The 131,012-nt window shown below is 44.8% G+C and overlaps 5 protein-coding genes and 1 long non-coding RNA gene across 10 annotated transcripts; 2 read left to right on the top strand and 4 right to left on the bottom strand.

The window, feature by feature from the left end:
- Positions 1–5,338: 5,338 nt before the first annotated feature.
- On the bottom strand, positions 5,339–35,106 carry LOC139421281 (nexilin-like). 3 transcript variants are annotated; one of them, XM_071172227.1, is made up of 14 exons: positions 34,913–35,106; positions 26,486–27,065; positions 25,805–25,996; positions 25,098–25,182; positions 24,681–24,829; positions 21,283–21,480; positions 20,862–21,038; positions 13,402–13,590; positions 13,000–13,191; positions 9,014–9,211; positions 7,385–7,606; positions 7,111–7,302; positions 6,587–6,950; positions 5,339–6,257 (listed from the first exon to the last, which is right to left on the bottom strand). In XM_071172227.1, exons 2-14 carry the CDS (start codon positions 27,017–27,019, stop codon positions 6,244–6,246), a joined length of 2,706 nt encoding a protein of 901 aa, XP_071028328.1. In that variant the 5' UTR covers positions 27,020–27,065; positions 34,913–35,106; the 3' UTR covers positions 5,339–6,243. The 3 variants fall into 3 exon arrangements, with proteins under 3 accessions (XP_071028328.1, XP_071028236.1, XP_071028154.1); XM_071172135.1 differs by lacking the exon at positions 5,339–6,257 and adding an exon at positions 32,380–32,464 and having other exon boundaries at positions 6,500–6,950; positions 34,913–35,057; XM_071172053.1 differs by lacking the exon at positions 5,339–6,257 and having other exon boundaries at positions 6,552–6,950.
- Positions 35,107–57,990: 22,884 nt separating this feature from the next.
- On the top strand, positions 57,991–72,624 carry LOC139421176 (TGF-beta-activated kinase 1 and MAP3K7-binding protein 3-like). Of its 2 annotated transcripts, XM_071171838.1 has the most exons (8): positions 57,991–58,431; positions 59,450–59,495; positions 59,690–59,862; positions 63,083–64,343; positions 65,840–66,000; positions 70,961–71,054; positions 71,172–71,255; positions 71,783–72,624. In XM_071171838.1, the coding sequence occupies exons 3-8, from the start codon at positions 59,761–59,763 to the stop codon at positions 71,932–71,934; spliced, it is 1,854 nt and encodes a 617-aa protein (XP_071027939.1). In that variant the 5' UTR covers positions 57,991–58,431; positions 59,450–59,495; positions 59,690–59,760; the 3' UTR covers positions 71,935–72,624. The 2 variants fall into 2 exon arrangements, with proteins under 2 accessions (XP_071027939.1, XP_071028026.1); XM_071171925.1 differs by lacking the exon at positions 59,450–59,495 and having other exon boundaries at positions 58,231–58,431; positions 71,783–72,621.
- Positions 72,625–73,042: 418 nt separating this feature from the next.
- Positions 73,043–87,423, bottom strand: LOC139421090 (transmembrane protein 47-like). 2 transcript variants are annotated; one of them, XR_011635592.1, is made up of 4 exons: positions 86,973–87,423; positions 75,854–75,994; positions 73,523–75,672; positions 73,043–73,411 (listed from the first exon to the last, which is right to left on the bottom strand). XR_011635592.1 is itself a non-coding variant. In XM_071171712.1 (3 exons), the coding sequence occupies exons 1-3, from the start codon at positions 87,196–87,198 to the stop codon at positions 75,494–75,496; spliced, it is 546 nt and encodes a 181-aa protein (XP_071027813.1). In that variant the 5' UTR covers positions 87,199–87,364; the 3' UTR covers positions 73,043–75,493. The 2 variants fall into 2 exon arrangements, 1 of the variants encoding a protein (XP_071027813.1); XM_071171712.1 differs by having other exon boundaries at positions 73,043–75,672; positions 86,973–87,364.
- A 26,117-nt stretch (positions 87,424–113,540) lies between these two features.
- LOC139420972 (transmembrane gamma-carboxyglutamic acid protein 1-like) lies at positions 113,541–119,227 on the top strand. Its single transcript, XM_071171457.1, has 4 exons — positions 113,541–113,619; positions 114,358–114,403; positions 115,948–116,111; positions 116,720–119,227. Exons 2-4 carry the CDS (start codon positions 114,394–114,396, stop codon positions 117,137–117,139), a joined length of 594 nt encoding a protein of 197 aa, XP_071027558.1. The 5' UTR covers positions 113,541–113,619; positions 114,358–114,393; the 3' UTR covers positions 117,140–119,227.
- Positions 118,227–119,955, bottom strand: LOC139421045 (uncharacterized). Its single transcript, XR_011635584.1, has 2 exons — positions 119,185–119,955; positions 118,227–119,143 (listed from the first exon to the last, which is right to left on the bottom strand). It is a non-coding gene; the product is annotated as an uncharacterized lncRNA (long non-coding RNA).
- Positions 119,956–120,600: 645 nt separating this feature from the next.
- Positions 120,601–126,420, bottom strand: LOC139420894 (oxygen-dependent coproporphyrinogen-III oxidase, mitochondrial-like). Its single transcript, XM_071171335.1, has 7 exons — positions 125,758–126,420; positions 125,193–125,336; positions 124,858–124,968; positions 124,619–124,760; positions 122,016–122,234; positions 121,801–121,905; positions 120,601–121,287 (listed from the first exon to the last, which is right to left on the bottom strand). Exons 1-7 carry the CDS (start codon positions 126,299–126,301, stop codon positions 121,203–121,205), a joined length of 1,350 nt encoding a protein of 449 aa, XP_071027436.1. The 5' UTR covers positions 126,302–126,420; the 3' UTR covers positions 120,601–121,202.
- Between the last annotated feature and the right edge of the window lie 4,592 nt (positions 126,421–131,012).

Here is a 131,012-nt window from a genome sequence, read left to right as displayed (position 1 = left end):
AGCTTATTTCTCTCAAATTTTGGGCACAAATTAGTTTACATCCCTGTTAGTGAGCATTTCTCCTTTGCCAAGATAATCCATGCACCTGACAGGTGTGGCATATCAATAAACTGATTAAACAGCATTATCATTACACAGGTGCACCTTGTGATGGGGACAATGAAAGGCCACTCTAAAATCTGCAGTTTTGCCACACAAAACAATGCCACAGATGTCTCAAATTTTGAAGGAGCATGCAATTGATATGCTGACCGCAGGAATGTCCAGCAGAGCTGTTGCCAGAGAATTGAATGTCTCTACCATAAGCCGCCACAACGTTATTTTAGAGAATTTGGCAGAACGCCCAATCGGACTCACAATCGCAGACCACATGTATGGCGTCATTTGGGCTAGCGGTTTGCTGATGTCAATGTTGTGAATAGAGTGCCCCATGGTTGCGGTGGGGTATGGTTGGATCTATTGCAAGCAATCGTGGTATGGGCAGGCATAAGCTATGGACAACAAACAATGCAATTTATCGATCGCAATTTGAATCGACAGAGATACCGTGACAAGATCCTGAGGTCCATTGTCGTGCCATTCATCCGCCGCCATCACCTTATGTTTTAGCATGATAATACATGGCCCCAAGTACTCCCGGTCATGTGAAATCCATAGATAAGGGCATATGAAATGTATGTAAATTGACTGATTTCCATATATGAACTGTAATTCAGTAAAATCTTTGAAATTGTTGCATGTGTACAGTCATCTGGGAGACAGGAGAGGAAGAGCTGGGTTCCTATGAGAGGTTCATAGCTCTGTTCAGGGTGGTCTTCAGAGAGGGGGGTGAGAGACTATTCCAACTCCAGCAGGGTGCCCAGACCCATTCGGAGTACGCCCTCATCTTCCGGACTTTGGCAGCCTCCAGCGGACGAAATAAGCTAGTGCTCCACACCCTATTCTGGAGAGGAAGGCTCGAGGAGGTCCAGATGGAGTTGGCGTGCAGGGACGACAACCTTTCCTTGGACGCGCTCGTCGAGATGGCCATCCATCTGGACAACCTTCTTCGGGAGCGCTGGCGCACCACTCGCCTTTCGCCCTCCTCCGTTGGGTGTCCTAAGGCAGAGCCTGAACCCATGGAGGTAGGGGACACACACCTCTCTGCGGCAGAGCAGTGTCGTCGGAGACAGCTGGGACTTTGTTCCTATTGCGGCCAGGAGGGGCACCAGCTTCAGCCGTGTCTGGTGCTTCCTAACCTGGGGTCCACAGGAGCAGAGGGGCGGCCCCGTGATCACCCGTCTCCCGGGGTAGGAGTGATTATTCCATCATCGCTTTCCGCCAAACCATTCCTGGTTTCCATTTCACTGGCTGGCCCTCACGGGTTGTCTCTACAGCCGCAACCAGTAAGAATTACGGCTCTCACAGACCTGTTAGTTTTTCTTTAAGAAGCCCTCCTGTTCTCCACTTATTATTAGTATTAACTGCACCTGTTTGAACTCGTTACCTGTATAAAAGACACCTGTCCACACACTCAATCAAACAGACTCCAACCTCTCCACAATGGCCAAGACCAGAGAGCTGTGTAAGGACATCAGGGTAAAATTGTAGACCTGCACAAGGCTGGGATGGGCTACAGGATAATAGGCAAGCAGCTTGGTGAGAAGGCAACAACTGTTGGCGCAATTATTAGAAAATGGAAGAAGTTCAAGATGACGGTCAATCACCCTCGGTCTGGGGCTCCATGCAAGATCTCACCTCGTGGGGCATCAATGATCATGAGGAAGGTGAGGGATCAGCCCAGAACTACATGGCAGGACCTGGTCAATGAACTGAAGAGAGCTGGGAGCACAGTCTCAAGGAAAACCATTAGTAACACACTACGCCGTCGTGGATTAAAATCCTGCAGCGCACGCAAGGTCCCCCTGCTCAAGCCAGCACATGTCCAGGCCCGTCTGAAGTTTGCCAATGACCATCTGGATGATCCAGAGGAGGATTGGGAGAAGTTGATGTGGTCTGATGAGACAAAAATAGAGCTTTTTGGTCTAAACTCCACTCGTCGTGTTTGGAGGAAGAAGAAGGATGAGTACAACCCCAAGAACACCATCCCAACCGTGAAGCATGGAGGTGGAAACATCATTCTTTGGGATGCTTTTCTGCAATGGGGACAGGACGACTGCACCGTATTGAGGGGAGAATGGATGGGGCCATGTATCACAAGATCTTGGCAAACAACCTCCTTCCCTCAGTAAGAGCATTGAAGATGGGTTGTGGCTGGGACTTCCAGCATGACAACGACCCGAAACACACAGCCAGGGCAACTAAGGAGTGGCTCCGTAAGAAGCATCTCAAGGTCCTGGAGTGGCCTAGCCAGTCTCCAGACCTGAACCCAATAGAAAATCTTTGGAGGGAGCTGAAAGTCCGTATCGCCCAGCGACATCCCCGAAACCTGAAGGATCTGGAGAAGGTCTGTATGGAGGAGTGGGCCAAAATCCCTGCTGCAGTGTGTGCAAACCTGGTCAAGAACTACAGGAAACGTATGATCTCTGTAATTGCAAACCAAGGTTTCTGTACCAAATATTAAGTTCTGCTTTTCTGATGTATCAAATACTTATGTCATGCAATAAAATGCAAATTATTTACTTAAAAATCATACAATGTGATTTTCTGCATTTTTGTTTTAGATTCCGTCTCTCACAGTTGAAGTGTACCTATGATAAAAATTACAGACCTCTACATGCTTTGTAAGTAGGAAAACCTGCAAAATCGGCAGTGTGTCAAATACTGGTTCTCCCCACTGTATTTTCAGGTCTGTACATTGTTAATATAAATGTAATTGAAACATTGTATTGTTTTCTGGTTTGCTTAATATATGGAATTTAAAAGTATTAATACTTTTGATACTTAATTATATTTAAAACCAAATACTTTTAGACTTTTACTCAATTAGTATTTTACTGGCTGACTTTCACTTTATTCTATTAATGTTTCTTTACTTTTACTCAAGTGTGACAACTGGGTACTTTTTCCACCACTGTGTGTGTCACAGATCAGGTTAGCAATCTGATTGCTTACAATGAAGGGGGAAATATGCACTATACAAACAAAACAAACAATGACAAAGTATAATACTACACAGAAGGTGTGGCCTAGTCACGTTCTACAGGTCTGTATATTGTCAATATAAATGTAATTGAAACATGGTATTGTTTTCTTTATGACCTATTTGTCAAAACTGTCTGCAGGAAATGTGTGGATCTTCTCTATATACCAACCCAACTACGACCTGACCCGTTCAGACGGCCAGTACTGCAACAAGACCCTGTACACGTTTGCCTTCTGGAACGCAGTGCTTGAAACCTTGGTGTTGGGAGCGATGCTAGTTACATAACTGCTGCAAAGGTCTGTTCTATGGCATTATGTTAAATGGACAACCACAGCCAGACAGAGACTTCCACAGGAACGTCTGAAGGAGGGATGGAACGTCTGAAGGAGGGATGGAACGTCTGAAGGAGGGATGGAACATCTGAAGGAGGGATGGAACGTCTGAAGGAGGGATGGAATGTCTGAAGGAGGGATGGAACGTCTGAAGGAGGGATGGAACATCTGAAGGAGGGATGGAACGTCTGAAGGAGGGATGGAACGTCTGAAGGAGGGATGGAACGCCTGAAGGAGGGATGGAACGTCTGAAGGAGGGATGGAACGTCTGAAGGAGGGATGGAACGTCTGAAGGAGGGATGGAACGTCTGAAGGAGGGATGGAACGTCTGAAGGAGGGATGGTACGTCTGAAGGAGGGATGGAATGTCTGAAGGAGGGATGGAACGTTTGAAGGAGGGATGGAACATCTGAAGGAGGGATGGAACGAGGGACGTCTATCGTGCTCTTGTATTCTTAGCTTCACCATCATTTTGTAAAAGCGGTACATTTTATTCATCTACGGTATGATTATGGTTTAAAAAAGCAGTTTTTGTGATACTTTTCTCTTAGCTATGTGTGTTTTGCATCCACACACAACACCCTGCAATAGGTACTGTTCATATAACACTGTTTTCCTGTTTTACGATTTTTTTGTGATAAAGAAAATAATGTAAAAGTTGTTGCTGATGAACATATAGGTTTTAATATACACTGAGTGTACAAAATGTTAGGAACACCTTCATTAGTTGCAATCCCTTTTGCCCTCAGAACAGCATCAATTCGTCGGGGCATGGTCTCTACAAGGTGTTGAAAGCATACCACAGGGATGCTGGCCCATGTTGACTCCAATGCTTCCCACAGTTGTGTTAAGTTGGCTGGATGTCCTTTGAGTGGTGGCCCATTCTTGATACACACAGGAAACTGTTGAGTGTCAAAAACCCAGCAGCTTTGCAGTTCTTGACGCAACCAAACAGGTTCGCCTGGCACCTACTATCATACCCCATTCAAAGGCACATAAATATTTTGTCTTGCCCTAACATTCCATTTTCAACCTGACTCCTCCCCTTCATCTACACTGATTTAAGTGGATTTAAATTGTGACCTCAATAATGGATCATTGCATTTACCTGGATTCACCTGGTCAAACTCATGAAAAGAGCAGGTGTTCCTAATGTTTTGTACACTCAGTGTATTTTGGCATTGGTTAAATTGTATTATATCAAGGAATATATACAGGTAACTGTAGATAATGGCATCACTTGAGTAAATGAGGGATACAAAGTATATTGAAAGCATGTGCTTCCACACAGGTGTGGTTCCTGACTTAATTAAGCAGCAATTAACAGCCCGTCATGCTTACGGTCATGTATAAAAATACTACCATGACTATGCCCTCAAAGGATGACAATGCCCATCCACAGGACATGAGTGGTCACTGAATGGCTTGATGAGCATGAAAACAATGTAAACCATACGCCATGGCTGTCTCAGTCACCAGACATCAACACATATGAACACTTATGGGAGATTCTGGAGCAGCGCCTGAGACAGCGTTTTCCATCACCATCAACAAAACACCAAATTATGGAATTTCTCATCCCTCGCATCCCTCCAACAGAGTTCTGAACACTGGAACTCTGTTGAAATCCATGCCAAGGTGCATGGACACTGTTCTGGGGCCTCGTGGTGGCCCAATGCCTTATTAAGACACTTTAAATGTGTGTTTCCTTTTTTTTTGCAGTTACCTGTATATTACATACACCTACCGTTGATCCATGTTAATTAAAATATACAGTATGTACCATGAAAAAGGTGCAGCTGAAAATAGAGTCTATTGTCAACTGTCTGTCGAACTGTCTTACATTGTAATAAAATACACCCCTACATTTAAGTTACAGTAGCTAATGTTTTATAAAGATGATAGAACAGTTACAAAGAGACTAGTATTTAGCACTTTTTATTAAAACTTTAAATAAACATATCACAAACATGTATACAGTACAAATACTGTATTTCAAGCCATACAACAGTGTCCAAGACAATTATATAATCAATTTCCTGTAGAGTTGTACTTTAACTCAATGTGAAAAATACTTTTGGGATATGAAAAATCTAAGTGTACATTACAACCAAACCTTTCAGATAATTATTAAAATATTAAAAATTAAAAGAAACAAAAAATCCTAATTAGATCATTATTTTATTAGTAACCAATTCTGCAAATTAACTGTGCAATGCATAATGCTGTGTCTATTTTACAGGTATTTCATTAGGCTTTAAATTGGGTTGCACCATATTCTCAAATGGAACTTTCTGAAATTTTACCTTTGAAGGGAGACTTTCCCTGATGCAAAGATGTTATGATTTATGACAGTGTTATTCAATTCCGGTCCTGGAATGCCAAAACATTTCAGTTTTTTGTTTCTACCTAGCAGTTAATTGCACTCACCTGGTGTCCCAAGTCTGAATTAGTCCCTGATTAGAAGGAGAGGATGAAAACCAGAAGCGTTTCAGCCCTCCAGGATCAGAGTTGAACAGCCTTGATATATGATGTTATGATCACAAAATCAATCTGAACATCATTTGTGACAGCAATCACTCAGGGGATCAATATGTGATTTGGCACAGATTTCATCCTAAACGTAATACTGAAAGGGAGTGCAGCTTTATTGATGAATTATGAGCAATACGTAAACAACACGATATTGCACTTTTCATGTTGTGTGTATCCCGAGACGGAATGGAGAGCATAATGCTGTTTCCTCCTCTTTTTGGCCCTACCACGAGGGATGACGTTTTACAAAAGGAGTGAGAGAGACAGGGAAAGTTCCAGAAAAAGTAGAGCATCAGTAGTCATCAGCTGTAAGAGAGAAACAGAAGATGGGATTACACACGGCTGAAACTGAACCAAGCCGATGAGGAAGAGGAGCATGTGATCCCTTCCAATCTTAGGAAGATCAGGAAGAGGAGCATGCAATCCCACCCAATCATAGGAAGATCAGAAAGAGGAGCATGCAATCCCATCCAATCTTAGGAAGATCAGGAGGAGGAGCATGCGATCCCATCCAATCATAGGAAGATCCGGAAGAGGAGCATGCGATCCCATCCAATCATAGAAAGATCAGAAAACCAAATCAGGAAGTGGCATCATGTAGACATGTAGTGACAGTCAGATGAAAGATTGCTTACTTTCTATCGTTAGGATACAGGTGCTGGCGGCGGTGCCTCTGCTGTTGACAGCCTTGCACATGTACTCTCCCTCGTCCTCTGGGAAGGTCTCTGGCAGGTAGAGGCAGAATGTCTCTCCTCTCTCTATGTACTGATAGTCTTCACAGTCCTGGAGCATCTCCCCCTCAAACCACCAGGTCACCTCCGGCTTGGGCTCCCCGGTGATCTTCACCGTGAACCGCACTGGCTCGGCATCCACCACCGATTGGTTCTTCAGGGGCTTCTTAAACCACGGAGCCCCCGACCTGGCGTGGTCCTCCTCATCCTCATAGGCTGCCGAGCTATTGATGATGCTTCCCTCTTCCTCCTCCTCATCGTCCCTTTTCTGACAAAGATATGACACATGATATCACATTTTTTATTTTTGGAAACCCTCCCTCCACTGAACTGACATGCGTTTTTAGAATGTCATGCGAGTCAGGGACGTTTTCAACTGTTTAACAACGAGAAACCCGATGATTGAACCCGATGAAAGAGGGATTTACTTTTTGGAGAGCGGCGTCAATCTCTTGCTGTTCGAACTGCATCCTCTGAAGCTTCTGTTCGTCCACCCTCTTCTTCTCCTCCTCCTCTCTGGCTCTGGCCATTTGTTCAAACCGTGCGCGCATGTCCACCTTTTGTTTGAACGGAGCCTCCTCAGCCCCTTTCTCTGTGTCCTTTTTGCCTTCATCATCATCCTGAAAAAACAGCATAACATGATACAGACCGACGCGTTTGGAGTTCCAATGCGATTCTGAAGGATCATGCTAAAATATATACCTCCTGGATCCTCTCTTCTTCCCTCTCTTTGATTTCCTCATCTACAGCCTTTCTCTTTGCTCTCACATCCTCAATCTTCTTCTGGACCTCCTCGTCTTTCAACTGCTTGATCTTCTCAAACTTGGACTTGAGGTTCTTGGCCTGGATGGAGCCGGTCCTCTTGAGTTTCTTCAGCTCCTCATACTCCTTACTTACTGTATCAGAGCTCTCATTCACCACATCCTTAGGAGAGAAAAACATATAGTGATAAGATTAGTTTTGAGGATACAGACAAAACAGAAGCATAGGCCTAATCATTTCAACACATAGGGAATTAGGCTGTATGCATCAAGTGTCTCAGAGTAAGAGTGCTGACCTAGGATCAGGTCAATGTTATCTTGTGATTATGGTATAAAAGGCTAAACTGTTCCTAAATCAGCACTCATACCCAGACATACTTTATAAATACATATAAATTATTTAGTCAGCCGCCAATTGTGCAAGTTCTACCACTTAAAAAGATGAGAGAGGGCTGTAATTTTCATCATATGTACACTTCAACTATGACAGACAAAATGAGAAAAAAAATCCAGTTAAATTACATTGTAGGGTTTTTTTATGAATTTATTTGCTAATTATGGTGGAAAATAAATATTTGGTCAATAACAAAAGTTTATCTCAATACTTTGTTATATACCCTTTGTTGGCAATGACAGAGGTCAAACGTTTTCTGTAAGTCTTCACAAGGTTTTCACACACTGTTGCTGGTATTTTGGCCCATTCCTCCATGCAGATCTCCTCTAGAGCAGTGATGTTTTGGGGCTGTTGCTGGGCAACACGGACTTTCAACTCCCTCCAAAGATTATCTATGGGGTTGAGATCTGGAGACTGGCTAGGCGACTCCAGGACCTTGAAATGCTTCTTACGAAGCCACTCCTTCGTTGCCCGGGCGGTGTGTTTGGGATCATTGTCATGCTGAAAGACCCAGCCATGTTTCATCTTCAATGCCCTTGCTGATGGAAGGAGGTTTTCACTCAAAATCTCACGATACATGGCCCCATTCATTCTTTCATTTACACGGATCAGTCGTCCTGGTCCCTTTGCAGGTCTACAATTTTGTTTCTGGTGTCCTTTGACAGCTCTTTGGTCTTGGTCATAGTGGAGTTTGGAGTGTGACTGCTTGAGGTTGCGGACAGGTGTCTTTTATACTGATAACAAGTTCAAACAGGTGCCATTAATACAGGTAATGAGTGGAGGACAGAGGAGCCTCTTAAAGAATAAGTTACAGGTCTGTGAGAGCCAGAAATTTTGCTTGTTTGTAGGTGACCAAATACTTATTTTCCACCATAATTTGCAAATAAATTCATTAAAAATCCTACAATGTGATTTTCTGGATTTTGTTTCTCATTTTGTCTGACATAGTTGAAGTGTACCTATGATGAAAATGACAGGCCTCTCTCATCTTTTTAAGTGGGAGAACTTGCACAATTGATGGCTGACTAAATACTTTTTTTGCCCCACTGTATGGCCCCTGGTTCTCCTCATCTTGTTTTCAATCTCTACAGTTGGTAGTTCCATGCCAATATCCAAGAGACTTCCCACGTGGGTCTTTAACAGCATTGTGAGACTGATACCATGTTGATGACTGACCTCTCCCATCTCTTGTCTGAGCTGTTCAAACTCCTGTTTCTCCTGCTCCATTTTCTTCTTGCGCGCCGCCACCTTGCACCTCCTATCGGCTTCCTCCTTCTGCTTTAGCAGCTCTTCAAAGTTCATCTCCAGTTTTCCAGGGTGCAATGCTTCCTGGGAGTCGCTCTTGACCATTCCGTCCTCGTCCTCATCTAGCACCTACCGGCACACAAACACAGAGCATGGTGTAATTGACAATCTCACAATAAACCAATTAGAATCCAATCACATGCGCCAAATACAACAACCTTACAGTGAAATGCTTACTTACAAGCCCTTAACAAACAAAAATAAGAGTTAAGAAAATAGTTACTAAATAAACTAAAGTAAAAAATAATAAAAAATGTACACAATAAAATAACAATAACGAGGCTATATACAGGCGATATCAGTACCTGATCAATGTGAAGGGGTACAAGTTAGTCGAGGTAATTGAGGTAATATGTCCATGTGCTGTAGGTAGGGGTAAATTGACTATGCATAGATAATAAACAGTGAGTAGCAGCAGTGTAAAAAAAAAGGGGGGGTCAGCGCAAATAGTCCTGGTAGCCATTTGATTAACTTTTCAGCAGTGTTCTGGTTTGGGGGTAGAAGCTGTTTGCAAGTCTTTTGGACCTAGACTTGTCGCTCCGGTACCGCTTGCCGTGCAGTAGCAGAGAGAACAGTCAATGACTAGGGTGGCTGGAGTCGTTGACAATTTTTAGTCCTCAATGCCATCGGATGAATCCCGGAACATACTGTATTCCAGTCTGTGCTAGCAAAACAGTCCTGTAGCTTAGCACTTGCGTCATCTGACAACTTCCATATTGAGCGAGTCACTGGTACTTCCTGCTTTAGTCTTTGCTTGTAAGCAGGAATCAGGAGGATAGAATTATGGTCAGATTTTCAAAACGGAGGATGATGGAGAGCTTTGTAAGCATCTCTGTGCGTGGAGTAAAGGTGGTCTAGAGTTTTTTTCCCCTCTGGTTGTTTATGTGACATTCTGGTAGAAATGAGGTAAAACTGGTTTAAGTTTTTCTGTATTAAAGTCCCCAGCCACTGGGAGCGCTGCCTCTGGATGAGCATTTTCTTGTTTGATTATGATCTTATACAGCTCATTAGGTGTGGTGTTAGTGCCAGCATCAGTTTGTGATGGTAAATAGACAGCTACAAAAAATATAGATGAAAACTCTCTTGGTAAATAGTGTGGTCTACAGCTTATCATGCATGAGGTACTCTATCTCAGGCAAGCAAAACCTAGAGACATCATTAATATTAGATTTCTTGCACCAGCTGTTATTGACAAATAGACACACACCCCAGCCCTCGTCTTACCGAACATAGCTGTTCTGTCCTGCCGATGCTTAGAAACCCCAGCCAACTGTATATTTTACATATTTCCGCCATGTTTCAGTGAAACATAAGATATTATAGTTTTTAATGTCTCGTTGGTAGGAAAGTCTCGAACGAAGCTCATCCAGTTTATTGTCCAATGATTGCACTTTGGCCAATAGGACAGATGGTAGAGGCGGTTTACCCACTTGCCGACGAATTCTCACAAGGCAGCCGGATCAGTGTCCCCTGTATCGGCGTCTCCTCTTCTTGCGAATGACGGGGATTTGGGCCTGTTCCGAAATCCTTTGAATCTGACTCGTTAAATAAAAAATCTTCATCCAGTTTGAGGTGAGTAATCACTATTCTGATATCCAGAAGCTCTTTTTGGTCATAAGAGACGGTGGCAGAAACATTATGTACAAAATAATTTACAAACAACTAGAAAAAGCATCTATCCCCTCTAGCACCAACATCACAATCTTTAATCCCAAATCGATCATTGCATCATATCAGCTTCCAATAACAAATTAACACACCACCTAAACCCTCCCGCAATGAAACACAAACAATGAAGTACCGGATGAAAAGCAAAGATAAAGCAACATAATCACATTGAACAGAAAAGCTACTGCAACCAAATTACATTGAAGTTCTCATCAGATGATCCTGTAAAAAGCTTTTGAATGACATGAAGATCTTTAACTCATTCTATAATAATAAGGTAGATGTAACGGTCGTCGGTGGAAGAAGGTGAGGACCAAAGCGCAGCGTGGTGAGTGTTCATATCTTTTAATTAAGTAATAGAACACTGAACAAAACAATAAACGACCAACGAACAGTCCCGTAAGGTGAATGACAAAAAACACTGAACAGGAAAATAATCACCCACAACTCAAAAGTGAAACCAGGGTGCCTAAATATGGTTCTCAATCAGGGACAACAATAAACATCTGCCTCTGATTGAGAACCATATCAGGCCAAACACAGAAATCCCAAAACATAGAAAAAGGAACATAGACAACCCACCCAACTCACACCCTGACCATACTAAAACAAATACATAATAAAAGAACTAAGGTCAGAACGTGACAGTAGAAGCCTTTCATTGTCCTTGTAGAATCAGGTAGAATCAGAGTCAGAATAAGCAGGACACACATGATAAAGAGCCATCCATTCACAACCTTGTATTTACAGTAAGAACTTACAGTATTAGCATTTCATGGCAATCACTATTATTTCTTCTTAGTCAGTGGACAAATACAATTGTAATTTGAAAGTGAAAATATCTTACTTCTCCATCTCGATATGAAGTCTTAGATTTTTCTAGATCCAGGGAGCTCTTTAAGGAGATAATTTTGAAGGTAGGAACAGCAATTGCAAGTGTACCATTTGAGTTTGAACAGTAACGTTACATCATCATGTATGATTAATCCATGTCCAATTAGAGTCCAATTATAGATTGAGTTCCTATACTAAATACAGCCCACCTCAAATGTTAATATTGCCGTTAGTTTTCGGTAGATTGAAGAAACATTGGTCACACTTTAAATCAACCATAACAGTAACACTTCAAGTGTTGTTCAATATATAGGTCTTGACAGGCAAGTCATAACTCTGTCATTCCAGTTGACATTAGAGTTTATTTTAAAAAAGGTCAAGTTTTGTATTGACACTTTAAGATGCGCTTATGACACTGTTATATGTGCTTCGTGAAATAAACGTAATTTATATTAAAAAATTATAATAATGGGCTCCCGAGTGGGGCAGCGGTCTAAGGCACTACAGACCTTGGTTCGATCCCGGGGTGTATCACAAATACCCTTGATCATGAGTTCCATAGGACGGTGCACAATTGACCCAGCATCGTCCGGGTTAGGGCAGGGTTTGGCCGGGGGGGCCTTTACTTGGCTCATCGCACTCTAGCGACTCCTTGTGGAGAACCGGGTGCCTGCAGGCTGACCTTAGTCATCAGGTGAACAGTGTTTCCTCCGACACATTTGTGTGGCTGGCTTCCGGGTTAAGAAGGGCAGGTGTTAAGAAGCACGGTTTGGCGGGTCATGTTTCGGGGGACGCATAACTCGACCTTCACCATCCGAGCACGTTGTGGAGTGCTAACGATGAGACACGATTGGAATTGGGGATAGAAAGGGGGTAAAATCCACCCCCCAAAAAATTATACACAAAATAAATTATAGTAATAAAAAAAAGAACAACTATTCAAGTGTTAACACTATAACTTCTTAACTTATGAAAGGATAATGAAGTATTCAAAAGCACTTCATAAAGCCTACATATAGACAGCATGAAACGTTACTCACTATGGCTCTATTCATGATGAGTAATCAAAATAATTTCAATCTTTTCACATGCTTCTTCTGAACATAGCCTACTTCAGTCGACGTGTTAGCGCAGGGCTTCATTTGCTACATGCTGGTGCTGCCTGCAGAGGTATGTTCATAGAGGTCCTATAATTCACAAATGTATTGTTTTATACCATAGTTATACCATATTTGATCCATTTCTAGAATTAACGTTTTCCTGACCAAGATGGCAGATTTTTTTGTCATGTTGCTACGATACCAAATTCCACTAGTAAATTGTAGGATCTCTATGGTTATGTTACCCAGTCCTACCATATTCTTGCGGGCTTCTGCGAAGAGCCTCTTCTCCTCCTCCAGCCTCCTCTTGGCCTCCTCCTCCGCTTTCTTCTCCTCCGCCTCTCTCCTCTGACGCTCCTTGTCCTCGAAACTGACACACAGCTTCCCTGGCTTGCTGCCCTCCAGGTTCAGCATGGCCATCAACACCTCGTCATCGTCATCCACTATCTGGAGAAGGAGGACAACGACGAGAGAGCTCAGACTAATGTCTGACATCTCAGGGCTCACAATATTAAACATAAAAAAGGAGCTGTAAAGACAGTGATTATATTGATGGTCCCAGATCTGTTTGTGCTGGACTTTTGGCATAGGAGCTGGCAAGACAGCCCAAACAAATATGGGCCAAGGCGAAGTGACCATCACATCACACTCACTGACCATGCTTTTCCTGGCCTCGGCGAAAGCCTTCCTCTCCTCTTCCATTCGTCTCTTGTATTCAACCTCTGCTGCTTTGCGTTCATTCTCTACCCTCTGTTTCTCAAGCTCCTCGAAGCTCAACCTCAGTTTACCAGGCTGGATGACGTCTCTCTCGCCTTGAGCTCCTTGTGAGTCCTCCTCATCTTCTCCCTGCAAGTACATAGAGTTCCAAAGTCACACCAGGCCCAAGGCTAGGGAAATACAGTGGCTTGCGAAAGTATTCAACCCTTTGGCATTTTTCCTATTTTGTTGCCTTACAACCTGGAATTAAAATATATATGTTTTAGGTTTGTATCATTTGATTTACACAACATTCCTACCACTTTGAAGATGCAAAATATGTTTTATTGTGAAACAAACAAGAAATAAGACAAAAAAACTGAAAACTTGAGCGTGCATAACTATTCACACCCCCAAAGTCAATACTTTTGTCAATACAATTGCAGCTGCAAGTCTCGTGGGGTATGTCTCTATAAGCTTGGCAAATCTAGCCACTGGGATTTTTGCCCATTCTTCAAGGCAAAACTGCTCGAGCTCCTTCAAGTTGGATGGGTTCTGCTGGAGTACAGCAATCTTTAAATCATACCACAGCTTCTCAACTGGATTGAGGTCTGGGCTTTGACTAGGCCATTCCAAGACATTTAAATGTTTCCCCTTAAACTACTCAAGTGTTGCTTTAGCAGTATGCTTAGGGTCATTGTCCTGCTGGAAGGTGAACCTCCGTCCCAGATTAAATCTCTGGAAAACAAGCAGGTTTCCCTAAAGAATTTCCCTGTATTTAGCACCATCCATCATTCCTTCAAATCTGACCAGTTTCCCAGTCACTGCCAATGAAAAACATCCCCACAGCATGATGCTGCCACCACCATGCTTCACTGCAGGGATGGTGTTCTCAGGGTGATGAGAGGTGTTGGGTTTGCGCCAGACATAGCATTTTCCTTGATGGTCAAAAAGCTCAATTTTAGTCTCATCTTACCAGAGTACCTTCTTCCATATGTTTGAGGAGTCTCCACTGTGGAGCTTTGCAGCTCCTTCAGGGTTAGCTTTGATCTCTTTTTGCCTCTCTGATTAATGCCCTCCTTGCCTGGTCCGTGAGTTTTGGTGGTTTGTTGTGGTGCCATATTCTTTCAATTGTTTTACAATGGATTTAATGGTGCTCCTGATCTGTACTTCTCCACAACTTTGTCCCTGACCTGTTTGGAGAACTCATTGGTCTTCATGGTGCAGCTTGCATGGTGGTGCCCCTTACTTAGTGGTGTTGCCTTTCAGAACAGGTGTATATATACTGAGATCATGTGACATATCATGTGACACTTAGATTGCACACAGGTGGACTTTATTTAACTAATTATGTGACTTCCAAAGGTAATTGGTTGGACCAGATCTTATTTAGGGTTTTCAAAGCAAAGGGGTGAATACATATGCACAAACCACTTTTCGTTTTTTTATTTTTTTATTTTTTTTGAAACCAGTTCTTTTTTTCATTTCACTTCACCAATTTGGACTATTTTGTGTATGTCCATTACATGAAATCCAAATAAAAATCAATTTAAATTACAGGTTATAATGCAACAAAATATTAAAAACGCCAAGGGGGAAGAATACTTTTGCAAAGCACTGGATAGCTCAGGTGGTTAGAACACAGTAATAAAAACAATCACAACCACCACAATAACAACAACAACAACCACAATTACAACACAGGTTCAATCCCCAACGGAGATTCAGAACACTTAATGAAGGAGTTGACTAAATAACCTTCAGAACTATTGTCACGTCCTGACCATAGAGAGCCTTTATTTTCTATGGTGGAGTAGGTCAGGGCGTGACTGGTGGGTTAGTCTGGTTTATATTTTCTATGTGGGGTTTTAGGTTGTTTTTTCTATGTCGTTGTCTCTAATTGGGGATCATACTTAAGTAGCATTTTTTCCACCTGTGGGTTATGGGATATTGTTTATGTTTTGAGTTATTGCATGTAGCATCTCGGTAGTCAGGGTTCGTTGTTAGTTTATTGTTTATTTGTTTTTTTTGTCTTTGCTAAGTTTCACTTTCTTTAATAAATATGTGGAACTCTACATACGCCTTGGTCCGACAATTATTCCAACGAACCTGACAACTATACTATTCACATGATGAAAGTTCTGACAGATGTGTATAGTTACAGTACACTTTTCAGAAAGGGGACTTGTGGTGCATAGTTTTAATTAAGGACTGTATACAATGCTTATCAAACTATTTTAACCTGAATAACTACATTCCTATAACTAAACTCATCCTCTCACTGTCATCTGGGTTTATTTTCAGCAAACTTAACATGTGTAAATATTAGTATGAACATAACAAGATTCTACAACTGAGACATGAACTGTACAAGTTCCACAGACATGTGACTAACAGATATTGAATAATGTGTCCCTGAACAAAGTGGGTGTCAAAATCAAAAGTAACAGTCAGTTTCTGGTGTGGCCACCAGCTGCATTAATTACTGCAGTGCATCTCCTCCTCATGGACTGCACCAGATTTGCCAGTTCTTGCTGTGAGATGTTACCCCACTTCCACCAAGGCACCTGCAAGTTCCCGGACATTTCTGGGGGGAATGGCCCTAGTCCTCACCCTCCGATCCAACAGGTCCCAGACTTGCTCAATTGGATTGAGATCCGGGCTCTTCACTGGACATGGCAGAACACTGACATTCCTGTCTTGCAGGAAATCATGCACAGAACGAGCAGTATGGCTGGTGGCGTTGTCATGCTGGAGGGTCATGTCAGGATGAGCCAGCAGGAAGGGTACCACATGAGGGAGGAGGATATCTTCCCTGTAAAACACAGCATTGAGATTGCCTGCAGGTGCGGTTAGCGATCGGTTGAAGAGCATGTATTTAGTTTTACTTGCATTTATGAGCAGTTGGAGGCCATGGAAGGAGAGTTGTATTGCATTAAAGCTCGTCTGGAGGTTAGTTAACACAGTGTCCAAAGAAAGTCCAGAAGTACAGAATGGTGTCGTCTGCGTAGAGGTGGATCAGAGACTCACCAGCAGCAAGAGCGACGTCATTGATGTATACAGAGAAAAGAGTTGGTCCGAGAATTGAACCCTGTGGCACCCCCATAGAGACTGCCAGAGGTCCAGACAACAGGCCCTCTGATTTGACACACTGAACTCTGTCTGAGAAGTAGTTGGTGAACCAGGCGAAGCAGTCATTTGAGAAACCAAGGCTGTTGAGTCTGCTGATAAGAATGTGGTGATTGACAGTCGAAGCCTTGGCCAGGTCGATGAATACAGCTGCACAGTATTGTATTTTATCGATGGCAGTTATGATATCGTTTAGGACCTTGAGCATGGCTGAGGTGCACCCATGACCAGCTCGGAAACCAGATTGCATAGCGGAGAAGGTACGGTGGGATTCAACATGGTCGGTGATCTGTTTGTTAACTTGGCTTTCGAAGACCTTATAAAGGCAGGGTAGGATAGATATAGGTCTGTAACAGTTTGGGTCTAGACCACAGCAGCTTTCCAATCTGTCTCAGACGATACGAAAGAGAGGTTGAACAGGCTAGTAATAGGGGTTGCAACAATTGCATTGGTTAATTTTAGAAAGAGAGGGTCCAGATTGTCTTGCCTAGCTAATATGTAGGGGTCCAGATTTTGCAACTCTTTCAGAACATCAGCTATCTGGATTTGGATGAAGGAGAAATGGGGGAGGCTTGGGAAAGTTGCTGTGGGGTGTGCAGGACTGTTGACCGGGGTAGGGGTAGCCAGGTGAAAAGCATGGTCAGCCGTAGAAAAATGCTTATTGAAATGGTCAATTATAGTGGATTTATCGGTGGTGACAATGTTTCCTAGCCTCAGTGCAGTGGGCAGCTGGGAGGAGGTGCTCTTATTCTCCTTGGACTTTACAATGTCCCAGAACTTTTTGGAGTTTGTGCTACAGGATGCAATGTTCTCTTTAAAAAAGCTAGCCTTTGCTTTCCTAATTGCCTGTGTATATTGGTTCCTAACTTCCCTGAAAAGTTGCATATGGCGGGGGCTATTCGATGCTAATGCAGTACGCCACAGAATGTTTTTGTGCTGGTCAAGGTCAGTCAGGTCTGGAGTGAACCAAGGGCTATATGTGTTCCTGGTTCATTCTTTTTGAATGGGGCATGCTTATTTAAGATGGTGAGGAAATCACTTTTAAAGAATAACCAGGCATCCTCTACTGATGGAATGAGGTCAATATCCTTCCAGGATACCCGGGCCAGATCGATTAGAAATGCCTGCTCGCTGAAGTAATTTGTGTGCGATTGAGGACATCTAGCTTAGATTGTAGGACGGACGTGGTGTTAAGCATGTCCCAGTTTCAGTCACCTAACAGTACAAGCTCTGAAGATAGATGGGCTCAATCAATTCACATATGGTGCCCAGGGCACAGCTGGGGGCAGAAGGTGGTAACAAGTGGCAACGGTGAGAGACTTGTTTCTGGAAAGGTGGATTTTTAGAAGTAGAAGTTTGAATTGTTTGGGCACAGACCTGGATAGCATGACAGAACTCTGCAGGCTATCTCTGCAGTAGATTGCAACTCCGACCCCTTTGGCAGTTCTATCATGTCGTAAAATGTTATAGTTAGGGATGGAAATGTCAGGATTTTTGGAGGCCTTCCTAAGCCAGGATTCAGACACGGCTAGGACATCCCGTTTGGCAGAGTGTGCTAAAGCAGTGAATAAAACAAACTTAGGGAGGAGGCTTCTAATGTTAACATGCATGAAACAAAGGCTTTTACGATTACAGAAGTCAACAAATGAGAGTGCCTGGTGAATGGGAGTGGAACTAGGAGCTGCAAGGTCCGGATTAACCTCTACATTACCAGATAAACAGAGAAGGAGAAGGATAAGGGTACGGCTAAAGGCTATAAGAACTGGTCGTCTAGTGCATTCGGAATAGAGAGTAAAAGGAGCAGGTATCTGGGCGAGGAAGAATAGATTCAAGGCACAATGTACAGACAAGGGTATGGTAGGATGTGAATACAGTGGAGGTAAACCTAGGCATTGAGTGACGATGAGAGAGGTTTTGCCTCTAGAGACATCATTTAAACCAGGTGAGGTCACCGCACGTGTGGGAGGTGAAACAAAAGGGCTAGCTAAGGCATATTGAGCAGGGCTGGAGGCTCTACAGTGAAATAAGACAATGATCACCAACTAAAACAGAAATGGACAAGGCATATTGACATTAGGGAGTGGCATGCATAGCCGAGTGATCATAGGGACCAGTGGGTAGCTAGGTGAGCTGGAGACACGGCAATTCAGACAGCTAGCGAGGCACGGCTAGCAGGCTAGCAGAAGGGCTTTAGGGGGACGTCGCAACGGAAAAGTTTGTTGTAGCCCCCTCGGACGGTTACGTCGGCAGACCAGTCGTGATGGATCGGCAGGGCTTCGTGTAGGCAGTAAAAGGGTCCAGGCCAAATGGCAAAATAGGTATTGTAGCCCAAGGAGTGGCTGATGGACCTCTTCAGCTAACAGTCTGATATGCTCTAGATAGCTAGCGGGCCGCGGCTAGCAAGCTAGCGGATGGGCATTCAGGGGACGTCTCGATGGAGGAGCCTGTTGAAACCCCATCGAGCGGATTATGTCGGTAGACCAGTTGTGATGGATCGGCGGGGCTCCGTGTCAGCAGTAAAAGGGGCCCAGGCTAATTGGCAAAATAGGTATTGTAGCCCAAGGAGTGGCTGAAGGACCTCTTCAGCTTGCAGGGAGATGGGCCTAGCACAAGGCTAGTTCCAGGCTAACTGGTGATTGCTTCGGGACAGAGACGTTAGCCAGGGGTAGCCACTCAGATAGCAGCTAGTTAGCTGCGATGATCCAGGTCAAAAGGATCAGAACTTGCGATAGGAATCTGAAGATGTGGAGAAAAAGCAGTCCAGTATGCTCTGGGTTGAATCGTGCTGTGCAGACTGGCAGGAGTTGACAGGGCTAAGGTTAGCTGATGACCACTAGCAGTGGCTAACTGAATACTAGCTAATAGCTAGTTAGCTTGCTAGCTTCTGTTGGGGGCTCCGGTTCTAAAGTATAGAAAATAGCAGATCCATACCACATTGGGTGAGACGGGTTGCAGGAGAGTATGTTGAAATCGAGGTTAAAAATATAAAAAATATCTACTAAATATATATGAAGGAAAGATATATATAGACACGGGACACGACAACACAAAGACAAAGACGTCTGAACTGCTATGCCATCTTGGATTCGACCATGACGGACCCTCCACCTCCAAATATATACGAAGGAAAAATATATGGGGCGGCAGCGTAGCCTAGTGGTTAGAGCGTTGGACTAGTAACCGAAAGGTTCCAAGATTGAATCCCCGAGCTGACAAGGTACAAATCTGTCATTCTGCCCCTGAGCAAGGCAGTTAACCCAATGTTCCTAGGCTGTCATTGAAATAAGAATTTGTTATTAACTGACTTTCCTAGTTAAATAAAGGTAAAATAAAATATATATACATGGGACAAGACAAAGACATCTGAACTGCTACGACATCTTGGAAATCCACCCCGCTCCAGACTACAGGCCTCGGGGTAATGCTCATTCCTTTGACGATAAATGCAAATCCAACCATCACCCCTGATGAGACAAAACCGCGACTCACCATTGAAGAGCACCTTTTGCCAGTCTTGTCTGGTCCAACGATGGTGGGTTTGTGTCCATAGGTGACATTGTTGCCGGTGATGTCTGGTGAGGACCTGCCATACAACAGGCCTACAAGCCCTCAGTCCAGCCTGTTGCGGACATTCTGAGCACTGATTGAGGGATTATGCGTTCCTGGTGTAACTCGGCAGTTGTTATTGCCATCCTGTACCTGTCCCGCAGGTGTGATGTTCAGATGTACAGATCCTGTGCAGGTGTTGTTACACGTGGTCTGCCACTGTGAGGACGACCAGCTGTCCGTCCTGTCTCCCTGTAACTCTGTCTTAGGCGCCTACCGTCTGTAAGCTGTTAGTTTCTTAACGACCATTCCACTGGTGCATGTTCATTAATTGTTTATGGTTCATTGAACAAGCATGAGAAACAGTGTTTAAACCCTTTACAATGAAGATATGCATAGTTATTTGGATATTTACAAATTATCTTTGAAACACAGGATCCAGAAAAGGTGACGTTTCTTTTTTTGCTGAGTTTCCATTACACTACAACATTCAAGCTCTGACAGATACATTTTTTTAAAGTATTATCAAAGACAGCACAAGTCAACTTCAAAAGCACAAGAGGAAAGCACTGAATGGAAGGGTTTGCGAAGGGAATGTGCAGGGTTGACACGGAATGCCACTGCTAATTTACCTCCAAGGTTGATCTAGCACTGAAATACTGTATCTCAGCTCTCACAAGGAAAGAACAGGACATTGAAATGTGATGTGCTAATAAGTGAATAAGATATTTTATAAGATCAGTCACCATTTCCAGCTTGGCCTCCTCAAAGGCTTTCTTCTCGTCCTGCAGACGTCGTTTAGCCTCCCTCTCTGCCTGCTTTCTCAGGCATTCCTGCCTCTCCTTCTCAGCCTCCTCAAACGTCATTTTTAGCTTCCCAGGAGTCACCTGCTCCTTCTCTGTGGGCTGTTCCTCGTCCTCATCCTGGTATTGACACAATCAGTCTACATCAGAGACCATGATATCCACATGAAGTATTGACACAGACAGAATATAATAGCTTTCATGAAATATTAGATTTTCCTAGAAACACCTATGCTCAATCTACACCTAGACTACCATGAAGTATTGACACAGATATAATGGCTTTCCTGAAATATTGGATTTCTAGAAACAGCTATGCTGCCAGTTCTGCCGAAGCCTATGGGAGAGGTTCTCCTCAGCTCACCTGGACGACCGAGCTCCGCTTGGCCTCGCGGAAGGAGAGCCTGTTCTCGTTGTAGCGCTTCTTCTTCTCCTCCTCTGTCCTCTTCTTCTGCTCTTCCTCGCGGTTCTTTTCCAGGTCCTCAAAGTTCATCTTGATCCTGCCTGGAGGTCGTGACAGCTTTGCCGGCACCACACGGACCAGGATGGTGTCATCTCCCTCCTGACATAAATGGACAAAAGCTATTGTTAGAAGAGTAAATTACAATAACATAATATACGATAAGACAAGACAGTACTTCATCTAGCACATCAAACATCAACAAAACAAACCATTTCCTGGTCTGTGAACTTTACAAATGCTGAAGTGGTCGTGTTTATTCAAGTAATGGACTAAACCTATGTTATACATTATGAAATTATAGTTGATACCTCTCAACTAAAAAAGAAAACACACACACACACACACACACACACACACACACACACACACACACACACACACACAAGATAGGCCTTGAAAAAGAACGTTATTTTGGTAATGGCCAACATTTGCAGTAGACCTGTCAGTGAACATCAGCCCTAAGATAGGACAGTCTAATTCGGTCAGCTAGCTAGGAAGCAGGGGATAATTTAGACAGTCAGTGGTGTGGGAAACATTTACCAGTCACATGCTGTCTATACCCGGCAGTGTCTGTGGCTCAAGCAGCAGCAGTAGAGCTCATTAGCCCAGTTGTTTCTATCCCACTCAGTCAGTACTGGCTCCGATTGAAGCTACCTCCCAGGCTCAATAAACCAGGAAGAATTCCCCAAGTTTTCACTAACTTTTACAGTATAGGTACATGCAGTAGGTTGCAGTGAAAGGAGACAATGAAGAGATGGGTTTATCCAGCTTTCATCATGTTCAAGAGACAAATGACTCCAATTCAGTGGAGTAGAACTAATAACAACACTGTGTGAACAGTAAGCACTGAATATGAACAGACAATATCCATGCAGCCTGTCCATCCACAGCCAAACCAAACGTATTTCCACAAAAAGGAAACCCTTTCAATAGGATTTGTCAGAGTAACTATATTGGAACATCTCTGTAATTGCCCTGTGCCAAGATAGAAAGTACATTCAGTACCACTCTTCCTTTAATTTAATTACATTAGAATTAGTCTAGTAGTACTAAGTACTATGTAATTCCCTATCTAGTACAAGGTCATTAACATATTCATTAGAGTGATCCTGAAATGGCACGCAAAGGTTAGCAGGTGCCACAGGTGTATTAGCAGGTGTATTTCAATTGAATTTGAAAGAATAACATGAATGTTTTCTATTGTATACTTGAAATTTGCACTATAAATTTGAACAAATTTGAAATGTCAAAAAATGTGTTATTACTTGCAACCATCCAGTACCTTGTTGTATCTAGGTCAACCTCGATTTGGTAATGAAGAACTGGCTTCAATCTAGTTTGGCATGGCTACAACTACAGCTAGCCTAGCATTAGACTCGGCTTCCAGGCTTCACTCACCCGTGGCAGAGACTAGCCTAGCTTTAATGCACAGCACTGGATGCTTTAATGCTTTAAACATTTAATGCGTTAATGCACAGCGCTAAATGCTTCTTAAGCAACCAGCCTATTTCAGTTTATGGCACATTCTAAGGCCTGTATCTGAAGAAGGCTGTGTGATGACACATCTGAAGATTTATATGACATACACTACCTATTAAACATTTTAGAACATCTACTCGTTCAAGGGTTTTCTTTATTTTGACAATTTCTACACTGTAGAATAATAGTGAAGACATCAAAACTACAAATGTGTTAAAGAAATCAAAATATATTTTATATTTGAAATTCGTCAAATAGCCCCCCGTTGCCTTGATGACAGCTTTGCACGCACTTGGCATTCTCTCAACCAGCTTCACCTGGAATGCTTTTCCAACAGTCTTGAAGGAGTTCCCACAAATGCTGAGAACTTGTTGGCTGTTTTTCCGTCAATCTGCGGTCCGACTCATCCCAAACCATCTCAATTTGGTTGAGGTCGGGGGATTGTGGAGGCCAGGTCATCTGATGCAGCACTCCATCACTCTCCTTCTTGGTCAAAAAGCCCTTACACAGCCTGGAGGTGTGTTTTGGGTCATTGACCTGTTGAAAAACAAATGATAGTCCCACTAAGCCAAACCAGATGGGAGGGCGCATCTCTGCAGAATGCTGTGGTAGCCATGCTGGTTAAATCACAGTGTCACCAGCAAAGCACCCCCACACCATAACACCTCCTCCTCCATGCTTCACGTTGGGAAATACACATGTGGAGATTATCCATTCACCCACACCGTGTCTCACAAAGATACCGCGGTTGGAACCAAACCAAAGGACACAGACCAAAGGACACATTTCCATTGGTCTGATGTCCATTGCTCGTGTTTCTTGGCCAAAGCATGTCATTTCTTATTGGTGTCCTTTAGTAGTGATTTCTTTGCAGCATTTCGACCATGAAGGTCTGATTCACACAGTCTCCTCTGAACAGCTGATGTTGAGATGTGTCTGTTACTTGAACTCTGTGAAGCATTTACTTGGGCTGCAATTTCTGAGGCTGGTAACTCTAATGAACTTATCCTCTGCAGCAGAGGTAACTGTGGGTCTTCCATTCCTGTGGCGGTCCACATGAGAGCCAGTTTCATCATAGCACTTGATAGTAATGATGGACTGTGGTTTCTTGTTGCTTATTTGAGCTGTTCTTGCCATAATATAGACTTGCTCTTTTACCAAATAGGGCTATCTTCTGTATACCCCCCTACCTTGTCACAACACAACTGATTGGCTCAAACACATTAAGAAGGAAATACATTATTTTAAGAAGGCACACCTGTTAATTTAAATGCATTCCAGGTGACTACCTCACGAAGCTGGTTGAGAGAATGCCAAGACTGTGCAAAGCTGTCATCAAGGCAAAGGGTGGCTACTCTGAAGAATCTCAAATATAAAAAATATAAAAATTGTTTAACACTTTTTTGGTTACTACATGATTCCATATGTGTTATTTAATAGTTTTGATGTCTTCACTATTATTCTACAATGTAGAAAATAGTAAAAATGAAGAAAACCCTTGAATGAGTTGGTATTCTAAAACCTTTGACCGGTACTGTATCTCTGATAGTATATACTGTATCAGACACGATATGTGCTCTCAGAGCTGCAATGGATTGCAGCACCACTCAAGTCCTTTGCAGCAACTGTTAGCCTTTCAAATGGCACTTAAAATACATCATCCAGGTGGCAGTTGAGGATTACCTGACTGATTACACAGAGGTGGAGGCCAGTCCCTCATCGGGGGCAGCGATTGAGCAATCCAGCCCTGATGTACCGCTTCCCTTATAGGCTACATTACAGTTTACCTCTGGCCCAACGAAGGAATCCCGCAAGCTTACCTCTGCGGCTTTCTTGGCCAGCTCCTTCTGCATCTTCGCTTTCTCCATGATGTCCTGGGCGGCGCGCTTCTTCCTCTCCTCCTCCATCCGCTTCCTCTCCTCCTCTTGTCTCTGCTTCTCCATCTCGGCAAACTTCCCCTTCACACTGCCTGTAGAGTGTAGACCCCACATGTTGATGATGAGACCACAGTACAAACACCAGGGTCGTGTTCATTAGGCCCGCAACGTTTTACAACAGTTTGCAATGGACATGATAATGAGCGTTAATTATTGGTTAGGTCCAGGTAGTCTCACCCTGTTTCAGTCTGTTTCCTTCCATTTGTTGCCTAATGAATACAACCCAATGGGTGAGATGAGGATAAGGACAGCACCCTCCTCCTCAGCCCTCTCCCAGCCCACCTGCCCCCCATTTCCTACCTGTGATCTTGGGGACGTAGGATTTCTCTACCTTGGCCGGCTTCACCTCCTCCTCCTCATCACTGGAGGCAAGTAGTTCTTTTATCTGTGGTGGATCAGAGGGAGAGCGTTGCTGAGAGGTTACCGGTTTATCTGGGATCATCTGCTCTGCACGCTAGCCACCTCAGGAGCCATGCTGGGCCCAGAAAGTACTCAAGGCCCTAATCTGGTAAAATAGCACGAGCATGTGACCCACAGGGAGGCCTCTGATTGGATCATGCGGTTGTGACATAGGGGGAGATCAACACTTAGGCATCCAGTCTCTAAGAGTTAGCTACCACAGTACAGGGCGTTTTCTTCCCTCCTCCTGAGTATCAAGGTGTTCCACCCTTGTATCAGACGTTGCTTGTTTTACTGTAATGTGTCCTGTGATACAGCTTTTAATAAAGGACAACATGCGTAAAATAGAAAATGTATTTAGTATGTTCTCAATTATCCCCATGTTTTGGGTATAAGTTTGCCCTAAATTGACATAAGCACAAACCAAGCACATCTATAACATAATTGTTAAGATATTTCAATAGAACGTTGAGATTGTTTTGTGCAAAGTGATATGATGCTGATATGAGTTTTCCAGTACACCCACACTGCTGTTGCTGAGGCTCGTGCTCCATGCCATGCAGGTCACAGTTAGTTGGGGTTAACTCTCTCGGTGTTTGACCTCCGACCTGTTGCTTCCTGCGGTTGTATTCTCTCTCCTTGACGTACTGCTCCTTCCTTTTCTGGTGCTCCTCTAGGCTCCTCCTACTGTTGCGCTCCTCCCTGGCCTTCTGCATGGCCTCAAACTTGTTCTTCACGTCAGCCTTACCGATTTGGGGCACGTAGCTCCTGGCCACCGGCTTTTTGGAGCGCAGAAGTCTCTGGAGTAAGACGAAAATACAAGAAATTAATTGCGAAGGTTCATATATAGGAGTGTGGTTCTCAGATCTAAAAGAGACGTTTTGAATAGTATTATTTAGCTGAACGTTACAGAAACATTATGAAAGATCTACAGGCCATCAATCCCTAACACAAGGATAGGCAACTTTGATGGGGGTGGGGGTCACAAAAAATCTGAACTCATCATGAGGGGCCGCAGTTGCTAGCAGGTCTGCGTACCCAAATTCTTACCCACACGTGTAGTCAGAGCAGGCCCTACACTTTTGGGGGCCCTAAGCAAAATTTGATCCACAAAAGGGGGCCCGCAGCCGGCCAGTTGCCCATCCCTGCCCTAGTGTGGTTGACTCAGCAACGTGCTACACTTCAGATTGACTCTTTTGAAAGGTAAATCTATCCAAAAGCAAAGTACATATCACATATATCCATTTCAACTGTTGATAGCAGGATGAACACCCCGGGCCGTGCCTCACCTTTTGTTTCAGAGCCACCTCAGATACGTTCTGTGACTGGTCCTTCTCTTCTTTCTCTGACTCATTGTTCATGTCATGCGCCACTCCATTTTGTGCCACATCGTTCTTGTCCTTCCTGGATCTTGAACTTTGCCTTGCCTTGTCCTTAACTGTATAATTTTCTTTGTGCTCCACATCATTCCTGTCGTGTGCCTCATCTTCTTCCTCCTCCTCTTCCTCGGGCTCTGTGTGAACCTCATCCTCTTCGGTGTGAACTTCTTCCTCATTGTCGCTGTGCGCCTCATTCTTTTCTTGTGCCTCATCATGTTCGTCATGGGACACATCGTTATTTTTGTATGCCTCATTGTCTTTGTGTGCCAAATCATGCTTGTCGTGTTCCACATCGTCCTCTTTGTGTGCCACATGGCCGTGCAACTCGTTCATGTTGTCGTTGTTCTCTTTATCACTCATTTTGTGTGCTTCATCACACATATCATGTGTCACACCAGTCATGTCGTGTGCGACATCAGCAATATTTTGTGCTACCTCAGTCATGTTCACGCCACGCTGACAAATTAACAGAGCCCTCTTCAAATGTTACCTGTCAAAAAAATAAAAACACCATTATGGTATGGTACAATAACAACAAACATCTTTCTCTTCACATAATCATGTATTATTAATAATTTATTATTCATATTCAGACCCCTTCCCCACATTTTTTTAAGTTACAGCCATATCCTTAGATGTATTCATCTACACACAATAATACCCTATCATGACAAAGTGAAAAAAAACATAAATACCTTATTTACACAAGTATTCAGACCCTTTGCTATGACACTGAAAATTGAGCTCAGGTGCATCCTGTTTCCATTGATCATCCTTGAGATGTTTCTACAACTTGATTGGAGTCCACCTGTGGTCAATTCAATTGATTGGACATTATATGGAAAGGCACACGCCTGTCTGTATAAGGTCCCACAGTTGACAGTACATGTCAGATTATAAACCAAGCCATCATGTCGAAGGAATTGTCCATAGAGCTTCGAGACAGGATTGTGTCGAGGCACAGATCTGGGGAAGGGTACCAAAACATTTCTGCAGCTTTGAAGGTCCCCAAGAACACAATGGCCTCCATCATTCTTAAATGAAAGAAGTTTGGAACCACTAAGACTCTTCTTAGAGCTAGCCGACCCGGCCAAACTGAGCAACCGCGGGAGAAGGGAACCCAATGGTCACTCTGACAGAGCTCTAGAGGTCCTCTGTGGAGATGAGAGAACCTTCCAGAAGGACAACCATCTCTGCAGCACTTCACCAATCAGGCCTTTATGGTAGAGTGGCTAGACGGAAGCCATTTCTCAGTAAAAGGCACATAACAGTCCGCTTGGAGTTTGCCAAATGCCCCCTAAAGGACTCTCAGACCATGAGAAACAAGATGCTCTGGTCTGATGAAACCAAGATTGAAATCTTTGGCCTGAATGCCAAGCGTCACATCTGGAGGAAACCTGGCACCATCACTATGGTGAAGCAGGGTGGTGGCAGCATCATGCTGTGGCGACGTTTTTCAGCGGCTGGGAGACTAGTCAGGATCGAGGCATGATTGAACGGAGAAAAGTACAGAGGGATGCTTGATGAAAACCTGCTCCAGAGCGCTCAGGACCTCAGCCAAGACAACGCAGGAGTGGCTTCGGGACAAGTCTCTGAATGTCCTTGAGTGGCCCAGCCAGAGCCCTGACTTGAACCCAATCGAACATCTCTGGAGAGACCTGAAAATAACTGTGCAGCGACGCTCCCCATCCAACCTGGCAGAGCTTGAGAGGATCTGCAGAGAAGAATGGGAGAAACTCCCCAAATACAGGTGTACCAAGCCCAAGAAGACTCGAGGCTGTAATCGCTGCCAAAGATGATTCAACAAAGTACTGAGTAAAGGGTCTAAATACTTATGTAAATGTATTATTTTCTAAATGCTTTATATACACTTTTCGAATGAGACGTACATCACGTTCTTGCCTTCTCAAGTTATACCATTTTCATTCCTTGAATAATTTTTGTCCGCAAGCAGCATCAACTTCTAAGGCTGCTCCCCCACTAGATAGCACCGCCACCTCATACTCTGCTTCAAAACTCAATAGGACAGACAGTGTCTTCTCAGTTTCACCATGCTCGGGACCGGGTCTGTGTTGCACCAAACGGCGGGCGTCACAGACACAGGGAATCTTTTCGTTACTCCACCACAACACTTAACGCCACGGTCTGAATACTTATGTGATATTTCATTTTTTAATGTTGTATAAATTAGCAGACATTTCTAAAAACCTGTTTTTGCTTTGTCATTATGGGGTACTGTTTGTAGATTGATGAGGGGGGAAATGATTTAGTCCATTTTAGAATAAGGCTGTAACTTAACAAAATGTGTTAAAAGTCAAGAGGTCTGAGTACTTTACAAATGCACTGGACATCCCTTCAAAATGTTTATGAGGCTCCTCTGACCCATCATGAAACACACTGTAAAGAAAAACGCTAGCAAAATGTAGTCTCATTCACCTCGGTTTTCCTCAAAGACGGGCAACATAATGGTGAAACATTTCTCCCAATGATGAACTTCAGATTGAGTTTATTGAATGCTCTATACCGAATGCAGAGCTAGGACAACAATTTTACCAGTAAACATTATGTAGTGCCCTTTCTGAAGTCTGGTGTGGTAAATGGCTAGCCTATACATGTATGGACTTCAATCATGTGTGTAACTTTTAATATCTGTTTCACTACACTCTTTAAAAAAGGGTTCCAAAAAGTTTCTACCAACAACCATTTTGATCTGAAGAACCCTTTTTGGAAGACAAGAGTTTTTTGTAAGGCAAAGGGTTCTACCTTGAACCTTTAACATTCTAAGAACTGTTTTTGGAATACAGGGTTCTTTGATGATTCTTTGGAAGGCAAGAAGGATTCTTTGGAAGGCAAGAAGGGTTCTATATAAAACCAACTATAATATTTCCCAGGATGCTCTATTGCATGGAGATTTTCAGAATAGTTTGTTTTATGGTAATCTCTGTGCTTTTGCATGTACATTGATTGGTTGATTAGATTTATGCTACAGGAAGATAAAAAATATACAGTTTGTAAAAAATAATCCAATCTATTAGTAATTTGATTTATTGGATGTTTTTTCCAGTTTAGATGATTGAGGTAGTCTCAGTATTCAATCTTCCCTATCCTGGTAGTCATGCAGAATGCAAGTTACAGGTGATTAACATTTCCACTTGTTGGATATCCTAACTCTGGCTGGATTCCAGTAGGAATTACACGTCACTTTGCAAGCCAGCATAATGTGATTTGCAGGCCTAATGTGACCTGTCAACCAGGATCTTCTCTAACACCACTGTGTTAAGGTATAACTAGGCCCTCAAAGAAAGTCCTTATGACGTATATAACCTATTGTCATAAATAATAACATTTTAAAGGCTAATAAAGCTGGGGGAACCATTCATAGCAGTTCTAGGAATAATCTTTAGATGATAAAATGGTTATTGGTAGGACCCTTCGTAGACGGTTATAAGCAGAACCTTTCATATCGGGTTCTAGGCAGAACTACACTGAATAAAAATATAAACAGAACATGTAAAGTGTTGGCCCATGTTTCATGAGCTGAAAAAAAAATCCCAGAAATGTTCCACTTTGTCACGTCCTGACCATAGAAAGCCTTTATTTTCTATGGTGGAGTAGGTCAGGGTGTGACTGGGGGGGTGTTCTAGATTATTATTTCTCTGTGTAGTCTAGTTTTTAGATTTCTATGTTGGCCTGGTATGGTTCCCAATCAGAGGCAGCTATCTATCGTTGTCTCTGATTGGGGATCATATTTAGGTAGCCTTTTCCCACCTGTTGTTTGTGGGATCTTGTTTTTGTATTGTTGCTTTTGAGCCCTACAAGGCTGTATGTTCGTTTGTTTGTTTCTCTTTATTATTTTTGTTGCTGGTTCACATTCTATAAATTATGATGAACCCAAATCACGCTGCGCCTTGGTCTACCCATTTCGACGAGTGTTACACACTTGCACAAATTTTCACACTTATTTCTCTCAAATGTTGTGCACAAATAGAATTACATCCCTGTTAGTGAGCATTTGTCCTTAGCTAAAATAATCAATCCACCTGACAGGTGTGGTGAATCAAGAAGCTAATTAAACAGCATGATTCCACAGGTGCACCTTGTGCTGGGGATAATAAAAGGTCACTTTAAAATGTACATTTTTTCCACACAACACAAGTATTTATGTCTGCAACAAAGCCATTTTGTTGGTGAAAATTCATTCTGATTTGCTGGGCCTGACTCCCCAGTGGGTGGGCCTGGCTTTCAAGTGGGTGGGCCTATGCCCTCCAAGGACCACCCATGGCTGCAACCCTGCCAAGTCATGTAAAATCCATAGACTAGGGCCTAATGAATTTATTTCATTTGACTGATTTCCTTCTATGAACTGTAACTCTGTAAATTCTTTGAAATTGTTGCATATTGAGTTTATATTTTTATTCATTATATATCAGGGGGATCTTTGAAGAACCATCCATAGAGGGTTCTAGAAAGGGTTCTACCCAGCACCAAAAAGGGTTCCGCTATGGGGACAAACTTAAGAGTGTACCCTACATATATTTATACTGTACAGCAAACAAAGTGTACTGTGAAGCACTTTGTGATAACTGCTGCAAAATAGCTCTATAAAATACATGTGATTGATCGATACCCTACAGAATATCACATGATAAATACATATTTTTTTGCAGAGCAGCTGGAGTTTTGCGGGTGTCTGTTTGGGGAGGCAGGCACCTCATGGCTGCTGCAGTTTGGGGAAGGAAAGGGGTGCTCGTCCTCCACCTCCTCCCCTCAGTATGCTGAGCCACAGCACATTATGCAGGGCCAGGACACTAAGTATAGCCCGCTTGTGTGTCCAGACCATGTGTTCATGGCTATTTCTGATGAGTGGTATGCGGTTGGACAGAGTGAGGGTCGGTAGCCACATGTCACCCAACAGACCCTTGACAAAACATAAGACTAAGTACCAGCCTTAGTACCAGACTTAGTAACGCACTTATTACCAGCCTTAGTACCAGCCTTAGTACCAGCCTTAGTACCACACTTAGTACCACACTTAGTACCAGCCTTAGTACCAGATTTATTACCAGCCTTTGTACCAGCCTTAGTACCACACATATTACCAGCCTTCATACCAGCCTTAGTACCACACTTAGTACCACACTTAGTACCACACTTATTACCAGCCTTAGTACCAGCCTTAGTACCAGCCCTAGTACCAGCCTTAGTACCAGCCTTAGTACCAGCCTTAGTACCAGCCTTAGTACCACACTTAGTTCCACACTTATTATCAGCCTTAGTACCAGCCTTAGTACCAGCCCTAGTACCAGCCTTAGTACCAGCCTTAGTACCACACTTATTACCAGCCTTCGTACCAGACTTAGTAACAGACTTAGTACCAGACTTATTACCAGCCTTAGTACCAGACTTAGTAACAGACTCAGTAACAGACTTAGTACCAGACTTAGTACCAGACTTAGTATAAGACAATCGGACGAGCAAGAGATAATTTGGCCATAGAGTCATCAGACACTAGAAAGGTTACTGTTTATCAGTGTGTTAGAAATGTAAGCTAAATGTAGAATGTATTATCATCAATTCACTTGGTAATGATACTGAAGTAAACAGTCAGGGAGGTTTGGGGTTAACACGTGCTTAATAAAAAGAGACAGGCCATCAAATAACATTTGATTGATTTCATTGATTCATGGATTGAAAACTTGAAGGGTAGACCTAAATGTACCAAATGTTGATTTGTTGATCAGCAGGCCTACTTAATTAACAGTGTATAGTTAGACTTTGAGTTAGATCAATCTCACATTACACACCTGATGAACAGCTGCGTTGGCACATATCACAGCAATTACTTTGATTGCGACAACTACTATGATGTTGATGGTGTGGATTACCAGTCTGAAGGTTGAGAACAGAGAGAGTAACAGGTAATTAACTTGATTTTACCAAAATATGAATAACTCAAGACTACTTTCTAAGAGGTTATCTCGACTAGCTATGTTTCCCTCTGTCCAATGAATAATTTGACTGGGTTCAGAACGTCTGTCACAGCTGTGGAGCTGGTTAACAGACTGCACTGCCCTCTTCAATCCAGCTGTGATAACCAGGCATTTTTGGCCTTTAATACTATAGCCCATAGAAACGCATTGAACAACACATTTATAAATGGCAAAAAAGGATTCTGAAGAAATCCATTGAAGGCCGAAATGTCAATCCTTTAAACTTATCTAATAAAACTAAGAATGTTGAATGGTGAGCGAGCGTTGTGCCTCTTCAGTCAAATAAGACAGTCAAAAAATGAATCACAATGAATAAGGTTTTTGACGTGTATTTCCTATATCTAGGAGATATAAGAAAACTCAGGAAATATTTTTGTTGTATTGGACACATATTTAACCCCTTATTTTTGTTGGCACGATCCATTAGTTTGTATGGGTTACCTTCAGATGAGTCTAATGACACTTGACGGAGAACACCGTCGTGTTCGTGAGTCTCCTTTTTCCATAATAATTTGTAGGCCAAACCGTTCAAACGCTACAAATGTATTCGTTAGAAGACTGATTTTTGCGATGTCTCATGGTCTGACAAACACCGCTGTAGCTCGGCCACCTTCCACCGTAGATGCGGAAGGACGACATAGGCGGATGTGGTGGATTGAGATATGATAGCTCTAGTTTAAACTGAGATTTTGATGGGATTTTTTGTATTATGATAGTTATGAAATGACAGAGGGGAAACAGATAGTGGGAGAAACAGTGGGAGTGAGAGAAACAGATTGAAGGGTTGGAGTTGGGATTTTAACCCCGGTCATTGGTGAGGAGGGCTGACCTGTCTAAACTGGGTGCGTTACCGCTAGAGAAAGGGCTCTGCATGACATGCATATATTTAAGTATATGTGGGTTGTTTTTCTTGTCAATTTAAGTTCACTCCAGTTTTTTTTTTTTTTTTTTACAGTGTGGCTGTGTGGTTGAGTTGGCAAACTTTTACGAAATGTACTAATTTACTGCCTCATAGGCCCTTACCATCAATCAATATTCAGGCTATAAATCAAATCAAATCAAATGTATTTATATAGCCCTTCGTACATCAGCTGATATCTCAAAGTGCTGTACAGAAACCAAGCCTAAAACCCCAAACAGCAAGCAATGCAGGTGTAGAAGCACCTTATAAACCATTTGCTTTTCTAAACCATTGACTGTATAAGAAACAACAATAAATAAGTTTTGTGTTTTAATGCTGCCTTTTACATGCACTGAAACTTCTTAAAAACAAGAATATTCAGGTTGAAATGCATCTTCTACATTCAACCCAACCCTTCTGAGCCAGAGAGGTGTGGGGAGCTGCCTTAATCGCCTTAATCAACATCCACAACAGAAGTTGTGTGGGGTTAAGTGCCTTGCTCAAAAGGCAGTGCAGCAGATTTTAACACCTTGCCGGCTCAGGGATTTCAACCAGAAACCTTTTGGTTACTGGCCTAACACGCTTAACCGCTGGGATACCTGCCACCCCCAACAACCACTTTGGGTGTTTCAGAGTACTACATTTCTGTTTTAAAACACATTCTGCGTACTTAAACACTTCCATTAGGTTTACCTTCAAACACCTTCCAAACATCAGATATCAGCTTAGGTGCCTTAATATTTATGGTTTCATTACACAATTATGAATTTTGGAGACTTTCTATTTTTACAGTGTATTGTTGAAGCACTTCAATATGGTATATTAACTTAAGTATCCTACTGTATCAATTATGACCTTTATAGGTTGGCAAAAAATAATCAAAAGGTATTAATTACCCTAAATATGATCTACAGGCTATTGCATTACCCTGATATAGTTACACTCATAAATACTTTTCTTGACCACACAATTCATACAAGGATTTGTGTAGATTTGAACTGCTATATCATCGTTAACCAATACATTTAGGCCTGGCAAGTCAAATCCTATTTTTGGTTAATAGTACACTCAGCTGCCACTAAATACCATGACAAGCTGCTAGAATAATCTGTGAATAAAAAAATAAAAAAATAAAAATGTATTTGTTTGATGTTTGCTCATGTTTGCCCCTTTACGCTGGAGTAAACCAAACTATCATCATATTTTATTTTACAGCTAAATAAAACAGCTGAATGGCAAAGCAAAGTCAACTAGGCCTGACTGAAATATATCACTTTTCAATTTTGCTTAGTCTTCTGAATAGCATTATGTTCTCCTTCACGTTACAAATCTCAATTTCCAGATCAACCATTGAGGGGCAAAATGTAAACTCTCCCCAACAGGTGAATTTTAACATCCACATAACACACATTATCTTAAATTAAAGTTTTGCAGGAAAAGGTTTACCTGTTTCAGTGTAATATCCTCCTTATTTTAGGACTTTTCTGTGCAGATAGTGGATTAAAACAAATGTAATGTCAAGTATAGAAAACCCAATTTGTCAAAGCACGGAGATGCCTGCGCCGCGTTCACGACTAAAAGTTTAATGGGTGAGGTTACGTATCCGCAACCAGCTTTCATGAAAGTACCGCTACTTTGGCCGTCAACCGCATTCCGCGCGCGCCAGCACCAGCTTCAGCTGTCGCCTCAAAAACGCATGGTCCTTCCTGTTCGCCCAACACAGATACAGCTGCAGCTCTCTGCCATTAACCCAGACCGTGTTTTATCTGTCAAATTATATTCCCTGCCTTTGGAACAATTATTTTGTGAGTAAATGTATACATTTTAATAAACTGTTTAACCTACCTTTCATTGGCTTGTTTTATTTTTTGCAATAGGCTACTACTACTTACACTGCTACTACTAGTACTTCTACTGCTACTACTACTACTGCTACTACTGCTACTGCTACTACTACTGCTACTTCTACTACTACTTCTGCTACTACTATTGCTACTACTACTGCTACTACTATTGGTACTACTACTGCTACTACTACTAGTACTACTACTTCTGCTACTACTATTGCTACTACTACTACTGCTACTACTACCCCTACTACTACTGCTGCTACTACTACTACTACTACTTCTGCTACTACTATTGCTACTACTACTGCTGCTACTACTACTATTGCTACTACTTCTGCTACTACTATTGCTACTACTACTACTGCTACTACTATTGCTACTACTACTACTTCTGCTACTGCTGTTGCTATTACTACTGTCAGAGGACAAAAATCAGTTAACCACCTAACTGAGGAACTCAATTTAACCTTGCGCAATACCCTAGATGCAGTTGCACCCCTAAAAACTAAAAACATTTTTCATAAGAAACTAGCTCCCTGGTATACAGAAAATACCCGAGCTCTGAAGCAAGCTTCCAGAAAATTGGAACGGAAATGGCGCCACACCAAACTGGAAGTCTTCCCGACTAGCTTGGAAAGACAGTGCCGTGCAGTATCGAAGAGCCCTCACTGCTGCTCGATCATCCTATTTTTCCAACTTAATTGAGGAAAATAAGAACAATACAAAATGTATTTTTGATACTGTCGCAAAGCTAGCTAAAAAGCAGCATTCCCCAAGTGAGGATGGCTTTCACTTTCAATTCATGAACTTCTTTGAGGAAAAGATCATGATCATTAGAAAGCAAATTACGGACTCCTCTTTAAATCTGAGTATTCCTCCAAAGCTCAGTTGTCCTTAGTCTGCACAACTCTGCCAGGACCTAGGATCAAGAGAGACACTCAAGTGTTTTAGTACTGTATCTCTTGACACAATGATGAAGATAATCATGGCCTCTAAACCTTCAAGCTGCATACTGGACCCTATTCCAACTAAACTACTGAAAGAGCTGCTTCCTGTGCTTGGCCCTCCTATGTTGAACATGATAAACGGCTCTCTATCCACCGGATGTGTACCAAACTCACTAAAAGTGGCAGTAATAAAGCCTCTCTTGAAAAAGCCAAACCTTGACCCAGAAAATATTTTTAAAAACTATCGGCCTATATCAAATCTTCCATTCCTCTCAAAGATTTTAGAAAAAGCTGTTGCACAGTAACTCACTGCCTTCCTGAAGTCAAACAATGTATCTGAAATGCTTCAGTCTGGTTTTAGACCCTATCATAGCACTGAGACTGCACTTGTAAAGGTGGTAAATTACCTTTTAATGGTGTCAGACCGAGGCTCTGCATCTGTCCTCGTGCTCCTAGACCTTTGTGCTGCTTTTGATACCATCGATCACCACATTCTTTTGGAGAGATTGGAAACCCAAATTGGTCTACACATATAGAGCTAAATTTTTATGGAATGGTCTGCCTACCCATGTGAGAAACGCAGTCGGTCTCAACCTTTAAGTCTTTACTGAAGACTCATCTCTTCAGTGGGTCATATGATTGAGTGTAGTCTGGCCCAGGAGTGTGAAGGTGAATGGAAAGGCTCTGGAGCAACGAACCGCCCTTGCTGTCTCTGCCTGGCCGGTTCCTGATCTTTGTGGGCTATACTAGGCCTTGTCTCAGGATGGTAAGTTGGTGGTTGAAGATATCCCTCTAGTAGTGTGGGGGCTGTGCCTTGGCAAAGTGGGAGGGGTTATATCCTTCCTGTTTGGCCCTGTCCGGGGGTATCATCGGATGGGGCCACAGTGTCCCCTGACCCCTCCTGTCTCAGCCTTCAGTATTTATGCTGCAGTAGTTTATGTGTCGGGGGGCTAGGGTCAGTTTGTTATATCTGGAGTACTTCTCCTGTCATATCCGGTGTCCTGTGTGAATTTAAGTATGCTCTCTCTAATTCTCTCTTTTTCTCTTTCTTTCTTTCTTTCTCTCTGAGGACCTGAGCCCTAGGACCATACCTCAGGACTACCTGGCATGATGACTCCTTGCTGTCCCCAGTCCACCTGGCCGTGCTGCTGCTCCAGTTTCAACTGTTCTGCCTGCGGCTATGTAGCCCTGACCTGTTCACCGGACGTGCTACCTGTCCCAGACCTGGTGTTTTCAACTCTCTAGAGACAGCAGGAGCGGTAGAGATACTCTTAATGATCGGCTATGAAAAGCCAAATGACATTTACTCCTGAGGTGCTGACTTGCTGCACCCTCAACAACTACTGTGATTATTATTATTTGACCATGCTGGTCAATTATGAACATTTGAACATCTTGGTCATGTTCTGTTATAATCTCCACCCGGCACAGCCAGAAGAAGACTGGCCACCCCTCATAGCCTGGTTCCTCTCTAGGTTTCTTCCTAGGTTTAGGCCTTTCTAGGGAGTTTTTCCTAGCCACCGTGCTTCTACACCTGCATTGCTTGCTGTTTGGGGTTTTAAGCTGGGTTTCTGTACAGCACTTTAAAATATCAGCTAATGTAAGAAGGGCTATATAAATACATTTTATTTGATTTTTAAATTAATTTGATACTACTACTGCTACTACTTCTGCTACTGCTACTACTACTACTACTACTACTACTGCCACTGCTACTGCTACTACTACTATTACTACTACTACTGCTACTGCTACTGCTACTACAACTACCACGACTACTAACCCTACTACTACTGCTGCTACTACTACTACTACTACTACTGCTACAGCTACTACTACTACTACTACTACTACTGCTACTGCTACTACAACTACTACGACTATTACCCCTACTACTACTGCTGCTACTACTACTACTACTACTACTACTACTACTACTACTACTACTACTACTACTTCTGCTACTGCTACTACTACTGCTACTACTACTATTACTGCTACTGCTACTACTACTACTACTACTGCTACTGCTACTACTACCCCTACTACTACTGCTACTACTACTACTACTACTACTACTACTGCTACTACTACTTCTGCTACTACTACTGCTGCTACTAATACTACGACTTCTGCTACTACTTCTGCTACTGCTACTACTACTACTACTACTACTACTGCTACTGCTATCCCTACTCCTACTGCTGCTACTACTACTACTTCTGCTACTGCTACCACTATTGCTACTACTACTGCTGCTACTGATACTACTACTTCTGCTACTACTTCTGCTACTGCTACTACTACTACTACTGCTACTGCTACTACTACCCCTACTACTACTGCTGCTGCTACTACTACCACTACTGCTTCTGCTACTGCTACTACTATTGCTACTACTACTGCTACTGCTTCTGCTACTGCTACTACTACTACTACTACTACTACTACTACTACTACTACTACTATTACTACTACTACTGCTACTGCTACTGCTACTACTACTACTAGTACTACTACCTCTGCTAATACTACTACTATTGCTACTACAAAAATGACTGAAATTTGTACAATACTGAACTCAACACCCACACACACCCACACACACACACACACACATACTTTTCCCCCCGCACCATTGGTTAGAGCCTGTAAGTAAGCATTTCACTGTAAGGTCTACACCTCTTGTATTCGGCGCACGTGACAAATAAACTTTGATTTGATTTGAGCATACAATACATTTTTGGACTCACCTTGTGAAGGTGGCGTAGTAGTCCTTTGTGGGCAAATTTTGTTGTCAAACTTTGTCATCAAAGTCTGGCATTCTCTGGATTTATTGTGGGAAAAAAAGAAACACACAGCCACTCCATTGAATCGCTTGCAGTTAGCCACTGATTCCTTCCAAACGACTCATGATTGAATTTGCATTTCCAGCTTGTTATGTAATCTTTATGTCCAATGGCCAATGAGCACCGATACGTTTCATCTATAATTTCTCTTCATTATTTCTCTTCATGTGACAAGGATTAAAAAGGATTTGCCAGTAGATTGTCAGCTTGATTCATGATAGGACTGCTAGCTAAGATTTTGAAAGTAAGATGTTAACATGATCAGTCCAATCAAAGCTACTGTACATATAACGTGATTTGACATCATTTTATCTGTCGCCAATGACCTTGAGCCATCTTGGAAGGGCACTTCTAATATAACTCTATGGCAGGACCCAAAGGGCTGAAATTTTGGATGTCTACCCTTACTAAGCACTTTAACTTGGCGATGACATACTGTCCCCATGAGTGACAGAACACTGAGCCAATCACGGCACAATGCTCTGTATTTTCTGCTGGCTTGCCCCACCACCATAGAAAGCACTGAGCTAGGCTGAAACACCTGCATTTTGGAGCTGCCTTACTCAAGAAAGCGAAAAAGAGTCCATGTGTGTGTAACAGTATAGCTTCCGTCCCTCTCCTTGCCCCGAACCAGGGACCCTCTGCACACATCAACAAGAGCCACCCTCGAAGCATCGTTACCCATCGCACCACAAAAGCCACAGCCCTAGCAGAGCAAGGGGAACAACTACTTCAAGGTCTCAGAGCAAGTGATGTCACCGATTGAAAAGCTATTAGCGCGCACCACTGCTAACTAGCTAGCCATTTCACATTGGTTACATGAGTATGCAGCATTATTAACTGAATTAAATATATATCTTTTTTACATTGTTTGCAAACTGATATGTGACACGTATGGCATTACTAACCCCACTACTCCTAATAGTAAGCTACGTCCTCCTCTACAATGAGAAAGTAGTGCTCTCCGTGGTGAAATATAAAAATAGAAAAGTTGCTTTAGAGACATCTCACTGACTCCCCATGCACAGCTGCTGACTCACTGGCCAGTCCAGCTTCTTCCTCACACAGGACATGGCTTTGGAAATCATGAGTAGCACGTTTGTTGGCAGTACACTGACCATACACAGCAAGTAGTACTCAAAACAAACATCCAAATTAGCATGATGGGAAGAATACCAATCACACAGTGAAAAAGGCATTTTAGTCATTTCTTTCTAGTGCCAGTGCAGAGATGTGCATTACGTTCTGATAAGCAGTGATTTTATAGAGTTTTAGAATGGAAAAAGAACAGAATAACTCGTTGTCGTCAGTCAATATGCAGAAAGTGATATGATTTCCACTCAGCTACTGAGATGACTGGTGATTAAACAGGTCTTTAGGAAATCCCCCACCATACTGCAGGTTGGCATTTATTGTCATGAATCTTGTTCTGGATGCAGCTCTGCAGAGTGGTGACTAGCTGGCACAACCACAAAGTCATGAAATCTTTAAACCTAACCCTAACCTTAACCCTAACCACACTGCTAACCATTATGCCTAACCCTAACCTTAAATTTAAGGCCAAAAACTAATTTGGGTTTTCATGAATTTTTACGATATAGCCTACTTTGACTTGCAGCTGGCCCATCAAGCGGAAATCGCTAAGTTCTGCCTCCAGGGCAAGATTCATGACAATAAACGTCAACCTGCCAGCATACCAGGAGGCAACCCTTGGGCTAATGCCTGGAACTGAAACCTGAGAGCCAGACCAGCATGCATCTCTCCTAGTGCTACAGGTCACAGTCAGTGAAAAAGACACTCTGTGTTGGGCCTATACTGTAGACTACGGTGTCAGATTTTAAACTGTTGATTTGACAGACAGGATACAGTGAGACTTTGAATTATTTATAAAGAAGGGCACTAAGGAGTTGTGGAGATTGTCTTTGAATGAGACAGAAGTCTACTGAAGAAGTTATCTTGTCAAAGCTGGGGTCACCAAATAAGAACGAGTGTTTGAAAAGCACAGATTACTATGATGTCAAAATAAGAAGGGGTGCCAGTGTGGTAGACTTTAGACTTCACCCCACCATTCACTTCCTCCCTTGGGCCAGAGGTCAAAATCAAATCAAACGTTATTTGTCACATGCGTGTGTAGACTTTACCGTGAAATTTACAGTAAAGTATAGACCAAATCAAATCAAACGTTATTTGTCACATGCGTGTGTAGACTTTACCGTGAAATTTACAGTAAAGTATAGACCAAATCAAATCAAACGTTATTTGTCACATGCGTGTGTAGACTTTACTGTGAAATTTACAGTGAAGTGTAAACTTTACCGTGAAATACTTACTTACAAGCCTTTAACCTACAGTGGAGCTCAAGAAGAGTTAAGAAAATATTTACCAAGTACACTAAAAGAAAAAGTAAAAAGAAAAAGTAACACAATAAGAATAACAAGAATGAGGCTATATTCAGGGGGCATCGGTACCGAGTCACTGTGCGAGGGTACAGGTTGGTTGAGGTAACTTGTACATGTAGGTGGGGGCGAAGTGACAAAGCATAGATAATAAACAGTGAGTAGCAACAGCGTACAAAAAGGGTGGGGGGGGGCAATGTAACTTGTCCAGTGGCGATTTTATTAATTGTTCAGCAGGCCAATTGGTTTGGGGTAGGAGCTGTTGAGGAGCCTTTTGGTCCTAGACTTGGCGCTCCGGTACCGCTGGCCGTGCGGGAAGCAGAGAAAACAGTCTTTAACTTGGGTGGCTGGAGTCTTTAAAATTGTATGGGTTTTTCCACTGACACTGCCTATTGTATATGGATGGCAGGATGGATGGATGGCAGGAAGCTTGGCCCCAGTGATGTACTGGGCCGTTTGCACTACCCTCTGTAGCGCCTTACGGTCAGATGCCGAGCAGTTTCCATACCAGGCGGTGATGCAACCGGTCAGGATGCTCTCGATGATGCAGCTGTAGAACCTTTTGAGGATCTGGGGACCCATGCCAACTTTTTTCAGTCTCCTGAGGGGGAAAAGGTTTTGTCGGGCCCTCTTCACGACTGTCTTGGTATGTTTGGACCATGATAGTTTGTTGGTTATGTGGACCCCAAGGAAATTGAAACTCGACCCGCTCCACTGCAGCCCTGTCGATGTTAATTGGGGCCTGTTCAGCCCACAGGATTGTCGGCCCACAATCAGCTCTTTTGTCTTGCTCACATTGAGGGAGAGGTTGTTGTCCTGGCACAACACTGGCAGTTCTCTAACCTCCTCCCTATAGGCCGTCTCATCGTTGTTGACACTGTTGTGTCGTCGGCAAACTTAATAATGGTGTTGGAGTCGTGTTTGGCCACGCAGTCTTGGGTGAACAGGGAATACAGGAGGGGACTAAGTACACACCCTGAGAGGCACCAGTGTTAAGGATCAGCGTGACAGACCTGTTGTTGCCTACTCTTACCACCTGGGGGTGGCCCATCAGGAAGTCCAGGATCCAGTTGCAGAGGGAGGTGTTTAGTCCCAGAGTCTTTAGCTTAGTGATGAGCTTCGTGGGCACTATGGTGTTGAACGCTGAGCTGTAGTCAATGAACAGCATTCTCACATAGGTGTTCCTTTTGTCCAGATGAGAAAGGGCAGTGTGGAATGTGATTGAGATTGCGTAATTTTTGGATCTGTTGGGGCGGTATGTGAATTGGAGTGGGTCTAGGGTGTCCAGGAGGATGCTGTTGATGTGAGCCATGACCAGCCTTTCAAAGCACTTCATGGCTACTGACGTGAGTGCCATGGGGTGGTAATAATTTAGGCAGGTTACCTTCGCTTCCTTGGGCACAGGGACAATGGTGGTCTGCTTGAAACATGTAGGTATTACAGACTCGGTCAGCTAGAGGTTGAAAATGTCAGTGAAGACACTTGACAGTTGGTACATGCATGCTTTGAGTACACATCCTGGTAATCCATCTGGCCCAGCGGCTTTGTGAATGTTGACCTGTTTAAAACTTCTTAAGGCTGGGGGCACTATTTTCACGTCCGGATGAAAAGTGTTCCCAAAGTAAACTGCCTGTTACTGAGACCCAGAAGCTAGGATATGCATATTATTAGTAGATTTGGATAGAAAACACTCTGAAGTTTCTAAAACTGTTTGAATGATGCCTGTGAGTATAACAGAACTTCTTTGGCAGGTCGAAACCCCGAGGACAAACCATCCAGGGGAAAAACAATTTGAGGTCACTCTCTTTTCAATGGGTTTTCAGTTGCTTGCAGTTCCTATCGCTTCCACTGGATGTCAACCGTCTTTAGAAATTGGTTGATGTTTTTACTTTGAGAAATGAAGAATTAGCCCCTTTCAGAACGAGGGTCGAGTGAAGTGTACTGTTGTGGTTGCGGCACATGACCTGAAAGCTCACTCCACTTTGTTTTCCTCCGGTATTGAACACAGTTTATTCCGTCTTAAATTTGATCGATTATTTACGTTTAAAAATACCTCAAGTTGGATTAGGAAAATTGTTTGAAATGTTTGGATCAAGTTTACAGGTAACTAATTAGATAATGGGTTGCGTGAGTTGGAACCGGTGTATTTTCTGAATCATACGCGCCAAATAAATGGATATTTTGGATATACAACGACGGAGTTTATCGAACAAAAGGACCATTTGTGATGTTTAATGGACATATTGGAGTGCCAACAGAAGAAGATCTTCAAAGGTAAGGCATCCACTATATGTTATTTCTGACTTTTGTGTTGTGCCTGGCGGGTTGAATTATGATTTTCATGTGTATGTTTTCTGGGGTGCTGTCCTCAGATAATAGCATGGTTTGCTTTCTCTGTAAAGCCTTTTTGAAATCTGACACTGTGGCTGGATTAACAAGAAGTTCATCTTTAAACCTATGTATAACACTTGTATGATTCATGAATTATTATTATGAGTATTTCTGTTTTTTAATTTGGAACGCTGCTATTTCACTGGTTGTTGTCAAATCAATCCCATTAACGGGATTGGCGCGCGAAGGGATCACTAAGAAGTTTTAAAGGTTTTGTTCACATCTGCTACCGAGAGCGTTATCACACAGTCATCCAGAACAGCTGGTGCTCTTGTGCATGCTTCAGTGTTGCTTGCCTCGAAGCGAGCATAAAAGGCATTTTGCTCGTCTGGTAGGCTCGCGTCACTGGGCAGCTCGTGCCTGGGTTACCCTTTGTAATCCATAATAGTTTTCAGGCCCTGCCACATCCGATGAGCGTCAGAGCCGGTGTAGTAGGATTCAATCTTAATCCTGTATTGACGCTTCGCTTGTTTGATGGTTTGTTTGAGGGCATAGCGGGATTTCTTGTAAGCGTCCGGATTAGTCTCCCGCTCCTTGAAAGCGGCAGCTCTAGTCTTTAGCTCGATGTGGATGTTGCCTGTAATCCATGGTTTCTGGTTGGGATATGTACGTACAGTCACTGTGGGGACAACGTCGTCAATGCCCTTACTGATGAAGCCGATGACTGAGGTGGTGTACTCCTCAATGCCATTGGATGAATCCCAGAGCATATTCCAGTCTGTGCTAGCAAAACAGTCCTGTCGTGTAGCATCCGCATCATCTGACCACTTCCATATTGAGCGAGTCAGTGGTACTTCCTGCTTTAGTTTTTGCTTGAAAGCAGGAATCAGGAGGATAGAATTATGGTCAGATTTGCCAAATGGAGGGTGGCGGAGAGCTTTGTATGCATCTCTGTGTGTGTAGTAAAGGTAGACTAGGATTTTCTTTCCTTGGTTGCAAATGTGACATGCTGGTAAAAATTTGGTAAAACTGATTTAAGTTTGCCTGCATTAAAGTCCCGGCCACTAGGTGGACAGTGGAAGGAGTTAGTTCCTGAAATCCCAAGGCCTAAGGGCACTAGTCCCATCCAGAGACCCATAGACCATCAAGGATTAAAAGGGGACTGCCTTAAATAGCAACACAGCTGTGGGAACCAATCAAGTCTGGCGACAGCTAGCCTGAATCAGGCCAGGCCAGCTGTTGTGGCACTGCCAAAACACTCCTTGGCCCTGACTCAGAGTGGTACGGACAATACACCCCTCTTTCTGCCCAGCCCTGTAGTGGAGCATCTAGTCAGACTGTCACTATGCTGGTTCAGGGATACTGGCGGAGTGACAGCCACTACTGTAATGATTCAATTAAATGTAATTGGTAAGTGTGATATAAAATGATACCCTGCTAAAGGATACCCAAGATAACATAATACTGTATGTACATTATCTTTCCCTCAAAATAAAAAATGTGCTCTCACAAGATAGTTGCAATGTAACATAATGTCTTTATGTGGGAACAACAGAATGGAGATATGACCAAAAGTATGTGGACAGTGGACATCTGCTTGTCGAACATCTCATTCCAAAATCATGGGCATTAATATGGTGTTGGTCCCCCCTTTGCTACTATAACAGCCTACACTCTTCTGGGAAGGCTTTCCACTAGATGTTGGAACATTGCTGCGGGGACTTGCTTCCATTCAGCTACAAGAGCATTAGTGAGGTCGAGCACTGATTTTGGGCATTTAAGCCTGGCTCGCAGTCGGCGTTCCAATTCATCCCAAAGGTGTTCACTGGGGTAGAGGTCAGGGTTCTGTGCAGGCCAGTCAAGTTCTTCCACACCGATCTCGATAAACCATTTCTGTATTGACCTTGCTTTGCGCACGGGGGCATTGAAACAGGAAAGGGCCTTACCGCAACTGTTGACCAAGTTATCTCTGTTGAAGTGTTGCTACTGGCATTGAGGAATTAGTCTTAAGTTATTTTAAAGGCAGGGTGTGTAGGCATAAAATATCACTATACCTCTTTGAAAGGACACCACTGCCCCTTTCCCTAGATGTAGGCCTATAACATTTACAGGAGAACAGAGATCATCACTGTGCTCCACTGAACTACATTATGGCCAGTTAAAGAACTGTAACATCTATGGAAATATGCTGTTTCAGGGGCATGTCTCAGAGTGCCAGCTGTGGTGCTTGTGAGCTCAGCTGTCAGGTTTGCAGGGGGACAGCTCGGCCACTGTAACAGGTGTTAGTCTCTGGCCATAGCGAGCCTACAGTTGGTCTGATACAGGAGCTCACTTTGGATCATGGCTATCATACAAGGACTAGAAACCTTTCCACACTAGAGTAAGAACAAAAATTATAGTTGCAACGTACGCATATGTTTTTTAATCAAATGTTGCCTACATAGTCTTGTTCATTTCAACCATTGTCAAAAGGTACAAAGAGAACATTTTGGGGATTTCTTGAGAACCTTTTCTGCCATTCCAGAACCCTCCAGACAAATTTTGGGCTAATTTTTTAACAGGGCACAGTGGTGGAATCTGGTCCCAATGGTGGCCCGGTGGGACCAAAAAGACCCCCGTTTCCTCTAGATCTAATTACAGACACCTAATGTATCACTTAACAGGCACTGGCTATATTAAGACCCACGACAAGTGAGTCCTGGCTCGGTGTCCAAGTGCCCAGCAGTGGAGCAGTTTACTTATCAATTACAAATAACAATTCCAGTATCCACAGCTCTGATCTGTGTCACTGATTGGCATTGGTTTACTCATATGACGACCTAAAACCATGATCAATTTCGGTAACCGGAGATTCCTACACAATCTTATATTATTTTTAGTTATGTGCTGATATAATTCAGTAGACACTTGTCAGCTGTAAACTCAATGACCATTACAGTGCAGTAATGTTATGCCAACATAAAAATCAGGTTCACTATTCATCAGTATACTTTCCGTTTTCACACCATTCTGATATTCCTCTTTAAATAGATACGAATCCTCTGTGCCATATTTGATACATTCTCTTTGGAAATGTAAGTATCAATACAAATATTGAGTTACTAATCTCCATTTGTACCCGTCCTGTTTTAGATTTGAGGCAGTGGCTGATAAGTGGAAGTTCTTTAGTAACAGTCATCGCTGCCCCCTAGTGGTGATAAATGGGTAAAATTGGCAGTGCATCTATTTAGTACAAAGGGAATTATAGAAGGTAATGCATTTCACAATAAAACACAATGGTAATGGTTTCTTATGTATTTACAACAAGGAGCAAAGAAGCTGTATGACATGAACTAGAATAAAAAATGTAAGTGCATTTATTGTAATATCACTATCCCAATAGGACACCTGTTTGAGCCCACCTGTTTAGCTAAAATATATATATATAGCTAAAATATAGCTAAAAAATATATATACATATATATATTTATATATATATATATATAAAATGTAAAAAAATGTGTCCATTAAAATAACATCAAATTGATCAGAAATACAGTGTAGACATTGTTAATGTTGAAAATGTCTATTGTAGCTTTTTATGGAATATCTACATAGGCATACAGAGGCCCATTATCAGCAACCATCACTCCTGTGTTCCAATGGCACGTTGTGTTAGCTCATCCAAGTTTATCATTTTAAAAGGCTAATTGATCATTAGAAAACCCTTTTGCAATTATGTTAGCACAGCTGATTAAAGATGCAATAAAACTGATTAAAGATGCAATATAACTGTCCTTCTTTAAACTAGTTGAGTATCTGGAGCATCAGCATTTATGGGTTCAATTACAGGCTCAAAATGGCCGGAAGCAAAGGACTTTCTTCTGAAACTCAACAGTTTATTCTTGTTCTGAGAAATGAAGGCTATTCCATGCGAGAAATTGCCAAGAAACTGAAGATCTCTTACAACGCTGTGTACTTCTCCCTTCACAGAACAGAGCAAACTGGCTCTAACCAGAATAGAAAGAGGAGTGGGAGGCCCCAATGCACAACTAAGCAAGAGGACAAGTACATTAGATTGACTAGTTTGAGAAACAGACTCCTCACAAGTCCTCAACTGGCAGCTTCATTAAATAGTACCCGCAAAACACCAGTCTCAACGTCAACAGTGAAGAGGCGGCCTTCTAGGCAGAGTTCCTCTGTCCAGTGTCTGTGTTCTTTTGCCCATCTTAATATTTTCTTTTTATTGGCCAGTCTGAGATATGGCTTTTTCTTTGCAACTCTGCCTAGAAGGCCAGCATCCCTGGGTGGGAAATGTTGTGTTAGGCCCTGATCTGGCTATGCCATGTGGCTGTGGGCTAAACTAGCTCATTTAGCAGGCAAGATTTGCCTAGAATTCCTGTGGCACTATTTTATAGTAAGAACAATACAAGTGAACATAGCTGAATAAAATAGAAAGGATTTCCCAGGGAGTGCGCACATGCGGCTATTCTGTGTTGTGGCTATTCAATACGCTTAATTTGATGATCAAATAATGATTTGATAAAAAGTTGCATGAAAGGGAAGCGCTGTGCTCTGTTTGTTGTGCAGTCTGCACACACGTAATCAGTCTCTCATTCACAATTTGACAAGCCCTTGATAATATTCTCAAGCAGTATTCTCAATTTAATCTGGTCTTTACATATGGTCTACTAATATATGTGTAGAATTATTTTGTATCTAGAATGGCCCACAAAAATGTCATTCATATCACTTAAATAGCGAATGGAGATTTGGTGCAGCTACTTTTTTCATATGCCAGGTAGGCCACTGTCACGCCCTGATCTGTTTCACCTGTTTTTGTGATTGTCTCCACCCACCTCCAGGTGTCACCCGTTTTCCTCATTAGTCTCTGAGTACTTATTCCTGTGTTCCTTATTTGTCTGTTGCCAGTTCGTCTTGTCAAGTCAACCAGTGTGGTATTCTGTGTGCCTGTTTTTTTTCCCTTTTCTCTGTTTTTGCTAGTCTTCCTGGTTTTGACCCTTGCCTGCCTCTACTCTGAACCCGCCTGCCTGACCATAGTGCCTGCCCTGACCTCGAGCCTGTCTGCCACCCTGTACCTCCTGGACTCTGACCTTGTTATGATCTTTTGCCTGTCCAACACCATTCTCTTGTCTGCCCCTTGGATCATAATAAATATCAGAGACTCTAACCATCTGCCTGCCATGTCTGCATCTGGGTCTCGCCAAGTGCCCTTATAGGCTACACTGTAAAGCAAATTAATGTGCTTAATTTGTAAGCACCAGAAAGCTGGGATCCGCTTTTAAATAGTAGCTAGTCAAAACTCTGTTTTCACACGCGATTGCACAATGACAGGGATTTTAAGAACACATGTTTCACTAGACTCCGTAGGCTATGGGCTCTCCAACCATGTTCCAGGAGTCATATATTATGAAGATATCATAGTGTCACGAATAAAAAGGTAAACATTAGGCCTATAGCAAATGCAACATAAGGCATTCATTTTTCACATGTAAACAGCACTTTTCAGTAGTGCTCAAATCATGCCATTCCATGAGTGCATCATTTATCTTTCAACTCGAGTCAATGAGCCCAATCAGTCCTCCATGACAACATGATCATAAACAACAGAGTAGGGCTGGCTAATAAGTCCTTTGTTTTGGGGTTATGCTCAGGTAAAATAATTAGGCTAATCTATACTTCCATATTTCTAAGTCCTATTCTTGAAGATCAAGGGGTATAACATTTATTGGAATGACTGGAATTCTGATTGATTTTGGTTTTTAATGTAAATAAATAATTTAATCATATTTATTATATGTAGTAGAAAGCGATGGGTTAGAAAAAGCCTATATAACCAAACCATAAAGTAAAATGTAACATCCATATATGGCCAGCTGTGTAAACTTTAACATTGATTTATCCTGCAATGGATCTTGTTGAATTGGTAACATACATTGTCTTCTTCTAATGCCCCTTAAGGGGGAAGTAATCTAAAAGTAACTGAATGTAATCAGATTACATTACTGAGTTTGGGTAATCCAAAAGTTACATGACTGATTAAAATTTTGGACAGGTAACTAGTAGCTGTAATGGATTACATTTCGAAAGTAACCTACCCAACCATGCAGTTGAATAGCAAATGGAGGATGCTTTTCCCAAGGTTTATTTTCATGCCAGCCAGGTAGGCTACTCCGGTTGTAACAAGAAGCAACTGCTGTTTCGCTTGCTCAGATGCTTTCTCCAGTGAGATTGTTTCAGCCACTTGCAAATTGAAGGAAAGTGCACTGCTTAGATGCTGGAATTATTTGGATGAACGTGCAAAGGTAACCTACTTTTTGAAGTGATTTATTTGACAATCAGATGAAAACATCATGACTGGTTGTGTTCATGGCACATTAAAAGGGAATACCTTTTTACAGTTAAATGTCTTTACTATAAATCCCATAAAAATTGAGGAGGGGGGGGGGGCTCAGACTGGCCTTTGCCTGGGACCTCCAAATCACTAAATCCGACCCTGTGTGTGATTTATTGTAGAATGCATTGTTTTTAATTATAATGACCCAACCGAAGCCAGGCAGGCGGGTTGTCCACGTTGACACTGCTCTGCCTGTCCCGTCCTTTACACCTGCCTCCTGCCTCGCTCTGCTTGCTCCATCCACCCACTTCTGGTAGGAGAGCCCTGCCATAGAGAATGATAGAGGCCTCTTGTGGCCCAAAAGGCCGCATTTGCAGTGGTGGAAGCCATTAAGTGGAAGCCATTAAGTGCTTCCACCACTTTAAGGTAGTCAACTGGTTGGGACTAGGGCTGTTGTTTTGGGAGTAGGGCTGTTACAGTGACCATATTACTGCGGAGTCATGACTTCAGTCAAATTTCATGTGACTTCTGAGTTGCCGTGACTAGGCTTCTCCAAAACTGTGCTCTGACACATCTGATGGTCATTTGTAGCCTACCAAACTTGCTAATGGTCAGTTGCGAATGGCCTGGTACTCAGCGCTCTATTGTCCATCAGGTCCTAATGGTCTGGTACTCAGGGCTCTATTGTCCCTCCATCAGGTCCTAATGGCCTGGTACTTAGGGCTCTATTGTCCCACCATCAGGTCCTAATGGTCTGGTACTCAGGGCTCTATTGTCCCTCCATCAGGTCCTAATGGTCTGGTACTCAGGGCTCTATTGTTCCTTTAATCACTCTGACATCAATGCAAATGCAATCTAAAATCAAATAAAACACTTCTTGGGAGCCCTGGCATTCAGAGTTGGAGTGGAATAGGAGCTCCTCATAGTCAAATTTTGTTTGTCAAATTTCTGCCCTGCTAGAGCTGCCCCTGTCAACTGTAATTGCTGTTATTGTGAAGTGGGAAGACCAGGCGCAACAACAGCTCAGCAGCGAAGTGGTAGGCCACACAAGCTCATAGAATGGGTCCACCAAGTGCTGAAGTGCGTAGCACGTAAAAATCGTCTGTCCTCGGTGGCAACTCTCACTACTGAATTCCAAACTGCCTCTGGAAGCAAAGTCAGCACAATAACTGTTTGTCAGGAGCTTCATGAAATGGGTTTCCATGGCCAAGCCGAAGATCACCATGAGCAATCCCAAACGTTGGCTGCAGTGATGCACTGTGGAGCAGTGGAAACCCATTTTCTGGAGTGATGAATCACGCTTCACTATCTGGCAGTCTGATGGACAAATCTGAGTTTGGCGGGTGCCAGGAGAACGCTACCTACCCAAATGCATAGTGCCAACTGTAAAATTAGGTGGAGGAGGAATAATGGTCTGGGGATGTTTTTCATGTTTCGGGCTAGGCCCCTTAGTTCCAGTTGCTACAGCATACAATGACATTCTAGACTATTCTGTGCTTCCAACTTTGGCAACAGTTGGGGTAAGGACCTTTCCTGTTTCAGCATGACAATGCACCCGTGCACAAAGTAAGGTAAATACAGAAATGGTTAGAGATTGGTTAGGAAGAACTTGACTGGCCTGCACAGAGCCCTGACCTCAACCCCAATCAAACACCTTTGGGATGAATTGGAACGCCGACTGCAAGCCAGGCCTAATCGCTCAACATCAGTGCCCGACCTCACTAATGCTCTTATGACTGAATGGAAGCAAGTCCCCGCAGCAATGTTCCAAAATCTAGTGGAAAGCCTTCCCAGAAGAGGCTGTTATCTCAGCAAAGGGGGGACCAACTCTATATTAATGTCCATGATTTTGGAAAAGGATGTTCGACAAGCAGGTGTCCACATACTTTTGGTCATGTTATCTTCCTTGATAACAATGGCAGTAATATTAGCAGCACCTATCCTTTTACTAAACAAATGCGTATTTTATCCCCATAGACTCTAAGGCTGGGTTTCTACTTAACTAATATGGAATTATTGTAAGATGGTCATACCCAGGATCATTTACAGATAGGATAGGTCAAAAAATGTTCTGCCTAATTGTAAGTCCGCCAGTGTTCGCATGCTTGCCTTTGGTGAATTTAGGCCATAACTCCGCCATGGTTTGTTGGACAAAGCCTATGGGGAAATTAATGCCGTTTTAGTATTTTTTGTTGTTGTGATAAATGCCGAAAATAAGGTCTATAGTAAACACAGGCTTAGGATATATTATATGTTTTGTTCTATGAGATAATCTTAATCAGCTAACGTCACTTTTTTGTTAATTTTGAAGCATTTATGTAATAACAAAAGCAGATAAAGCACATAAAGACTTAATCATTCATAAAGATCATGTTAATTGACTGATATTATCTCATAGAACAAAACGTATTAGATCTCCTAAGCCTGGGTTAACCTCAGACCTTATTGTTGGCGTTTATCCCAAAACCCTACTCTTTCCCCATTAATTTTCCCCATAGGAATGGCTGAACGAACTAAAGGTGACTAATTTCTGTTTTAAGGACTACAAGCTAGCCTGTTCAACCTCTCTTTCGTATTGTCTGAGATCCCTGAAGATTGCCACGGTCATCCCCCTCTTCAAAGGGGTAGACACTCTAGACCCAAACTGTTACAGACCTATATCTATCCTACTCTGCCTTTCTAAAGTCTTCGAAAGCCAAGTTAACAAAGATCACCAACTATTTCGAATCCCACCGTACCTTCTCCGCAATTGCAATCTGGTTTCCGAGCTGGTATCAACGATATCATAACCGCCATCGATAAGAGACAATACAGTGCAGCTGTATTCATCGACCTGGCCAAGGCTTTCGACTCTGTCAATCACCGCATTCTTATCGGCAGTCTCAACAGCCTTGGTTTTTCAAATAACTGCCTCGCCTGGTTCACCAACTACTTCTCAGACAGAGTTCAGTGTGTCTGGACCTCTGGCAGTCTCTGTGGGGGTGCCACAGGGTTCAATTCTCAGGCCGACTCTTTTCGCTGTATACATCCAATGATGTCGCTCTTGCTGCTGGTGATTCTCTGATCCACCTCTACGCAGACGATACCATTCTGTATACTTTTGGCCCTTCTTTGGACACTGTGTTAACAAACCTCCAGACGAGCTTCAATGCCATACAACACTCCTTCCGTGGCCTCCAACTACTCTTAAATGCAAGTAAAACTAAATGCATGCTCTTCAACCGATCGCTGCCCGCCGGTCCAGCATCACTACTCTGGACGGTTTTGACTTAGAATATGTGGACAATTACAAATACCTAGGTGTCTGGTTAGACTGTAAACTCTCCTTCCAGACTCACATTAAGCATCTCCAATCCAAAATTAAATCTAGAATCTGCTTCCTATTTCGCAACAAAGCATCCTTTACTCATGCTGCCAAACATACCCTCCTAAAACTGACTATGCTACCGATCCTTGACTTCAGCGATGTCATTTACAATATAGCCTCCAACACTCTACTCAGCAAATTTGATGTAGTCTATCACAGTGCCATGCATTTTGTCACCAAATCCCCATATACTACCCACCACTGCGACCTGTATGCTCTCGTTGGCTGGCCCTTGCGTCATATTCATTGCCAAACCCACTGGCTTCAGGTCATCTATAAGTCTTTGCTAGGTATAGCCCCGCCTTATCTCAGCTCACTGATCACCATAGCAGCACCCACCCGTAGCACACGCTCCAGCATGTATATTTCACTGGTCATCCCCAAAGCCAACTCCTCTTTTGGCCACCTTTCCTTCCAGTTCTCTGCTGCCAATGGATGAATTGCAAAAATCACTGACGCTGGAGTCTTATATCTCCCTCACTAACATTAAGCATCAGCTGTCAGAGCAGCTTACTGATCATTGCATCTGTACACAGGCCATCTGTAAATAGCCCACCCAACTACCTCATCCCCATATTGTTATTTATTTTTTGCTCTTTTGCTCCCCAATATCTCTACTTGCATATTCATCTTCTACACATCAATCACTCAGTGTTTAATTGCTAAATTGTAATTATTTCGCCACTATGGTCTATTTATTGCCTTACCTCCCTAATCTTACTGCATTTGCACACACTGTATATAGACTTTTCTATTGTGTTATTGACTGTACGTTTGTTTATTCCATGTGTAACTCTGTGTTGTTTGTGTCGCACTGCTTTCCATTATCTTTGCCAGGTCGCAGTTGTAAATAAGAACTTGTTCTCAACTGGCCTACCTGGTTAAATAAAGGTGAAATAAAAAATAAAAAATAAATAAATGCAAAGCTGGCAAGCTCTATTCTTCTCTTGCTAGATACACAATTAAAGGGGAATTACACATTATTATTATTATTTTTTTTATGTGTTTTTTCTTCTTCTAGACTTCAGAAATGGTCTTCTGATGTGATTTAACCATTGACATGAACTCAGAACATCAATTTTTAGAAATAATTGTTACATTGAGAGTAAAAAAAGGGGGGAAAAATCCCAAAACAGGAAAAAATACAATGAAGAAAATGAAGAATCTGGAAAAATAAAAAAGAGAACTTTATGGGACCTGCCATGCCAAATACTGCTTATTAACCGTTATATTACCAGGTATGTTGACAGAAAACACATGTCTTGTACACCAAGAACCCGGCGAAGAGTTGCAGGGTAGAGAAGAAGTGAAGCGTGAAGCATGTGCCTATTTGAAAGATTTAAAAAAAACTATTAGTAGCTCGCAGCGTTTCAAAAGGTTGGAGAGAGAGACTGGGAGCAATAGTGTGTGTGTGTGTGTGTGTGAGTGAGAGAGAGAGAGAGAGAGAGAGAGAGAGAGAGAGAGAGAGAGAGAGAGAGGGGGAGAGAGGAGATATTCAACATGCTGACTCCCTGTGAATGTTTTTTGGATAATGAGGAGGAGACCTGGCTGGCGACTATGGCACGTTTTGGGAGCATGGAGAGGCCAGAGATTGCCAGACTAGTGCATTGGGCTAAGGAACAGTAGTCGGGTATTGGAAAAAGGCCATCAGTGCATGTTCTGCAAACAATACAGCGGATGAAGGCACGGTATGAGCTTGGTGAACGGATAGACAAGGTTATGGACAGCGAGGAAGAAGCAGAAAAGCAGAGGGCAGAAGGAAGATGTGTGTTGAGGAAGAATGGCGGCAAGTAGAAATTGAACCTGACGAAAGTGAGGAGGAATTACCTGCATTGGCGTGGTAAAGACCTCAGAGTCGGAGCCTCGCCATGATGGTCATGCAAAGGAGGATGCTGGCCCAGTGGGAGTGACATTTTTGGAGAAAGTGGACCCCTGCTTTTTGACTGAACTATATGTAGTCTCAGGCTGGGTAGAAAAAATGAATTGGGTTTTAAATCTGATGAAAGTAGCTCGGGGTGGACTTGTAATGATTTTCAGTTTATCTTCTGCCCAGAGGGAGAGGGCGCTTCACGTCACACGCCTCGGGACAAGACCTGTGACCCGGTCCCAAGCATGGTGAAACTGAGAAGACACTGTCTGTCCTATTGAGTTTTGAAGCAGAGAATGAGGTGGCGGTGCTATCTAGTGGGGGAGCAGCCTTAGAAGTTGATGTTGCGGACAAAAATTATTAAAGGAAAATGGCATAACTTGAGAAGGCAAGAACGAGATGTAAAGGGCATTCGGAAAGTATATATGCATTTTTTTTTTATATTACATTTACATAAGTATTCAGACCCTTTACTCAGTACTTTGTTGAAGCACCTTTAACAGCGATTACAGCCTTGAGTCTTCTTGGGTATGAAGCTACAAGCTTGGCACACCTGTATTTGGGGAGTTTCTCCCATTCTTCTCTGCAGATCCTCTCAAGCTCTGTCAGGTTGGATGGGGAGCATCAATGCACAGCTATTTTCAGGTCTCTCCAGAGATGTTCGATCAGGTTCAAGTCCGGGCTCTGGCTGGGCCACTCAAGGACATTCAGAGACTTGTCCCGAAGCCACTCAAGCGTTGCCTTGGTTGTGTGCTTAGGGTCGTTCTCCTGTTGGAAGGTGAACCTTCACCCCAGACTGAGGTCCTTAGTGCTTTGGAGCAGGTTTTATTCAAGGATCTCTCTGTACTTTGCTACTTTCATCTTTCCCTCGATCCTGACCAGTCTCCCAGTCCCTGCCGCTGAAAAACATCCCCACAGCATGATGGTGCCAACCCCATGCTTCACCATAGGGATGGTGCCAGGTTTCCTCCAGACGTGATGCTTGGCATTCAGGTCAAATAGTTCAATCTTGATTTCATCAGACCAGAGAATCTTGTTTATCATGGTCTGAGAGTCTTTAGGTGCCTTTTGGCAAACTCCAAGTGGGCTGCTATGTGCCTTTTCCTGAGGAGTGGCCTCCGTCTGTTCACTCTACCATAAATGCCTAGTAGGTGGAGTGCTGCAGAGATGGTTGTCCTTCTGGAAGGTTCTCCCATCTCCACAGATGAACTCTGGAGCTCTGTCATAGTGACCATCAGGTTCTTGGTCACCTACCAGACCAAGGCCCTTCACCCCCGATTGCTCAGTTTGGCCGGGTTGCCATCTCTGGGAAGAGTCTTGGTGGTTCCAAACTTCCTCCATTTAAGAATGATGGAGGCCACTGTGTTCTTGGGGACCTTCAATGCTGCAGAAATGTTTTGGTACCCTTCCCCAGATCTGTTGTAGAAGGCTGATCAATGGGAACAGGAGGAAGTTGAGCTCAATTTCGAGTCTCATAGCAAAGGGTCTGAATACTTAAGTAAATAAAGTATTTATGTGTTGAATTTTTTATAAATTTGCACAAAAAAAATGAAACCTGGTTTTGCTTCGTCATTATGGGTTATTGTGTGTAAATTGAAAAAGGTAGATGGTTTGTCGAAGAAGATTGGTGGAAAGTGTAAGCAGAGTGAGCCATATGCTGGATGAAGGTCTGGAGGCGAAATGTAAGTGAAGGTGGGCAAATTATCAGAGGTGGCAGGTGTGGTGAAGTTCTCGGAGCTCGGGGCTTGCATCGATGGTCAGGATAAAGATGAGTTTGTGAGGGTAGAGGAGAAATGTTTTGAGAAAGTGGACCCTTGCCTTTTGGCTGATCCATATGTGGGTTCAGGGTGGGTGAAAATGGAGTTGGGAGCTCTGGAATCTGTGAAGGTAACCCAAAGTGATCTTGTGATAATTGTTTGTGTTTCTGCCGGTCAGAGGGAGCAGGTGCTTTGCGCCACACAAATGGAGAGAAGAACTGTGACTTGTTTTGCTCTCAATAAAATGGCGTCATTGAAAGGAGGGATTATTGGGGTAGCGGTAAATGTGAAAGTGGGCCAACTAAATGGGAAGATTTCCGGTGTTTGTGATGCTCATCGTTTGGTGCGACGCAGACAGGGTGGCACGAGTGGTGAAACAGAACTGTTCTTTTGAGTTTTGATGTTGAGTCTGCCAGAGAAATTGATGTTAGGATATTTCAGTTATCCCGTACAAGATTTTGTGCCGAATCCATTACGTTGTTACAGGTGTCAAGCTTATGGGCATGTGGCAGCAGTGTGTAGGAGGGAGGTTCCTAGGTGTGAGAAGTGTGCAGAAGGGCATGAGACAAAGGAATGTGTAATATTGGGGAAAGAAGCAATCAGAAGTGTTTCCGGAGCTGGGTCAAGGGGACAGGATCATGTGAGGATTTGTGTGAGTAGTAGGGTGATAAGCCAACAAGTGATATATGCTTCAGTAAGATTGGCTTTTTAGTGTTCATAGCAATGGTTAGAAAATAGAGGATGTGGGCAACGGCAGAGAAGTATTTGGGTGTATGAGATTTGATGTCAGAAGATTTACAGGGTGTGTTGAGTGGTGGTGTCCAGTCCTTCCTGGCCGTTGATCTTAGGTAGGACTAGATATGTTTAAATAGTGGAATAGGGAAGTGGGTTAATAATGAGTGTAGGGTTAGATGGTAGGATATTTGTTTATTTTTTCCCCCATACAAAGTAAAAGGGATTTATACCCCAGTCTAGTTGACGGCGCTAATGCAACTTTTACTGTATGTCAACCGCCGTTAAACCTCATCGAAGAACAAGGGCGCAAAATACAACTTCCTGGTTTGATAAACTGTGAGTGACATCTTTCGCGATACAGGCAATTTCGTACGTTGTATTGACGACGGCCTTGTCTTGGAATGTAACACAATCGCTTTATCCATCAAGAGTGAAATACATATTCGTCTGCCACTTTCGGAAAATATCACATTTACGTGCTTTCTCTTAAACGTGATCATGGTCCATGACAAGAGTGAATAAGCTCATGGTAAGTCGAAGTAGCCTAGCAAGCTATGGTGTCCGCCTTGGCTTGGTTTCGATGTAATAGTCAGCTAGAATGCTAATGGTAGCCATATCACTTCTGTAGTTAGCTTAAATATATCTGTACAGTAGCTAGTTATTTAATATATAAAGAAAGGAACCGTAGCCAGCTATCTGGCTAACGCTATTAGCTAGCTTCTATGTCAGCGTGCTTGTTGTTGTGTGCCTTTATGGTCAGCATACCCCCTTAAAAATAAAGTTGGCCTCTAGCGAGCTATCTTACGTTAGCTAGCTAACGTTACTCTTTAGCTCGATACTTTATGGTTGCTAGTTAGTTACTCGTAGCCATCATCAATGCGCATAATGATTGTTCATATATAACGAGCTTATCAAAAAACACTAAATTGGCTAGCTTACAGTTAGCTAGCCAGCCAGGTAACGTTAGCTACCTAATGTAACTAGTTGGTTGGCTACTTAGCTTACTATGTTGATGAAAGCTAGGTAGCTAGCTTGGTTCAGTCTAAGCTAAGCCCTATGACTAAATAAACTAGTTAGCGAGTTACCAGTTGACGTTCTAGCATGGTTGACCACAAATTATGAGTCAGATCAGTGTCCACTGCAGAGTGATAACGGTAGGTAGCTAACGCTTTCACGTGAGTCAGCTAGCTAGATGGCTTACATGTTGTCGATGATTCTAACGCTTTGCTAGTTATCACGTTAGTGTTCAGTATGAGCTAGCTAACGTTAGGGAACACTTGCCAACATTGTCATGTTAGCTGTCTTGGATTTCACGTCGTTGCTTGGTGCAGTGAGATGACTAAACAAACAACAAGAGACAGATCCATGCCATGCTTCTGTTACAGCCAAATCCGCCTGTTATGTGAATTGTCCCAATAGGGTTTCTCGACGAGTTTTAACCCGGTTAAACTATCTTTGCTGCTTTATCGTAATTTCGGCTTGTCTGTCTGGTCTTTAGGGCCGATACCTGTGTGTAACATGTTGCCTAATTGTTGTTATTGTTGCAGAGGAGCCGCTGAACTAAGCTGCCAAAAAGCCTCCTTCCTTTCGAATGTAAGCTCAACGACTGACTTATGCTTCTATTTAAAGTACTGATTTGAAGACAGACTTTTAATGCTGTCTGTGTGGATGGGCTGATGTGACACGATAATGATTGGAGATTGATGCAAGCTTTCCATGATGACACTGACTGTGTGTGTGTGTGTGTGTGTGTGTGTGTGTGTGTGTGTGTGTGTGTGTGTGTGTAGGGGATGAGAGAAGCACAGGTGCAGCAGCAGCATTTACGGCTGTGGGGTCAGTGACTCTCTGTGGGCTCAGGATGGCGCAGGGAGGCCCTCCGCTAGACTATCACGTCCTGCAGGACCTCAAGCAGCGCTTCCCCGAGATCCCAGAGGGAGTAGTGTCCCAGTGCCTTCTGCAGGTAGGATACAGCAGCCAGACAGCTATGAGCACATACCTTACGTCCAAAATGGCACCCTATTGTGTTACTTTTGACCAGAGCCATATAGGCCCTGGTCAAAAGTAGTGTACTGCATAGGGAATTACATGCAGACCACTCTGCAAAATACATTTTATTCAATAATTTCATCTAAACTGCGTAGTCAGGCGTTAAAGTCCCGCCTCTCCCATCTCCTCATTGGTTTTTAAGAGCATTTACCCACGTGGGTGATTGAAAGATGAACTGGGGTCCACACTCCAGTCCAGTTGGTGGTGGTAATGCACCTTAAATTTGGTTGCCAACTTACAGTCAGAAGAAGAAGACTACTGATGGAGGAGAGATTACTATTTTATTAAAAAAATATATTATTTAACCAGGCAAGTCAGTTAAGAACACATTTTTATTTACAATGATAGCCTAGGAACAGTTGGTTAACTGCCTTGTTCAGGGGCAAAACAACCTATTTTTACCTTGTCAGCTCGGGGATTCGATCTCGCAACCTTTCGGTTACTGGTGCTCTAACCACTAGGCTAACTGTCGCCCCTACTAGAAACTATTATTTCCCCCTTCTATCTTTTATCTGTGGATTAAATGTCTGACTAGAGAACACACTATTTTGTGTGCCTTGAAATTGATAAAAATTCTACAAAGATCCAAGGAAAAATGGACCGTGTGCATTTAACAACCCCAGAACAAATTAGATAGCAACAGCATGTTCGTGAATGTTTCATGTGTTTCGACCTGTCCCCAAATTAATATAAACTCAGCAAAAAAAGAAACGTCCTCTCAATGTCCCCTCAATGTTTATTTTCAGCAAACTCATCATGTGTAAATATTTGTATGAACATCGCAAGATTCAACCACATAAACATAGACATAAACTGAACAAGTTCCACAGACATGTGACTAACAGAAATTGAATAATGTATCCTTGAACAAAGGGGGGGTCAAAATCAAAAGTAACAGTCAGTATCTGGTGTGGTCACCAGCTGCATTAAGTACTGCAGTGCATCTGCTCCTCATGGACTGCACCAGATTTGCCAGTTCTTGCTGTGAGATGTTACCCCACTCTTCCACCAAGGCCAAGACCAAGGCAAGTTCCCGGACATTTCTGGGGGGAATGGCCCTAGCCCTCTCCCTCTGATCCAACAGGTCCCAGACGTGCTCAATGGGATTAAGATCCGGGCTCTTTACTGGCCATGGCAGAACACTGACATTCTTGTCTTGCAGTAAATCATGCACAGAACGAGCAGTATGGCTGGTGGCATTGTCATGCTGGAGGGTCATGTCAGGATGAGCCTGCAGCAAGGGTACCACATGAGGGAGGAGGATGTCTTCCCTGTAACACACAGTGTTGAGATAGCCTGCAATGACAAGTTCAGTCCAAAGATGCTGTGACACAACGCCCCAGACCATGAGGGACCCTCCACCTCCAAATCGATCCCGCTCCAGAGTACAAGCCTCGGTGTAACGCTCATTCCTTCGATGATGAACGCGAATCCGACCATCACCCCTGGTGAGACAAAACTACAACTCGTCAGTGAAGAGCACTTTTTGCCTGTCCTGTCTTGTTCAGCGACTGTGGGTTTGTGCCTATAGGCGATGTAGTTGCCGGTGATGTCTGGTGAGGACCTGCCTTACAGCAGGCCTACAAGCCCTCAGTCCAGCCTCTCTCAGCCTATTGCGGACAGTCTGAGCACTGATGGAGGGATTGTGCGTTCCTGGTGTAATTCGGGCAGTTGTTGCCATCCTGTACCTGTCCCGCAGGTGCGATGTTCGGATGTACCAATCCTGTGTAGGTGCTGTTACACGTGGTCTGCACTGCGAGGACGATCAGATGTCCATCCTGTCTCCCTGTAGTGATGTCTTAGGTGTCTCACAGTGCGGACATTGCAATTTATTGCCCTGGCTACATCTGCCACATCTGCAGTCCTCATCCCTCCTTGCAGCATGCCTAAGGCACATTCACGCAGAGGGCATCTTTCTTTTTTAGTTTTTCAGTCTGTAGAAAGGCCTCTTTTTAGTGTCCTAAGTTTTCATAACTGTGACCTTAATTGCCAACTGTCTAAGCTGTTACACGGAACCCAAACTGGCTGCGCGCGTGCTCCATCATGCATACATTTTATTTTGTCTCCCCACACCAAACGCGATCACGACACGACACAGGTTAAAATATCAAAACAAACTTTGAAACAATTACCTTAATTCGGGGACAAGTCGAAAAGCATTAAACCTTTATGGCAATTTAGCTAGCTAGCTTGCACTTGCTAGCTAATTTGTTCTATTTAGCTAGCTTGCTGTTGCTAATTTTTCCTGGGATATAAACATTAAGTTGTTATTTTACCTGAAATGCACAAATGTCCTCTACTCCGACAATTAATCCACAAACGGTTAACCGAATCGTTTCTAGTCATCTCTCCTCCTAGGTTTTTTCTTCTCTTGACTTTATATTGCGATTGACAACTTTCATAAATTAGGTGCATTACCGCCACCGACCTCGTTCGTCTTTCAGTCACCCACGTGGGTATAACCAATGAGGAGATGGCACGTGGTTACCTGCTTCTATAAACCAATGAGGAGATGGGAGAGGCAGGACTTGCAGCGCGATCTGCGTCAGAAATAGAACTGACTTCTATTTTAGCCCTTTTAGCCCTCCGCCTGTTAGTGTCTTAACGACCGTTCCACAGGTGCATGTTCATTAATTGTTTATGGTTCATTGAACAAGCATGGGAAACAGTGTTTAAACCCTTTACAATGAACATCTGTGAAGTTATTTGGATTTTTACGAATTTTCTTTGAAAGAAAGGGTCCTGAAAAGGGACATTACGTTTTTTTGCTGTGTTTAGTTGGTTCAGAGTTCGTTTTGACATTTCAACCTGTGTGTCTGGATCGCGTCTGGTGTGGATGTGCAAAATCAACATTCGCGCAATGGTGCTCACGCGTGCTCAGTCTACACAACATGTTAAGGTGCCATTTTGGAAGCATAGATACACTCATTTTCTTGTTGAAGTTCCTGTATGCTGTTACACATGAAGTTGAATATTGACAGCTGTTTGTAGGGTTTGATCGATGATTTAGTCGGGGTTAGTGACCCTCTGTTTTCTACAGTTAATAGACAGAGAGCAGTGACCGCTATAGAATTCCAGTCTGGCCTCCATCACTGAGCTTGCTGTTTTCCTGTCTGCTGTTTCCTCTCTTCCAGAACAACAACAACCTGGATATATGCTGCCGCCTACTGGCTCAGGAGAGTAACAGATACCTCTATGGGGAGTTCCACAGTCCGGAGGAGGTTCGCCTGAGCCGGAACCACATGCTGCACATCCAGTTGGGCTACCCCCCCCCGGAGGCGGGCAAGTCCAACGGGGGTGGGCGCTCCCTGGTGCACAGCTCCAGCGACGGTCACATCGAGCTTCCGCGGGCCGGCTTCCAGGAACCCCTCTCGGCCCCCGCCACCATGGCACCCTCGCCGGGGTACAACCCCTTCTTCATGAAGGAGCATGGAGGGCGCTCAGCCAGCACCCCCACCCCTCCTCCCATGCAGGGCATGTCCCCTACCTACTCCCCCGTTCCCCGCTACACCATGAACCCCATCACGGTCACCCTCTCCCAGAACCTTCCCAATGCCCCCCAGGCCCTGCATATCCCCGTCGGTCACTATGGCAACAGTGGCGGCAATGCCCTCTACCTCCGTCCCTCCCCCTCCCAGAGCCCCCAGCCCTCTCCTTGGCCTTCGCCCGGGCAGCCTGTGTATCAGCCCTCGCCCTACGCCACTCCCACCTACCAGTCCCCCTATAGCTCACCCCAGCACCAACCCCACCAAGTGCAACCCCAACAGCAGGTACAGCACCAAGTCCAGCACCAGCCCCACCCCCAGCACCAGCAGACCCATGTCTTCCTGCCAATCAGCCCTCCCACCCTGGCCAGCATGCCCTACCACCAGCACCACCAACAACAGCAGCCCATCTACCGGCCCTACCTGCCCAAGAGCTCCCTGAAGAACCAGATCGAGATCACCTTGGAGGGCACACGGCCCCGCAGCAACTCCCCCGTCCACTGTCCCCCTGGCCAGACGCTCTACATGGCCACAAGCCCCTCACCCAGCTCACCCCAGCGAGGCCTTAGTGGCGGGGGCCCCGCCGCATTCCACCCTGGGGTCTACCTGCACCAGGGCCCCACGCGGCCCAGACCTGCCTCCTCGCCCCAGCCGGGCAGCCAGGCGGGCTACACCTTTAAGATCAAAGTGTCCCCAGGTCAGTCCCAGCAGAGGCCCCCCTCAGGCTCCCCTCCCGTGTCCTCCCCTCCTGAGTCTCTGCTCAACATGGTGGACCAGGGGGAGCACCATGCGCTGGCCCCGGCGCCTATCCTGCCCATCTCGGCTCTGCCCGGTAACATTGCCAGCCACATCGCCAACCGCATGCCCCGCCGGTCCAGCTCAGGCTCCGATGACTACGCTTACACCCAGGGTAGGCGTGGCTTATGGATGGATAAGAGTGTGTGTGCGTGCGCATTTGTGTCTTTACCAGTGCGCTTATTGGCTGTTTATACAATGGGTGGGTCTAATCCTAAATGTATATTGGTTAAAACCACATTCCCAGCCAGTGTCTATTCCACAAGTTACCACAGGCATTTTAACGTCATAGATTTAGCCGGTTTACTCTGTTTCATCTGACTGTGTAATCCACTGTCTCATCAGCCCAGCCAGGCAATTTATAAACTTAATCTCCTCCATAAAAAGCTAGACATGATCTCCCATTTCTTTTAGACTAACATTGTTTCATTATTCAAATTCGATCTCCAGCTGTCCCATAATTATGAACGAGTCGGGATGAGACAGACATGTAGGCAGCTTTTCTCAGCAGGTGGAAATCATGAATTGGCATAATTTTTATGGATAGTTCTTTGTATATATCAATAGAAAACAGGTCAAACGAAATGAAGTGCAGCTAGTTTGCAGTCTTTCCAGCTTCAGTTTGAAGTGATTGTTGTGTTAGCTGTGTTGTTGGCTAGCTCTCGAACAACAGATTCCCGATGAGAGAGCACATTTTCTATGCCAGGTGAAATTGCATCATTAGTTCATATTTATGGATGTATCCAAATAAATGTCACTAGAAAACAGCTTAAACAAATGCAGCTACTTTTGTTATTCTGTCTGCACGGTTTGACATGACTGTAACTTAGCAACAGTTGGCTGGCTAGCAAGCAAGGGATAAGAACGTTGCCAGCCAGTATGGCAATGGAACATTTAGCACTGGGTCGCATCCATAGATACAGAACAAAAACACTGAACGACTGGTCGCTTCTCTGGCAATTGAACCGATAGAACGAACTACCAGCCGGCATTGGTAGCAACCCTAGATTTGTGTCTGGAGTGGACTATAATCTTGTGGAGGGATGAAATGGTATGAATAAATTAATCAAAACTATTTTTTAAATTAAAATATCTCAAAGCTCTCATCAAGGCAAAGGGTGGCTATTTGAAGAGTCTCAAATATAAAATATTTTTTGACACTTCTTTTTTTTGGGTCACTAAATGATTCCATATGTGTTATTTCATAGTTTTGATGCCATCACTGTTCGACAATGTAGAACATAGTAAAAAATAAAGCAAGCTTTTGACCGGTAGTGTATATATGGGTGTGAAATTAAAGAATTTACATACGTTCAGTGCATTCGGGAAGTATTCAGACCCCTTCCCTGGGGTATTCAGATCCCCCCTATTCAGACCCGCCAGCTGATAAAATAAAAATGTTTAATATGTATTTATTGCGGGGAACTGTGGGTATCCGAACCGATACAGGACTCTATAGTATTTACGTGGGGGTGTGTTCCTGTGTGTATGCATTTGGTGTGCTTGCTCGTTTGCGTTTGTTCATCTGTACACAGAACCATTCCTGCACATCCACCTGTGTATTCCCTCGTCCCATCTGAAGCGCTGTGTTCCCTCCACTGTTTCCCCCAGCTCTCCTGCTGCACCAGAGGGCCCGGATGGAGCGTCTACTGAAGGAGCTGCTCATGGAGAGGAAGAAAGTGGAGCAGCTGAAGGCAGATGTCAACGACATGGAGTACGACGCCCTCCAGAGACGCTTCAGACGAGTCAACAGCAGCAGCCTCATCCCCCGGGTAAGATGTGAAGGGACATAACATGGCGTGCACACACACACGAACACACAACTGTGAAGTGTAAAAGCATAGGCACACACGGTGATCACACATATGCATACATGAACACACACACCTTTTGAAGACATAGTACGTAACGTGGCATGTGTGTGCTCACACATACCTTTGAATGCAATGGCGCACACACACTCACTAGCTACATACAGATAGTGCCTTCTGAAAGTATTCCGACCCCTTTACTTTCCCCACATTTTGTTAGGTATAGTAATGTTATAGTAATGTTTCTTAAAAACATTTTTATTCCCTCGTCAATCTACACACAATACCCCATAATGACAAAACAAAAACAGGTTTTTAAGACATTTTGGCTAATTTATAAACAACAAAAACTGATATCACAGCAGCCTTAGATGTTGTTGCGGACAGAAATGATTTAAAGGAACGAAAATGGTATAACTTGAGAAGTCAAAGAGATGAACAGCGCATTCGGAAAGTATATATAAAACATTTAGAAAATAATACATTTCACATAAGTATTCAGACCCTTTACTCAGTACTTTGTTGAAGCATCCTTGGCAGCGATTACAGCCTTGAGTCTTCTTGGGTATGAAGCTACAAGCTTGGCACACCTGTATTTGGTTAGTTTCTCCCATTCTTCTCTGCAGATCCTCTCAAGCTCTGTCAGGTTGGATGGGGAGCCTTGCTGCACAGCTACAGTACCAGTCAAAACACCTACTCGTTCAAGGGTTTTTCTTTATCTTTACTATTTTCTACATTGTAGAATAATAGTGAAGACATCACAACTATGAAATAACACATATGGAATTATGTAGTAACCAAAAAAGTGCTATCCGAATCCAAATATATTTGAGATTCTTCAAAGTAGCCACCCTTTGTCTTGATGACAGCTTTGCACACTCTTGGCATTCTCTCAACCAGCTTCATGAGGTAGTCACCTGGAATGCATTTCAATTAACAGGTGTGCCTTGTTAATTTGTGGAATTTCTTTCCTTCTTAATGCGTTTGAGCCAATCAGTTGTTTTGTGACAAGGTAGGCGTGGTATACAGAATATAGCCCTATTTGGTAAAAGAGCAAGTCCATATTATGGCAAGAACAGGTCAAATAAGCAAAGAGAAATGACAGTCCATTACTTTAATACTTGAAGGTCTTAAAATGAAACTGGATCTCATGAGAACCGCCACAGGAAAGGAAGACCCAGAGTTACCTCTGCTTCAGAGGCTAGGTTAATTAGTTACCAGCCTCAGAAATGTCAGCCCAAATAAATTATTCGGAGTTCAAGTAACAGATACATCTCAACATCAACTGTTCAGAGGAGACTGTGTGAATCAGGCCTTCATGGTCGAATTGCTGCAAAGAAACCACTACTAAAGGACACCAATAAGTAGAAGAGACCTGCTTGGGCCAAGAAACATGAGCAATGTAAATTAGACCGGTGGAAATCTGTCCTTTGGTCTGATGAGTCCAAATTGGAGATTTTTGGTTCCAACCGCTGTGTCTTTGTGAGACACAGAGTAGGTGAACGGATGATCTCCGCATGTGTGGTTTCCACTGTGAAGCATGGAGGAGGAGGTGTGATGGTGCTTTGCTGGTGACACTGTCAGTGATGTATTTAGAATTCCAGGCACACTTAACCAGCATGGCTACCACAGCATTCTGCAGCGATACGCCATCCCACCTGATTTGCGCTTAGTGGGACTATCATTTGTTTTTCAACAGGACAATGACCCAACACATCTCCAGGCTGTAGAAGGGCTATTTGACCAAGAAGAGTGATGGAGTGCTGCGTCAGATGACCTGGCCTCCACAATCACTAGACCTTCCATATGTGTTATTTCATAGTTTAATGTCTTCACTATTATTCTACAATGTAGAAAATAGTAGAAAAAATAAAGAAACCCTTAAATAAGTAGGTGTCAACTTTTGACCAGTACTGTACATAAACAAAATACACAAATGAGGACACCCCTTCTAATTAGTGGATTTGGCTATTTCAGCCACACTTGTTGCTGACAGGTGTATAACATTGAGCACAAGGCCATGCAATATCCATAGACAAACATTGGCGGTAGAATGCCTTACTGAAGAGCTCAGTGACTTTCAACGTGGCACCGTCATAGGATGCCACCTATCCAATAAGTCAGTTTGTCAAATTTCTCTTAACCTGCCCAAATGTATAGTGCCAACTGTAAAGTGTGGTGGAAGAGGAATAATGGCCTGGGGCTGTTTTTCATTGTTCAGAATGGGCCCCTTAGGTCCATTGAAGGAAAACGCCACAGCCTACAATGACATACTAGATTATTCTGAGCTTACAACTTTGTGGCAACAGCTTGGGGAAGGAACACGGACTGCAAGCCAGGCCTAATCGCTCAACATCAGTGCCTGACCTCACTAATGCTCTTGTGGCTAAATGGAAGCAAGTCCCCTCAGCAATGTTCCAACATCTAGTGGAAAGCCTTCCCAGAAGAGTGGAGGCTGTTATAGCAGCAAAGGGGGGACCAACTCCACATGAATGCCCATGATTTTTGAATGAGATGTTCAACGAGCAGGTGTCCAAATACTTTTGGTCATGTGTATCTACACTGAACAAAACATTTCATGCAACATGTAAAGTGTTGGTCCCATGTTTCATGAGCTGAAATAAAAGATCCCAGAAATGTTCCATACAAAAACAATATTTCTCTAAAATGTTATGCACAAATGTTTTACATTCCTGTTAGTGAGCATTTCTCATTTTCCAGGATAACCTGTCCACTTGACAGGTGTGACATATCAAGAAGCTAATTAAACAGCATGATCATTTATACAGGGGACAATAAAATGTCCACTCTAAAATGAGGGAGTGTGCAGTTGGCATGCTGACTGCAGAAATGTCCACCAGAGCTGTTGCCAGATAACGGAATGTTCATTTCTATACCATAAGCCACCTCCCACATCGTTTTAGAGAATTTGGCAGTACGTCCAACCATAACCGCACGTGTCTGGTGTCGTGTGGACGAGTGGTTTGCTGATGTCAGTGTTGTGAACAGAGTGCCCCGTGGTGGGGTTATGGTATGGGCAGGAACAGAAGTGTAAAAATACTTTAAAGTACTACTTAAGTCGTTTTTTGGGTATCTGTACTTTACTATTTATATTATGGACAACTGTTACTTAACTACATTCCTAAAGAAAATAATGTACATTTTACTCCATACATTGTCCCTGACATCCAAAAGTACTCTGACTGAAACACTCCAATTCACGTACTTATCAAGAGAAAATCCCTGGTCATCCCTACTACCTCTGATCTGGCGGACTCACTAATCACATGTTTTGCTTGTAAATTATGTCAATGTTGTGTGCCCCTGGCTATCCTTACATTTTTAAAACATGAAAATGAGGCCATTTGATTTGCTTAATATAAGGAATTTGAAATGATTTATACTTTTGATACTTAATTAAGTATATTTTAGCAATTACATTTGCTTTCGATACTTAAGTATATTTAAAACCAAATACTTGTTAGGCTTTTACTCAAGTAGTATTTTACAGGGTGAGTTTCACTTTTATTTGAGTCATTTTCTATTAAATTATCTTTACTTTTACTCAAGTATGACCATTGGGTACTTTTTCCACCACTGGGCAGGCATAAGCTACAGACAATGAACACAGTTAGCATTTTATTGATGGCAGCTTGTATGCACAGAGATACCATGACGAGATCCTGAGGCCCATTGACGTGCCATTCATCCACTGCCACCACCTCATGTTTCAGCATGATAATGCATAGCCCCATATCGCAAGGATCTGTACACAATTCCTGGAAGCTGAAAATGTCCCAGTTCTTCCATGGCCTGCATACTCACCAGACATGTCACACGTAGAGCATGTTTGGGATGCTCTGGATCAATGTGTACGACAGCATTTTCCAGTTTCCGCCAATATCCAGCAAGTTTGCACAGCCATTGAAGAGGAGTGGGACAACATTCCACAGGCCACAATCAACAGCCTGATCAATTCTATGTGACGGAGATGTGTTGCGCTGCATGAGACAAATAATGTTCCCACCAGATACTGACTGGTGTTCTGATCCACAGCTTATTTTAAAGGTATCTGTGACCAATAGATGCATATCTGTATTCCCAGTCATGAGATATACATAGATTAGGGCCTAATTTATTTATTTCAATTGACTGATTGCCTTAAATAAACTGGAACTCAGTAAAATCTTTGAAATTGTTGCATGTTGTGGTGTTTATATTTTTGTTCAGCGTAAATAACCATATACTGTAAAAGTACAGGTAACAGCCAAGATAATGGAAACACTTGAGTAAATTAGTGATGTGAAGTATATTTAAAACAGGTGCTTCCACACAGGTGTGGTTCCAGAGTTAATTAAGCAATGGATGTCCCATCGTGCTTAAGGTCATGTATAAAAAAAAAAAATCTGGGATGACCATTTATTTTGGCTAACATGACTATGCCCTCATAGGATGACAATGCCCCCATCCACAGGGCAAGAGTGGTCCCTGAATGGTTTGATGAGCATGAAAACAATGTAAACCCTATGCCATGGCCGTCTTAGTCACCAAATCTCAACCCAATTGAACACTTAATGGAGATTCTGGACACCGTTTTCCACCACCATCAACAAAACACCAAGTGATGGAAGAATGGAGTCATCTCCACCAATAGAGTTCCAGACACTTGTAGAATTTGAGCCACGGTGCATTGCAGCTGTTCTGGCTCAACGCCCTATTAAGACACTTGATGTGCTGGTGTTTCCTTTATTTTGGCGGTTACCTGTATATGTGCATGCACAAACAGCTTTGATCTGATTCTTATCACATAGATAGGTATTTGTAAGTCTTTGCAGAGTATTAGATTTGGTGGGAAACCTTCTGTTATCTCTATTTTTGTGTCTCATCTCTCACCCAATTCACTGGTGTTTGCCTGTTCCAGCCTGAAGAGATGACCCGATTACGCAGTCTGAACAGACAGCTTCAGATTGATATCGACTGCACCCTGAAGGAGACGGATCTGCTGCAGTCTAGAGGTGTATACACACACACACACCACACACACACAAACAGGCTTTCGAAGATACAGTGTACAGGAGCACCCATTCAGGAGTCAAACTACCAATGCTGTACTAATTGTATCATTTCCACAGGGAAGTTTGATCCGAAAGCCGAGAACAGCTTTTATAAGAACATACAGACCGGTCCGGTGGTACCACCCAAGCCAGGAAGGAAAGGTGAGAACCATGATGTCCTCTATTGTACCATTGTTAACATTGGTAACACTTTACTTAAAGGGGCAATCTGCAATTGATACATCCATTTTATTTTTATACTTTTCAATTAATGATATATACCAAATTCAATTATTGAAGAATAGAACCAATATAAATGCTTCATGAGCTTAGTTCAGCTGTCGTACCCGGTCAGAACCCAACATGTAAGCTTCTTTTACTCCATTGTTTGTAAACAACATAATTGTAGACAAACCCTGCATAACCTCAAAACGTGGTTCAAACTCATTTTGGTATCATGGATGGTCAGTCCTTGCATCCATAGCGCTGTCTATGAATTTGACTGTTGACATTTTCTTCAGCCCTATCCTTCAGCGTTTTACCAAAACAGTGGTGGAGTGTACACTTCTTATTGTTTATAAAATTTGTTTTACTAAGACTATATATGCTGTGTTTATCTGTGTGACGCTAAGACTGTTTTATATGCTGTGTTTGTCTGTGTGATGCTAAGACTCTTGTCTTTCTCCCAGAGGTGGAGCGGAAAGCCAAGCCTGTGGCTGCGGGGCCCCCTCAGAGGGACGAGGACTTTGAGGGAGCCCAGTGGAGCTGTGAAGAATGCACCTTCCTCAACCACCCTGCACTCAACCGCTGTGAACAGTGTGAGATGCCGCGCTACACCTGAACCTTGCCCCTATCCCGGATAGTAGTCACCCCCCCTACCCTTACTTCCTCCATCCCTGTAAACTCCTCCAATTGGTCCCTGCCCATGGCTTTGTGTGATAACCCTCCCCCCTGCACTTTGACCCTTGCTTCCATTGGAGGAAAGCATTTTTACAGGAGAGGATAGCGGGAGGCTGTTCTCATGGCAACCTAAAAAGGAGGGACTAGCTGTCAGTGGGTGTGGCTACAACTACTGGAGCGTTGTTTTTAAAATACGCAGGAAGAGGAGACGTGGTTTACAGAGTGAACATTCCGTTGCAGAATGAATGACTGCCCTGTTTACACGACTGAGCCCATTCCCAAACCCCGTGGACGAACGCAGGCGCTTCTTACAGTGGGACATTCCTCTACAAATGGCCAGGGCTGCACTCTGACAGTGGGACAATGCAATGGCTAAAATAAAGGGTCTGGTGAACTCATCCTAATGTAGATTATACACTGTATCAGCTCTGTACCAAGAGCTCCTCCTTTCATCAAATGAAGAACACTAAAGAGACTTGCATATGAATATAGTCCTGGTACTTGTATGCATATTATGCCCACACTGTATTCCGTGTTAAAAAGATGTCAATTTTCCTGTGCAAATGCCTCAAGTTGCTGTACTTAATAAAGGAGCTGATTCTAAGTGACTGTTGCTTTACACCTGGAATATTTCCTGTTGTCTTGTTTTTTCTTCTATTTCCTGTAGTCTTGTTTTCTCTATTTCCTGTAGTCTGTGGCATTTTAGTTTGATGGTCCAATATAGCCGTTTTAGCTTAATATCAAATCATTTCTGGGTAACAATTGAAGTACCTTACTGTGATTTGTTTTTACATTTAAATGGTCAAAAGAAACAGCAATTTTGCAAGGGCTATCTAGGATTGGTCTGAGTAGAGGGGGAAGCTGAACTTGTTTTAATTGGCAGAAAGGTTTGAGGGCATTATCATTTTCACAATTTCACAGTATTATTCCAACCTTGTGTGGAAATGTATGTAAAACACAGAATCTAGATTTAGACTGCACTGGGCCTTGAATGCGCTACTGCTTGCTTTGACTGGGTTGTCCCCTAATGCAAATTAAACACGCAAGTCTTTTTCATGGCCAGTTTATTGTATTAGTAAACAAAGCAGTAGGCATCAGACACACATCAGCAATCAAATGGATTTATAAAGCCCTTCTTACTTCAGCTGATGTCACAAAGTGCTGTACAGAAACCCAGCCTAAAACCCCAAACAGCAGGCAATGCAGATGTTGAGTCACTCTCAGCACACACACCTCGTTACTCCTTTACACTCCCACATTTCTACCTCGAGCGTTCCTACTCTCTTCATTGACATGTATTTTTAATGTAAAGACTTTCATTTTAAGTTATGGATGAGAGTATATTCAAAACATTTTCTATAATAGTGCAGTATTAAGAGGACTTTGTACGTAAGCTCTACTGTGTCCCAAATGGCACCCTATTCCTCACATAGTGCACTACTTTTGACCAGGGCCCCTTGTCAGTAGTGAACTATATAGGGAATAGGGTGCCATTTGGGAGACATCTAGTGTGGCCCAAGAGGCATCACATGGGAAGTATGTGAGTGCAAACGTGGTTGGTGGCACCTTAATTGGGGAGGATGGGGTAACGGCAGGAGCGGAGTGGTATGAAATACGTCAAACACATGGTTTGATGCCGTTCCAGCCATTATGAGCCGTCCTCCCCTGGCTGTTTGATCATATCACTTCAGGCCCCACACACTACAACACTGGTCAATTGCCTTCTTCATACACCTTATCTACTACACTATATTAAAGCATTTAACACAAAACCAACTCAAACTACTGTACATAGTTACATATCAACTGCTGTTATCTGAACCCGGCACAGCTGGGGTTAGGCCGCACAGTCTTAGATTATGCCTTACCGCTACTTAATGGTTGTGTGTAGCCTGAGCTAATGTTTAACCAGTAATACTTTGCCTGGAATGTGTCGTGGCCTCTGGCCTAACCAATTATACCATCTCTTGTTTGTGGCATTGGGGCGTGTACCAATAGTCTATAGTGGCTTCCTCTCCTTGTCACCTCCCCTTCATGTGAAAGAAAACCACTAGTTAAATGCCTATGTTGCCTGCCTGAACCCATCCAGTCCTCTTTTAGATTACCACAGATGAAATAAAGACAAAGGTAATCAAATATACTGAACAAAAATATAAACGCGACATGTAAAGTGTTGGTCCCATGTTTCATGAGCTGAAATAAAAGATCTCAGTAATTTTTCATACACAAAAAGCTTATCTCGCTCCAATTTTATGCACAAATGTGTTTACATCCCTGTTAGTGAGCATTTCTCCTTTGCCAAGATACACCTGACAGGTGTGGTATATCAAGCTGATTAAACGGCATGATCATTACACAGGTGCACCTTGTGCTGGGGACTTTAAAAGGCCACTCTAAAATGTGCAGTTTTGTCGCACAATACACACAGATCTCTCAAGTTGAGGGAGCGTGTAATTGGCTTGCGGACTGCAGGAATTTCTACTAGAGCGGTTGCCAGATAATTTAATGTTAATTCCTCTACCATAAGCAACCTACAACTTAATTTTAGAGAATTTGGCAGTATGCCCAAATCACAGACCATGTGTAACCACGCCAGCCCAGGACCTCCACATCCGGCTTCTTCACCTGCAAGATCATCTGAGACCAGACACCTGGACAGCTGATGAAACTGAGGAGTATTTCCATCTGTAATAAAGCCCTTTTGTGGAGAAAAACTCATTCAGATTGGCTGGGCCTGGCTCCACAGTGGGTGGACCTATGCCCTCCCAGCTCACGCATGGCTGCTCCCCTGCAGTCATATGAAATCCATATATTAGGGCCTAATTAATTAATTAAAGTTGACATATTTCCTTATACGAACTGTAACTCAGTAAAATCCTTGAAACTGTTGCGTTTGTATTTTTGTCCAGTATGTTAGTGGGGGTGAAGGTATGCATCCTTGATTCCTTTCCTTAGGTGAGTCTCGTATTCTACTTCTTTCCTCCTCAAGATCAATCTGTCCACCTGGACTATCCTTCTGCTCTCTGATTGGTCTATGTCCAGCACTCTCACCGGTCCCTTCTTTGATTGGTCATTAATAACAAAGCATTGTGCCTGCCAACTCCTGCTGAAGTTCCTATCATAAAGCGGACCTGTCATGGTTTCACTGATGTATCTTATTGGACATTAGGATTCCATTGAACTGTTTGATTGGCTCTTCAGCCTTACCACTTAGCCTATAGCAGACATCAGTCACAGCACAGGCAGAGAGAACACAACATCATAATATGAGTAAGAGTGTCCCTTTAAGCCTGTGAGCCAACCATCTGGTACAGGACAATTGTATGATGGTCTGAATGGAACCTATAGACACTACTGTTGTTAATTCGCCAACATTTTTTCTGTGAATATTTATTTTCTCTACCAGTTACATAAAACAGACTAAGTTCAGAGCATAGCCCGGGGGGGGGGGGGGGGGGGCATGAAGTTGTGTAGAGGGCTCTCTTCTCCTCTTGCAGGGTTTAGTAGTAGTCTTCATAGTTCTTGGGGTTGAGGCAATAGAGAATGGCCCCTCCGAAGGAGAAGATGGTGGCCCCCCAGGCCAGGCCATAGCCCCAGTTAAACTCGTGGTTTATCCTCAAGCTGACCGTTTCAATGAACTTAATGGTGTAGAGGACCAGACTGCAGACCTGAAGCACCACTGTTACAGAGTAAGGGAGTGAAGCAGAGAGAAGAAGCGGCGCACATGAAATGACAAGATCAGAGAAAAATGAAGATTCTCTAGTTATAACAAACTGTGTGTGTGTGCTGTGTACAGTATGCATGTACTGTGTGTGTGTCTGTTTGAAGATGTGTGTGCATGTATTCATGCCATACTGTACCTGCAGCGGACAGCAAGACAGCGACAGGCCTGTAGCAGCGGCTCCTGGAGCCGACACACACTGACACCAGGGCAACCAGGAAGGAGAACAGGATGAGGGCAGCACCACCCAGCAACAGGGCCAACGTGGCAATCTGCCAGTCTGAGAGGGAGAGAGACAGGAGGGGGGGGGGGGGGCACAGAGAGAGAGCGTAGAAAACCCTGCTCAGTTATGTATTATGGATCTGTACTGAACACACTGTAGCACCTCTATTTGAAAGAGAGAAATTGGTAAAAATAAGTCTGAACGCACTCAAGCACCTCCCCATTTTATTGAATAGAGAGAGAGAGAGGGTCTGTAACATTGCAATGCGAAGTCTCACAGACATGCCCAAGTACACAGCCACAGTGAAAAATGACACAGACATGCCCAAGTACACAGCCACAGAGAAAAATGACACAGACATCGACATGAAAGTCTGGCATTCCACCCACACCATCTGGTAACAGAAGGCTTCTTATTCCTCATGGGAAGAGTATTCTGAGGATCTGACCGAGGTTTGCCAGGAAAATCTTTTCATGGGGGTTATTAGCCTAGTGATCATGTCAACAGTGTGGCGTATGGTCCAAGAATGTTAAACCTGCACTAAAATCACATTTGTACCCAACACAGCAAAAAATGGATGAAAACTAAACACAAACTGTCTCTCTCCCTCTCTCTCACTGCTAGGCCTCTTAATGAATCCCAGTGCAGAAGTAGACTGTTATTCTCTGGGTGACTGGATAATGTGTGTCCCTCTCTCTGTCTCAGTGCAGAAGTAGACTGTTATTCTCTGGGTGACTGGATAATGTGTGTCCCTCTCTCTCTGTCCCAGTGCAGAAGTAGACTGTTATTCTCTGGGCGACTGGATAATGGGTGTCCCTCCTGCCTGCTCAATGCAAAGTCAGCAGCAGTTTCAAGAAGTACTCCAAATCACTCATCTAAAGTAGAGACTAGAATAGCACACTGTCCTTGCTGGAATGCTAACAAGGATAGGAGAGGGGGGCTAGAGACACAGGGGGCTGGGAGACAGAGGGGAGAAACTACTGGATTTCATCCAGTACCTCTATACCAGGCGGTGTCAGAGGAAGACCCTAAACATTGTCAAAGACTCCAGACACCCTAGTCATAGATTGTTCTCTGCTGCCGCAGGGCAAGCGGTACTGGAGCCAAGTCTAAGTCCAAGAGGCTTCTAAACAGCTTCTACCACCAAGCCATAAGACTCCTGAACATCTAATCAAATGGCTACCCAGACCCTTCCCCAATCTTGACCTTAACCATTAGTGGGGCAACTTCACCCTCCACCATAGAATGTTTACAAGCTTAGTCTTAGAGGTGGCAGGCAGCCTAGTGGATAAGAGTATTGGGTCAGTAACTGAAACGTTGCAGGTTCAAATCCCTGAGCTGACTAGGTAAAAAAAAATATACATATATATATATATTGATGTGCCCTTGAGCAAGGCACTTTAATTGCTGCTGTAAGTCTCTCTGGTTAAGAGCTTCTGCTAATTGACTACATGTAAATGTCTATTATAGCTAGCTGCTAGACACTCTTAATTAACTGGGAGGTGTACTGGCTTCCATTCATGTCCACTGAGGGATATAGATGTTTTATTGTTAGGAGCAACAGTCTAGACTTGTTCATCAACAATCTGTGGGCTGGGTGGGGGTATGGTATATGTAAACAGACAAGGGATGTTATGAAGTTGATTAACTTAAAAGGCATAATGGCAAAGTAAATACCATCAGAGAAAATAGATTGTTTTTCAATTAGAAGAGGTGCGTGTGCGTGTGCACCTGGATGCATGTGTGTTAGAAATAGCTTGGACATATCAATTAAAACGGCCAATAGAAGATGTATAATATTCATTACAATCACAGCTAAGTGGCTTAATCAGAATGGCAAACCATTTCCTCTACGGCAAGGCAGACGGGAATGATTAAAGTGACTGTGTGTAAGCTACTTAAACTACAGTTCCCACTCTTGTCGGGGGGAAACATCATTCCACAGGTCGAGCTGCTCGAACATAAACAAACATTCCCTTCATGGACCAAATATTGCTTCTACAAAAAAAATGGTCCGGTCATCACAGGAAGCTTCTCATTTCCAGTGACCTCATTGGCTGCCTCTCCGACCGTGGGAGCTTCACCCAACTCCGGTTTGTCGCTAGACTGAACAACAATATAAAAACGCAACATGGAATAATTTCAAAGATCGAGTTACAGTTCATATGAAGAAATTAGCCAATTGAAATAAAATCCATTAGGCCCTAATCTATGGATGTCACATGACTGGGAATACAGATATGCATCTGTTGGTCACAGATACCTTTAAAAAAAGGTAGGGGTGTGGATCAGAAAACCAGTCAGTATCTGGTGGGACCACCATTTGCTTCTACACATCTACTTCACAGAGTTGATCAGGCTGTTGATTGTGGCCAGTGGAATGTTGTCCCAATCCTCTTCAATGGCTGTGCGAAGTTGCTGGATATTGTCAGGAACTGGAAAACGCTGTTGTACATGTCGATCCAGAGCATCCCAAACATGCTCAATGGGTGTCATGTCTGGTGAGTATACAGGCCATGGAAGAACTGGGACATTTTCAGCTTCCAGGAATTGTGTACAGATCCTTGCAACATGAGGCTATGTTGCATAGGGGAACATAAGGGGATGGTGCCGGATGAATGGCACGTCAATGGGCCTCAGGATCTCGTCACGATATCTCTGTGCATTCAAATTGCCATCAATAAAATGCAATTGTGTTCATTGTCCGTAGCTTTTGCCTGCCCACTCTGTTCACAACGTTGACATCAGCAAACCGTTCGCCCAAGCAACGCCATACAAGCCGTCTGCCCGGTACAGTTGAAACTGGGATTCATCCATGAAGAGCACACTTCTCCAGCGTGTGAGTGGCCATCGAAGGTGAGAATTTGCCCACTGAAGTCAGCTACAACGACGAACTGCAGCCAGATCAAGACACTGGTGAGGACGACGAGCACACAGATGAGCTTCCCTGAGATGGTTTCTGACAGTCTGTGCAGAAGTTTCATCAGCTGTCCGGTTGGCTGGTCTCAGACGATCCTGCAGGTGAAGAAGCCGGATGTGGAGGTCCTGGGCTGGAGTGGTTACACATGGTCTGTGGGTTGTGAGGCCGGTTGGAAGTACTGCCAAATTCTCTAAAAACGACATTGGAAGCGACTTATGGTAGAGAAATTAACATTCAATTATCTGGCAACAGCTCTGGTAGACTTCCTTTAGTCGGCATGCCAATTGCAAGCTCCCTCAAAACTTGACACATCTCTGGCATTGGGTTGTGTGACAAGACAGCACATTTTAGAGTGGTCTTTTATTGTCCCCAGCACAAGGTGCATCTGTGTATTGATCATGCTGTTTAATCAACTTCTTGATGTGCCACACCTGTCAGGTAGATTATCTTGGCAAAGGAGAAATGCTCATTAACAGGGATGAGAGAAATAAGCTTTTTGTACATATGAAAGGCTGGGATATTTTATTTCAGCTCATGAAACAAGCACTTTACATGTTGTGTTCACTATAATTAGAAATAGTGTCTACCAGTAATCTTGGCCATTTTCTGCCTATCAGACCGCAACTCCCTAGTCAAAAATATCCTATAGGATTAGTGATTTTTTCCCAATACAATCCTGTAGGATTTTGTGTCACCTCTATCAGATTGCTATTGGATGACTTTAAAAAATATATATATGTAACCTTTATTTAACTAGGCAAGTCAGTTAAGAACAAATTCTTATTTACAAGGACGGCCTACCCCGGCCAAACACAGACAACGCTGGGCCAATTGTGTGCCTTCCTATGGGACTCCCAATCACGGCCGGATGTGATGCTGCCTGGATTCGAACCAGGTACCGCAGGTCTTGCACTGAGATGCAGTGTCTTAGACCACTGTGCCACTCGGGAGCAATTGGACCCTTTAGGATTCTCGCAATCCTATATGATTGTGTGTCACTTGTATCAGAATCCTATTCGACTACTTTTTTTCTTATTGTAAATCAAAAGTAATCAGATTGGATCCTTTTTGCTAAATCTTGTAGGATTTTGTAACCCCCAAACAAAATCCTATTAGAATGTTTTTTTCTCTTTATTTAACACAATAAATTATATTTTGTTGTCATACAGTGCCTTGCGAAAGTATTCGGCCCCCTTGAACTTTGCGACCTTTTGCCACATTTCAGGCTTCAAACATAAAGATATAAAACTGTATTTTTTTGTGAAGAATCAACAACAAGTGGGACACAATCATGAAGTGGAACGACATTTATTGGATATTTCAAACTTTTTTAACAAATCTCAAAAACTGAAAAATTGGGCGTGCAAAATTATTCAGCCCCCTTAAGTTAATACTTTGTAGCGCCACCTTTTGCTGCGATTACAGCTGTAAGTCGCTTGGGGTATGTCTCTATCAGTTTTGCACATCGAGAGACTGACATTTTTTCCCATTCCTCCTTGCAAAACAGCTCGAGCTCAGTGAGGTTGGATGGAGAGCATTTGTGAACAGCAGTTTTCAGTTCTTTCCACAGATTCTCGATTGGATTCAGGTCTGGACTTTGACTTGGCCATTCTAACACCTGGGTATGTTTATTTTTGAACCATTCCATTGTAGATTTTGCTTTATGTTCTGGATCATTGTCTTGTTGGAAGACAAATCTCCGTCCCAGTCTCAGGTCTTTTGCAGACTCCATCAGGTTTTCTTCCAGAATGGTCCTGTATTTGGCTCCATCCATCTTCCCATCAATTTGAACCATCTTCCCTGTCCCTGCTGAAGAAAAGCAGGCCCAAACCATGATGCTGCCACCACCATTGGGGATGGTGTGTTCAGGGTGATGAGCTGTGTTGCTTTTACGCCAAACATAACGTTTTGCATTGTTGCCAAAAAGTTACATTTTGGTTTCATCTGACCAGAGCACCTTCTTCCACATGTTTGGTGTGTCTCCCAGGTGGCTTGTGGCAAACTTTAAACAACACTTTTTATGGATATCTTTAAGAAATGGCTTTCTTCTTGCCACTCTTCCATAAAGGCCAGATTTGTGCAATATACGACTGATTGTTGTCCTATGGACAGAGTCTCCCACCTCAGCTGTAGATCTCTGCAGTTCATCCAGAGTGATCATGGGCCTCTTGGCTGCATCTCTGATCAGTCTTCTCCTTGTATGAGCTGAAAGTTTAGAGGGACGGCCAGGTCTTGGTAGATTTGCAGTGGTCTGATACTCCTTCCAATTTCAATATTATCGCTTGCACAGTGCTCCTTGGGATGTTTAAAGCTTGGGAAATCTTTTTGTATCCAAATCCGGCTTTAAACTTCTTCACAACAGTATCTCGGACCTGCCTGGTGTGTTCCTTGTTCTTCATGATGCTCTCTGCGCTTTTAACGGACCTCTGAGACTATCACAGTGCAGGTGCATTTATACGGAGACTTGATTACACACAGGTGGATTGTATTTATCATCATTAGTCATTTAGGTCAACATTGGATCATTCAGAGATCCTCACTGAACTTCTGGAGAGAGTTTGCTGCACTGAAAGTAAAGGGGCTGAATAATTTTGCACGCCCAATTTTTCAGTTTTTGATTTGTTAAAAAAGTTTGAAATATCCAATAAATGTCGTTCCACTTCATGATTGTGTCCCACTTGATTCTTCACAAAAAAATATAGTTTTATATCTTTATGTTTGAAGCCTGAAATGTGGCAAAAGGTCGCAAAGTTCAAGGGGGCCGAATACTTTCGCAAGTAAGTAAGTATTTTGGGTAGAACTATATATGGACATATTATACAGTATGAAAAGGATTCATTATTGAATATATATATATATATTTAATCATATTTGTATACGTTTTATTACACTTGGATTGTATACTAGAACATACGGGTTGAAAAGTGTTATTTTTCTCAGATATAAATAAACAAGTCCAGGTAAAAGCCAAACGTCATAACTTTCTAGGGGGGAAACACTACATTAATACAATATTGCCCTCTTGCTAGATTGATGACTAAAACCACAGTGAAACAGTGCAAAACGGCTGTCAGCTCAACTCTAGCTAGCTATGTTGAAGCCATTTCTATGTTATTTTCGAGTCACTGTATTTTTATAGTAAATGAGAAATGTTTATCTTGTTTGTTATTGCTAAATATATGTGCCTTTATAATAGGAAAGTCAACCCCGTTTTCATGATTTCTGGTAAATCTAAATAAATCAATCACATCACGTTGTTGGACTCATTCAGCAGTTGTTACCTAATTAAATACTATAGGAAAGTAATGTTGAAAGTTCCATTTAAATTCCTAAAACATAAGTTGAAAATAATGCTGTTGCCTCTTCCCGTTACAATAACTTTTGAAAAATAGCCTAATGTCAAAACACAGTTTTGTCGTGTCCAAATCAATCATCAATAAACAGTTTTGAAAACCTAAACATACAATGTAGTCCACTACCTACACATACATGTGCCACAATAGTAATCATATTACTTGTATTATTACTTTTTTGGAGCACCTTATAAACTGCATACGCACCATGTTGTTTTGACAAGTGCCAATTAAATCACTCATATTGATTAGAGGAGAAATCGAATTGCATGCGCTGCTGAAACTAACTCAAAAACACATGGAACCTGGAAACACCTGTTGGAGACAAGCAGCTACACTTTGGAGTGATGCATTTTGATTTGGGGATGTGGCCTAGACGGAAAGAGAACGCAACCGCAACACTTATTTGACAAGCACTCATTTTGATATCACATTGAAATGAACAGAACGGTTGCACGCCCTGTTCAAACTAACCTTACTAAAAAAAATTGTTTTAAACATACGGAATCTGGGAATATTTACTGTATATCACTGGTTACAGGACAACTTTTATAAGACAGCTACAATGTGGATTGTTGCATTGTTTCAAGTATGTCGCCAACGCCTAAAGCTAAATGCAACACTATTTTGTTAACTCATCATATCGAAATCAATAGAATGATGGCAGACTGTTGGTGTGTTTACATTGTTTAAACTAAGACTATTCAAAGGACACACTGAATCCGATCATTTCTATATCACTGGTTAGAAGAGATTCCCACTCCAGGAATCTCCTCCAACGTTACAGGATTCCCCGAACACCTTATTACCGTCGCAGGTGAAGGGACGGGGGCAGTTACACACGAAGAAAACAATGGAGGGAGGAGGGACAAAGAAAGGAGAAATCTAGAACGAAGAAAGGATAAAAGTACAGAAGAGGACATTGAGAGACAAAGGACGGCTTAAAAGAGGAAGAACTTCCTTGAGTGATTCCTGTACCCGCGAGCTAAAACCAAGTTTAGTCACAAAATATAATTGAATGATTATCGAAAAGATTTTTGGGGGTTTGTAAGTGAAGTACTCTGAACCGGGCTTGGATTTTGTTTCCCCTTTCTTGAACCGGACAAGTGCCATTCTGTAAACAAACCTCTTCAACACACCACCGCAATATGGGAGTGATTCAATCATATCAAATTTTGGAACCAGTCCTATTGGGCTCCTCTGGGATTCTATTTTATAGCATCCGATAGGGTTTTTCTATTGGATTCTCGTATTGGAATCCTATCAGATTTTGGAACCTGTCCTATAGGATAAAATCATATAGGATTGGTTCCAAAATGTATCATATTAGGAATGGTTCTAAAATCTGATAGTCAAAAACTTCTATTGGATTCCAATAGAAAAATCCTAAGGCTGAAATTGCAGGAACCACTGCAGTGGTTATCAGTCTCAATCAGTTATGTAACAGCAGGATACAGAAACTCATTGTAGAAGCTCAGAGATTTAGAACAGACACACATACTGCGTGAGAAAAATACAGCCAGGAGTCTCGGTGCTAGAAGGACAGGAAGCGCTAACTTTTAATATAGGACTGCGTCCCAAATTACACCCTATTCCTTATGTAGTGGGCTACTTCTGAGCTCTGGTCAAAAACAGTATAGGGAATAGGGTGCTATTTGGGCTGCAGATTAGGTTCTGTATGATGATCGATGGAAATGGAGATTAGCGAGATCCAATCTGATCATTAATTACATCTCCCTATGTGCATTTCAGGAGCTGTCATCTCTATTTTTTTTTTTATCTGGATTTTTTTTATGCATCCCTTCAGGGCCACTCTCGGCCTGAGACAATAAGGGGGATTAACTGTGTCAGATCAGAACCTGGAGACTATGGAGAGTTTCTTCACCTCTGACTGGACTGAGATCAGCGCTAATAGTGATGAGTAGTGTCTGCTAAGTGCACTCACACACTCACTCCACATTCGTTTCTCCTCTCTCACTGGCTTGGCATCAGCGCAAAATGTCTCACACCCCTGAGACTGTCTACACCTGGGTGTGTGTGTGTGTGAGAGCGAGATAGATAGAGAATGTGTGATTGAGTGTAATATCCAAATGTTACCCATGTACATGTCTTCTGCATTAAAAAGGGATACCCCAGAGGTTTTGTATATTCTCAGACAGTAGTTTTGAAAGTAGTGCTCACGAGCCAAAATGGCTCCCCTGAAAATTGTGCACAATTGTGTACTACGTCATTTATTTTAGATGATATGTTAGGAACTTGTAAGTGCTTAAATTCCTGCACTGCATCTTTAATGGTATGCACATCTATGCATGCACGTCAACCCTGCAGAACTCCTTACTGAGTGTACCAACCTGCTTGTAGGCCCTGAATACACATCTATACACAACAACCCAGCAGAACTCCTTACTGAGTGTACCAACCTGCTTGTAGGCCCTGAATACACATCTATACACAGCAACCCAGCAGAACTCCTTACTGAGTGTACCAACCTGCTTGTAGGCCCTGAATACACATCTATACACAACAACCCAGCAGAACTCCTTACTGAGTGTACCAACCTGCTTGTAGGCCCTGAATACACATCTATACACAACAACCCAGCAGAACTCCTTACTGAGTGTACCAACCTGCTTGTAGGCCCTGAATAGACATCTATACACAACAACCCAGCAGAACTCCTTACTGAGTGTACCAACCTGCTTGTAGGCCCTGAATAGACATCTATACACAACAACCCAGCAGAACTCCTTACTGAGTGTACCAACCTGCTTGTAGGCCCTGAATACACATCTATACACAACAACCCAGCAGAACTCCTTACTGAGTGTACCAACCTGCTTGTAGGCCCTGAATACACATCTATACACAACAACAACCTTGCAGAACTCCTTACTGAGTGTACCAACCTGCTTGTAGGCCCTGAATAGACATCTATACACAACAACCCAGCAGAACTCCTTACTGAGTGTACCAACCTGCTTGTAGGCCCTGAATAGACATCTATACACAACAACAACCCTGCAGAACTCCTTACTGAGTGTACCAACCTGCTTGTAGGCCCTGAATAGACATCTATACACAACAACAACCCTGCAGAACTCCTTACTGAGTGTACCAACCTGCTTGTAGGCCCTGAATAGACATCTATACACAACAACAACCCTGCAGAACTCCTTACTGAGTGTACCAACCTGCTTGTAGGCCCTGAATAGACATCTATACACAACAACCCAGCAGAACTCCTTACTGAGTGTACCAACCTGCTTGTAGGCCCTGAATACACATCTATACACAACAACCCTGCAGAACTCCTTACTGAGTGTACCAACCTGCTTGTAGGCCCTGAATACACATCTATACACAACAACAACCCTGCAGAACTCCTTACTGAGTGTACCAACCTGCTTGTAGGCCCTGAATACACATCTATACACAACAACAACCCTGCAGAACTCCTTACTGAGTGTACCAACCTGCTTGTAGGCCCTGAATAGACATCTATACACAACAACCCAGCAGAACTCCTTACTGAGTGTACCAACCTGCTTGTAGGCCCTGAATACACATCTATACACAACAACTCAGCAGAACGTGTTATTAAGTGCACCACCCGGGTAAATACAATACAAACACAATTTGTTTAATACCCTGGGCATGACACTGAGGAAACTTAGATATTGGGGAGAGAGACTGACTGATTACTGTGAGTCAAATTGATCCCTAAGTCTAGTGCAAGGCCAAACTGAGGAAATAGGCAGTTTGCTGTGTGCAGTTACTGTGGTATGCTGGCTGCTAGTGACACAGAGACTCCATGTCTTTATAAGGAATCAAGCTGCACTTTGTCTCAGAGTGACAGGAGAGAAGAGCGGTGCCAAAATGACCCCTCAGTTAGGATACTCATCACATAAACAAAAACAGTGTATTCAGACAAACAAAAACACTTATTCATTGACTGCACAGCACACTATCTGCAGCCAACACACTAGATAAAAAAGTGCATTGAACACCTGGTGGAGTGTGGAAATACAGCTCGTTTCCACAAAAACTTCCATGCTGGATGAAAAATAAGTCCCCTTTTCAATGGGGAAAACAGCATTTCTAGAATGTGCCTCTTGTTTCCCTGGTTACTAATCTCTCAGCATTTGGATCTCTGGGGAGTTCGCTTCTCAAAATTGCCCTTGCTCCTTGGCCAGCAGAGGAACCCCAACAAAGGCTCATTTTGTCGGCAACAAAAGCCCAATAAACCCGAGCTGGACAAAATTCCCACATCATTTAGTGGTGGGTTGGGCGAATAGAAAAGAGGGCAAGTCAAGGATATTTTATATGCCCATAATTAATTATAACAAGTCCTTTAAGTTTGAAATAAACTATTTAAAACTTTGAAAAGCCAACTTTAGAGCGTCCATCATACATTTGATAGCAGAGACTGGATGGGAAAAATTATGCTCTTGCCTTTACCTTTCAGCTGCAACAAATTATTACTGAGCAGAGAAAAAATTAAGTGATTGTACTGACGCACCAGTAGACTCAGCCGCAGGCGTCCCTTTCATCTCTGAATTCATATGTTCCTCAATGGATGCATAGCATATCATCATGGGCATTGAAACAAACAAAAAAAATATCCCTCAAAATGTCCCCAAAATAGAACCCTATCAATTTGTACCTCAACATAAACACAGTATAGATGCATATGTGCATTCTGAACAGTAAAAAGAGTAATAGGTCTATTGACATTAGTGAACAGGAGGCAGGTCTCTCTCACCAGTCTCGAGCGTTGTGTTGCACTGCCATGTGTCCGAGTTGACAGGCTTCCAGCAGGACTCCCACAGAGACAGGTAGTACTGGTTATACGCCGTTACCCACGCGGGGCTCAACACCGCCCCGATATCCAGGCAGAGCGCAAGGAAGACGCACACCAAGCCCACCAACTTCAGCGGTGTCAACGCCGACACGCGCACCTCCTCCGTTCCACTCACGGATGAAGCCATGGGATGGTAAACAAAAGTAGCTTTCTTCGAGGACCGTGGGCTGGCGGTTGGGTCTCAAACCAAGAATTTCGTAATTCTCCCCTGCTGAGAGTGGAGGGTGGGCAGCGCGTCAGGGACGCTGCTGCAGCTACCGTATCACCACTGCTGAAGCGAGTCGTCCGAGCGCACTGAACATTGCTGAAATATCACAGAGAGGCACCTGCAGGGTCCTAGTGCCTAGGTTCTCTCTCTGATTCCGGCAGTCTCTTTCCAGAAGTTGGCCAATTACCCCCCCTCTCTCAGAGGGAAACAGGGGATATGAAATCGCATTTTTATAATTGAACCTAACCTTCTTATTTCCACAAAGAAGTATCCAGTAATTAGCTATTATTGATTTTTAGGGGGAGGCTGCCCCACTCCCACACACATTTGATTATTACTTTGAAAGGCAATTTATTCCAAAGTTGCACATTTGATTTCACGCACAATTATTCAATCAACATAGGGGTTTTCTGACAAGTGCAATTATTTCATATGATTCATCGTTCATTTAACTCCCATCATGTTTCGACCCATAGCTGATGTGTTGAGTGTCAATTTCAAATTACAGTCAAATGTGATCATGGACTGGAGTTTGATTAGACACTGTGAATTTAATATGTTGTGACAAGTAAATAAACTAAAAATGAATAGGCTTTTCCTAAGCTTATAAACTGAATTACTCATCACACTGGGCACAAGCGGCGTAGCCCCCTCAATTAAAACGTTAACCCCTTCCGTCTTAGTGTTATGCCTCTATATAAAAATAGCGTGACAGGTTGGCGCAAAACAAATCTGTATCTCCACGGTGCTGTGCCAGCACAACGGACACGGCGTGCTTTGGGTTTCCATAAAAAGCGGGGAAACAACGTATGTATGTTTTTCAAGCAGAAATTTGCTTCCTGCAACACTAACTCAAAAAAGTTCTGGGACACTGTAAAGTCAATGGAGAATAAGAATACCTCTTCCCAGCTGCCCACTGCACTGAAATTAGGAAACTCGGTCACCACTGATGAATCCATTATAATTGAGAATTTCAATAAGCATTTTTCTACGGCTGGCCATGCTTTCCACCTGGCTACCCCTACCCTGGTCAACAGCACTGCACCCCCCACAGCAACTCGCCCAAGCCTTCCCCATTTCTCCTTCTCCCAAATCCAGTCAGCTGATGTTCTGAAAGCGCTGCAAAATCTGGACCCCTACAAATCAGCCGGGCTAGACAATCTGGACCCTTTCTTTCTAAAATTATCTGCCGAAATTGTTGCCACCCCTATTACTAGCCTGTTCAACCTTTCTCTCGTGTCGTCTGAGATTCCCAAAGATTGGAAAGCAGCTGCGGTCATCCCCCTTTTCAAAGGGGGGGGACACTCTTGACCCAAACTGCTACAGACCTATATCTATCCTACCCTGCCTTTCTAAGGTCTTCGGAAGCCAAGTCAACAAACAGATTACCGACCATTTAGAATCTCACCATACCCTCTCTGCTATGCAATCTGGTTTCAGAGCTGGTCATGGGTGCACCTCAGCCACACTCAAGGTCCTAAACGATATCTTAACCGCCATCGATAAGAAACATTACTGTGCAGCCATATTCATTGTTCTGGCCAAGGCTTTCGACTGTCAATCACCACATCCTCATCGGCAGACTCGACAACCTTGGTTTCTCAAATGATTGCCTCGCCTGGTTCACCAACTACTTCTCTGATAGAGTTCAGTGTGTCAAATCGGAGGGTCTGCTGTCCGGACCTCTGGCAGTCTCTATGGGGGTGCCACAGGGTTCAATTCTTGGACCGACTCTCTTCTCTGTATACATCAATGATGCTGGTGAGTCTCTGATCCACCTCTACGCAGATGACACCATTCTGTATACTTCTGGCCCTTCTTTGGACACTGTATTAACAACCCTCCAGGCAAGCTTCAATGCCATACAACTCTCCTTCCGTGGCCTCCAATTGCTCTTAAATACAAGTAAAACTAAATGCATGCTCTTCAACCGATCGCTGCCTGCACCTGCCCGCCTGTCCAACATCACTACTCTGGACGGCTCTGACTTAGAATACGTGGACAACTACAAATACCTAGGTGTCTGGTTAGACTGTAAACTCTCCTTCCAGACCCACATCAAACATCTCCAATCCAAAGTTAAATCTAGAATTGGCTTCCTATTTCGCAACAAAGCATCCTTCACTCATGCTGACAAACATACCCTTGTAAAACTGACCATCCTACCAATCCTCGACTTTGGCGATGTCATTTACAAAATAGCCTCCAATACCCTACTCAACATATTGGATGCAGTCTATCACAGAGCCATCCGTTTTGTCACCAAAGCCCCATATACTACCCACCATTGCGACCTGTATGCTCTCATTGGCTGGCCCTCGCTTCATACTCATCGCCAAACCCACTGGCTCCATGTCATCTACAAGACCCTGCTAGGTAAAGTCCCCCTTATCTCAGCTTGCTGGTCACCATGCGCTCCAGCAGGTATACCTCTCTGGTCACCCCCAAAACCAATTCTTTCTTTGGCCGCCTCTCCTTCAAGTTCTCTGCTGCCAATGACTGGAACGAATTACAAAAATCTCTGAAACTGGAAACACTTATCTCCCTCACTAGCTTTAAGCACCAGCTGTCAGAGCAGCTCACAGATTACTGAACCTGTACATAGCCCACCTATAATTTAGCCCAAACAACTACCTCTTTCCCTACTGTATTTATTTTATTTATTTATTTTATTTATTTTGCTCCTTTGCACCCCATTATTTCTTATTTCTACTTTGCACATTCTTCCGCTGAAAATCTACCATTCCAGTGTTTTACTTGCTATATTGTATTTACTTTGCCACCATGGCCTTTGTTTGCCTTTACCTCCCTTATCTCACCTCATTTGCTCACATCGTATATATACTTGTTTCACTGTATGTTTGTTTTACTCCATGTGAAACTCTGTGTTGTTGTATGTGTCAAACTGCTTTGCTTTATCTTGGCCAGGTCGCAATTGTAAATGAGAATTTGTTCTCAACTTGCCTACCTGGTTAAATAAAGGTGAAATAAAATTTTAAAAAATAAAAAAATGTTCCTGCAACACAGAAGTAAGACTGGAGATTACATGGCTGCAGAAGGCGGGGATGGACCTTGGCTTTAAGTTTACGGCCACCATGGTGCACAGCCCTAGGAACATGCCTCAGGACTACCTGGCATGATGACTCCTGGCTGTCCCCAGTCCACCTGGTCGTGCTGTTGCTCCAGTTTCAACTTGTCCCTGAACTGCTGTTTTTGATTGATTGATTCAGCATGTTGGATGCTGTCATTGGTGAAATTTCAGAATGATTCATCGAATTCAACGGCCAACTGGTGGAGGCCTTTTGTGCCCTTTCCCTAGAGAGCCATGACTTTCTAGATGTGAAAAAGGTGAAACCACTGCTGAATCTAAGCAAAACAGATTTGGTGGAAGCTGAGTTTTTGCAGTCTGAATTCACCCACTCTGTCTCCAATGAGGACAAATGGACCCCTACAACGATTCTCTGGGCCTCTCTCCGCTATGCCGACCGTGCTTACTGCACTGAAACATGTACTGACTTGGGGTGTCCACAGCTACATGCGTGTTCAGTCAACACAGAAGAAGCATGTTACATCCGAGAAAAGCTCAACTGGCATTTGAGGGGGGAGAGGAAGATTTCGGGGGGAGAGGAATGATTGATTATTCAGAAAGTTCCACAGAGCATCAAGGAAGCTGCAACTCTTTTGAAAATGTAGGATTGAAACAATCTAGCTGGTTGGTTTCTGTCAAAATCTTGCTTTATTATGTAGGGCGCCGTCTATGGTGCTGATAGAGTGCAGCGAGATTTCGTGCCATTGAACCTGTCAATTCTTGTTCAAAACCTTTATGTTTATTGTGGTATAGCGTGATATAAACAGAATTCAATATAATTCCAATGCAAGAGCCCAAATGACACCCCTGGGAATAGCTACATATTGGTAAGTTTCATCATAGAGATAGATAGGCTACAGCCTATTATGGTTGTCTTGGTAACCTATTGTTTTATGAGTCTCTAAATTTTGGAAAAGTGTTTAGGCTAGGCTGGCATTGCTTAATTGATTACGTGGGTCGAATTTGATTCACAGACGTGTACTGTATCACAACGCGTAGCTGAACTCATGAGCGAGCGACATGATTAATCATGTTTGAAGCTGCCATGTATAGGCCTATTTATTTAGATAGACGGCTGTATCTCACTGTAGTAGGCTGTAGACTGCATCTCACTGTGGTAGGCTGTAGGCTGCATCTCACTTTAGCAGGCTGTAGACTGCATCTCACTGTGGTAGGCTGTAGACTGCATCTCACTGTGGTAGGCTGTAGACTGCATCTCACTGTAGTAGACTGACGGCTGCATCTCACTGTAGTAGGCTGTAGACTGCATCTCACTGTAGTAGACTGTAGGCTGCATCTCACTGTAGTAGGCTGTAGGCTGCATCTCACTGTAGTAGAATGTAGGCTGCATCTCACTGTAGTAGAATGTAGGCTGCATCTCACTGTAGTAGACTGTAGGATGCATCTCACTGTAGTAGAATGTAGACTGCATCTCACTGTAGTAGGCTGTAGGCTGCATCTCACTGTAGTAGGCTGTAGGCTGCATCTCACTGTAGTAGGCTGTAGACTGCATCTCACTGTAGTACGCTGTAGGCTGTAGGCTGCATCTCACTGTAGTAGGCTGGAGGCTGCATCTCACTGTAGTAGGCTGTAGGCTGCATTTCACTGTAGTAGGCTGAAGGCTGCATCTCACTGTAGTAGACTGTAGGCTGCATCTCACTGTAGTAGGCTGTAGGCTGCATCTCACTGTAGTAGAATGTAGGCTGCATCTCACTGTAGTAGGCTGTAGGCTGCATCTCACTGTAGTAGAATGTAGGCTGCATCTCACTGTAGTAGACTGTAGGATGCATCTCACTGTAGTAGAATGTAGACTGCATCTCACTGTAGTAGAATGTAGACTGCATCTCACTGTAGTAGAATGTAGGCTGCATCTCACTGTAGTAGAATGTAGGCTGCATCTCACTGTAGTAGACTGTAGGATGCATCTCACTGTAGTAGAATGTAGACTGCATCTCACTGTATTAGACTGTAGGCTGTATCTCACTGTAGTAGGCTATAGGCTGCATTTCACTGTAGTAGGCTGTAGGCTGCATCTCACTGTAGTAGACTGTAGGCTGCATCTCACTGTAGTAGGCTGTAGGCTGCATCTCACTGTAGTAGGCTGTAGGCTGCATCTCACTATAGTAGACTGACGGCTGCATCTCACTGTAGTAGGCTGTAGGCTGCATCTTACTGTAGTAGGCTGTAGGTTGCATCTCACTGTAGTAGGCTGTAGGCTGCATCTCACTGTAGTAGGCTGTAGGCTGCATCTCACTGTAGTAGGCTGTAGGCTGTAGGCTGCATCTCACTGTAGTAGGCTGTCGGCTGCATGTCACTGTAGTAGGCTGTAGGCTGTAGGCTGCATCTCACTGTGGTAGGCTGTAGGCTGCATCTCACTGTGGTAGGCTGTAGGCTGCATCTCACAGTGGTAGGCTGTAGGCTGCATCTCACGGTGGTAGGCTGTAGGCTGCATCTCACGGTAGTAGGCTATAGGCTGCATCTCACTGTAGTATGCTGTAGGCTGTAGGCTGCATCTCACTGTAGGTTGTAGGCTGCATCTCACTGTAGGAGGCTGTAGGCTGCATCTCACTGTATTAGGCTGCATCTCACCGTATTAGGCTGTAGGCTGTATATCACTGTAGTAGGCTTTTGGCTGTAGGCTGTAGGCTGCATCTTACTGTATTAGGCTGCATCTCACTGTATTAGGCTGTAGGCTGTATATCACTGTAGTAGGCTGTTGGCTGTAGGCTGCATCTCACTGTATTAGGCTGCATCTCACTGTAGTAGGCTGTAGGCTGCATCTCACTGTAGTAGACTGTAGGCTGCATCTCACTGTAGTAGGCTGTAGGCTGCATCTCACTGTAGTAGGCTGTAGACTCTATCTCACTGTAGTAGGCTGTAGGCTGCATCTCACTGTAGTATGCTGTAGACTGCATCTCACTGTAGTACGCTGTAGGCTGTAGGCTGCATCTCACTGTATTAGGCTGTAGGCTGCATCTCACTGTAGTAGGCTGTAGGCTGCATCTCACTGTAGTAGGCTGTAGGCTGCATCTCACTGTAGTAGGCTGTAGGCTGCATCTCACTGTAGTAGGCTGTAGGCAGCATCTCACTGTAGTAGACTGTAGATTGTAGGCTGCATCTCACTGTAGTAGACTGTAGGCTGTAGGCTGCATCTCACTGTAGTAGGCTGTAGGCTGCATCTCACTGTAGTAGGCTGTAGGCTGTAGGCTGTAGGCTGCATCTCACTGTAGTAGGCTGTAGGCTGCATGTCACTGTAGTCGGCTGTAGGCTGTAGGCTGCATCTCACTGTGGTAGGCTGTAGGCTGCATCTCACTGTGGTAGGCTGTAGGCTGCATCTCACTGTAGTAGACTGTAGGCTGCATCTCACTGTAGTAGGCTGTAGGCTGCATCTCACTGTAGTAGACTGTTGGCTGCATCTCACTGTAGTAGACTGACGGCTGCATCTCACTGTAGTAGAATGTAGGCTGCATCTCACTGTAGTAGACTGTAGGCTGTAGGCTGCATCTCACTGTAGTAGGCTGTAGACTGCATCTCACTGTAGTAAGCCGTAGGCTGCATCACACTGTAGTAGGCCGCAGGCCGTATCTCACTGTAGTAGGCTGTAGGCTGCATCTCACTGTAGTAGGCTGTAGGCTGTATCTCACTGTAGTAGGCTGTAGGCTGCATCTCACTGTAGTAGGCTGTAGGCTGTATCTCACTGTAGTAGGCTGTAGGCTGCATCTCACTGTAGCAGGCTGTAGGCTGCATCTCACTGTAGTAGGCTGTAGGCTGCATCTCACTGTAGTAGGCTGTAGGCTGCATCTCACTGTAGTAGGCTGTAGGCTGCATCTCACTGTAGTAGGCTGTAGGCTGCATCTCACTGTAGTAGGCTGTAGGCTGCATCTCACTGTAGTAGAATGTAGACTGCATCTCACTGTAGTAGGCTGTAGGCTGCATCTCACTGTAGTAGGCTGTAGGCTGCATCTCACTGTAGTAGGCTGTAGGCTGTATCTCACTGTAGTAGGCTGTAGGCTGTATCTCACTGTAGTAGGCTGTAGGCTGCATCTCACTGTAGTAGGCTGTAGGCTGCATCTCACTGTAGTAGGCTGTAGGCTGCATCTCACTGTAGTAGAATGTAGACTGCATCTCACTGTAGTAGGCTGTAGGCTGCATCTCACTGTAGTAGGCTGTAGGCTGCATCTCACTGTAGTAGGCTGTAGGCTGCATCTCACTGTAGTAGGCTGTAGACTGCATCTCACTGTAGTAGGCTGTAGACTGCATCTCACTGTAGTAGGCTGTAGGCTGCATCTCACTGTAGTAGGCTGTAGGCTGCATCTCACTGTAGTAGAATGTAGACTGCATCTCACTGTAGTAGGCTGTAGACTGCATCTCACTGTAGTAGGCTGTAGGCTGCATCTCACTGTAGTAGGCTGTAGACTGCATCTCACTGTAGTAGGCTGTAGGCTGCATCTCACTGTAGTAGGCTGTAGGCTGCATCTCACTGTAGTAGAATGTAGACTGCATCTCACTGTAGTAGGCTGTAGGCTGCATCTCACTGTAGTAGGCTGTAGGCTGCATCTCACTGTAGTAGGCTGTAGGCTGCATCTCACTGTAGTAGGCTGTAGGCTGCATCTCACTGTATTAGGCTGTAGGCTGCATCTCACTGTAGTAGGCTGTAGGCTGCATCTCACTGTAGTAGGCTGTAGGCTGCATCTCACTGTAGTAGGCTGTAGGCTGCATCTCACTGTAGTAGGCTGTAGGCAGCATCTCACTGTAGTAGACTGTAGATTGTAGGCTGCATCTCACTGTAGTAGACTGTAGGCTGTAGGCTGCATCTCACTGTAGTAGGCTGTAGGCTGCATCTCACTGTAGTAGGCTGTAGGCTGTAGGCTGTAGGCTGCATCTCACTGTAGTAGGCTGTAGGCTGCATGTCACTGTAGTCGGCTGTAGGCTGTAGGCTGCATCTCACTGTGGTAGGCTGTAGGCTGCATCTCACTGTGGTAGGCTGTAGGCTGCATCTCACTGTAGTAGACTGTAGGCTGCATCTCACTGTAGTAGGCTGTAGGCTGCATCTCACTGTAGTAGACTGTAGGCTGCATCTCACTGTAGTAGACTGACGGCTGCATCTCACTGTAGTAGAATGTAGGCTGCATCTCACTGTAGTAGACTGTAGGCTGTAGGCTGCATCTCACTGTAGTAGGCTGTAGACTGCATGTCACTGTAGTAAGCCGTAGGCTGCATCACACTGTAGTAGGCCGCAGGCCGTATCTCACTGTAGTAGGCTGTAGGCTGCATCTCACTGTAGTAGGCTGTAGGCTGTATCTCACTGTAGTGGGCTGTAGGCTGCATCTCACTGTAGTAGGCTGTAGGCTGTATCTCACTGTAGTAGGCTGTAGGCTGTATCTCACTGTAGTACGCTGTAGGCTGCATCTCACTGTAGTAGGCTGTAGGCTGCATCTCACTGTAGTAGGCTGTAGGCTGCATCTCACTGTAGTAGGCTGTAGGCTGCATCTCACTGTAGCAGGCTGTAGGCTGTATCTCACTGTAGTAGGCTGTAGGCTGCATCTCACTGTAGTAGAATGTAGGCTGCATCTCACTGTAGTAGGCTGTAGGCTGCATCTCACTGTAGTAGGCTGTAGGCTGCATCTCACTGTAGTAGGCTGTAGGCTGCATCTCACTGTAGTAGGCTGTAGGCTGTATCTCACTGTAGTAGGCTGTAGGCTGCATCTCACTGTAGTAGAATGTAGACTGCATCTCACTGTAGTAGGCTGTAGGCTGCATCTCACTGTAGTAGTCTGTAGGCTGCATCTCACTGTAGTAGGCTGTAGGCTGCATCTCACTGTAGTAGGCTGTAGGCTGTATCTCACTGTAGGAGGCTGTAGGCTGCATCTCACTGTAGTAGGCTGTAGGCTGCATCTCACTGTAGTAGGCTGTAGGCTGCATCTCACTGTAGTAGAATGTAGACTGCATCTCACTGTAGTAGGCTGTAGGCTGCATCTCACTGTAGTAGGCTGTAGGCTGCATCTCACTGTAGTAGGCTGTAGGCTGCATCTCACTGTAGTAGGCTGTAGGCTGCATCTCACTGTAGTAGAATGTAGACTGCATCTCACTGTAGTAGGCTGTAGACTGCATCTCACTGTAGTAGGCTGTAGGCTGCATCTCACTGTAGTAGGCTGTAGGCTGCATCTCACTGTAGTAGAATGTAGACTGCATCTCACTGTAGTAGGCTGTAGATTGCATCTCACTGTAGTAGGCTGTAGGCTGCATCTCACTGTAGTAGGCTGTAGACTGCATCTCACTGTAGTAGGCTGTAGGCTGCATCTCACTGTAGTAGGCTGTAGGCTGCATCTCACTGTAGTAGAATGTAGACTGCATCTCACTGTAGTAGGCTGTAGGCTGCATCTCACTGTAGTAGGCTGTAGGCTGCATCTCACTGTAGTAGGCTGTAGGCTAAATCTCACTGTAGTAGACTGTAGACTGTAGGCTGCATCTCACTGTAGTAGGCTGTAGGCTGCATCTCACTGTAGTAGGCTGTAGACTGCATCTCACTGTAGTAGACTGTAGGCTGCATCTCACTGTAGTAGAATGTAGACTGCATCTCACTGTAGTAGGCTGTAGACTGCATCTCACTGTAGTAGGCTGTAGGCTGCATCTCACTGTAGTAGACTGTAGACAGTAGGCTGCATCTCACTGTAGTAGGCTGTAGGCTGCATCTCACTGTAGTAGAATGTAGACTGCATCTCACTGTAGTAGGCTGTAGACTGCATCTCACTGTAGTAGGCTGTAGGCTGCATCTCACTGTAGTAGGCTGTAGACTGCATCTCACTGTAGTAGGCTGTAGACTGCATCTCACTGTAGTAGGCTGTAGACTGCATCTCACTGTAGTAGGCTGTAGGCTGCATCTCACTGTAGTAGGCTGTAGGCTGCATCTCACTGTAGTAGACTGTAGACTGCATCTCACTGTAGTAGAATGTAGACTGCATCTCACTGTAGTAGGCTGTAGGCTGCATCTCACTGTAGTAGACTGTAGGCTGCATCTCACTGTAGTAGGCTGTAGGCTCTAGGCACATGGTTAGATATGGTATGAATTGCACCAGAGGTGCAGACGGGAGATGCTCCACATGGTTAGATATGGGATGTATTGCACCAGAGGTGCAGACGGGAGATGCTCCACATGGTTAGATATGGGATGTATTGCACCAGAGGTGCAGACGGGAGATGCTCCACATGGTTAGATATGGGATGTATTGCACCAGAGGTGCAGACGGGAGATGCTCCACATGGTTAGATATGGGATGTATTGCACCAGAGGTGCAGGCGGGAGATGCTCCACATGGTTAGATATGGGATGTATTGCACCAGAGGTGCAGACGGGAGATGCTCCACATGGTTAGATATGGGATGTATTGCACCAGAGGTGCAGACGGGAGATGCTCCACATGGTTAGATATGGGATGTGTGCAGACGGGAGATGCTCCACATGGTTAGATATGGGATGTATTGCACCAGAGGTGCAGACGGGAGATGCTCCACATGGTTAGATATGGGATGTATTGCACCAGAGGTGCAGACGGGAGATGCTCCACATGGTTAGATATGGGATGTATTGCACCAGAGGTGCAGACGGGAGATACTCCACATGGTTAGATATGGGATGTATTGCACCAGAGGTGCAGACGGGAGATGCTCCACATGGTTAGATATGGGATGTATTGCACCAGAGGTGCAGACGGGAGATGCTCCACATGGTTAGATATGGGATGTATTGCACCAGAGGTGCAGACGGGAGATGCTCCACATGGTTAGATATGGGATGTACTGCACCAGAGGTGCAGACGGGAGATGCTTCACATGGTTAGATATGGTATGAATTGCACCAGAGGTGCAGACGGGAGATGCTCCACATGGTTAGATATGGGATGTATTGCACCAGAGGTGCAGACGGGAGATGCTCCACATGGTTAGATATGGTATGAATTGCACCAGAAGTGCAGACGGGAGATGCTCCACATGGTTAGATATGGTATGAATTGCACCAGAGGTGCAGACGGGAGATGCTCCACATGGTTAGATATGGTATGAATTGCACCAGAGGTGCAGACGGGAGATGCTCCACATGGTTAGATATGGGATGTATTGCACCAGAGGTGCAGACGGGAGATGCTCCACATGGTTAGATATGGGATGTATTGCACCAGAGGTGCAGACGGGAGATGCTCCACATGGTTAGATATGGGATGTATTGCACCAGAGGTGCAGACGGGAGATGCTCCACATGGTTAGATATGGGATGTATTGCACCAGAGGTGCAGGCGGGAGATGCTCCACATGGTTAGATATGGGATGTATTGCACCAGAGGTGCAGACGGGAGATGCTCCACATGGTTAGATATGGGATGTATTGCACCAGAGGTGCAGACGGGAGATGCTCCACATGGTTAGATATGGGATGTACTGCACCAGAGGTGCAGACGGGAGATGCTCCACATGGTTAGATATGGGATGTATTGCACCAGAGGTGCAGACGGGAGATGCTCCACATGGTTAGATATGGGATGTATTGCACCAGAGGTGCAGACGGGAGATGCTCCACATGGTTAGATATGGGATGTATTGCACCAGAGGTGCAGACGGGAGATACTCCACATGGTTAGATATGGGATGTATTGCACCAGAGGTGCAGACGGGAGATGCTCCACATGGTTAGATATGGGATGTATTGCACCAGAGGTGCAGACGGGAGATGCTCCACATGGTTAGATATGGGATGTATTGCACCAGAGGTGCAGACGGGAGATGCTCCACATGGTTAGATATGGCATGTACTGCACCAGAGGTGCAGACGGGAGATGCTCCACATGGTTAGATATGGTATGAATTGCACCAGAGGTGCAGACGGGAGATGCTCCACATGGTTAGATATGGGATGTATTGCACCAGAGGTGCAGACGGGAGATGCTCCACATGGTTAGATATGGGATGTATTGCACCAGAGGTGCAGACGGGAGATGCTCCACATGGTTAGATATGGGATGTATCGTGCCAGAGGTGCAGACGGGAGATGCTCCACATGGTTAGATATGGGATGTATTGCACCAGAGGTGCAGACGGGAGATGCTCCACATGGTTAGATATGGTATGAATTGCACCAGAGGTGCAGACGGGAGATGCTCCACATGGTTAGATATGGGATGTATTGCACCAGAGGTGCAGACGGGAGATGCTCCACATGGTTAGATATGGGATGTATTGCACCAGAGGTGCAGACGGGAGATACTCCACATGGTTAGATATGGGATGTATTGCACCAGAGGTGCAGACGGGAGATGCTCCACATGGTTAGATATGGGATGTATTGCACCAGAGGTGCAGACGGGAGATGCTCCACATGGTTAGATATGGGATGTATTGCACCAGAGGTGCAGACGGGAGATGCTCCACATGGTTAGATATGGGATGTACTGCACCAGAGGTGCAGACGGGAGATGCTCCACATGGTTAGATATGGTATGAATTGCACCAGAGGTGCAGACGGGAGATGCTCCACATGGTTAGATATGGGATGTATTGCACCAGAGGTGCAGACGGGAGATGCTCCACATGGTTAGATATGGGATGTATTGCACCAGAGGTGCAGACGGGAGATACTCCACATGGTTAGATATGGGATGTATTGCACCAGAGGTGCAGACGGGAGATGCTCCACATGGTTAGATATGGGATGTATTGCACCAGAGGTGCAGACGGGAGATGCTCCACATGGTTAGATATGGGATGTATTGCACCAGAGGTGCAGACGGGAGATGCTCCACATGGTTAGATATGGGATGTACTGCACCAGAGGTGCAGACGGGAGATGCTCCACATGGTTAGATATGGTATGAATTGCACCAGAGGTGCAGACGGGAGATGCTCCACATGGTTAGATATGGGATGTATTGCACCAGAGGTGCAGACGGGAGATGCTCCACATGGTTAGATATGGTATGAATTGCACCAGAAGTGCAGACGGGAGATGCTCCACATGGTTAGATATGGTATGAATTGCACCAGAGGTGCAGACGGGAGATGCTCCACATGGTTAGATATGGTATGAATTGCACCAGAGGTGCAGACGGGAGATGCTCCACATGGTTAGATATGGGATGTATTGCACCAGAGGTGCAGACGGGAGATGCTCCACATGGTTAGATATGGGATGTATTGCACCAGAGGTGCAGACGGGAGATGCTCCACATGGTTAGATATGGGATGTATTGCACCAGAGGTGCAGACGGGAGATGCTCCACATGGTTAGATATGGGATGTATTGCACCAGAGGTGCAGGCGGGAGATGCTCCACATGGTTAGATATGGGATGTATTGCACCAGAGGTGCAGACGGGAGATGCTCCACATGGTTAGATATGGGATGTATTGCACCAGAGGTGCAGACGGGAGATGCTCCACATGGTTAGATATGGGATGTACTGCACCAGAGGTGCAGACGGGAGATGCTCCACATGGTTAGATATGGGATGTATTGCACCAGAGGTGCAGACGGGAGATGCTCCACATGGTTAGATATGGGATGTATTGCACCAGAGGTGCAGACGGGAGATGCTCCACATGGTTAGATATGGGATGTATTGCACCAGAGGTGCAGACGGGAGATGCTCCACATGGTTAGATATGGGATGTATCGTGCCAGAGGTGCAGACGGGAGATGCTCCACATGGTTAGATATGGGATGTATTGCACCAGAGGTGCAGACGGGAGATGCTCCACATGGTTAGATATGGTATGAATTGCACCAGAGGTGCAGACGGGAGATGCTCCACATGGTTAGATATGGGATGTATTGCACCAGAGGTGCAGACGGGAGATGCTCCACATGGTTAGATATGGGATGTATTGCACCAGAGGTGCAGACGGGAGATACTCCACATGGTTAGATATGGGATGTATTGCACCAGAGGTGCAGACGGGAGATGCTCCACATGGTTAGATATGGGATGTATTGCACCAGAGGTGCAGACGGGAGATGCTCCACATGGTTAGATATGGGATGTATTGCACCAGAGGTGCAGACGGGAGATGCTCCACATGGTTAGATATGGGATGTACTGCACCAGAGGTGCAGACGGGAGATGCTCCACATGGTTAGATATGGTATGAATTGCACCAGAGGTGCAGACGGGAGATGCTCCACATGGTTAGATATGGGATGTATTGCACCAGAGGTGCAGACGGGAGATGCTCCACATGGTTAGATATGGGATGTATTGCACCAGAGGTGCAGACGGGAGATGCTCCACATGGTTAGATATGGGATGTATTGCACCAGAGGTGCAGACGGGAGATGCTCCACATGGTTAGATATGGGATGTACTGCACCAGAGGTGCAGACGGGAGATGCTCCACATGGTTAGATATGGTATGAATTGCACCAGAGGTGCAGACGGGAGATGCTCCACATGGTTAGATATGGGATGTATTGCACCAGAGGTGCAGACGGGAGATGCTCCACATGGTTAGATATGGTATGAATTGCACCAGAGGTGCAGACGGGAGATGCTCCACATGGTTAGATATGGGATGTATTGCACCAGAGGTGCAGACGGGAGATGCTCCACATGGTTAGATATGGGATGTATTGCACCAGAGGTGCAGACGGGAGATGCTCCACATGGTTAGATATGGGATGTATTGCACCAGAGGTGCAGACGGGAGATGCTCCACATGGTTAGATATGGGATGTATTGCACCAGAGGTGCAGGCGGGAGATGCTCCACATGGTTAGATATGGGATGTATTGCACCAGAGGTGCAGACGGGAGATGCTCCACATGGTTAGATATGGGATGTATTGCACCAGAGGTGCAGACGGGAGATGCTCCACATGGTTAGATATGGGATGTACTGCACCAGAGGTGCAGACGGGAGATGCTCCACATGGTTAGATATGGGATGTATTGCACCAGAGGTGCAGACGGGAGATGCTCCACATGGTTAGATATGGGATGTATTGCACCAGAGGTGCAGACGGGAGATGCTCCACATGGTTAGATATGGGATGTATTGCACCAGAGGTGCAGACGGGAGATACTCCACATGGTTAGATATGGGATGTATTGCACCAGAGGTGCAGACGGGAGATGCTCCACATGGTTAGATATGGGATGTATTGCACCAGAGGTGCAGACGGGAGATGCTCCACATGGTTAGATATGGGATGTATTGCACCAGAGGTGCAGACGGGAGATGCTCCACATGGTTAGATATGGGATGTACTGCACCAGAGGTGCAGACGGGAGATGCTCCACATGGTTAGATATGGTATGAATTGCACCAGAGGTGCAGACGGGAGATGCTCCACATGGTTAGATATGGGATGTATTGCACCAGAGGTGCAGACGGGAGATGCTCCACATGGTTAGATATGGGATGTATTGCACCAGAGGTGCAGACGGGAGATGCTCCACATGGTTAGATATGGGATGTATCGTGCCAGAGGTGCAGACGGGAGATGCTCCACATGGTTAGATATGGGATGTATTGCACCAGAGGTGCAGACGGGAGATGCTCCACATGGTTAGATATGGTATGAATTGCACCAGAGGTGCAGACGGGAGATGCTCCACATGGTTAGATATGGGATGTATTGCACCAGAGGTGCAGACGGGAGATGCTCCACATGGTTAGATATGGGATGTATTGCACCAGAGGTGCAGACGGGAGATGCTCCACATGGTTAGATATGGGATGTATTGCACCAGAGGTGCAGACGGGAGATGCTCCACATGGTTAGATATGGGATGTATTGCACCAGAGGTGCAGACGGGAGATGCTCCACATGGTTAGATATGGTATGAATTGCACCAGAGGTGCAGACGGGAGATGCTCCACATGGTTAGATATGGTATGAATTGCACCAGAGGTGCAGACGGGAGATGCTCCACATGGTTAGATATGGTATGAATTGCACCAGAGGTGCAGACGGGAGATGCTCCACATGTTTAGATATGGGATGAATTGCACCAGAGGTGTAGACGGGAGATGCTCCACATGGTTAGATATGGGATGTATTGCACCAGAGGTGCAGACGGGAGATGCTCCACATGGTTAGATATGGTATGAATTGCACCAGAAGTGCAGACGGGAGAGGCTCCACATGGTTAGATATGGTATGAATTGCACCAGAGGTGCAGATGGGAGATGCTCCACATGGTTAGATATGGGATGTATTGCACCAGAGGTGCAGACGGGAGATGCTCCACATGGTTAGATATGGGATGTATTGCACCAGAGGTGCAGACGGGAGATGCTCCACATGGTTAGATATGGGATGTATTGCACCAGAGGTGCAGACGGGAGATGCTCCACATGGTTAGATATGGGATGTATTGCACCAGAGGTGCAGACGGGAGATGCTCCACATGGTTAGATATGGGATGTACTGCTCCAGAGGTGCAGACGGGAGATGCTCCACATGGTTAGATATGGGATGTACTGCGCCAGAGGTGCAGACGGGAGATGCTCCACATGGTTAGATATGGGATGTATTGCGCCAGAGGTGCAGACGGGAGATGCTCCACATGGTTAGATATGGGATGTATTGCGCCCGAGGTGCAGACGGGAGATGCTCCACATGGTTGGATATGGGATGTATTGCACCAGAGGTGCAGACGGGAGATGCTCCACATGGTTAGATATGGGATGTATTGCACCAGAGGTGCAGACGGGAGATGCTCCACATGGTTAGATATGGGATATATTGCACCAGAGGTGCAGACGGGAGATGCTCCACATGGTTAGATATGGGATGTACTGCTCCAGAGGTGCAGACGGGAGATGCTCCACATGGTTAGATATGGGATGTACTGCGCCAGAGGTGCAGACGGGAGATGCTCCACATGGTTAGATATGGGATGTATTGCGCCAGAGGTGCAGACGGGAGATGCTCCACATGGTTAGATATGGGATGTATTGCACAAGAGGTGCAGACGGGAGATGCTCCACATGGTTAGAAATGGGATGTATTGCACCAGAGGTGCAGACGGGAGATGCTCCACATGGTTAGATATGGGATGTATTGCACCAGAGGTGCAGACGGGAGATGCTCCACATGGTTAGATATGGGATGTATTGTGCTCCAGAGGTGCAGACGGGAGATGCTCCACATGGTTAGATATGGGATGTATTGTTCACCAGAGGTGCAGACGGGAGATGCTCCACATGGTTAGATATGGGATGTATTGCACCAGAGGTGCAGACGGGAGATGCTCCACATGGTTAGATATGGGATGTATTGCACCAGAGGTGCAGACGGGAGATGCTCCACATGGTTAGATATGGGATGTATTGCACCAGAGGTGCAGACGGGAGATGCTCCACATGGTTAGAAATGGGATGTATTGCACCAGAGGTGCAGACGGGAGATGCTCCACATGGTTAGATATGGGATGTATCGTGCACCAGAGGTGCAGACGGGAGATGCTCCACATGGTTAGATATGGGATGTATCGTGCCAGAGGTGCAGACGGGAGATGCTCCACATGGTTAGATATGGGATGTATTGCACCAGAGGTGCAGACGGGAGATGCTCCACATGGTTAGATATGGGATGTATTGTGCACCAGAGGTGCAGACGGGAGATGCTCCACATGGTTAGATATGGGATGTATTGTGCACCAGAGGTGCAGACGGGAGATGCTCCACATGGTTAGATATGGGATGTATTGCACCAGAGGTGCAGACGGGAGATGCTCCACATGGTTAGATATGGGATGTATTGTGCTCCAGAGGTGCAGACGGGAGATGCTCCACATGGTTAGATATGGGATGTATTGTGCACCAGAGGTGCAGACGGGAGATGCTCCACATGGTTAGATATGGGATGTATTGTGCACCAGAGGTGCAGACGGGAGATGCTCCACATGGTTAGATATGGGATGTATTGTGCACCAGAGGTGCAGACGGGAGATGCTCCACATGGTTAGATATGGGATGTATTGCACCAGAGGTGCAGACGGGAGATGCTCCACATGGTTAGATATGGGATGTATTGCACCAGAGGTGCAGACGGGAGATGCTCCACATGGTTAGATATGGGATGTATTGCACCAGAGGTGCAGACGGGAGATGCTCCACATGGTTAGATATGGGATGTATTGCACCAGAGGTGCAGACGGGAGATGCTCCACATGGTTAGATATGGGATGTATTGTGCACCAGAGGTGCAGACGGGAGATGCTCCACATGGTTAGATATGGGATGTATTGTGCACCAGAGGTGCAGACGGGAGATGCTCCACATGGTTAGATATGGGATGTATTGTGCACCAGAGGTGCAGACGGGAGATGCTCCACATGGTTAGATATGGGATGTATTGCACCAGAGGTGCAGACGGGAGATGCTCCACATGGTTAGATATGGGATGTACTGCTCCAGAGGTGCAGACGGGAGATGCTCCACATGGTTAGATATGGGATGTATTGTGCACCAGAGGTGCAGACGGGAGATGCTCCACATGGTTAGATATGGGATGTATTGCACCAGAGGTGCAGACGGGAGATGCTCCACATGGTTAGATATGGGATGTATTGCACCAGAGGTGCAGACGGGAGATGCTCCACATGGTTAGATATGGGATGTATTGCACCAGAGGTGCAGACGGGAGATGCTCCACATGGTTAGATATGGGATGTATTGCACCAGAGGTGCAGACGGGAGATGCTCCACATGGTTAGATATGGGATGTATTGCACCAGAGGTGCAGACGGGAGATGCTCCACATGGTTAGATATGGTATGAATTGCACCAGAGGTGCAGACGGGAGATGCTCCACATGGTTAGATATGGGATGTATTGCACCAGAGGTGCAGACGGGAGATGCTCCACATGGTTAGATATGGGATGTATTGTGCACCAGAGGTGCAGACGGGAGATGCTCCAAATGGTTAGATATGGGATGTATAGCACCAGAGGTGCAGAAGGGAGATGCTCCACATGGTTAGATATGGGATGTATTGCACCAGAGGTGCAGACGGGAGATGCTCCACATGGTTAGATATGGGATGTATTGTGCACCAGAGGTGCAGACGGGAGATGCTCCACATGGTTAGAAATGGGATGTATTGTACCAGAGGTGCAGACGGGAGATGCTCCACATGGTTAGATATGGGATGTATTGCACCAGAGGTGCAGACGGGAGATGCTCCACATGGTTAGATATGGGATGTACTGCACCAGAGGTGCAGACGGGAGATGCTCCACATGGTTAGATATGGGATGTATTGTGCCAGAGATGCAGACGGGAGATGCTCCACATGGTTAGATATGGGATGTATTGTGCACCAGAGGTGCAGACGGGAGATGCTCCACATGGTTAGAAATGGGATGTATTGTACCAGAGGTGCAGACGGGAGATGCTCCACATGGTTAGATATGGGATGTATTGCACCAGAGGTGCAGACGGGAGATGCTCCACATGGTTAGATATGGGATGTATCGTGCCAGAGGTGCAGACGGGAGATGCTCCACATGGTTAGATATGGGATGTATTGCACCAGAGGTGCAGACGGGAGATGCTCCACATGGTTAGATATGGGATGTATTGCACCAGAGGTGCAGACGGGAGATGCTCCACATGGTTAGATATGGGATGTATTGTGCCAGAGGTGCAGACTGGAGATGCTCCACATGGTTAGATATGGGATGTATTGCACCAGAGGTGCAGACGGGAGATGCTCCACATGGTTAGATATGGGATGTACTGCACCAGAGGTGCAGACGGGAGATGCTCCACATGGTTAGATATGGGATGTATTGTGCCAGAGATGCAGACGGGAGATGCTCCACATGGTTAGATATGGGATGTACTGCACCAGAGGTGCAGACGGGAGATGCTCCACATGGTTAGATATGGGATGTATCGTGCCAGAGGTGCAGACGGGAGATGCTCCACATGGTTAGATATGGGATGTATTGCACCAGAGGTGCAGACGGGAGATGCTCCACATGGTTAGATATGGGATGTATTGCACCAGAGGTGCAGACTGGAGATGCTCCACATGGTTAGATATGGGATGTATTGCACCAGAGGTGCAGACGGGAGATGCTCCACATGGTTAGATATGGGATGTATTGTGCACCAGAGGTGCAGACGGGAGATGCTCCACATGGTTAGATATGGGATGTATTGTGCACCAGAGGTGCAGACGGGAGATGCTCCACATGGTTAGATATGGGATGTATTGCACCAGAGGTGCAGACGGGAGATGCTCCACATGGTTAGAAATGGGATGTATTGCACCAGAGGTGCAGACGGGAGATGCTCCACATGGTTAGATATGGGATGTATTGTGCACCAGAGGTGCAGACGGGAGATGCTCCACATGGTTAGATATGGGATGTATTGCACCAGAGGTGCAGACGGGAGATGCTCCACATGGTTAGATGTGGGATGTATTGTGCACCAGAGGTGCAGACGGGAGATGCTCCACATGGATTGATATGGGATGTATTGCACCAGAGGGGCAGACGGGAGATGCTCCACATGGTTAGATATGGGATGTATTGTGCCAGAGGTGCAGACGGGAGATGCTCCACATGGTTAGATATGGGATGTATTGCACCAGAGGTGCAGACGGGAGATGCTCCACATGGTTAGATATGGGATGTATTGCACCAGAGGTGCAGACGGGAGATGCTCCATATGGTTAGATATGGGATGTACTGCACCAGAGGTGCAGACGGGAGATGCTCCACATGGTTAGATATGGGATGTATTGTGCCAGAGGTGCAGACGGGAGATGCTCCACATGGTTAGATATGGGATGTACTGCACCAGAGGTGCAGACGGGAGATGCTCCACATGGTTAGATATGGGATGTATAGTGCCAGAGGTGCAGACGGGAGATGCTCCACATGGTTAGATATGGGATGTATCGTGCCAGAGGTGCAGACGGGAGATGCTCCACATGGTTAGATATGGGATGTATTGCACCAGAGGTGCAGACGGGAGATGCTCCACATGGTTAGATATGGGATGTATTGCACCAGAGGTGCAGACGGGAGATGCTCCACATGGTTAGATATGGGATGTATTGCACCAGAGGTGCAGACGGGAGATGCTCCACATGGTTAGATATGGGATGTATTGTGCCAGAGGTGCAGACTGGAGATGCTCCACATGGTTAGATATGGGATGTATTGCACCAGAGGTGCAGACGGGAGATGCTCCACATGGTTAGATATGGGATGTACTGCACCAGAGGTGCAGACGGGAGATGCTCCACATGGTTAGATATGGGATGTATTGTGCCAGAGATGCAGACGGGAGATGCTCCACATGGTTAGATATGGGATGTACTGCACCAGAGGTGCAGACGGGAGATGCTCCACATGGTTAGATATGGGATGTATCGTGCCAGAGGTGCAGACGGGAGATGCTCCACATGGTTAGATATGGGATGTATTGCACCAGAGGTGCAGACGGGAGATGCTCCACATGGTTAGATATGGGATGTATTGCACCAGAGGTGCAGACTGGAGATGCTCCACATGGTTAGATATGGGATGTATTGCACCAGAGGTGCAGACGGGAGATGCTCCACATGGTTAGATATGGGATGTATTGTGCACCAGAGGTGCAGACGGGAGATGCTCCACATGGTTAGATATGGTATGTATTGTGCACCAGAGGTGCTGACGGGAGATGCTCCACATGGTTAGATATGGGATGTATTGTGCACCAGAGGTGCAGACGGGAGATGCTCCACATGGTTAGATATGGGATGTATTGTGCACCAGAGGTGCAGACGGGAGATGCTCCACATGGTTAGATATGGGATGTATTGCACCAGAGGTGCAGACGGGAGATGCTCCACATGGTTAGAAATGGGATGTATTGCACCAGAGGTGCAGACGGGAGATGCTCCACATGGTTAGATATGGGATGTATTGTGCACCAGAGGTGCAGACGGGAGATGCTCCACATGGTTAGATATGGGATGTATTGCACCAGAGGTGCAGACGGGAGATGCTCCACATGGTTAGATGTGGGATGTATTGTGCACCAGAGGTGCAGACGGGAGATGCTCCACATGGATTGATATGGGATGTATTGCACCAGAGGGGCAGACGGGAGATGCTCCACATGGTTAGATATGGGATGTATTGTGCCAGAGGTGCAAACGGGAGATGCTCCACATGGTTAGATATGGGATGTATTGCACCAGAGGTGCAGACGGGAGATGCTCCACATGGTTAGATATGGGATGTATTGCACCAGAGGTGCAGACGGGAGATGCTCCATATGGTTAGATATGGGATGTACTGCACCAGAGGTGCAGACGGGAGATGCTCCACATGGTTAGATATGGGATGTATTGTGCCAGAGGTGCAGACGGGAGATGCTCCACATGGTTAGATATGGGATGTACTGCACCAGAGGTGCAGACGGGAGATGCTCCACATGGTTAGATATGGGATGTATAGTGCCAGAGGTGCAGACGGGAGATGCTCCACATGGTTAGATATGGGATGTATCGTGCCAGAGGTGCAGACGGGAGATGCTCCACATGGTTAGATATGGGATGTATTGCACCAGAGGTGCAGACGGGAGATGCTCCACATGGTTAGATATGGGATGTATTGCACCAGAGGTGCAGACGGGAGATGCTCCACATGGTTAGATATGGGATGTATTGTGCCAGAGGTGCAGACTGGAGATGCTCCACATGGTTAGATATGGGATGTACTGCACCAGAGGTGCAGACAGGAGATGCTCCACATGGTTAGATATGGGATGTATCGTGCCAGAGGTGCAGACGGGAGATGCTCCACATGGTTAGATATGGGATGTATCGTGCCAGAGGTGCAGACGGGAGATGCTCCACATGGTTAGATATGGGATGTACTGCACCAGAGGTGCAGACGGGAGATGCTCCACATGGTTAGATATGGGATGTATTGTGCCAGAGATGCAGACGGGAGATGCTCCACATGGTTAGATATGGGATGTACTGCACCAGAGGTGCAGACGGGAGATGCTCCACATGGTTAGATATGGGATGTATCGTGCCAGAGGTGCAGACGGGAGATGCTCCACATGGTTAGATATGGGATGTATCGTGCCAGAGGTGCAGACGGGAGATGCTCCACATGGTTAGATATGGGATGTATTGCGCCAGAGGTGCAGACGGGAGATGCTCCACATGGTTAGATATGGGATGTATTGCACCAGAGGTGCAGACTGGAGATGCTCCACATGGTTAGATATGGGATGTATTGCACCAGAGGTGCAGACGGGAGATGCTCCACATGGTTAGATATGGGATGTATTGTGCACCAGAGGTGCAGACGGGAGATGCTCCACATGGTTAGATATGGTATGTATTGTGCACCAGAGGTGCTGACGGGAGATGCTCCACATGGTTAGATATGGGATGTATTGTGCACCAGAGGTGCAGACGGGAGATGCTCCACATGGTTAGATATGGGATGTATTGTGCACCAGAGGTGCAGACGGGAGATGCTCCACATGGTTAGATATGGGATGTATTGCACCAGAGGTGCAGACGGGAGATGCTCCACATGGTTAGAAATGGGATGTATTGCACCAGAGGTGCAGACGGGAGATGCTCCACATGGTTAGATGTGGGATGTATTGTGCACCAGAGGTGCAGACGGGAGATGCTCCACATGGATTGATATGGGATGTATTGCACCAGAGGGGCAGACGGGAGATGCTCCACATGGTTAGATATGGGATGTATTGTGCCAGAGGTGCAGACGGGAGATGCTCCACATGGTTAGATATGGGATGTATTGCACCAGAGGTGCAGACGGGAGATGCTCCACATGGTTAGATATGGGATGTATTGCACCAGAGGTGCAGACGGGAGATGCTCCATATGGTTAGATATGGGATGTACTGCACCAGAGGTGCAGACGGGAGATGCTCCACATGGTTAGATATGGGATGTATTGTGCCAGAGGTGCAGACGGGAGATGCTCCACATGGTTAGATATGGGATGTACTGCACCAGAGGTGCAGACGGGAGATGCTCCACATGGTTAGATATGGGATGTATCGTGCCAGAGGTGCAGACGGGAGATGCTCCACATGGTTAGATATGGGATGTATCGTGCCAGAGGTGCAGACGGGAGATGCTCCACATGGTTAGATATGGGATGTATTGCACCAGAGGTGCAGACGGGAGATGCTCCACATGGTTAGATATGGGATGTATTGCACCAGAGGTGCAGACGGGAGATGCTCCACATGGTTAGATATGGGATGTATTGTGCCAGAGGTGCAGACTGGAGATGCTCCACATGGTTAGATATGGGATGTACTGCACCAGAGGTGCAGACAGGAGATGCTCCACATGGTTAGATATGGGATGTATCGTGCCAGAGGTGCAGACGGGAGATGCTCCACATGGTTAGATATGGGATGTATCGTGCCAGAGGTGCAGACGGGAGATGCTCCACATGGTTAGATATGGGATGTATTGCACCAGAGGTGCAGACGGGAGATGCTCCACATGGTTAGATATGGGATGTATTGCACCAGAGGTGCAGACGGGAGATGCTCCACATGGTTAGATATGGGATGTATTGCACCAGAGGTGCAGACGGGAGATGCTCCACATGGTTAGATATGGGATGTATTGCACCAGAGGTGCAGACGGGAGATGCTCCACATGGTTAGATATGGGATGTATTGTGCCAGAGGTGCAGACTGGAGATGCTCCACATGGTTAGATATGGGATGTACTGCACCAGAGGTGCAGACAGGAGATGCTCCACATGGTTAGATATGGGATGTATCGTGCCAGAGGTGCAGACGGGAGATGCTCCACATGGTTAGATATGGGATGTATCGTGCCAGAGGTGCAGACGGGAGATGCTCCACATGGTTAGATATGGGATGTATTGCACCAGAGGTGCAGACGGGAGATGCTCCACATGGTTAGATATGGGATGTATTGCACCAGAGGTGCAGACGGGAGATGCTCCACATGGTTAGATATGGGATGTATTGTGCCAGAGGTGCAGACGGGAGATGCTCCACATGGTTAGATATGGGATGTATTGTGCACCAGAGGTGCAGACGGGAGATGCTCCACATGGTTAGATATGGGATGTATTGTGCACCAGAGGTGCAGACGGGAGATGCTCCACATGGTTAGATATGGGATGTATCGTGCCAGAGGTGCAGACGGGAGATGCTCCACATGGTTAGATATGGGATGTATCGTGCCAGAGGTGCAGACGGGAGATGCTCCACATGGTTAGATATGGGATGTATTGCACCAGAGGTGCAGACGGGAGATGCTCCACATGGTTAGATATGGGATGTATTGCACCAGAGGTGCAGACGGGAGATGCTCCACATGGTTAGATATGGGATGTATTGTGCCAGAGGTGCAGACGGGAGATGCTCCACATGGTTAGATATGGGATGTATTGTGCACCAGAGGTGCAGACGGGAGATGCTCCACATGGTTAGATATGGGATGTATTGTGCATCCCACTGGGGAAAATATGGTTGAATCACTGTCATTTCAACAACAATCAATCATGTGTTTGTTCTTGCTTGAATTAATGCCTGTGTGTGTTTGGTTTTACTATCCTTGTTGGTTACTGAAGTCCTCACAACGATAGTAAAACAAGGAAAAGTGGGGACTGGTCCCCACAAGGAAAAATGCTTTTTTAGGATTAAGGGGTTCATGTGTGATGATCCACTCATTACCTTGCTATTCCCCTGTGATAATCCTGATTACAATGTTTTATTTTACTAGGCAAGTTAGTTAAGAATTTTTATTTTATTTTCAATGATGGCCTAAGAACAGTGGGTTATCTGCCTTGTTCAGATTTTTACCTTGTCAGCTTGGGAATTCAATCTGGCAACCTTTCGGTTACTGGCCCAACGCTCTAACCACAATGCTACCTGCCTTGATAGTCTGATGCTACTGAGACCAACAATTAGCACTGTACGGTATAGTTTATCTTTTTATAATGTTATTCAAGAGATCATTTAGTTGATTTGTCATTTCAGTGCACAGTGCAGCACACATTTTGTTTCTAAAATGCTTAGTGCCTAGACTATGGTAGGCTAGTGCAGACTGCTGTCTAAAATTTGGTGGCTAAAATTCCTGTTGACTGTCCCTTTAAACTGGAGAAAGAAAAAAGCTTCTGAACGGGCTTTGGCGCGTGCGTAGCAATACAATGGTCGTCGAGGCAATACTGGAGTATAGAGCGTATTCCTAAAGGAAAATAGGTAAATAAAGTTACATTCTTTAACATTTTCATTTGACAAATAAATGCCTTGAATATTTCGTGTGTTCTTGAAGCGGCTCGTGGAAATATTTCCTGATTGGAATGATAGGAGTCGCTTGTTACAATGTAGAAAATCAGTCAGGAAATTATTTGATACAAATCATCCGCTTGTCAGCAAGCTAACCGTTAGCAAGACAAGCGTCAATCTCAGATGTCCATGACACACAGGCAGCTATAATAATAATATCGCCAAAGATTACATCATGTATTTGATATCGCAGTCAATATAACTTGTTTTAATTGTTCTAAAATAAAGGTTGAACAATTTGACATCCGTTGCCGCTTTCCAGGAAACCGTCAGAGCTGGCGCGTACGGCGATGTGTTTATTACATTTGTGTTGGTCTTTTAGGCTCTTTTGGTCATGGCAGTAACATTCCTGTCACCCTGGTTAGCTTCGGGTCATTCGGTTTTTAGCCACGGATGTCTGAAATTCACAGCACACTGCTTGTGACGGCCATTTCCGTTGGACGGTTGTCAGGGCAGTACTTAAATGGGAATAATAGTGGACTCTATGGGAAAAGTGGCCTAAACACCCAGTGGAAATGATGGCCTACTTTCTAGTTTGGATATGTGGAATTCTGTAAATATCTGAACCAACTGTTGTATGACTCCGCTGTTGACCCGTTTCTGCTCATTAAAGTTAGTAACTGTTTTTGGTGAATGTTTTTCTATCAACAGACACTGTCACCCACCCCAAACAGACCAGAAGGAATCATGGGGAGTGGTAAGTTGGGAAGGGCCTTGTTTTAACTCCATAACATGGCTTACCCAGGAAAATACAAATGTTAGCTGACTCTCCCTTAAGTGAGTCTAATCAGGCATTCCTGGGGCGTATAAACACAATATGGTTCCTGTCCACAGCCTCTGGTCTGATCCCAGATCAGCTTAACAGAGGGCTGCTCTGTCCGCCTGTCTTGATTCCAAGAGCTAGTTTCCCTTATGCTGGCCATGGTTGGCCTTTCTAATCAAAGAAGCTTTTGTTTTATACAGAAATGTAGTTAGTTAGTAGGCATTTCCTTCTTTTTCTACTTTCTTTGTATCAACCTCTGCCTCTTTTTCTCTTTGCCTCTCTATCCTGAGTGGCAAGACACTATGTCAGTACTAGAGGCGTCACTACAGACACCCTGGTTCGAATCCAGACTGTATCACAACGGGCCGTCTCTCTTCCCGTCCCTCTCTCGCTCTCTCTTCCCGTCCCTCTCTCGCTCTCTCTTCCCGTCCCTCTCTCGCTCTCTCTTCCCGTCCCTCTCTCGCTCTCTCTTCCCGTCCCTCTCTCGCTCTCTCTTCCCGTCCCTCTCTCGCTCTCTCTTCCCGTCCCTCTCTCGCTCTCTCTTCCCGTCGCTCTCTCGCTCTCTCTTCCCGTCCCTCTCTCTTCCCGTCCCTCTCTTCCCGTCGCTCTCTCGCTCTCTCTTCCCGTCCCTCTCTTCCCATCCCTCTCTCTTCCCGTCGCTCTCTCGCTCTCTCTTCCCGTCCCTCTCTCTTCCCGTCGCTCTCTCGCTCTCTCTTCCCGTCGCTCTCTCGCTCTCTCTTCCCGTCCCTCTCGCTCTCTCTTCCCGTCCCACTCTCGCTCTCTCTTCCCGTCCCTCTCTCGCTCTCTCTTCCCGTCCCTCTCTCGTTCTCTCTTCCCGTCCCTCTCTCGCTCTCTCTTCCCGTCCCTCTCTCTTCCCGTCGCTCTCTCGCTCTCTCTTCCCGTCCCTCTCTCTTCCCGTCGCTCTCTCGCTCTCTCTTCCCGTCCCTCTCTCTTCCCGTCGCTCTCTCGCTCTCTCTTCCCGTCGCTCTCTCGCTCTCTCTTCCCGTCCCTCTCTCGCTCTCTCTTCCCGTCCCTCTCTCGCTCTCTCTTCCCGTCCCTCTCTCGCTCTCTCTTCCCGTCCCTCTCTCGCTCTCTCTTCCCGTCCCTCTCTCGCTCTCTCTTCCCGTCCCTCTCTCGCTCTCTCTTCCCGTCCCTCTCTCGCTCTCTCTTCCCGTCCCTCTCTCGCTCTCTCTTCCCGTCCCTCTCTCGCTCTCTCTTCCCGTCCCTCTCTCGCTCTCTCTTCCCGTCCCTCTCTCGCTCTCTCTTCCCGTCCCTCTCTCGCTCTCTCTTCCCGTCCCTCTCTCGCTCTCTCTTCCCGTCCCTCTCTCGCTCTCTCTTCCCGTCCCTCTCTCGCTCTCTCTTCCCGTCCCTCTCTCTTCCCGCCGCTCTCTCGCGCTCTCTCTTCCTGCCCCTCTCTCGCGCTCTCTCTTCCCGCCCCTCTCTCGCGCTCTCTCTTCCCGCCCCTCGCTCTCTGACAGTGTTCTTGCCGTCGGACCTCGCCAACACAGTGCTGAGGCGTTTGCGCAGGGACAACGGCTACCTGTTAGAGGAAATCCGTCAGGGCAACATCCAGAGAGAGTGCAGAGAGGAGATCTGCACATACGAGGAAGCCAGGGAGGCCTTTGAGAACGATGAGAAAACTGTGAGTGAGACGCACGCAACCAAGGTTGGGGTCAATTTCAATTCAGGAAGTAAATGATAAGCATTAAGGACAATTTGAATATTTGACTACCTTGTTGACTTTCTAAATTGAAATGGAATTGACCCCAACCCGTATGCAACACACACAATGCTCTTTGTTGTTGCCTTTGCTCCCTTATTGAGAGACACACATTCTCACTCTAACAAAAACACTTGTAGTCCTACTCCAGTGTGCTGGCCAGTGGAATGTTCCTGTTTTTCAGGAAGGGATGATGGTCAGCAAGAAGAGCAGCTGACTCCCTGAGAAAGAGAGTGAGCTGCTCAGTAGGGAGAGGATCATTACAAGAACTATTGTCAAGGGTGGGAAGGCACAGTCAGTCACGCAGAGGGATGTAGTACATACGGACAGCTGTGTGTGTGTGTTCTGGAGCTTGACATTCAGAACATTGCAGATGGAAATGGCACTTCTTTAACATTCCATATTACAGTGAAATCTTGATTATCTGTTACGTTCATTTCTTTGTTATATTCTTCAACATATAACTCAATGCCCCCTGAGTTTATTCTAAGCGGATAATTCTGACGGTGTATCTCTCTGATTGGCTGCAGCAACGGTTCTGGGAGGAGTATGTGCGGGAGAGCAGTGGCGGGCAGCAGTTGGAGGGCAGAGTCCACTCCCTCTACCTGATCCTCCCCTTGCTCCTGGTGCTCCTGATCTCCGGCGTGGCCATCACTGTGTGGCGCTGCCACTCCCGCAAGCGCTCGGAACGCAACCCCGCCCTGGGCCACTCCCACCGGGACCCCACCCTATCGTTGGTCTCCATGGACCAGTGGGGGCGGGACCTCCACGACCACTCGGAGCTCAGCGTCAACAGCAGCCCCGTCGACCCGGGCTCGGAGGTCACGTCTGCGAGGGGAGGCAGAGGAGCCCCGCCCCCATCTTACGACGAGGCGGTCGGCCACACAGGTGTGCACATAGAGACAGAGCTTCCTCCTCAGTATGAGGACATCATTGGCCATGGGAAGTGAAGTGAAGGGACCCCCCCCCCATGCCCTGTCTCAACCGGACCCCATCCAGCTAGATCAGTACCTCCCTGAGGGGAGGTACTAACTAATCAATGACCTTAATTCGTCAGTCAGGTCCAAGGGAGGAGGGAAAACCTCGGTGGAAGGGAGGAGGGAAAACCTCGGTGGAAGGGAGGAGGGAAAACCTCGGTGGAATAAGTTTGACACATGAGCTTAGATCCTCCTGCCCGGTCTCACCCTCCTGCTCACCTCCCTCTAACTGTTATGTTACTACACTAACACAGAGATGTTGGATGCAATAACGTTGATGCTTGCACTGACCATCGGATAGGGGTGGAGGGATGGTGAATATGATACCAAATGTTTGATTTTGCTATACCCAAATGTACAGTTATTTAACCATACTGCCATACATCAGTGATGTTATGAGTACGCTGGAGGTTTGGGCCTTGATGAATGGTGTAAAGTAAAAAAAGAACTGTTCTGATTTCCATACTTCTAAAAAGGAGAGAAATATCAAATCTGATAACTAAAGTTAAAGTTATAAGTTAACATTTAAAAAGTATTATTTCAAGCTGTGTGCTTTCTGATGTGTGTGTGTGTGTGTGTGTGTGTGTGTGTGTGTGTATATATATTATATATACGTGTATGTTTTGAATGTTCGGGGAGTGAATTGTAAAAAAAAGAAAATGAAAAAAAGTTGTAATATTTGCCATACATTTTGGTTAGCCAGTAGTAGCTTTGTACACATAGACTTGGATGGATCTATCCCAGCATCATATGAATTAGTCAGGGACAGTCAATATTCTCAGACCATATTCCTTAAGGGTGCATACCAAATGTTACCCTATTCCCTATGTAGTGTACTAATTTTGACTCGTCCATATGGGTATTAAGTGCACTAAATAGGGCATAGAGTCTCCGTGTGACACTATGGGAGCTGTGCTGGCCGGAGCGCAGCGTGACCTGTGAGGGGACAGGAAGCTACAGACAATGACCCATTTTCTCTCTTTGGGCTACATACAGTATTAAATGTCACTGTGCACAGTGTATGTGTGTGTGAGCACATTTTTCTTTTACTGCGGATAACAGCACCGACTACATTGATAATAATGGTGTGAATAACAGGAGGTGTGTGTGAATGAAGGCACTTTGTGTTGTTGCAGTTGGTTTGGTTCTATTCAGCACTACCAATAATACTCACCAATAATGTCATCAGCTTTTGGGGCGACTGTATATTTTGCATGCCAATTATGCAGCTGGGGGACTAAATATAGACATCCTAAACACTAAATATCTGTGTAATATTCATTATTATAAGTGATATTGATACATGTAATATGACGATGGCCCTGTAAACACTTATTTCTTGAGACAATGTAGTTTGCCCGGGGTTCAACCCTATCCGCGTCAAAGTGTGTTGACATTTTAACAGTAATTCCCGATTGTGCCGACATTGCAACGTGTACTGTTAACGCGATCTCAGCAAACGTTGGGAACGTTGCCTTTAGAAGGCGTATTGTCGACAGCACTCTACATATTGAGGTACGGCCTTTGTCTGCACAATAATGTTTACACCGTAATTGTGCCGTGTCTCTACAAAAATAATCACACAGCGTTGTTGAGATTTTTTTTGCGTTGCGTCACAACCATTGTGCCAAATGCGTTATGCATCAGTTGTAGGACTTGAGTGTGCACGGGGCCTGTGTAATCTGTACACTGCAGATGTATGAGAGGACTGATGTATTTTGTTGACCTGTGGAACTGCAGCACTTATCTCTATGCTATATGACCTGTGATTGGGATGTGCTGGTTGAAGTAGACATTTTGGTTGGGTTTATGGCCCTGTCCAGAAATGGCCCCTACCCTTTTAACCAGGGCTCTCCAATCCTGTTCCTGGAGAGCTACCTTCTTGTACAGTTTCACTCCAACCCCTGTTGTAACTAACCTGGTTCAGCTCATCAACCAGCTAATTATTAGAATAAGGTGCAGGGTTGGAGTGAGAACCTACAGGAGGGTAGCTCTCCAGGAACAGGGTTGGAGTGAACCTACAGGAGGGTAGCTCTCCAGGAACAGGGTTGGAGTGAAAACCTACAGGAGGGTAGCTCTCCAGGTTGACAGCAAAGTTTACTTAATTTTATACAATTCTACTCATTTTGCCATGGGGTAGTTTAACAGCAAATGTTCTGCAATTTGGCACATTTTGCATTAGGGTGGAGAGATTTTTTGTAGTTTTTAATATCTGATTGAGATTAACAAAATCAATAGGGGCCCCCGGTTTATAATTTTACCATAATAAAAGGTTTAGATAGCTGGCCACTAAAACAAGCAATCTAAAAATGTTTAGCTGACATGAGCTAATTGAATGACTATCAGTGACTTGACATAAGAGAAACTGCTGATGCACATCCACATTTTGGAAATTGCACTTTGTGTATTCTATTCTAACTCTCAACAAGTAGTAAGTTGATACCCTGACAGTTCCTATTATTATATTATTGATCCGATGGCCTTCGAAAGGGTGGCCGTCAGTTGCCCAGCCCTGTGCTAAAGCAATATGGTGATAGTTCCACCTTTCCCTCTGATAGGCTAGGTGGAATAGTTGCTATTTTGCTTGTCCAATTATTTCAGATCTTTTAAGTGTACACATAGGTGGTAGAAGATGAGTTTCTGGACATGACCTATTATTGTACTGTTACCTTTTGAAATTCTGTTTTTACAATGCCTTAAGCAAATACATTAATGTAAATATATGGTCAACCTTTGGATATGTACTGAGCTTGAATTAATTTGTAATAAAATACTTTCAAATGTGTGGAGCCATGTTCTGTAAGTGCCTCCATTTATCCAACACTTTCCTTGTGGTTTTAAATGTGTGGAGCCATGTTCTGTAAGTGCCTCCATTTATCCAACACTTTCCTTGTGGTTTTAAATGTGAGTACCATCTTTATCCATTCTGTGGACATTCATCTCTGCTATTTAAACAATCTGAACTATATATGTAGTGATTCCTTAACCATGCCTAAATAGACCATTGCAACAACTGTTTGCTTCGTGTGAATTCACCCCTGGTTCTAACATGGCTGCGTTTACACAGGCAGCCCAATTATTATATTTTTTCCACGAATGGGTCTTTGGACCAATCACGTCAGATCTAGTCTTTTTCAGAGCTGGGCTTGTCAGGAAGCATTTCGCTATAAGGTCTAAACCTGTTGTATTCAGCATTTCACTGTAAGGTCTAAACCTGTTGTATTCAGCAGTTCACTGTATTCGGCATATGACAACTTTTTTTTCTTTCTGATTGGTCAAAAGACTAATTTGTGTCGTTTACATTTTTTTTTGTTAAACGGGCTGCCCAACTAGCTTCTTTAAATATGTAACCAAACAATCCTGGTGCCCTCCCCCCTTTCTGGCTCACCAGACTAGATCCTGAGTTAGAGAACAGAAGATCACAGGCTCCAATCTTGACGATGCACTTTCTCATAGAACTTGTATTAATAAATTCTGTTGGTGGATGACATGACAGATAGGATATTAAAACATATTTATGTTTACATCAATGGCGTAGCCCACAAACCCCGAGGGGTTCAGATCCACTTTCTCTTCTTGTATACATTCAGCACGAACAGACGGAAGAAAACAGTTTGAAACTGAAAATGAGAATAATGGTTTTTCCTCCCCCCCATCTGTTTGGTGCCTAGACTGCCTGGTGAACACAACCAGAGGGCACTGAGAGACAAACATCCTGGGTAAGGGCTAACACTAACAACCAGAGGGCACTGAGAGACAAAACAGATGAAGCAATCGATCCAAAAAGGAAAAGACATCCATGATAAAGCAATTCAGGCAGTGGTAACAAGGCTTATTTGACAGACATTATTAAAACAAAGTGTAAAACCAATAAGAGCTTTTTCCAGTGAACACTATAGCTAATAGTATCTGTGACGAGTTTGCAGTTGAGTTGACCAGTGACAAAAAGCAATGATCTGCAGTCGAAAGGGGACGGACACCTGTTCCAGTCATCAACAGGCCGAGTCAGGATGTTATTGCCATGTTAATGTCCGTGTCAGACCCACTCCTTGGGGTTTTGTAACACCTCCAGCATATCGGCCTCCAGGGTGCCTTTAGGAGGCTCATGCATGTACTCCCACCTGGGGAGAGAGAATACTGTCAGCGCATGAATGAGAGACCTGGGACTACTTCAAGGGACTGCAGATAGAAATGCCATGCGCCAAGCTGGATGAGTTGACTCCACAGGCCTGTCTCTGGTTGATACAATAGGACCCACCACACAAACATACTGAGCACAGTCTCCTTGACTCAACAGGAAGCCAGCTCTCATTTCCTTTCAAATTAATCTGTTCTAGGTATGTTTTAATGTTGTTTCTCACCCTGGCAGCGGTGCACTATGTTTTCTAATTGGAACAATAAAGAAATTGATTATATGATTGGTAGATTGACACCAGCATTTCCCTCTCTGAACCGGTGACGATTCATCAGGGAGGGACGATCACAGAGCTGATGTGATCCCTATTCTCATGTCTGTTCAACAACACACATACCTTCCTGTAGACAGTAGCACACCCCACATACAGTCCTCACCAGCCCAGTACCCAATCACCAGTGCTATCAGCAGCACGGCCGTGTGATGTCACAGAACTCACTTGGCTGTGAGAGGCAAGGACATGAGGATGCTCTCGATCCTGGAGCCTGGCGTGGCCAGTCCAAACTTCACCCCTCTGTCATACACCAGGTTAAACTCCACATACCTGAAAACACTCACAAGTTACAGACAGAAGACAGGCATGATTGTGAGATTTCACACAAGATGTGTATTTATTAAATGGCACACACAGACAGCCCTCTCCTCTGTACCCACCTTCCTCTTCGCACCTGCTGCCAGTCCTTCTCCTCTGGGCTGAAGGGGTCATTAAGGTGTTTTTGGACAATGGGCAGGTAACAGGGCACCACGGTGTGGGCACAGCTCTTAACGAAGCTGAACGCCTCCTCCTGGCTGGGAGAGTCCAGGTCGTCAAAGAAGATGCCACCGATTCCCCGCGTCTCGCCACGATGGGGGATGTAGAAGTACCGGTCACACCTACAGAGCAGCATACCAGGAGGAGTGTTTTAGATGAACTAAGCTTGAGGAAACATGTTCTGTTGCATGTTATGGTCGCACTACTTGTACCTGCCTGCAGGTATATTGGTTTTGGAACTTAGATTCAGCAGGCTTTAAATAAAGTGTTTCCCATGTTATTAATACTTACAGTCCCTGCAAAACTGCATAACAACTGGTACAGTGCATTCCTTTTACAGATATTTAACCCATCAGAGTCTAAGCCGGGGAGTGGTGGGGGGTTCTACTAAACTATATGGAATAGGTTTAAGAAGATCATACCAAGGATCAATTAGCTATTTGATTTAGAATTTTAAGACCCCTTGAAGAATCCCAAAAATACTGCTATACTGCTATTAGCCCATACAAACGCATTGAATAACATATTCATTACATGGAACAACCGAGTCCCCCAAAAATATCAAAATGAAGTATGTTCTGATGTGTCTCTCCTATATTTGAGAGATATAAGAAAGATTAGGAAATGTTTCTTTAAAAAAATATATATATATATTTTACATGCATTTAACCCCATATTTTTGGCACTAAACTGTCTCCATATATACTTCCATACATGTTTTCAACTGGTACCAGCCTTCATTTCTCAGAACAAGAATAGACTGACGAGTTTCAGAAAAAAGTCCTTTGTTTCCACACAGGAGTGATGGTTGCTGATAATGGGCCTCTGACACCTATGTAGATATTCCATATTCCAGCTACAATAGTCATTTACAACATTAACAAATGTCTACACTGTATTTATGATCAATTTGATGTTATTTTAATGGACAAAAAAATGTGCTTTTCTTTCAAAAACAAGGACATTTCTAAGTAATCCCAAACTTTTCAACGGTAGTGTACATGTCCTTGAGACTCTAACCTTTGTACAGAGAGGGGTGTAGCCCAAACGGTACAGACAGAAGTCGGCAGATCGGCTGTACCAACTTTAGACAAGTCTCCTGACACTTGTGGAGGTCGTAGAGCAAAGGTCGTGAAAGTCTCGTCTTTCCATAGAGACGTCGTAATGGTTTGTAGGTCAAACCGTTCGGATGTTACAGACGATTTTGTGAGAAGACTGATTTTCGGGATGTCTCATGCTCTGACAAACACCACTCTAGCTCTGTCACAGTGTTACATAGGCGGAGGATAGAGAAGCATCCAATGCAAAAAAAAACCTCTCTCTAACTAAACCTGACAGATTTTTATGGGGATTTTTGTATTATGCTAATTCGATTTCCTTGCGGGCATCGACCTCGGAGTGAAAACATGGTAGAAATGTGGAGCTACTAGTTTCAATTAGAGGTCAACCAATTAGGATTTTTCAACACTGATACCGATACCGATTATTGGAGGACCAAAAAAAGCAGATATTGATTAATCGGCCGATTTTTTACATTTATTTGTAATAATGACAATTACAACAATACTGAATGAACACTTATTTTAACTTAATATAGTACATCAATAAAAATCAATTTAGCCTCAAATAAATAATTAAACATGTTCAATTTGGTTTAAATAATGCAAAAACAAAGTGTTGGAGAAGAAAGTAAAAGTGCAATATGTGCCATGTAAAAAAGCTAACGTTTAAGTTCTTTGCTCAGAACATGAGAACATATGAAAGCTGGTGGTTCCTTTTAACATGATACTTCAATATTGAAAGGTAAGAGGTTTTAGGTTGTAGTTAATATAGTATTTATAGGACTATTTCTCTATACCATTTGTATTTCATATACCTTTGACTATTGGATGTTCTTATAGGCACTATAGTATTGCCAGTGTAACAGTATAGCTTCCGTCCCCCTCCTCGCCCCTCCCTGGGCTCGAACCAGGAACACATCGACAACAGCCACCCTCGAAGCATCGTTACCCATCGCTCCACAAAAGCCGCGGCCCTTGCAGAGCAAGGGGAACAACTACTCCAAGTCTCAGAGCGAGTGACGTTTGAAATGCTAATCAGTGTCCAAAAATACAGATTTCCGATTGTTATAAAAACTTGAAATCGGCACTAATTAATCGGCCATTCCGATTAATCGGTCGACCTCTAGTTTCAATGACTCTAGACACAGGTAGTTATAATAATGTTATTACACTAAATGAAAATGCAACCAAAAGTTATTTAAAAATACAACTACTGAAAAAAATGACATAACTGAATGTTAAAAATGCAGAGCCTACAACACTGACACACAAAGATGAACAGTACCCACGCTCACTCACAATGTCATTTTATATCTAGATACCACTGAACAAACAGTCTTCTTATCACTGCTGAACAGTAGAGACCCACCCAGTGTAGTCACTCACTCACACACACACACACACACACACACACACACACACACACACACACACACACGTCGTACCACTTCTTGAAGTCGGGGTAGTACTGAGGGTGATGTTTGTCACAGGCCTCCTTCAGACTGTTGTGAAAGTGAGCACCATCCTCCTTATTGACATAGGTAGGAGTCAGGTCTGTACCCCCACCAAACCACCACTGTTTAGTACCTGGGGGGGGTAGAAAAGAAAGAAAGAGACAATAGTGATCATTCATTATGTCAGCTCTGACTATTGAATGGTATAAGGTCATAGGTCACAGCCTCACCGTCTCCTTCTTCTATCTCAAAGTATCTGTAGTTGAAGTGCACTGTGGGAATGTGAGGGTTCGTGGGGTGGATGACGGAGCTCACCCCCATGGCACAGAACGGCAGCTTGCCTGGGAGAGGACAAAACAATACAATGTATTAGAATTCAATTCATCTTAACCATAGTCCGACTCAGGGACCCAATCCTGATTCCTTTAACACATTCTGTTATCAGAATGGCCATCTCTGGTCTCGGGTGAACCACGTAGCATGAGGTGACACACTAAACTGCAAGAAACCACAAAGTTCTGCTGTAGTTTATGAGGTTGATATTAACTGTGAGGGTTATACTCACCATCTTTTCCTTTGAGGACCTTCCCTCTGCTGCGCATCTGCTTGGCGGCCTCCTCGGTCAGGTTCCCAAACACCACGGACACGTTGACCCCCGCCTTCTCAAACACCCTCCCATCCTGCAGCACACAGCTGATGCCCCCGCCACCTGAAAGACAGACAGACGGATCAACCGACCAATGGACGAACAGAGACAGAAACAGACAGGCATGGACAAGCATATAGGCAGCACAGAGACAGACAGGCAGACGTTATGTTATTATACTAAAGAAAGGCCCAAAACCCCAAGCACTTTGCTATATTGTCATACCAATACTGGCATGGGTTCACAGTGTGGCTGTGGCTGGTTACTAGACCTATCTGGACTAAGGACAGGGTGGACAACCTTCGGATTCGTTTTTGTACATTCATTGAACACTTCTATGTTTTGCTTGTGTCATTGTGAATGTGCCAGGGTTGATAGTTGCCAGATAGGCCTAAGTAAGATTATACACTGGATTTAGGTAGAGGTTGACTGACTAGTCTATCCATGGGCGCGCATCGGCACGTGCCAAAGGGGAGATACTTGCCTTCTTTCCGTTCCCATCGGTCCACTTTGAACTTGCCGCCGTCCACCTCCTCGAGCGCTCTGCAGAACTCCGCCTGCGTCTCCATGATCAGCATCTCCATCCTCGTGCACATCTCTTCTTTCCTCTGCTGCAGAACTTTGACATCGGTACACGGCGGAGACATGAATGTCTTGCATTTCTCCGCTATCTCCGTGTCCTCCTCCTCGGTTTTGGGGATCACCGATGCCATTTCAGCTCGCTGAAAGTGAGTAGCGCTGGCCACAAACCCCGCCACTGTCACTGCTGCTCCAGCTACAAGCACTGCGCCTCTCCTGGTTCGCCCGGGTGCAGTTCTGCCTGCTGTCCCGAGGGACATGAACCGCACTCCAGTAGCGTTGGGAACCCATCTCACTCTCGGAAGCGAAGTTAACCTGCGGACTGAAGTTTTAAGGAAGACAGAAAGGTGCGAGTCGACCCTGGAAGCTTCCTTTGAATAAGGAATCAAACATTGTCTCACGGTGGTTTGCGCCGTTCTGTTTATGGAATAAAGAACGATGGTAGCCATGAGTAGTAAATTATCTAGCTATCGTCTCCGTGTAAAAGGTACAAATTGGTGGACATCTAGCAAAAACTGAAAAATACTATCACAAGTTGACAGACGTGCAAGCAGACAGGTCCGCAAGGGGGGGGGGGGGGGGGGGGGGGGGGGGTGTACTTGCTTTGAACCGAGCGATGAAGCATGGGGAATGGTGTTTCCCGATGAGACTTTGCAGGCTTGTTTAACTGATAGTGAATTGCAGCAAACAGCAAGACCCACAAGCCAGTGCTTTTCTGTAGGCGTGTCTTTATGAACCAGAACGTGACAAGCGACCGGTTGCTCTCTGTGTCAAGATAAGAGTGATTGGCCCATAATGACTGATGGATTTCTTTTCTTATTACTGTAAAGCATGAAGAAAATTCTGCCATATGCATTTTTTTCTCTCACACAAATCGTAGATTACAATGATTAGAAAAAGGATTGCTATGTGCCCCAACTTTTTTTAAAGGGTGTACAATATTAAAGCTGCCCCATTATGCACACGAAAGGAAGTGTGTGTGTGTGTGTGTGTGTGTGTGTGTGTGTGTGTGTGTGTGTGTGTGTGTGTGTGTGTGTGTGTGTGTGTGTGTGTGTGTGTGTGTGTGTGTGTTTGTGTTTGTGGGTTGGTTCTTCTATCCTTGTGGTGGACCTAAAATCCTCACAAGGATAGTAAAACATGGAACATTCTCCCTTGTGGGGGAACGTCTCCATGAGGACAAATGTTATTTGAAGTTTAGGGGTTAGGTTTATGGTTATGGTTACAATTAGGGTTGGAATTCGGATAAGAGGTGGGTTAGGGGTTAGGGTTACAGGTTTGGGAAAATAGGATTTCAAATGGAAATTAATTTTAGATGCCTATAAGAATAGAATAACAAAACGTATTTGTGTGTGTGCCTGTTTTGTGGTTTAAGCATGTGCATGTTGTCCTAATTATCTATGACAACAGCAATATTAAACCCTAATTAGTTACGCCAGGGAGAGGAAGAAGCAGAGGAGATGATCTGGACAGGTGTTCTGGCTGAATCACGAGCATGTAGGCCGGTAAAACAAAGACAGACAGAGTCCATAGAAGAGGATATAATACATACGTGTTTTATTTTTATTCGCGGTGAGTTTATTTTGATGGGATTGTATTTGCACATTCTCTATTGCATACACAGCTCTTCGTTTGTCGTTATTAGGCTGTTTACTCGTGGACCTTAGAAACCAGACTACGTCTGATTGCTTGTCACATCATGTTATCCTTTTGTATCCGCAGGACTTTACAAGCTGCAATACATACACAGTACATCTCACAATGTCGTCCCATAATGTAATGCAAACTGCAGCTGTAGCAGGGTCAAGTGTTTCTCCTGCGCTATGCATCATTCGGCCAGTGGAGGGCCTGCGTGAGGCGTAGTGTTTCTCCTGCGCTATGCATCATTCGGCCAGTGGAGGGCCTGCGTGAGGCGTAGTGTTTCTCCTGCGCTATGCATCATTCGGCCAGTGGAGGGCCATCATGAGTCATAGAATGAATACAGGTCCACTATACTATATGACTGATGATCTGTGAGTTGAACGCTTGTGATGCGTGCTTACACAGTTTGGAATTGTATTATCTTTTTGTGTTACGAGGGATTGTCAGGGCACAAACTGCCCTGATCTGGTGTGAATTGAAAGAGAATTGACTTTGGCCCAAAGGCAAATATGGATACTCTTTGAAAGTACAATGTTGGCGCAATCTTCACCAGTGGAGGCTGCTTAGTTGAGGAAGGCTAATAATAATGTCTGCAACGGCGCTAATGGAATGGTATCAAACAGATATTATCAATTTGTTTGATACCATTCCAGTGTATTCCACTCCAGGATTACCACAGTCCTGACCTCCCCAATTAAGGTACCACCAACCTCCTGTGGTCTTCAGTACAGGGTTTGCTCTGGTTGATCGTGTCTGGTTGTTCTGCTTCATTTGAAAAAGATACGTCAGGTGGTGACCAGCACCAGGACCCAATAGGAGAATGAGGACGACATTTTGAAGGACCTGGATTGGCTGATCAGGGAGGAGGGGAGGGGTGACTGCCAGGTAAATCCGTGGGGATTGGTTGATCAGGGAAGAGGGGAGGAGCGACGGCCAGGCAGGTCAGTGGGGATTGGTTGATCAGCAAGAAGGGGAGGAGCGACAGCCAGGTAGGTCAGTGGGGATTGGCTGATCAGTAAGGGGGGGAGGAGCGACGGCCAGGTAGGTCAGTGGGGATTGGCTGATCAGTAAGGAGGGGAAGAGCGACGGCCAGGTAGGTCAGTGGGGATTGGCTGATCAGTAAAGAGGGGAGGAGCGACGGCTAGGTAGGTCAGTGGGGATTGGCTGATTGGCGAGGAGGGGAGGAGCGACAGCCAGGTAGGTCAGTGGGGATTGGCTGATCAGTGAGGACGGGAGGAGTGACGGCCAGGTAGGTCAGTGGGGAATGGCTGATTGGCGAGGAGGGGAGGAGCGACGACCAGGTAGGTCAGTGGGGATTGGTTGATCAGTGAGGAGGGTAAGAACGACGGCCAGGTAGGTCAGTGGTTGATCAGGGAACAGGGGAGGAGCGACGGCCAGGTAGGTCAGTGGGGATTGGCTGATCAGTGAGGAGGGGCGGAGTGACTGGGAGTAGGTCAGTGGGGATTGGCTGATCAGTGAGGAGGAGTGACTGGGAGTAGGTCAGTGGGCTGGTGGGTCACCCGTCTCTTCCTCTTTCTGTCACAGTGTGTGGTGTTGTACTCCCTGTGTGCCACGTCTCAGTGTCTGAGTGTGAATCCATGTCACTAACCAGGTTTCCAACATTCTTACATGTCGGATTAAAAATGCCTGATGAAAACAGAACATTTGTCGATAAACTTCCAAATGTCGACAAAACAAAATATGCTAGACAAGGTGGGATCTTTTTGTGTCTGTAAAATTAATTATCAGAGAAATGTCAGTGGAAACACTTTCAATGCGCAAATATTGATCAAATCGAAGTAAATGTGAAGTCACACGATGTCAGGAAAACATGCAGTTTATTAGGCTACAGATGAAATAAGTTACGATGAACTTCACAGGGTGGTGAAAATGCAAGGTGATGAGCTTGATGCTCCTCTCCAATAAATGTAGAGGGTCTTGAATACGGCTCTGCACTGGATATATTATTGATAGCAGCACACACACAGTCGTCATGTCTCTCACTAAGTATTTTTTATTTGGTACATGGGAAATTAAGTGGAAAAGGTATGTTTATGTGCACTACGTCATCCCACACAGTTTTTTTTTTTATCCCCAACAGGTACATTTCATGGAAACACATCTCTAGTGGGAGTCATGCAGAATTTAGAATATTCTCCAATTGGACGGACACCTAGCTACTGAATCACATTCAGACACTGTGTCAGGGAATATGGCTCTGCACTGGATAAATTATTGATAACAACACACACACACACACACAATGTCGTCATGTCTCTCATAAAGTATCAAAGTACCTAGTTAACATATTGCTTGCTGACACACTGTCTGTCGAGAGACTCGGGTGGATATAACTATCACTCAGATCTCTCCTGGGATGTATTCACTCGGAACCGAACGAAAGCAAACGTTACAAAACTGGAAATTTGGCCAATAAAAACGTTTTGCTACAGTGTGTACTAATGATAATGCACCCTTGTTCCTCCTCAACAGGACCCTGACTATGAGGACATCAAAGTCGAAATAGACAAGGAGGAGGAGGAAGAGGAGAACAATAAGCAAGGAAGGAAGGACAAGAAAAGCCAGAAAGAGGAGAAGAGAGCGTGCAAGGAGGAGAGGTGGCCCTCACTTATGGAAACTCTGGAGTTCGACTAGTCCATATAAGGATGGATGCCCTGTAGCTCTGCCCCCTCCGGTGCTGGAGGACCAACCTGATGAAGAGAAGTACATAATGGAGAAGATCCAGCTGGCCAATCAGCAGCTGCGGGATCAGAAAGCACCGGACATGACTCTGCGCCGACGCCTTCACTTCAAAGAAACGCTGGTGGATCTGGTGATGTCCACGCTGAAGTATAGTGAGAGTGACAGTGGCGCCACCCACAGGACAGAGGTGCTAGAACAGGAGTGCCACAGCCCGATCAACGGCAAGGACATGGAGGTAGAGAGTGAGGTGTCGGAGAAGCACTCTAAGCTGACAATCTCCCCACATGAAGCTGAAGCAGGAGGGCATGGGAGCAAGCCTGGAGGTGGAGGTGGGGAGGGAAGAAAGACGGTCAGCCTGAAGGACATGGAGAGCCACAGCCTGATGTTGCCCCCTCCTCAGGGCTAGTAGGCTGTCGTCTCAGGGCATGTAGGCTGTCGTCTCAGGGCTAGTAGGCTGTCGTCTCAGGGCTAGTAGGCTGTCGTCTCAGGACTATTAGGCTGTCGTCTCAGGGCTAGGAGGCTGTTGTCTCAGGGTCTCAGGGCTAGTAGGCTGACGTCTCAGGGTCTCAGGGCTAGTAGGCTGACGTCTCAGGGTCTCAGGGCTAGTAGGCTGACGTCTCAGGGTCTCAGGGCTAGTAGGCAGTCGTTTCAGAGCTAGTAGGCTGTCGTCTCAGGGCTAGTAGGCTGTCGTCTCAGGGCTAGTAGGCTGTCGTCTCAGGGCTAGCAGGCTGTCGTCTCAGGGCTAGTAGGCTGTCGTCTCAGGGTCTCAAGGGTTAGTAGGCTGTCGTCTCAGGGTCTCAGGGCTAGTAGAATGTCGTC

The sequence above is a fragment of the Oncorhynchus clarkii genome, chromosome 1 (genome assembly GCF_045791955.1).
Source record: "Oncorhynchus clarkii lewisi isolate Uvic-CL-2024 chromosome 1, UVic_Ocla_1.0, whole genome shotgun sequence".
NCBI classification, from domain to species: domain Eukaryota; kingdom Metazoa; phylum Chordata; class Actinopteri; order Salmoniformes; family Salmonidae; genus Oncorhynchus; species Oncorhynchus clarkii.
This window is presented reverse-complemented; position numbering and strand designations above follow the sequence as displayed.

What these genes read in the sequence shown, in the direction of transcription:
- LOC139421090 (XM_071171712.1), bottom strand. Translation starts at nt 87,198, where the DNA reads ATGGCTTCATCCGTGAGTGGAACGGAGGAGGTGCGCGTGTCGGCGTTG. An exon ending in CAACACAACGCTCGAGACTG is followed by an intron (nt 75,995 to 86,972) that starts GTGAGAGAGACC and finishes TCTCCCTCTCAG; the next exon opens with ACTGGCAGATTGCCACGTTG. An exon ending in TGTCTTGCTGTCCGCTGCAG is followed by an intron (nt 75,673 to 75,853) that starts GTACAGTATGGC and finishes ACTCTGTAACAG; the next exon opens with TGGTGCTTCAGGTCTGCAGT.
- LOC139420894 (XM_071171335.1), bottom strand. Translation starts at nt 126,301, where the DNA reads ATGGCTACCATCGTTCTTTATTCCATAAACAGAACGGCGCAAACCACC. An exon ending in CCGATGGGAACGGAAAGAAG is followed by an intron (nt 125,337 to 125,757) that starts GCAAGTATCTCC and finishes TCTGTCTTTCAG; the next exon opens with GTGGCGGGGGCATCAGCTGT. An exon ending in TACCCCGACTTCAAGAAGTG is followed by an intron (nt 122,235 to 124,618) that starts GTACGACGTGTG and finishes GCTGCTCTGTAG; the next exon opens with GTGTGACCGGTACTTCTACA.
- LOC139421176 (XM_071171838.1), top strand. Translation starts at nt 59,761, where the DNA reads ATGGCGCAGGGAGGCCCTCCGCTAGACTATCACGTCCTGCAGGACCTC. An exon ending in TGTCCCAGTGCCTTCTGCAG is followed by an intron (nt 59,863 to 63,082) that starts GTAGGATACAGC and finishes CCTCTCTTCCAG; the next exon opens with AACAACAACAACCTGGATAT. An exon ending in ACCCAAGCCAGGAAGGAAAG is followed by an intron (nt 71,256 to 71,782) that starts GTGAGAACCATG and finishes TCTTTCTCCCAG; the next exon opens with AGGTGGAGCGGAAAGCCAAG.
- LOC139421281 (XM_071172053.1), bottom strand. Translation starts at nt 27,019, where the DNA reads ATGACTGAGGTAGCACAAAATATTGCTGATGTCGCACACGACATGACT. An exon ending in TGGCCAAGAAAGCCGCAGAG is followed by an intron (nt 21,481 to 24,680) that starts GTAAGCTTGCGG and finishes CATTTATGTCAG; the next exon opens with GAGGGAGATGACACCATCCT. An exon ending in CAGAAGCCCGCAAGAATATG is followed by an intron (nt 9,212 to 12,999) that starts GTAGGACTGGGT and finishes GTGTGCCGGTAG; the next exon opens with GTGCTAGATGAGGACGAGGA.
- LOC139420972 (XM_071171457.1), top strand. An exon ending in TTGAGAACGATGAGAAAACT is followed by an intron (nt 116,112 to 116,719) that starts GTGAGTGAGACG and finishes GATTGGCTGCAG; the next exon opens with CAACGGTTCTGGGAGGAGTA.